A 105,831-nucleotide genomic window follows, 5' to 3' on the forward strand; every position below is an offset into this window, starting at 1 on the left:
AACAAGCCAAAAGCCAGCCTTTCACACCATCCATCTTGCAAACCAGCGGAGGCCATTACTTGTCTGGAGTTAATTGTGACACAGGGCAGAGCCACATGCACAGGTGCTTTCATGACTGATTGATATTGTTGGGTTTAAGGCTATAATATTAAACAAATGGTCCATTCTTAAGGGCCCAAAGGGAATTTTCAGATTCCTTGCTGTGAGACAAAAAGGAACTGCTGATGTAAGTAGAAGCCACAGAAGCGAAGGAGCACACTGCAGGAAAAGTACGGTAGCTATTTTAAAAATAAGTGTTTGTAATCTGCAATCATCCGTGCTAGATTTTAACCAGGAACTGATCCATTTTGAAAAGAATAATAGTGACCAATTGCTACAAAATGTGCAGCATAATTTTACAAAGTTATAGAAGATTTAACCCTTTCTCTTCACCTTCCTTGTTTCGATACTTTTTGTTCTCCTTGGCTCTAATGACTTTTTGACAGCTAAATTGATACAGCACATTTTGATTGGAACAAATACTTTTTCTCTTCATGAACATGTAAAGCCACAAGTTCGAAAGAAGTGACCTCGTCCATGAATACAGATTGATGCAAGGTTATGTGTATTTCATGTGTTACTGATTTGTTTGGACAGCGTTCTTACTCAGTGTATCCACTCCACTGAAAGTCATCCCGGGCTTGTCCATTTGCCTGTAGCCTGGATTCATGGCCAGCAATGAATTGTGTGTTGAAGGGTCTGAAGGAGAGAGTTAATGAAGTAAAAATTAATGAAGCACGTGAGCACCACCATCCCAAGGCTGTAAGCTCCTCCATGCCCCATTTATAATGTATGATCTCAATAAAATCAATCCAATGTACCAGTTCTCACTTAGAGTAAGAATAGATTTACAGATTACAGCCCTGTGTTCCCCTGGTCATAATTACCCCCCTTCCTCCACCCACCCGCCACCCTCCCAGAGTCAGATTGTGCTGCTGGACTCCTGTTGAGAATTTAAGTGTATCAAAGTATGCTGATTTCCTGTTAGACATTATAAGACTTAAAAGGTATTTTTCAGGTTTGTGTTCTCTGTCTTTTCATTTGATTTAATATATGTGAAAGCTCTGATTGTCTTTCACTTTCTCTTCCACTCATGAAGACTTGTTGAAAAGCAACAAGCAAGAGAAAAGTGCAGTGAGTTGCCTGTATTAGAGCTCCCCCTTCAGGTGTCATGGATCACCATGTATCAATAGACTAAAACTCCTCCACCTGATGAGAAGCAGCAGTGTTAAATTACTCTTAGTTCTTCTTGCTGACAAGTACAAAGAAAATACATTGTCTGCAATGTCATTAAAATCCCCTAAATTATTCTTAATGTGTTGTTTATCATGCAAAATGTGAGGAAGCACTCCTGAACATTTTTTAATGATTTACAGACTGCTGTATACTTATTACACACTGTACACTCACAACATAAAAAGTGTGCAGGGCATTATTTCCATAATTTAAATTTTCGCTGTATCATCAGTAATTTTTTATTTGTCTTCTCTGGTTTGTCAGGTGTCCTGGAACTGGAGTAGTGAGCTGTGTGGAGCTGCTGTCTCAGGTAGTTTAAAGCATAAACATCCACAATTACAGTTAAACACATTTATGATATGTATGAAATACAAGTGGATAAGCAGCAGATTTTGTTTTAGATAAACCCATACAGACTTGAGATGTGCACATGAAAAACAGAATTGTCAAGTTCAGCTGCCTGATGTGCCTACCCCTCCACCTCCATGAACAATTCTGTATTTATAATGTCATCTTATCACGCTCCCCTTGAAGGCAGCAGCAAGTGCACTTATTCCTTCCTTTGTTAGGGTGAGTTGGCAATTTCCTGTGAGATGGAGCAACTGCAGGCAGCCCTTTTCTTTGATAATGTCCCTGACACCTGGACCAGACTGCTGTTTCCATCACTTTGCAGGCTGGAACAGGAGGAAAGGAACATGTCATAAGCCTCCTGCCACCCAGAGTCACTCACTGTGCATTTAACAGCACTCTCCTCACTACACTTTCCAGGATGTAGAGGTCAGAGCCAGAGGGAGATTCTTGTGTGGAAAGTTGTCTTGCTGAGCTGCATCAAGACACAGGAACAATCAATATTTCCAGTCTTAATGTTTCTTCTCACTTTATTATGCGCACACTTCTTGTGCATATTCGGTGTAATAATTTAACTTTACATGGTGTACCATGTTACATTTGTACCATCAAAAAGCTGGTTAATAAGCAGCAAGCCTGAAAGGGTGTTTATTACAGAGGCCTGACAGATTGATTCTAAATTATAATTAATCAGTTGATTTTGACCCACAGAGTGTGATTGTGCCCTGTGAGTTTCATTTATTCAGCTTTTCTTCTGGCTCTGCTACAATCACCATAGACCTGCAGGACTCTCAAGCAAATTAACAGTCTTCATGCTACCCTGCAGCCATAATGAAAATATCAGTCAATCACGACCCATATTATGCTGTGAAATCCTACCACATATCTCCAGACCTGCATACAAATAGAAACGCTCTACCTGTTTCAGCTTTACGGCTGACAGTATATCAGTGAAACAGTATTTAAAAAGCCTCTGCTGCGCTGAACACGTCCACCTGAAGTAACCACTGTACTGAGATTTTCTACTGTGTTGAATGTTGACGTGCAATAAAACAGATAATCTGGACATTAAAATGCTTTGGGGAAATCCAGCCTTAATTTCAGGAGGTGGGAGAGCAGGGCATGCAGGGATGTGAGGTGGGGGTCGAGGGGGGCCCATCTGCGACCTGTCTGCAGGTCTAGTGATGTATTGCAGTGGGCTGGACAGCCACAGTCAGGGCTGTGTGTTGCTGCTCAGTGTGCCATAGCACTCAGGGCACTTCAACCCCCAGTCCCTCCTTACAGGTACCCCGCAGCCCGCCATCGTGCGCTACTCATTTACTGCTACACTGGTTTTCATAATTAGCGCCGCAAGGCCTCATTAAATCTGCTCTAATGAATAAATATTGTATTTCATAGCCTGATTACCAGATCAGCTCAATGCTTGAGCGTTGTAAACAATTACTTCCCTAAATATTCATCACCCCAAAGTGGATGATCATTGGTATTTAATACAGGACTAGTATTTTCAAGTGCATCTTTATTATACTAATAATAGTTTTTGAAATGTTCCTTTTGAAGGAAAAAAAAGACGGAAATGTATGCTGATGTTATGTTGGAGGTTATGTTTATACTGATGTGACCTTAAAAAGTATGAGAGGATTTTATTTATGTAGCATTTTATTGTGCACAGATCCTATCTTTTAGTCTATCTTTCAATATGAGGTATTTGTAAAATTCTGTCTTTCTCATATAGATGGGACTGGACAAAATATAACACATTTTACAGATTTTACAAATGTACCTAATTAAATGGTTATTCAGTTTATGTTTTGTATGGCTGGTGAAATATGACCAGGCATTTTCTTTTATTTTTGTTTATTGCTGTGTCAATAATATTCAGTTTTATTATTTTGTTTTATTGTTGTGACAATAGTTGTGTTATTAACAAACACTAGATTTACAGACTTAATTAGCAATGTACAGTAATGACCGAAGACTACCTATTGATTTATAAATTAACACAATTATTTGATTACAAAATCATATGAGCAGTGACTGTTACTTTAGTCACTCACACACACAAACTCACTTGAAAGTGTGACTGAATAAACACTACGTCAGTCTCTCAACTCGAGTCATTTGACTCTATAGTGAATTAGGCCTTAGTTAATGACTGATTCAAACCTTAAAGACACAGTAGAATAAAAAAATAAATGTGTCCCTGTGGTAATTGTGCTGCTGTCTCTGTCTCAGTGTGACTGGGGTACATATACGTATGCAAAATTCTACCCAATCACAGTTGGCCTCAGGTAACCAGCTGACCTGCTATCCATGCCTATCATGTACAAATACACCTGACCTTTAGTTTGTGTATCTTGAGCTGTAGAAGCTAAATCATGAGCCAGAGAGATGTGTCTCTGGATGTCAAAGGTTCAAGGTTCACTTCACTCAGCCATTAAAACAGTTTTTCATTTCTAAACCTGTTGTTATTGCTGTGTAAATGACTAATTCGATAATTTTTTTCCTCAGTTTCACAAACTTTAGGTAATTTGAGACAGGCTTACATGATCTATCTTTATTGGTTAGTGTTAACATGGGGTGCTTGTAATAATATGCCTAAATAAGAAAAATACCATTATCAGGATTACTTTGTTGTAATGTAACACAGTGAAAAAAGGTGTCTAGAGAAGCCCATTGCCACCAATGAGATGGGAAAAAACAAAAACAAATATATAATGAGCAACTTCCTCAATATAATGACTTCAAAATAACAACAGTTTCTCAAAACAATGATTTAGTTTCTCAAAATAATGTCTCAGGTTCTCAACATAACAACTTAGCATCTAAAAACAAGTACATAGTATATGAAAATAATGACTTGGCGTCTCAAAATAATGAGAAATTATCTCAAAATTGACACAGACCTATGAGGATGCATAAGTCTATTCAAATATCATAGCCACCCAGACTGGAACTTCAGTCCTTTAGTAAACCTCCTTACAGCCAAGACCACATGAGCACCTCCTCTATCACCCTTTTGTTAAATGCAAGGTTTTATGCTTTTTTCTAGTTTAAAGCATATTTAATTGAATTCCTTTGGATTTGGGATTGTCTGCCAGATGTCACCTTGATCTTTTTGTAAATTGTTATGGTTAACTAATGAAAACAATTGTTAGTTACGGCCCTGATTTTGAATTTACTCAATTAACATCTAACTTGTGCATGGGCTGTGTGTACACTTGAAATTATAAATTCATAAAATTTTATTTGTACAATACCTTTGCTGTAACTTGCAGTTGTCTAGCTCACCCATTTATTCTCATGCAGGCAGTTCAGTGATGACCCAGACCCCATCAGAGAGCAGTGGTTGTATCAGCCTTAAAGAAGGATTGTGTCAACTTTTAAAGCAGATACTCAAAGTTTTAGTTTCTGAAGGAATGTAAACTCACTATAAATAGACTAACTGCCTAACAATGACAGAAATGTTAATATACTTCCAGCCTCCACAGTCCTTAAGATCTTCAATCACCACCAGCATTCACAATTTCTCCTCCATGTTTCAATAACAGTAATTACAGCTGCCACTGTTCTGGATAGAGTGATGGTCAAGTCAAAGAAAACTGATAGTGTGATTGTACAGTGATTAACGCTTTAATGAAAATGTACAGTTAGCCCAATAAGCACAAAGCAAGCATCACCATAACAGATATTCCCATCACTAGTTCAACATCACTCTTCCTGCTACAGGGTACATTGCGTCATAAACACAAGCAGCAGTAAGTTATTACAGTAAAAAAAGAAATCTCAACCGTTGATTGTTTTTGAAACAGTATCATATAATCAGTATCTCCTGCTGCAGGTCAAATGAAGCACATTTCAAAGACGAACAAAGGTTAATTCCATGTCATTTTGTGAAGAGTATCACACCTCTGAACAGAAAATGCAGGCCATAACTCTATTGCCACTTCAGTGGCACCTTCAACCATTCCTACTTAACAGTGTAAGGCAGAAAATGAGCCAAAGAGACTGGAGCAGAGCGAGAATGTGCTTTAACAGGATAAAATGATTTACAGGTATGAGATTCCCATTAGAGTGTGCTAATTGTTTCCACACCATTAGTGACAGTTATCTAATGAAGGATATTTAACCAGGCACTGTAGTATATCATACAGTTCCTTGTGGTTTAGAAGTAAGAGGCAGTGGACCCCAGACTATGCCCTTTCCACCTGCACCACCTCTGTAGCTTGCAGATCACCGGGGCATTTCTACCAGACATCCCAAGCAAACCAAACATTTTTTGTTTTGTTTTTGTTTGTTTCTGTACATTTACACTTTACAAAAGGCTTGACAACTTGCAAAAACACAAGCATAAATTTGCAAAAAGGCACAAAGATGGAACCCTTGGAGGCTAATTCATGTCCAAATCTATACATTTAAAACAATGTAAAATACAGTAGATCATTCAAACAAGCCTGAAATATTTTTGCAGCAGGTAGGATGGTTCAACTATTTTTTTAAAAATTATTTTTTTTAACATGCTCAGGAGGGAACATGTACATCACAGAACAACGCAAATGTCGTGAAATATTTACAACGGTTTGGACAAGTCAAGGATTTAACAACATTTTCCTTAAATTTGCTTTACCTTAGTTCAAAATCAACCAGTCTTAAGGAGGGGTTCAGCTCGAGAACAGGAAGGAAAACGTGAGAGAACCAAAGTGGGGGAAAAAAAAAAACACACACAACGAAAGCTTTAAGCTGGAGAGAACTGGCTGTGTGCGCCTCCTCAGGATGTCAGTCAATACTCAAAAAGTACATGAAATTTCACAGGAACAATAAGTGTGTGTTATACTGCTTGAAACACTACGAACAATATTTGAACTGTGCGTACGTCAAAATAGTTACATAGCACGTCAGTCAGGTCCAGGAGCAGCAGCTGCTTCTTCTTCCACACTTCACTTGCCGCTCTCCTCCAGCTCCTTTTTCAAGCTGCAGGGGAGAGAAGAAAACCTCAGTGTTAAACTTACATGTAATACAAAAATAACATGCAATAAATTTTTTACAACTGCTCCAGTTACCTATTCAGATAGGCGTGCACATTGTCATAGCCGTGGTATTTAGCCAGGTAAACCAACACTCCCGTAGCACAACGACCTTCTCGGGCACGACAGAAGCTGCAGTTACAGATCCCTCTGCATGGCGGGCACTGCCACTCCTACCGCAGCAGTGAGAATGTGATCAGTCAGACTTGTCTGTCAAATTCATGAGTAAACATAAATACAATCGTGTATATTTAAGAACTCACCGGATTCAGCAGAGCTTCTCGGACCTCCTCTCCATAGCGGTTACGGAGACAGGGGCCGCAGAACTGACCTCTCACTCCCGCACACTCTGGATTACGGCAGTTAGTTTTGGTGTCGGTTGTTTTCTGGCGGCACTGGTGACAAGTGGATCCCTGAGGGAAAAAAAGGTTTTACCATCTTCAGACAGTGTTAAAACAAAAAATGCAGCTGCTCAAAGTGGATGTTGGACCTACAGTGACGCGGTCGTAGACTTTTTCCCGTGCATTCTGGCAGATGCCCTGCAGTTCTGCCTCAGTGATGTCCTCCACAGGTCGCACCACGTGAGGTATGGCCTTGATGAAGGAACGGCGACGAAGCTGTGCAGGAAATAAATGTAGTTCATTACAATACAATTAAGACCTGTAGTGTTAGTAGAATTCAGGGCAACGCACAAGGAGACAGACAGTTCTGTGAAAGGACTCACTGGTTCATCATATTCCTCAAAGTAGCGGCTTTTGCGAACCAGGCTGAACTTATCCTCAGGCTCCTCCTCTTCTGGTGTCGGGCTGGGGGGTCCGTCCACCAGTGTGCGGGATCGTGTGTGGGGTCGAGACAAACGCTCTGGGTTTCTCCGGGTAGATCTAGGAGTTCCCTCGGACCGCCGAGGTGCCCGTCTGGGCTGAAGAGGTTCAGATAATATTAATATCACTTAACACAGAGCCCTGATAAGACACACTCTAAAACACACAAACTATTATTCTTATTATTATTATCTTTGAGTGAAATTACCGTGGAGGGTCCTGATGTTGCCATACGTGTCGGGAAAAGTCCAGGCACTTTGTTCAGCTCTGCCATGAGCTTTCTAAGCTATAAATACATATGAATATATGAATGAATAAACAGATGCAGAAGGAAGGAAATTTCAGCAATTCTGACCAACGTTCATAAATAATTAAATTGGAAAAAAAGAAATACTGCAAATTGTACCATTTCTTTGTTCTCCTTAATGTTCAGGGCTCTCTTGTCCATGAAGTTCTCCTCCTCCTCCTCCTCCTCAGAGTCTTGCACTTTAGGTTGAGGGAGTGGTTCGGACGCAGGTCTCTTCACACCCTGCTTCTTGGTGGGGAATGTCATGGCGACCTTCAGGATGCTGGACCTGCGGCCACGTCTCGGAGGTTCAGAGCCCACTTTCTGAAAGAAAATAAAACTGGCAGTTAGAAAAAACTTTTGTGCTGTCTAATCAAGTCATGAAAGATGTTGCAATTGTATTTTTTCCTAAAAACCTACCATGGATTTCATCTGCCTGTTGATCATATTCTCAAACCCGCTGCATGTGTCCTCCTCTGATGTCGCCTCAAACACCTTTGGTTTCTCTGCCATCCTCCTCGTCTGTCTTAAATTGCTCCTCTGAACACAGAGACAGGCATTAGTTGCAGATGGTGCTGCAAAGAGCCAACCCATATACCACCGTTTGATGGGATTATATTTATGGTAAGACTTGGTATTTTATTGTTACCGTATTTGCAAAGCCTCCATCTGAGCCAAAGCTATCGCAGCTGTCATCAGAGGAAGAAGAGGAAGTCTCCATGGGAACCAGAGGGACGCTGCGAAAGCTCCTCAAACTCATCCTGGTGGATGGAGGTGGATGGACCGCCAGTTTCTATAAATGATAACAGGTGGTTGAGTCTTTTTATGACCAGCAACAAAACTGTACGCCACAAATCCAGGAAGTTTTCTGCAATGGTTTTGCAAACTAGATGGTTACATGGCCACCTGAGGATACTGGTCCAAGACACTGAGAACCTTTTGACCTGCTTTCTAAGCTTTAAGTTGTTTGAATTAGGGCTGAAAATACTCATTGCTTTCATGATCAATAATCTGATAATTTCTCAATTAATCATTTGGTCAAATATCAGAATACAAATCTTAAAATTAGTTCTCTCTCGGCGGACTAACTTAATCATTAATCGACTAATGTTTCAGCTTTATCTCTGACAAAACAAGACAAATGTAGGTAACTGGGTCGTTCATATTTCAATATAATTACAGTAATGTTTCACTATAATCACCACTTCTCTCATAACTTTTATAAGTTACCAAAAGAGGGCTGTTTTAACATTAAAACAGGTCACTCTGAAGCGTGAATTAACTTCAGCTCACTCTTTGAGGAAAAGTAGGATTTAAGTTGTAACCTAACTGCTGCTGCTCTTGACATAACTCTGTGTTTTACTATCAAGAAGATAAACACAAAATAATTCATAATGATTAAACCCTTTTAAGAAAAAAGGGCTGTTTTTCTTACCTTGGAGCGGGTGAGAGGCATTTTTCTTTTTAAAGTCTTGGTGCACAAACAGGGACTCAGAAACACGCCTTGCAGCAGCTCTGCAGTGAACAATGCAGGTCCTGCAGCTGCACCCAGCCCACATCGCTGTTCGTTTCCCGCGCCACCGAAAAGTCCTGAAAGATACGTAAACTAAATCAAAAATTAATCTTACTTTCTGCAAAAAACTGGATGTCAAATCAATAACATCAACATTTTAAAATATGGTTTTTCAACTTCAATGTTTTTTTCAAGTTATCAAACTTTATAAATCAATTCATTTCGGGGGAATTTAAGAAACGAAAGCTGTGTTTCTTCCATGCACTTTGCCGTGGCGCGAACTTTTTACTTGACGATTTGCATACAAGGCGGGTAAAGTGTTGACTTCTTGCCAATTTCAGTGCTATCAAATGGGTAAAAAAAAAAAAAAAAAAAAAATCAGGAAACTGAAGAATTTTTTGTTTAGATTTAAAGTAAGCAGTCACTTGTAAGTTGAAGTAGGCTTGTTGTAATACAAAACTTTGCTCAGACTTTAATATTTATATTTTAGTTAAACTTTGTAAGTTTCAGTTTATAATGAAGTTTAATGAAGGAGATTTATTGGCAAAGGAGGCACTGAAACAGGAATATATGGAAACTTCATTTAATACAGATGAATAGTAGGAACAATATCACTTAAGGCAACAAAATTCAAAGGAGAAAAAAACAGGGCAACGTATTTTTGTTAACAGCAGGAAGTTGACCTGGTTGAAGCACCAATGAGAACATAATAAAAAGGCTGTGGTGGGGCACACCAGACCAAATAAAACTTTAAATTATGTTAGCATTGGCAAGCAGCTGAATCAGTAGATCACATAATATATCTCAGAAAGAAGACTGGAGGAAATTAGTCTGAAAATTTTATTTTAACCATGGCATGACCCATTTTAACCATGGGTCATGGCATTATAACACTTTATTTAGTTACTTATGAGACAGTGGACTGATAAATAGACTCATATTTGTATGCAACATTATCTCTTGATTCCTTCTGCCATTTAATGGAAGAAGAAGAAAATAAAGAAAAGGGACTGAATTGTCCATTTTTATAATAACAGCATGGGTTCATTTATAATTAAATTTAATTTATAATATATAAAAATTCTATATTTATAATATATATAATAATAAAATAGACAGTTTTTAAAAATAAAAGCTTATTTGGTCATGCATATACATCACAACCATCAGTGTGATTCTCTTACAATAAGCAGTTCATTTTTTAGCATGTAAATAGACATAATTCATATGTAAAACCTTTTCAGTGCATGAAATGTTCAGCATACAAGTGTTAGTTCATGTGTGGGCCACATTAAGTTCTTCCACCAGCACCACGCCCTCCCCTGCTGCCTCTCCTCTGTCGACCTCTGACTTGTTTATTGTCCTGGCGTGGTAATCTTTTCTGTCGCTCCACTTTGATCCACCCTCCGTCATTGGCTTTGGCCCTTTCTTTTTCCTCACTAGGGTTTCCTGTCACAGACAATATACCTGGTATCATGGGTGGGCAGTTCTGTGAAGTGACACTGTAACTGTTGGGCCGTGGCCTCCCTGGCTGTCGTGAGATTTTGTTGGTCTTATTATGAATATAGCTACCTCTAGTATTGGTCCATGCATGCCCCCCACTCTGCGCTCTTTCCACAGTTAATGTGTTGCCAAAGTAGCTGTTTCTGCGTTGATCGTGCACTGCTCCAGCACTGACTGGGCGCTCTCTTTCCCTCTCTGAGGTGCTCTCTGACGTGGTGCTGGAAGGACTGCTGCCCTTTGACCCTAGATGGAGTGGTGAGAGTTTGGCCGACAGGCTAGCAGTTGGCGAGGAGCTGCGTGAGTCAATCCAGGGAGATACAGGGACGCGGTTTGGAGAGCGACGCACAGCTGCAGCATAAGAGAACTCCTGGTTTTCATGTGCAGACAGGAACTGAGGCAGAGTGCGAGCATCAGAGCTAGTGAAGGCAGTGTGAGTGGCACTCCGCTGCAGGGATTTCTGGGTCATCTGCCTCAGCCTTACGTTGTACATCCATGTGGGATCAATATCTAAGACAGAAGATAAGCATTGATAAAAATAGGAGCACACTGTGTGTTTTATACTGATAAATACACTCCTCGGATATTAAATTTACAGAGAATTCAAGAGCAACAATCTTTATTTGCTCAGTGAATACTATTGCTTTTACACTCAATAAAGACACAAAAAAACTAAAAAACTATAAATAAAACAATTACCAGAGCTACACTTGTCCCTGGGGTTCCAGTCAATGTTAACTGGTGCTCTTTCAATGATCAGCTCCACAGTCTTGATCTCATCTTGTCCACCACTGACACCCCATGTCACTGGGCAACTGTGTTTAGTAGACTTCGGTGTCTTGACATCAGTCTGAAGTGTCAAGTCAAAATAGAAATAGTGTCTAGTGTTTAGTGTCAGAAATGGTTATATTTGTTGCACTGATGTCTGTGATTTGAGTGCATTTTCAAATTTAGATTTAAACTGGATCATATGTGCAGTAGATTTTAACTGACTCACCTCATAATTGACTATGTAGTCCACTTTCTGGTTCTGTTGAACTCCAATGATCCATTTGTCCATCACAAAAGGTGGCTAAATTGTAATAACATTAGTTCATTAAAAAAAAATTAAAAAAAATCTGACTGCTGAAACCACACTACAACAATCCTGTGGGTAAAATGCAACCAGTTAGATCAGACAACATTTAACACTGATTAAAATGTGACTGGTAATGTCTTTTGTTAATGTTTTAGGAAATGTGTTTCTGATAACACCTTAGTCATCCGCAGGACCTCCACATCTGGTCGGTTGGCATTGAAGATTACATCTTTGATGTAGGTTATGGCAACATCATCTCCATCAAGTTCCATGTACATTTTCCATTTGCAGTCCTTGGAAAGAAAAGAGGCACAATGTAGATTGTCTGGTACATTCAGAAACAGCACCTGGTTATATGGAGTCATAATATAAGTTACTAACTGCATTTCTCTGTGTGGAGAACTTGGTTACTTTTGTACATAAACCAACAGCACAGCCTAGAGGTAGTTCAAAGGCAGTGGCAAGTTACTGGCCTCAAAGCCTCATATTGTGAGGGAGGAAAGAAATTATAACAGACAAAAAAGGAGCAATTATATCAAATGCAATTTGTTTGCAATATCTGTGCAGGGTTACACATTATTAAGAAAAAAATGTTCAATGGAAAACATTTGTCCACTATCCCTGTGTCCTCTACATTAACTATGGAATTTTATAACATTACTGTGGCAGACACAAAAGAAAGAAATGACAACAATAGCAACTAATTTTATGGTGACATTATAATATTCCTGATCAAACATATGGCGTTCATTTCTTTATTAAGCTCAGTGGGGCTATTGATTCATTTTTTTGGTACAAGATATAAGGGTGAAAACCTTTTGCTGAGAGCTGCTGCATGCGGCTCACATCAAATCCTCACTAGGAGGCACAAATCTGAACAATTCCCCATTCCTCTTCTCCTGCATAACCAACGCTGACGAAGCAGTAATGATTCTGCCAATCCCCGAGAGCCGGCCACGAAGCCACAGGTCACTGCTTAACCACACAGGGTTCACGGCACAGGCCAATCCATTGTGTAGTGATCACAGAAAAAGACATCAGAGGAGTGGCACTAACACACTCGTCTGAGGAGCCTTCGCCCTCTCCTGCATCGCTCCCCAGGGACTGGAAACGGCTCAAAGGGGAAGCTTCGGCAAGCCTCTGGCTCAGAAACACACCAGTGGCCCCGCGCTGGCCTGGTGTCGGCCCTGGACAGTCGCACCGGGGCTCCCAGGTCCATGCTAGTCTAATCACTCCAGCAGAAACAATGTCTGGTAATGATGCCTAGGACCCGAGTGCGTCTAATGACAACTCATACATAATTCAGCACCTTTCACTTGGCTGCACGGTGATATCCTCATTAGTAGGGGACCCTCAGTGGCTGTCAGATGGTGGCCGCACAATCGCAGGCCCTCATTTTGTCTTTGAGAAGTGCAGCTGCTTCCATGACATCGCCAGCAAAGAGGGGCGAAGAAAAAAAATGCAGTGCGGGTTTGTTTTATTTAGTGCAAAAAACCTTCCAGTTTGTAAAAACAAGGCTGACACGGAACCTGACACCAGGCAGGGGAAAATAATTAGCTCTCATTTTCTCAGCCTCCTGTTTCCTTCTCCCTGCTGTGTTTTCTACCCACTAAACCACCACATGTCAGAAGAAATGGGAGGCAATTAGCAGGCTCGTTTCAGCCCTGCCGAACACACTGAAAGAGGACTATTTATGATGGGACAATGAACAGCTGAAAGATTAAATAACGTTTGCCTTTTAAAAAGAAAATGACTTCTGGCTAAATGGGCTATTTTTGATTAAATTCAAACAGCAAGTGAAGAGCCACCCTTTCTCCACAGTTTGAGACCCTAACAAAGGGCTGTGAGCAAGTTGAGGTGGATGTGGTACATGGCTGAGAATGAAATGTTTATTTGTCTGGTTTTATACTTGTCTAGTGATGCCTTCACTGGTCAGTACAACATCCATCATTGTGAATCCTCTGAACAAACAGCTTCAGCACATGTAGGCTGATTCAGTCACTGTAAAAAAAATGATTCTGTGCATCTATTTACAAAGTCACAATTATTACAAAACATATTCAAAATGATTACACTTAATAACCACCCTGATCGAAGTGGAGAGAATGTGTATGTGTGACTGTCCCTATTCTTTTAGTTGCCCATCACGGAGTTAGTGATGAGATTCATCGGATGCTCACAGCTGCAGACTATCTTGGTGCAGTCAGTATGTGTGTGTGTGTGATACTGCAAAACTTACAGATTTCCCAGTTCCTGGTTTCCAATGGTACCCAAACACCAGCTCTAGATTTACAGTTTTACTTTTTTCCACCTCCTTTTCCAGCTCATCCTGAGGGGAGAAGTTGGACAGTGCGGTGCTGAAACATGCACTGAAAACCAGAAACAACTTCATGACGATAAAGACAAAATTCCATACCTTAAATAGAGGTGGGAAGTGGACGAACGCGAGGTAATCATTTGCTAGCTTTTCAATTTCACCCTGCAGAAGAGAAGCATCAATGAGCACAGATCTCACTCTGTAAATGATGTGTGGCTTTAAAAAAAGTTGACAGTTGTAGTTAATGGTTAACTGTGCCTTGCCTTAAGGTGCATGACGTGACCTTTGGACTTGACCCCCATGTCCCGCATGTCGTTCTCTGTGAGTAATAGCAGTCTCTTTCCAGTGATGTGATTTTCTTTAAACAGGTCAGCGTACCACTGCATGTCACACGTACTCTCCCCTGAGATAAGAAATGAAACAGACAGTTTTTAAACAAAGTCATATTTAAGATTATCTCATGGTGTAAAATTTGCAAAAGCAAAAGAACAAACCTGCACCGAATATTTGCTGCATCCAGAAATACTGAGGAAATAAAACAGCCACAGATTTTGTTAGTTTTCAGTTTCAGTTTTTAAAAGCAATGTTATTAATGCATAAGGTAGAAGGTGCGGTAAATACACTAATACTGACCACATTCTCCTCGGTCCAGGCATAGATGTCAAAGGTGGGCAGCAACTGCACAGATACACAAGACAAATAGATGTAAAAGCAAGAATATGGACAGATGCAGACATTGTGTGTGTATTAATGATGCAGAGATCTTCAAGTAAAAATCCCAGGACTTAAGTAAATGTTATTAAAATGGTAAATAGATATGTTTTCCATGTCTTCAGAGCCATTACTTTTCTGGTTATTGTGCTGTGTGATTAAGACGATTTGCCTCTAATGGTCTATACCAAACTGAAATGTCTATCTGACTGATCTAATGTGATCAATTTCACTGATAAATCATTTATTGCTCATTAAATGTAATCAGGCAGAAACTTGCCAGCCAAAATAAAGATTTCATCATTGTGATCATGAGACTGGTGTGTAATGACAGATATAACGCAATGGAAAATTGGAGGAAAGATGACTAAATGAATGAGTAATCCCCATTCACTGTCTTCTTCCCACGGCATCTGAAAACAGCTCAGATTATGAACTGAATGCCAGTCTCAACAGCCAGTCGCTGCCATACATTTTGTCGCAGCCTGCTGCCTCATAAAGCCACTCAGCCCTGCAGCACTTTCCGCCTCCACCACTGCTGCAGTTCGGAAGTAAACAGATTCAGAAAAACTCTCCCACTGCCAAAGTCTGATTGGAGTGACTTCATATCACTTTTCAAGCTGCATATTGTGTTTCACAAATGTGCTGCCATGCTTCTTTTATTGAGATCCATGGCCTACAGCTGACAAAAGATGCCTAATTTTCAAATGTATAATGGCAGACACACTTTTTGTGTTTGTGATGTGTGTGAGGAGTCTACAGAATTGGGTTTAGTTCACACAATTCTGCCCCCATGTGGACTAATGGATGATGGCTAACCAGGCCATGAACACACATGGTTTGAGGTTAGTATCACAAGAAAAAGTTCAACAAAAATACCTTATGAAGAAATACATTTTACAATCTTATTAAAATGGTTTCAGTCACACTCTGTTCTATGTTCTGTTATAAACAGTTTGATAGTAATGGTGGCAGCACAACATAATTCTTATGAAACAACAACTTACATCACTATTTCTTCCTGTAATAAAATGAATCTAAGACAGACAGGTAAGCAGAGAGAGCTGAAAGAAACTGATTTATTGACAAAATGAAAAGGTGCAGAAAAATAAATCACATCAAGAGGCTGCTGGTGGAAGCCCAGGCGTGGAGAATTAATGTTTCAAGATGCTCGAAGTGGCTCGATTTCACACAGAGAAATATAAATATCGGTGAAAGTCTGTGTTAATTGTTATGTCTAGTCTAATATGTCTAGGGAGTAGAGTACAGACAATGTTTGAATAGGAATATTAGCTCATGGCAGGGAGCTAACAAGCAACAACACAGGAATACAGAGGATTACATCCTCATGAGACTGAGTGATGATAACAAGCAAAGGGGACAATTTAATGGGCTATGCTCAAGGAAGCATGTCCTTCCCCCAGATGAAGCATAATACCTAAATGAACACTAATGCTAATATGGTGTTCTCTACTGTAAAGTCCACATCTTGAGGCTAATATTCAGTCAGACTGTGTGTAAAAGGTGTCTATAGAGGGAAATTATTCAATCATTCTATCGCTCTGTCATAAAGACTGTGACTTCTGATTGAGCCACTAGTGCAGAAACATTGTTATTATTATAAATAATTTCTTTTTAAATCTTTCTGACCACAGGACGAAGTCTGTCTCAAAAAGTAAAATGTAAAGAGAATGAAACTGACAGTCGCACAGCACAGTCCCTCTCCTGCTGTTTTGAACCTGGGTCAGTCAGAGGAAAAAACATGTACTTTCTCATCTTGGTAAGAGACTACGTCTCAACAACTGCACTCCACCACATCCAGAACAAATTGGCCAATCTTAATGTCAGCAAAATGTCACTTCATCATAAAAGCCTGGCCTTCTCTGAGCAACTGGCTCATGTAGCTCTTTCTTCACAGCATGGCACTATACATCCAGTACATTAGGAATACAGTAAATGACATCCATAATATCCATAGGTGGAGGGTTTTTAAATATGTTCTATAAAATGCTTCTGTGCTACATTGGGCTATTACTGAACTTACATTATGAATAAAACATGAACAAAGCAGAAGAAATAGTATAGCAACACAAGTTTTAAGTAATGAAATGAAACAAGAAATCCTTTAAGAAACACTGCTTCCACTACACCAATGTGTTAAATAACAGATGCAGCTGTGGCAACACCAAAGAGATTTATTCGCTGTCATCAGACCAAGTGAAGTGTCCTGCCCCAAGAGTCATGTTGATTTTGTGTCCTTCTCTGACACAGCTCGACTTGGAGGAGTTCTGCTTGGCCTGCATGTTGACCTGCATGCCAGAGTGCAAGACGGGTCGGCCGAAGTCCACGGAAAACACGTCCTCAAAGCCTTTCACCACGGACCGCAGATTCACCTCCTCATTACCGGAGGTTGAGATCTGACACGACATCTGTGAACTGTTTGACTCCTCCGTCTTTGTCTGATAGAACGACTTAGCGCTTATCGTTTTTGCCACAGGTAAGAAGAGCTGAGAGGCAGGTGAAGAGCAGGAACCGCAGGGGTAAAAGGAAAACAAAAGAGACGATAGAAAAAGAAAAGGAAGTAAGTAATCACATTCAATCCACAAAGAAGAATAAATAAGTGGACAATTTTAACTCCAACACAAGATGTGATTTAGAAAACGAAACGGTAAAAGGAGGTTAAGAGAGCAGCGGAGTATTGTAAGTGTAGGACAGAAAAGAAGAGGAGACAGGGGAACAATTCCAGTGAACTTAATTCAGTTTTGTTGACAAACTCTAACTGTATAAACTGTGTGTGTACGTATCTGCACTGTACACCACTGTGCCATGTGGTTTGAGATAAACTACTGTGTATCATTCACAGAAGCACAAGTGAAGGATAAACAGAATTGGACCAAATAGTCAACTGATTAATTAATCTGTAAATATTCTGATAACTGATTGATAGTGTTTGCCAATTTTCAATATGTGATATGTGCTGGTTGATAGCCTCTTTCATTCATCATTCACAGTGGTAAAAAGAATATCTTTATGTGTAATATCTATTTATATTATAATCTACAGTGTGTGTGATGTTAGAGGTGCTGCACATCAACCTTTTTACATGCAAAAGAAAAAAAAACAGAAAATGCTGAGAAATAAAAGAAAGCAGCAAAACCGTGAAGAGACTGGATGCTCACGATCTGATACAAATACAGCGTTCACTCTGTGCATCATGGTGCAAATGTTCTTGTTTGGCTACCATGCAATACACCGCATATAAATGCAATACTGCCTACGATGTCTTCTGCCCATAATGTTCTCATAATGTGTGCCACCCTACTTCCCATTCCACGCTTTTTATTTTCATTTCACTGCTTTCCCATTCCCACTTCACCCCAGAGAAGACATCAGGAAAATTCTGTCCTTCCCTTAATGTGAGTGAGGAAACCAGGAAACACACGTGTGAACAGCAAACATGAAAGCAAGGTGCTATTGCTGTGACCACTCGACAGTGTGTGGCTGTTGTCCCGAGGGGACAAGGTGAACCAAAGTGAAGAAGGGATAATGAGGAACTCACTGGGCTGTTGGACTGTTCGATGAGTTTGCGCTCCCACATCTTTAAACGCCGCTCTCGCTCCTTCAGCTCCTGCTCTTTAGTGCTCAGGTCCCTCTCCAGCTTCTTGAGTCTCTCAAGTGTAGCTTCAATCTCACACCTACAGTGTAGAGCCAAAAAAACGACAATGTAATGTCAGTCTGTCTCTCAATACTTTCCAGCTTCCCTACCCTGTCTCTGGCAGTCAGCCCCAGGCACATAGTAAAGAAGCAAATATATATTTTATAAAAGACTAACCTTATGTCCTAAAACAACTGGGTGATTACATTCTTACCAAAGTTACTTTAACAGGGGTAAATAGAGCTGGGGACTATTTCCTCTCACAGATTAAAACACATTGGTGATTTACAGCAGTAGGACAGTGTATGTGGAACTGACTCAGAACAGTACATCTTTATGAAGGAATATGTTACCAGCTGCACTGGTGCTGATCATTTATGTGTTTTTAACACATCCAGTCAAATCCAGTTTGACCTATCATACATGCGGCATATATTCTCTGTCAACTTGCATGAAGCTTGTGTGACTTCAGTGAAATGTTTAAAGATGTACGTTCTTTCTTTTTTTTTAATGACTGCATCATTCCATTGAATGGAAATGTTTGTCAACTTCAGAAACTTTGGGATTTCCACTAGAATTTCAGATGACGTTATGTGGGTTTGAAAAATGTTTGGCTGCACAATTGTGCAACATCAGTCCAATGAATCATGCACAATTGTTTATAATGACTAACCCTTTGGCAGGTAAATAGGGTTTAGGAGGTTAATACTTTTTGGATGACAATGGAGGTTTATGGCATCGAGAAATTAGCTACATCAGGCTTTGGCTGCGCAGACAGTGCTATCTATGGGATCAATGCATTTTTAGTTTGTTGACAGTAAGAAAAAATACTGAATATCACCAGATTATTGACACAGTTAGAGTATTAGAGCAGTAAGAAGTGACACTAAATCAAAACAAAACAAAATAAAATTCTTCTGTTAACAGCTCAGTGATGCCCTGCAGGCAGAAGATGATGAGGTTTAGACTGCGCCTGATGCTTTGAATGCCAAGGACAGGACAGTGTCTCATGCTCACTTCATGCTGAGGGAGTTTGTTTTGCCCAGCAGGTGGGGCTGCACAGTGTGCTGTGGAAATCCATGCTGAGCTTCAACCCAACCAAAATGTAGTTCTCACAGTCTCTTTTCATAAACACATGTAGCCCAGGCAGGAAGGCCCATCCTTTCTCCTCCCGGTCCACCGTTGACTCCACCCTAGCGCTTCCCACCTCAAACAATTTCCACTCTCATTTGACTTCCCAAATAATTAGCTCTCTTGGTTCCCACTTTCCTGATAAATTTCTCAGCATTTCAATGAATGAACAAATTCTCTTTTCTTTAGTTTGTCCAGACAGTTGCAAGTTGAGGAAGGAAATGACAACTCCCCTCTTGACCTTCAAGGCTGTGTCCTTAAAGGATAAGAGTTTGACACATTTGATTAGTAACTAAATGATCCTGTATTTAAGTTATCCTCTTATCCAACTTCACATAAAACAGGATATTAATACGATGAGATTAAAACCTAACAACCACTGACATACGACCTGTCTGGTGTAAGTTTTAGGACACTGATGTTGGTTAAAGGTTAAAGTGGTGACTCTCAGCTTTAATTTGTTGCTTTTTCATCTGCATCAGATACATTTTTTAAAAAGTTTTTGCAGCTCTATTAATTCTGTACATATTGCCCAAAGTCAGCACTTTGACCTCACAGCCATTCTTTCATCATACATAGCCACAAAGAGAAACAGGCACCGTTCTAACACCTTCAACTATATACTGTTTATTTCTGCCTTATTTCTGAGTAAAATAAGCACAATTAATCTCTCTTCTCTTTCATCATAACATCTCTCTACCATTTCTGAGCTAACTCCTGCTCTTATCAACCACAGGCCTCCATTTTCCACTTTGAGCAGTTAATATTTTAGTATCAAACCTCTTGGGCTTATTTTCTATCTGTGTCACATATTCTCAGTTTCTGTTTTCCAGCACTTAGATTCAGTCCAACCTGCTCCACCTGCAGATGGCTTCTTGGACATGATGCCACCAGCACAACTTCTGAGGAAAAACCTCAGAGCACAGTCAAACCCCGCAGAGAGGCAGACAGAGAATAAAGTAACAGCTGAGACTCAGGCTGTGCTGAACATCACCAAACCTCCAGCTGCTCATACAGGCCAATTAAACACTTCTACTTGAAAAAGATGGTGATTATTTTTAGGGCCTTATGGGTAAAGAGAGGAAGTATATCCAGATGGATGATTCTTTGGAGGTTTTCATGCCTTTATGTAGTTATCAGTGTAATTATTAAAGATCTATATGCACAATCTCAAGTCCTTTTTTGTATTTCACAGCCCCCATCAGCTACATTTCCACATCATTCTTTGAAAACAGCCGCACATTTCCTTAGGCTGAGGCAGTATATTGGTGAAAAAAGAGTTATAAATACATTTACTGGGGCTGGAGAATGGATGATCACATTACCTCCATTCAGCTTTGTTGTGAAGGAAAGAGTTGCACTGTTGAGGAAGTTGGCTGTCTTTAGATATGGACTCCAAAGTAGAGAGGATCTGCTTGAACATTGGTCTTTCCTAAATTAAGATAAAAACATTTGCTCCGTGTGTTATTCAAATGAAAACATGCATATATGCTGTTCATACACATGTTGATGTGACGTTGTGGATAACTCACTTTTGGCTCTGTTGCCCAGCAGCTCCTCATGAGCTCAGCAAAGCAGACAGGACAACCACTGGGGATGGTTAACCTCTGAAACAGATATGATGAGTTGGCAAAATGAGCTGCTGGTTGGTGAACTATACTTAACTAAAGAGGTGCTTGACATTTTGGAAAATGTGCTTATTCATTTTCTTGAGAGTTTGGTGAGATCTGTTAAACATGAAGCTACAGCTAGCAGCTTATTAACTTATCTTAGAATGAAGACTGGAAACAGAGGGAAACTGCTAGCTTAGCTCTGTCCTGAAGTCTCCATTGAATTCCTCTTGGTGACAAGACATTCAGTCATTGCTCCCAGTTAAGAAATAGCACAGAAATAGCATTTCTCAGTTTCTCTCATTTTTCCTTTTTTTAACTCCCCACAACAAAGTGAAGAAGCATATTTTCCAAAAATGTCAAACTGTTTCTTTGATTTTGAACAAGATATTCCACACCTACAACCCCAACCAGGGGCATACATTTTAAATAAAGCACACTGACATAAAAAATGTAGTTAGGAACTATTCATGACAATATATAAATTCCACCATACACTGATGAGACCAAAACTGTATATATATGCACTTTAATCACACACTTTAGTACCTCATTTTTCTCCACCACAAGCCAGGCCACCTGTAAGCCCTCCAGGCCTTTGAAGGGTATCTCGCGAGTGAGCATCTCCCAGAGCACCTATCACAGAAGTCAAGAAGCCAAGGTCAGTAAACAAAGACATATCAACAATATCATCAAATAGTATACATGTATGTATGTATGTATATACACTGCCTTATCAGCCAATGATTTGTTGTTTTGCACCACCACATGGTAGCATTTCACAGAAAAAAAACAGAGATGCATCCTGCTGAGCAGCTAAATACCATTTATCTGTTAGTGTAGCATGTGTATTCATATACTCTACAAATAAACATTAAAAACACTTATCTGTCGCTCTTGGAGACTAAATGCAACACACAAAATAGACAAAAACACTCATTTTAGATATCCAACACTGATTAAAGGCTGCTATGATTTCTGAAGTACAATAACAGTGCTCCCTTGAAAATTTAGGTTCCTTTCAGTTTGTATTCAGCTGCGTCAGGAATAAGAACCTCAGATTATGAAAAGGTGGAGAAGAGCCATTTTTCAAATACCCAAGGCTTGTACTGTATATGTGTACCTTATTTTTGCATTTCTGCTCTTGCCCCTGCTGCATCTCATTACATGTATGTATTCTACTATAGAAATCAGTTCCTCATGAACATGTTTGAGGGGGAAAACGGTACACTTAAATCTGCAATCATTTTGCTCTAACTCTGGCATACAAGCACTCAGTGCAATCATAAACATTGTCTGTTTAGCTTGTAAGGTCTGGCATAGATCTGAGGAAACCGATTTTTTACATAATTTTCCATTAACACATCTCTACTCTTCAGTTTACTCTTGTATAAAAGGGACTGCAATTTTTAAGCCGGCTATGGGAGCTGGAATGGTTTCCAGCACACATGTCTTTAGGCAGACAATTCTGAACATTTTCAAGAATAAGAAAGTCACAGCAAATGTCTAAGAGGCTGTACCTCTGCAAAGGTCAAAATCATGGCTATTGTCCACTTAAGGAGAGAGAAATGCAGAAATGAAAATGCCAGTGGAACTGCTTTACTCTCCACTCCACAAGTGACTTGAGTGCAGTTTCTTCAAATTATCAAATTGATTCTGACTTGTTCAACTCACACTGTGAGTGTCAATGTTCTTGTCACTGTGATCTTTAATGTGCCATAATGAATACCTTTTCACTGGATGTGATGACAGTATTGGTCGTCATCATTTTAAAAGAAATGACAGAAATCAGGCTGCATCACGTCAGTAACAACTTTACACACACTTTGTCATGATTTATCCCTCAGAAAGACTTAACATACGTTATTGTATTTAACATTTCATATGTTTCAATATACTAAAACAAGCAAAAAGGAAGCTAATATATTCCCCCAGGATAATAGTTAAGTGCACATGGAATATTATTCATACATTATGTAAAATGCTTGCATGAGTTAAAGAAGAATCATAGAATTATAAGCCAGATTTGTTACATCAGGATAAATGTCTTGAGATGTATCTTCTAATTTCAAGGGGTTCCCAAAATAAGATCTATGTTCACCCATATGATTAATATGTACATTAGGACGAATCATTCTAACAGGTGAGCATTTCATTGTTTTCATTTTGAATCTATTGCATCATGATTTGGAGATAGAGCGGGGATATTCAAACATAGTTTTTCTTAGTTGTTGTAGAGTGTGTGTCCTCTGAGCTGACCGACTTATTAGACATTTGGGTTTTTTTTAATAATCTGGGGCGGAGAACAACTTTTAACACTTAAGAAAGTTTGTGTAGAGCACCTGTTCCTAAGAAGGAGTCCTACACACTCATACCATACTGCAGCAGTTTCCCTCTTGACACTCACCACACCATAGGAGAAAGTGTCACAGGTCTCGGACACCGGAAGGCTCTGGATCACTTCAGGAGCCATCCAGGGAAACGTGCCAACCAAGGACATGTGTGTTGTGTGGGTCAAGAACTTTGATGCCCCAAAATCACAAATCTGAGGAAGATGAGAACAGAACTGTTTGTGCAATAAGAACTGTATCCATAGCCTGCTGTGATCAATGTACTTTCTTTCTCTACACTGCAATGTGGCACAAGGTGGTCTTAGTTTCATGTTAGAAAATATGTCTCTATGATAAATCAGAAACATATAGACTGAGCCGTAAGAGGCTTCAAAATGCTGAAATAATTGAACATTTTTCCAACTTTTAACTCTCCTGCAAATGAAAGGTAAAATATTGTTCAGAGTTGATAAATCTCCTTTCTCTTAGCAGTAAAGCACAGCTGTAATGCTGTCAGTGGTTTCCTCTACATGCTAAGTTAGTCACTGCCCTCTTGTGTCCATAGACTGTAGGTAAATAACCATCATTTTCCACCAGCCCATTTTCCATTCACATAGATATAGATTCTGATTACATTTTCAGCTGTGAACCTACCTTGAGAACTTTGTCCGCAGCTAAAACAACTGAAAGGGAAAATAGGGTTCAGTAAAAGCAGGTAGTCACGCAGAATATCTGGCAATAATGTGAAAACAAATGAATATTCATTTTGGACGTGGTGAAATAATGCTGTTAAATCAAATCTGTTACCATTCCTGGACTTCAGGTCTCTGTGGATCACCTTCACTGGGGCCTCTGAGTGTAAATAGTGTATCCCTACAGAAAAAACGCAGAAATGTTTTTCTGAGCAGTATCCCTTGAAACTCACACAGATGTAACAGTGACGCTACAATGATGGACAAATATAGACACAATTGATCTTGTGTTTAATAATTTTCAGTACAGTTTGTTTCCAAAAGTCACATATTGCTCTCCGAAAAATGCTATATGTTGTTTTATAACTGTTGTCTACAATTAAATATATTTTATCATCATCTACCAAGAGTGACATGTTGTCATTGTCTTTCAGGGGCTTACTCCTAAGAAAACAAATAACTGTTTAGTCAGTTATTAACAATCAAGCTGATGAATAACTGTCACATTTACCTCTGGCAATGTCTGCAGCCCATGTCATGATCTGTCCCATGTCCATGTCCTCACTTTCATCACTGGACAGGTAATCATACAGTGATCCACCGCTTGCATACTCTGTGGAGAAATGTGAGTGACGTTGAGTTTGTATTATGTGGAGAGACTGATACCTAAAAGTGAATAAAGACAGCTGGGAAAACTGTCTTACAGTAACAAAACATACATTACATTACATTATACATGAGTGGAGTATGTAAGAGCATTGTGTAAATACATCTCCTGGAAACCAGCCAACGGGCTCTTGTTCACAGATTGCTCATCTTACTGAAGGTGAACACTCTGCACCCTCCTGTTATCAAATTTAGATATTTCTAAAGCACAGAGGAATAAAACTTTCACCCTGTTTCCAAAGGTTTCATGCACCTCAGGTGGGCCACATCCTTGACACCATGTGCCTTTGGAAAAAAAAACTGGTATCTGGTTTAATGATTGGTGTATGTAGAAGAGGCAAATCAACATTTTTGCTGTCTTATGGAGTAAAATGCTTGAATGAAAATTAACAAGCAGGACTATACCAACCGAAACAGCAGGAAACCTCTGTTTGTGCATAATAACCCAATCATGTCCAAACACAGTAATGCAAACATGCACAGGCACCAAGAGTCTAATTAACAATCATAAAATACCCCAACCAATTTTTATTCTTGAGTCTAAATTTTGTATGTTTTTTTTGTTTTTGTTTACTTGTGTTGTAGCATAAAGAGTGATGCAGAAAGAGTGTTTTAAAAACAATAACATGCAGCTACAACTGAGTTCACCTCACTTCACCCTGTTTCTGTTTCTGCATCTGCACTTTGTACTTTAATATGTTTTTCCACATTCCATAGATAATGTGACTTGTGGCTCTGTTGTAAACCCTCATTTCATCCACCCTCTCAGAGTGAATTGACTTAATGTCACAGAATAACAAACCTTGATTCATTAAAGTTTATGACGGCGCTGAGTGACAGCAGATATAGTTTAACTCCTGCAGGCCAACAAACAGGTTGTAGATACCGGCTGAAAGAGTGAACTGCCCGACCTGATGCTGTGTGTCAACAGACGCAGCATGGTCAGGATGGCCATAAACATTTTTCATGTATCTGGTGCTAATTAGATTCTGCTTTGATAAATAAAGATACCAACCGACTCCTTGACAACAAACCCTTCTAATTTTTTACAGCTACAAAATACTACAGCTGCTGCTAGAGAGTTTTTCTCCACTGTTCAGATGCAGTTCTGCATGTTAACTTTTCACACTGAAAGAATCTGTTTCAGTTGTACTGACTCATTCGCAGCATGAGAACATGCAGACGCAAAACCCTTGATTTCTTCATCTGTATGTCACGTGTAAAGGGTTTGCAAAACAATTTAAAGCAGAGAAAAGAGGACATGCAGCAGTGAGACAAACATTGTGTATATTCAAAGTGAAACCTGTTGTTTAACTGTTGTTTAGCTGCAAAATAGTAATTAAGCAACATGATGTTCCATCATACTATAATGCAGCTGTTTAGGAGAGGTTTCCAGCACATACAATAATATGAAATATGAAAAAGAAAGCACACATTCTTTGAATTCTATTATGTATCAGGACATAATAAAAAATCATCAAAAATAATTTAAATCTAACCTCACCTGTAAAATAACACGATTCCACTGTGTCATTATTTAATAAAAATGTAGCCAAAATGGAGATGTGTGAAAAAGAAAAACTCATGATTCATCCCATGAAACCAACTTTAGTAGCAATATCTCGAAGTAATCATTTTCTGTGTAACTTTATCAATCTTTCACATCGCTGTGGAGGAATTTTGGCTCTCTTGTCTTTATGTTGCTTCAGTTTATTGATGTTTGCAGGCATTCGTTTATGCACAGCTCTCTTAAGGTCCAGCCACAGCATTTCAATCTGACTGAGGTCTGGACTTGACTTGATTCTTTTCTTTTTCAGCCATTCTGTTGTAGATTTACTGGTGTGCTTGACTTGACTTGAACTGGCCTGAAATGTTTTCTTAATTCATCTACGACTGCTGTTTTTATTTCAGGTTTCAATTTGTGCATTTCCACTTACAGTAAAATACAGTCCAGAAAAACACCCATAAAGCAGCCCTCTTGCCACCATAATGAGAAAGCTACAGTGGCTCTCTATTGCTCTCTATCTATACACTTTATATGAATGCGTGGAGGAAAATAATGATTGCATGGAGAGAGAGCAGCTGCATAAAATCTGCATAAATGCTTCCCCAAACTGCTGTAATGTAAATTCAGTTTACACTATATTCTCTCAGTACAATTCTGAGGTTTAACAGTGTCTATCTTTACTTGCACATCTAGAAAATTTACAGTATGTAAATTACAGAAGGAGGCTGTTGTAAATGCAAATACATAGAAAAAGTGCAGACCAGCTGCAGAACATCAACATAAAGGTAAATAAGAAAAGTCAGAGCCACAGTCTGGCTGTGTGATTCGCTTTTCAGCCTCCCAGTGTTGTTTACAGCAACAGGAGAAGAGACAAAAAGCTCACGTCAATAAATACAATGAAATCAAACAACATCCACAGTCACAGGAAAGAAACAAATCACAGTTTCCTGTATTCAATAACACACCAACGACAGCACAACTACAACGTTCTCCTGGTAGGGGAGTGATCTTTGTAGCAGTATGGACACGATGTTAAAAATATATGACCTGTAAGCAGTCACTAGGTTTCATGCAGTGATCCCTGAATTTCACAGACCAGTTTCACAATTGCAATTAAAGTCTTAGTTAGAGTGTTGTAATTGAGACTAATTAAATTGCCAAAACAATTTGTTGTTGATCAATAGAAAATTTGTTGCTAACAATTTGAATTTTGCACTACTGGTAAACAACAAAGGATCTGAAGACATCATTCTAAAGAACTGAAATGGGTATTGTTTTCTAACTATCTGACAGACTAAGTCCACTCAGCTAATAAAAATAATTATTTCATCATTAATTGAATTAATCATTAGTTTCTGCTCTAATTACATATACTATATGCTATATGTGTAGCTAATTATAATTAATATATGATCTGGGGCAGACAGAACGTCAGTACAAAGAGTTATAACAATACTCCAATCAAAATTGGGTCTGATGGTCTGAAATCCAAATACAGAAGCTTATTATTACATTGTGGAGCAGAGCTCAATTTAATTGTATTACAATAAGAAATTATGAAACAGCAGCAGCAGAGAAGAGAGTTTCAAATACAATAAAACTTAACGATTGCTTTCAGATATTTTACAAGATTCTTTATATGTTTATAATATATTTATAAAATTTTGAATTATAATTTGTGTTTGATAAATTTTTTTCACATATCCAGAATCTATGAATATGCAATTATTGTTCATTTAACAGCTGGAATCAGAACGTCCCCTACTTGAGAAAAGTTCATTCACAGCGTGTGTGCGCTGAAGGCTTCAAGTTTCCACACTGCACCTGTGTAAATTGTATGATGGATCATGAATGCCTTCCAGACAACTCTGCTTGAATGTTACACCAGTTAAACTCTGATTTACGGTGAGTGCAGAGAAACTGTCACCCCTCCCCACCTCAAGTAAATGAGATGAAATACTCCTATACTGTCAGACTCTGCACATACATCATTCTCCACTGTGACTTTAAATGTCATCTCCACAGCATAACTTCCATATTCCTGCTAGATGAAAGTTTGTGTGCAGAGGCATCGAGGGCCCCTTGTTTTCTATAGTCCACGGCTTTAGAGGGTGCATTATTCTTCACAGCCTCTAAATCAGACAAAAAAGGATAGACATACAACTACTGTATCAATGTGTGCACTTCCTGAACCCTCTGGCATTCACTAATGCTTCCATAGAAACCTCTGCAGCATTCACTGTTGAGCAAACTGTGTGACCGGTGCAAACAGATTCAACACTGTTGTGTACTGCTTATTACTGAGGCAAACTGCACTGTATACATTGGTGTGTCAGTATGACTGTTTCACCATTTAAAAAAAAAATCAAAAAAACGACTTACCAGTGACAATTCCGTAGTTGGGAGCTTCAACAATTGCGCCATAAAACTGAATGATGTTTCGGTGGCTGAGGACACTGAGGATTTCAGCCTGAGCAATGAGAGGAGAAAACATACCCAGATCTTTATCATTGTAATGAAGGTTCATTAATGTCTGCAAATCATTACATGAGTGTCTGAAGAAACAAGACTATGTGAGATGTAAAGGAAGAATAATGTTTACCATGTTCTCTGTCTTAGCTTAGAGTGTTAGCATCTGCTAACTAGCACAAAACACAAAGTAAAATTTTTAACCAGATGATGGCAACAGAAGAAAAAGGTAGGGGACTACCATCATGAGCGAGATGTGAATGTTTGTACAAAATTTCATGGCAATCCATCCAACGGTTGTTGAGACATTTAAGTAAAAAAAAAAAAAAACACACACACAAATGTGAACCACAAGATGATGCTAGAGAAAAGGTCACCAAACCCAGTAAAACCCATCCTCTGGGGACCTTGAATGAAATAGCTGTTGAGATATTTCTGAACCAAACAACAACCATGCAGCATGTAGCATGGTTAAAAATAAAAGAGAGAATATATAAAGACATATTAATATAGTAATACACACTGGCCCTGAAAGCCTTATGTGTCCCATGATTCCAAGAATGAACAGAAACCTGACAAAACCAATTCATCTAATTGTAGTCAAACACTATAATTAAATGAACAATTGGCTCATTGTGAAAGGATTACATTATTATTTTCACTGAACAACCATCTCTCCAATACTTGAGTGAAGTTGAATGGATATCTGTGATCTTTTACAATTTTATAAAACAATGAATAATTTTCTGAATGTCCCATCACGAGCCCATAAATGTAATACAATTTTCCTGAAAAGATTTCAAAGATAATTCTTTTTTGTCTTTAGGACAATGAGCCTGAGCTTTCAAAGGGATTTCAAGAACAGTCTCTTCTGTAATTGGTCCAAATATGTTCTTTCGTGTTTCTTTTGCAGCACGTGCCTGAGTGGGGGAGTATAATGACCATGAGTGATAGGTATAGAAGTCACCACATCCCGCTAAATGGTGGTAGCAATTAAAATGATTACTATACTGACAATTAAAAAGTATATGAAAAGCCCAGGCAATTATGACTCCTACCTCATTTTCAATCTTGAGCAGTTTTTTCACTGCCACCTCTTTGTCCTGGGAGATCCACCTGGCTCGGTACACACTTCCGAAGCTGCCGCCGCCACAGTTCTCGTAGAAGAGAATGTCATCGAACTTGATTTGCACGAAGGAGGCACTTGGAGACGACATCTCATAATGACACTCAGCACCAACTCAGCTCCTGTTGGCGTTGGGGAGGGGGGGGGGGGTCACAAGAAGGGAAGAAAGCCTGGTTCAATCAAACATAACAAAGTTGTTCCTGCAGTGCAAGACACTTCAAAGCGCAACAATTGTGAGTGTGACTGCAGGTTACACGGGACTCTAAGCCACTGGCTAATGTGTGAGTGTCATATCCCTAGTTTTAGATCTGTGATTTACTGAACACTCTGTCTCTTTCTCTTTTTCCAAACAGGCCTCACCATCAGCACCAGTAAGCAATGAGCTCAGGGTCCAGACTCTGTTTGTATAAGGACGATGGCATGCCTGGTATGCTGTGATCACGCAGCCAAGCCTCTCCGGCACAGTCTACTACGTTCGGTACAAGTAAGGCCACAAGCCGGGAGAGGAAAAAAAAAAGGTGATGATAACCTGTTTCAAGACAAAAAAACTGGAGAGCCCCTCATATCCTCTTTATCTTTTCAAGTAAAAATAGCTCTCCCTGCCTGTGTAAGGGCCATGCAGGCAGTAGTTGTGTGAGCCAGGGTTAGAAGGAGCATAATGCTCTAAAACTGGAGTCCGCACAGATTGATTATCACATCCTTTTGTTTGTCCGTAATAGCATAAAAGCATCTTGTAAAGAAATAATTCCATCATTACAGGAAATTGTAGCTCTGTTATTGTTCATAGGTTTCCCATTTACAGCTGAGCTATTACAGCTTTTAGAGGCTGTTACCTGGGTCTTCATTGGGATTGCTATCCATCCCTGCGGGAAATGCCTCCATTGTCACAGAGGGGAGCCACTGCTTTATCCTGATTTACTTGTATTCATGCTATACTTAGACCCGCAGCAATCTGCTCAGTGGACCAGCCCCCCTGTATTGTCTGTCCACTCAAGAAGCCAGGGTTACTGGGATATGGTAGCACTCCTGCACTCATTCCTGCCAGTTTCTCACTTAATGGCAAACAGTGCTTTAAGCACTGCAACAATAACGGCCTGATAGCCATATGTCAAACTGTAGGTAGTTACTGTAATCAAAGCTAAATGAAAAAAATGATCACACAAAGATAGCAGATAGTAAAGTGACCTGTCTATTTCACATCCTGACAGTCAGCAGCAGCGAGGTTATATTTAATCACGGAAATCCAGATGTTGATATCACAATGTTAAATACCTATCACTGATTTCACTGTGCTTTATGGATATAGATCATGCTTCTGTGTGCAAAACATACAATCGCACCTGAACAGGCAATAATAATAAGTGCATACTACGAATTATTATAATTAATGCTGTTACTATGACATACCTACTACTATAACTACACATTGACATGAGCTTCTCACACACAGTGCTTTACATGTATCACACCCAGCAGCCTCAAAACCACAGTAAACCTGTACAAATACCTCGTGTGCTGCACGGTATAAACAACAAGTTTCAGTGTTTAATCTACAGCAGAGGCAGCCTGGATGTCTGTCAGCGACCAGCATGAAAACACTGTATCTAACTTTTTACAGCCACTCTCTGACATTGTAAACATACATACCGACATTAAGTGTGAAGTTGCTCGTCGTCGGTGTGGAGCTCACACCAGGCTAAGAGGGTGAACTTTCACTTTCAAGTGAACCGAACAAGTCACAGTTTCCGGTAAAGCTCGTGGGTACAGCTCATGTGACGTTTTTCTGATGTCTCCACTCGCTCAGCGGTGGTTTTACTGGTTGCGAAACTTCTTCCAGCGGCGTCCAACACTTGCTGGGCTGGCTCCTATTCCAGTCCACATGCTGGTGGCAACAGCTCCACTCGCTGGATGAAAGTGGGACAACCTCCGTGTTCCTCCAACACGGTGTTTCCTCTACGCCCTGGGACAGTGGTGTTCAACGTGTGTTCGGCAGACCAGTTGAGGTCCCCGACATCATCTGGTATATATCTCTTAATTTTGGCACCTTGAACAATTTCTCCTTTGTAGCCTAAAAATGAAATTGCAAGATATATTCAAGAATGTATATTCTTCTATTAACTATAATTTTGTCTATTATTATGTTTACTTCTAAAATTTCGTTTCCATGTCACTGTCTTTTAAATATAGGTATCCAGTTTATTTTGTAGGAGTTGAGAGCTGAATCCAGTATCACTGAGTTATAACTGAGTTCTGACTGAAGGTTTTTCCTCAAATATTGAAAGACCTCGTCAGGACTTTCTCATGAAGGTACCTGGGACAAAATCAAATCAAACCGGGCTTTGAACTAAAGCGTATCAGTCTAGTCTCAAGGTACTTTTCATGTAGAGCAGGTCTACACAGTACTCTTTATATTATAATATTTACAGAGAGCCAACAGTTCCCACTATGAGCAATCACTGGGTGACAGTGGCAAGGAAAAACTTCCTTTAAAGAGGCAGAACCTCAAGCAGAACTGGACTCAGGGTGGGCAACCATCTGCCTCGACTAAAGGGAGGGTGTAAAGAAGTATTAATAATAATAACAATAGCAATAACACTAGAAGTAGGACTAATAATTCTGAATATGACAGCAACTGTTGAGCAGAGTTGTAGGAGCAGCAGGAGGTTTGACATTACAGATCAGACTCTACAGCTCCAGAGGAAGAAACACCTGCAGAAAACGACAGGAGAAGAGGAGGGAGACGAAAGAGCACAAAACTACAGGAAAGGGAAGAAGCTGAGTCAGGGATATGCATTTATGGGATATGTATACATACAAGGGGGCTTCAAAAAAGTTCGTGGAAAAAGGACAGTTGGAAAAAACAGTTGTAATAGTTATAATGTTTATTTTTGCGTTAAGGGTTCATGTGTTATGACACATTAGTACGAGAACATACAGGTGCATTGAGATCAAAATCCCCGCATATGATTTTTACCTATATACTTTTTCCACGAACTTTTTGAAGCCCCTTCGTACAGATAGCAAAAGAGAGAGGAGCTCAGTGCATCATGGGAAATCCTATAGCACCATAACTAGGGGGCGGTTCAGGCCTGAGCCAGCCCTAACTATAAGCTTTATCAAAGAGGAAGGTTTTAAGTCTACTAAAGTGCAGAGGGTGTTTCTGCCTCTGGTGGAAGGATCCGCAGCAGAAGAGCCTCGTAGCTGAAACCTCTGCATCCTGTTTGACTCCTGGAGACCTTAGAAACCAAAGTGCTGCACTCTTGCAGGACAATACAAGACTATTAGCATCTTTAAGATATAATAGTGCTGCCTGCTCGCAGGTGTGGTCTTCAAGACTGAACTACTTTTATTGACTGATATGTTAGCTTTTTTTAACAAGCTGTGGTTGAAATCAACTTAACCATAGAATGACAGAGCAAAACGATAATGACAAATACATCTAAAATATTTATTATATACAGCAGACAAAAGGTTTTCAGACATTCAGACAAGAGAAATGTGCTCACATGAATAGTCAAAAGTCAAACAATCATAATCCTTTGCATGCTGATGTCAAAATAAATATTTATACACAATTTACAACACATAAGAATCTCACAGACTTAAATATGTATAAATATTGTTTGATACAAAAGTTATGAAACAGCTGAATATCAGGAATATGATCAAGACTAAGCATCAGCGTCACATAGTGTTTACGTCTGAAATGTTACACAATACTCTGATGAATGAGATCCCCCAAAGATTATTCACATCTTCAGTTGTTCCTCTTGTTTGAGTTGATGATGATGGTATCTGCAGCACAGTGATATGAGAGGTACTTCACCCGCCAACAATTAACTGTTGTTAAAATAACACAAATTACTGTAATAAAAGGATTAACAAGTCAGGCAATGGCATCTGAAACAATATCTCATTATGTGATACGTCCTCCATGTGATTGCCTGTATTAGAGTGAAATTCAATCCCAATGTAAGATCATGTCATGTAGTGAAGCAGCATCAGAGTGTAACATTTCTGTCCCTGAGTGGTTTCAAGGCCTGCGAGGCTCGAGGCCGTGAGAGAGTTGAGTTAGAGTCCTTTGGTTGTCGATCACGTTGAGCTGGCGAACATAAGTCCGAACTTCTGGGTGGTTCTTGCTGGCCAGAGGTGAATCTGGGCCTGATTAAATTGAAAAGGTGGGTGGTGTTGGAGGAGAAATGCAATGAATTAGGAAAAAATGTTCAACTTTAATTCTTTAAAAGAGATCTCTTAAGTCTGAATAGAATTGATTGGTTCCTATCAAATGATTGATATTTCATCTCAGTTTCATCATTTGGGACTTACTGAATGGCTGGCTCCTACAGAATCTCACTATCTTCACTGTGTTAGCTATCATTCGCTGAAAGACAAAAAGGCACAATCAGCAACAGATACCAGGAATTAACTGACAAATAAAAGATTTACACCCACTGTTAGACAAATATCTGCATCTCTGGAGCCTCACCATTTTTTCAAAATTGACCAAATTGTCGATAAATGTCTTGTTGCCCTCGTGAGTGAACGTCATGTCTGGAAAAAAACAACAACAATGAAACACACAAAGTGATAAAGTAAAATTATAGCAAAGGGGACATCAGGTATTCAGTTGATTAAAACTACTGAAGAAACAATTCAACAACAGAACAACTGTGACGTACCGGTCAAAATGATGCTACATTAAAAATAAACAGTTGTCAAATAAGTGGCTCTGACCTTTGATCAGCAGCGGCATGAAGGGAATGATGGGAGGCTCCAGCTTGGAAACTGTCAGTCGGTACGCTCTGTGGTTCCTGGACGGGTCCTGTGGAAACAGTCACAGTGTTCTGAGATTTACCGTCACTGTGTTAAATGGATCCATCACAGTCCTGGCCAAGGGTGACGCTGCTAAACCCACACTCATCTCTGGTGACCAGCTGACAGCGCAATAACCCTCCATACTCAGTATTTGCTCGGACTTAAAGCAAAACCACTCAAAGATGGAGACACTTTGAAGTGAAAAAGCATGATTGAGAGTACAAAATTAGCTGTTTCTGCTTACCATTAAGTTTTCAAATTCACTGTAAAACTTCTTAAATTTGCTGGGAAGCTTCTGTGAACAGACATGACCATATAATCAGGGGATGTTAACTTGCAGGTAAGATGTTAGTGACTTTGAACAGACACAAACACGGTGAACGTACACTCACCTCCCAGGTCTGACTCAACCTGCTCACCGCTGGGTTACTCAGGCCCATAACGACAGCAAAGAAGGCATTTAGATTCCTGTACTCCTTACAGCTTTGACAGAAACCATAAAAAGATGAGAAGTTATGGCGAATAAACAAGACTGCAAATGTAATACGGTGCAGAATGGGCAGTGAATCAAAGTCCACTCACTGGGCAGCGATCTTAATGAACTTCTTGAGGAGCTGCACCCGCTTGCTGAGCTGAGAGCACAGACACATCTCAGTGATCACCCAAAACTGAATTTCATTAAACCTCCTCAGGAACAGATCCAGGTTCACAGTGGTCTTCTTGACATTTTGCCTCCCAAACGTGTGGTAGATGAGTTCAAGCTGTAAGATACCAAAGAAAAACACAACTTATATTTTTTTTATTTTTGCTATATCAATACACCAGCTCTACAATTACACATAGATTTTGCCAACATTATGGGACACATCATACAATGACGCTACAGAGACCTGGTCTCACAGTTACATACCTCATGCACACAGTGGAAAAGCTCCCAGTCATAGGCAGTCATATGGTAAGCCACATCCTTAGAGCTCATCAACTCAAAGCTGGCCAGTGACCCTGTGGAGGGACCCTCCTGCTCAAGTAAAGGGGTCTAGAAAACAGAAAAAAACTGTGTTTTTTATAGTTGACAATCATGATAATCAATCCACAGTTTCAGGAATTCTTGAAACATCTGTGCTCACGGACTGAAATATAGCAAATGTTAAACATAAGTTAAGGAAAAGACATTAAAGTAGTTGGGCTGCTTATACAGTTTAATTTCATGGAAATACATTTAAATGTCTTAGATGTCTTGTGCAGTGTGTGAGACACACCAAAGAATCCAACTGGTCCCTTCTGCAGACAAACAGCCGTCCATTTGTGCTGAGAGTGGAGAACACTGAGACATCGTTGGGCTTGAAGATCACTTTCTCTGTAAAGTGAAAACATAGCACAAAAAGGTTGAGATTTAAATGTGTATTTTAGGGAAAATGTTGCTCACTGTTCCTCTAATATAATGATAAGTCCTTTTATAAAACACAGAGGAGAATCAAACTTGTGTAAAAGACTGAGGATTGTAGCTCATGGCTATTCCAGTCTGTTCGCCACCTTGGTCCGTACTGAAATAAATATAGGTCATGGATCACCACAAAACTTTGTACAGACATTTGTGATCCCCAGTGGATGAAGCCCACTGACTCTGGCGATCCCTGGACCTTTCTTTGTTTTGTGGTTTTCAGCTAAATGTCTTGACAACTGTTGGATGGATTGCCATGAAATCTGGTCATGATATGTTGTAGCGCCATCATCAGGTTTGTATTAGGTTGTTAAAATAAATGTATGTCTTTCTCTCCTTTTATCTCAAAAAATATTGTGCAAAGTGGTTGAAAGTCTGTTCCATTATATTATAATATTATACTATCTGGGTTACAAGAGCTCTTTCATGCTAAATTATACAAGTGAAAGGTTTATAAAGCCTTGCTTTTTCCTTGCAAAGCTGAAGTTCTGTTTTTGTTTCCTTGCCACTAATAGGGAGGGTGTGGACAAGAAAAAGAGGCTGCATTAGTATCAGTACAGTAAGAAGCAGCCTCATGCTGAATGATATAAGAAAAACCAAGTTTTTCTAAAGCTGCTTTAAAGGCCCTTCTTTAGCACCTACAGTCACATCCATTCACAGTCAGCAAACTCTTACACTGGCAGCTCATTTCTCACTAAATCAGCTGAGGATTAATTAGTGTAACACCCCGCTCCGCCTCATGCAACTTGTTGGTTAACATGCAGCTGCCACTGCTCTCACCTCCTGCCGAACTGAGGCTGACCAGGAGCAGGTCCTCCGCCGACCCCAGCTTGTCGGCCACAGCACCGATGACCTCCCTGACTGAGGTGGCCACGGGGACCCGGATTGTGGTATAGGTGTGGTCACAGCAGTAGACTTTGAACAGAACTGGAGACATTAAAAGCAGAGCAAATATGGGATTGTCAGCAAGAAAGGAATGAAGGAGCGGTAAAACAGAACAGAGTGGATTAATACACTGGCTGACAACCACAAGATAAATCTGAGGGGTCATGGGATGATTCATAAGAAAAAAATAAACCACATTTATATAAGATGGTTATTTTTCAGAATCTTTTCTTGTTAAATCCTGGATAGTTTTGCCTGAATCAATGTTTGGATTCATGTTTCCTGTGTCCTGTAATGTTCAATAAGAACCAGCCATGTGTGTGATGGTTCAGGCACCAAAGACGATAATGACTCACTTCCTCTTAACTCACAAAGAAAATCCACATCAAACAAGGAAATCCTTTCTGCCAACAGAGCTGTCTTTGTACCTTACCACAGTAATCAGCGTGAGGCCTGAGTGACCAACTTTCAAATATATAAATCACTGATGTGTCAAGCACCATGCATTAACTCAGTGTGTCATCTGGAGATGATTAGAGAGACAAATGGAAAAACAAAAAAATATTCAATCAATATGCTTCATCGCCATATCAAATCTGTCACAGAGTCTCTGAGTCCTAGTCTCTGCTGCTGCTTAAAGTCAAATGGTGGATGTAATGTAACAGTAACACACAAAAGTCCATGTGTAGCAACAGTAAATGGTCTGGGACAAACCTTGGCATCAAACACTGACCCACGTGGAGACATGTCGTTTACTCACTTTCATCACTGCTCTTTATGGGTTGACGTTTCTGAAGCTTCTCATCTCCCGTACTGAACTGCCGCAGCAGGACTTTGTGCTGCGACAAAGTTTAACAAGTTTAATGTTCACAAGGAAGCATGTTAAAACAAAATTTGCACACCACCTTTAATTTGAAAGTAAACGAATCGGTCTCGTACCTTTTTCTGTGAGACTCTGGCATCTTCAGTGCTACAGCGAGAAAAAACAAAATTAAGGAAAATAGTCACAAAAGTTGAGGATTTAAAGGGACATGGTGACAACAAAAACAAAACAAACAAAAAACAAACTTACTTGCGCTTTACAATTCTCTCCAGCTCTGTCAGCTGATCTCTAAGGGCTGGAATCGCTTTGGCATCATTAGACACCGCGACAAGAAACTCCTAGAAAATAAAACAATCAAAGAAATTTCAGAAGAAGAAGGAATAAATGAACAAAATGTAACAATAATTTCATAACTCAGTCATCTAGCTGTGGTGGATTGCTGGAAAGCTTCTCCTGCTCTCCAGATTTCCACATATAATTTATAAAGTTAATTTTCCCATTTCTCTTCCAGTTGTGCTTCTTGTAGTCTCAAGATACGTGTCATTTTTCCATTAAGAAGATTCATTCAGTGATGGTGGGTGTACCTATCTACCCCAGTTCCTTGTAATAGTTTTTTTTACATTTGCTATTAGCAGTATTTTAACCAATTATCTGTCAGCTCTCATTACATTCAGATTTTGTGTATTGTTACTGTACACGTTATTGCTTTGCAAATAAAATATTCCAATAGAAAAAGTGATTTACTTTACATTGATGATCAAACTGTATTGCTATTGCTGCTGTCACTCATGCTCTATATGCTGACCTCTAGGAAGGCCACAGAGACGTCCTCCTCCTGCAGGTGGTCTCCATGTACAGCTGCCCACTGCATCACCAGGCGGATCACCCTGCGCTTGTTATTAAGTGTGTAATCCAGCTTCTCCTGTTCAGAGCCCTGCAAGGCCTGGGCATGGTAGGTGCACGGCAGTTAAAGATCACAGCAAAGTGGCACTTTTTTGTTTGTGTTTTCAAGGTCAGTTTCACAGGACCGGAAAAGAACATTTGGTGACACGACGCTGAAAGGATATTGGGCCATCAACACTGGACACAGTTGACTGTTTGGAATGAAGACACAGTGCATGAGCACAAAGTCATCTAAGGCTGAGTCTGTGACAAAAAAACAGAGAGACACTCATGTCAAACACCTGCGATGCCAGGGTAAGAGCAGATCAAAGAGTGGCCAGAGCCATCAGGGCCTTGATCCACATGGCCCCGTCTCTGTCACCTCTGCAGGCAAATGAAAACCATATGTATCCACAAGAGCGAGAGTAATTAGATCAGCTCTGTGATGTGTGGCTAATTATAGATGAGAACAAACAGGTCAGTGCAGAGCAGCAGGCAGAGGATGGAGGAGAGAGACGCTGAGCCAGAGAGAGGAGAGGGGAGAATAAATATACTGCATGGAAGAAAACCCTTCACAGTAAATCATCATCATACTGATAGATTATATTAGATGGCACTAATTTGTCATTACTGAATGTTTTACCCTGAGCAGTACCTGACTCTGTGAATTGAGAATCCATTCGCATCATTTCAAGGAGGTGCTCCAAAATCTTCTCCGGCGTCCCCGACATTACCTTGTATCTGGAGCAACACAGAATAAAACACACCCTTCACTAATCAAGAAACACTGGCTCTTAATGCTTAATGACACAGCTATGGCCCTCGACCGATTTGTGTTACTTGAACGTGTGTCTGTGATTGCTTCATTTGATAACAATCCTACTTACAATCACAGAGTTCTTGGCCGGCTGAAGATTGAGGGGAGTCTGGGCTAAGAGCCGTCAGAGGAGGCAAAAAAAAATGTGGGGGCATCTTCTCTGTGAATCAACACAATCCAGCCTCGGTTGTTTTCATTACTTGATAGCAGCATCACAAGAGGGAGCTACACAAGCAACGTTATGTCTTCCCCACTCATGGGGGAGAACACAGCCTTGACACTCTCATGTGTGAGGAGTGTAGCTGATTAGAGGACAACCCTGAACAAGTAGTTGGGACTTGGCAGGCCTTCTTTTTCCCCTCATTAATGTGTCTCTGTACATTACAGTGATTGTGGTGCAGTGACAAATGCCTCTATTAAGACTTAACACTTGTTGGCTGCAGTGGGCCTACACAGGATTTCTCTGTGCTTGTGCTGCCTGTACAGTCAGGAAGCATTTTCATTTGCTGGTCACAGCGACTGAAAGAGTCCAGTATTCCCCAGGAACGTCCAGTGTTTTTAACAAGGCTGATGATGTCCTCTTTTTTTTCTTATTGTCCACAAATCCAACGATAAGGCAAAACCAACAATCAGAAAATCATCTGAAACAAATGCACATTCTACCCATGTTTGAGTAATTTCTGCAAAAAACTACTCAAACAACATCTTTTTTTTTTTTAAGATGACACTATTTTGTATATTTGTGATCCATCTTTAATGATTTAAGTCTTTAGTAGAAGCTAAAAGGATTTTGGCCCGAGTTTAATAAACACCTGTCAGACAGAAATACCATATGATGTCTACCTTTTTGTGTCTAAAAATGCAGCTTTGTTCAGCACTCATGTATGCAGTGCAGCGGTGGGTACATTTACTTGTAATGGGAGGATGAGGCTCCCTGGACGGAGGTTCGACTGCTGCTGAGACTCTTCTCCAACACCAGAACATCCTGACCGTGCTCCTTCAGACGCACCGTGTTGGCCTCCACATCCTTCACACATACACACAGTTAATACTTAAAAATTGTGCATTTAAAATGAGGACTTGAGACCTGTATAGATGCTGTTTGAGTTGGTGAAGACTGTTAAACAATATGAAACTAGATCGAAATAGAAAAAATAGTTGTGTTTAAGTTCTATCTGGTTGTGTTTCTTCCACAGCTAGGTGAAAATGGCATGTCATGAACTGAACACAGTGTTTACACCATCACACAATCATCTCAAAATTGCAGAGAGGTTTGACTCTCAGCTCTCTGAACCAGAACTAGCTGTAATATGTCCTACCACAGAGACAGTGGCACAACACTGGGCCCTGGGCACAGAGCAGAGTGGACTGGATGGTTCGTCCAGTGTGAAGTCATCACAAGACCAAACTAACTTTAGCAAGCAGGAAGTTTAAACAAAGTTCCTGACCATGTTACAATGGGCTAGATTGCTCTAAGTCTTGATCTGTGGAGACTTGCTGGAGCATCATACAGGGCTCCCTATCCCTCACCAAGTAACTCATCTAAGAAATGCTGTATTACATCTCAAGCAGGGAATTTGTGACGGCGTCAGAGCTGCCAGATGGAAGTTCTCCACACAACAAGTTTGCATCCACAGCTAATTAACCCCAAATCTGCCTTGTATCTCTGGCTTGTCATTATCAAGCATATTTCATATTCATATAGTGGGATGACTGGTGCTCTCTCTCTGAGGGTACATGTGTGGCTGCATTGCTGAGGTTTTGCCAACAGATGGCAACAGTGCTTTTTTTTTTTTACCATTGCTGTAATAACATCAGTAGATATTGAACAGAAATTCACCCTCAAAATCCTGTTGAAGTCCTCCTTGTCTACTCTCAGGAAGTGACAGTTGTCCTCTCGCAGGACAATGGAAGCAGCACGGGGGGCGTCATTGACAAGAGCCAGCTTCCCAAAGTCGTCTCCCTCATGAAGTGTGCAAACAACGCCCTGACAAGCACAGCACACTGATCAGTTACTGACTACTGACTCAATGCTTGATGCTTTGTATGATAATATTTGAAGAAATACCTACTTTTCCATAGATGACAACGTTGACTGAACCCTTCAGAATAATGTACCATGATGTGCCCTCCTCCCCCTGATTGAACACTGGCAGAGAAAAAACAAAGAAACAAAGAAAAGCTGTGGTGGTCTAATAAAACCTAAACCACTAATATTGACTCTGTAAAGCATTTATGAATCTATGAATCACATCAGTTATTTTATCAAAATACTTACACACTGTTCCAGCCTTTGCATGGGACTCAAAGATCAGCACCCCTGCCAGTTCTCTCTTTACCTGTGCAAGCAAGGGAAACAGGTTTTTAATGCAGTAAAATCAATATTAAAATGGTGCAAGAGGGAGGGACTGAAAGGAGCACAAACATACAGTGTATGTATCAGTATAATGTCTTTCTTTCCCCCTTGTCAATACCCTAAAGTTGAATGTGAGTTATTTTCCATAGTGCAATTTGCAGCAGTTCTCACATAACTTGCTTTTCAGTTTGAGTGAATCCCAGCAGCAACACAAACTGATGATTTTACCAGCTTAGCATGTATCCAAACATTTATAAAGTGATGATTCAGGCTCAGATAAATACATCTATACAGGTGTATGTGTTGTCTCTGTTGTCTTAAATGTGCCAAAAATGTCTGAGGAGGTGGTGAACATAGTTTTTAATGCCACAGGGGGCGCAATTTCAGTGTCTGACAACAGGATTCATATGGCCACTCAAGAATTTCTACTCACAGTGGTGGATAGATGAGATAAGGCCTTTATATGGAGCAGCTCTTCATAAATGATCTCTAAATCGTCTGCTGTTCTTTCAGATGCACTAGAAAACAGGAAATATGTAAACAAACTCATGACAACATCACACAGATTCATAGTATTTGACATTGCTTTAGAGATTGCTGCTTTGAAGCCCTACTGTTTCCTCAGAATCATCCTCATGTGGGCATCAGGTCCAAGCTGCGAGAGGAGGAGCAGGGTGTCCTGCAGCTCCTCCTGGCTCTCCCGCCTCTCCTCCTCGCTGGGAAAAGGGGCATCATCCTGTTCATCGTCCAGGAAGCGGTAGAAGAGGTACTTGTCCTGGAAGCTCAGCTCCTGGTCCACTGCATCACAACACAAACAGAGCAGGGCTTAAATTAAAAATCTGCCTCACACGTACACAGTGCACAGACGCAGGCATCACAGTCTCACCATGGTTGAGAACACCTTCTTCCAGCAGCACCTGCCACATGCCTACAGCCTGAATACGAGAGTGGACACATGAGCTCTGCTGCATTTGCCAGTCAACCAGCTCTGTCCCCACGCAACACTGCCTAGGAAAGACACAAGTCAATGTAACATGTTATACAAGTCCAGCAGTTTGTTTATTATCTGATTTTATATTTTATTAATCAGTTGTTTGTCTTGTTTGCTTATGTTGTTCTCCAATGGTTGTTGCCTTGAAATTGCTTTTATATTCTCCCATTGTATAAATTCCCTATAATACAACAAAGGCAGAAACCAGGTATTAAAAGGTCAACCAACCTATATGTCTTCAGATGGTACTTCCTGTCTCTGATCATGTGAGGCACCCTGGAGAGGATGGCGTTCCGGAGAATCTTCCCAGCCCGCAAAATCTTCTCCGAGGGTACCTGCACCGTAGAGTTCAAGTCAAATCACAGCAGCAATAGAGTCCTGCTGACTACCTGCCACATTAACATGTGATGATTGACCCCATAGAGAAGGTCATTGAGTTTACTACCTGAGAAATGCATTTAAGGTGGGGTTTGGTGGGACTTTCAATGAATGAGTTCTGCAAAATGAAATGAAAAAAAAAAAAAATAATAAGTGGAACTGAAATAGAAGACATCATGGATGACAATGAAACTGAGGCTCCTCTGAAGACAGAAAACTCAGCATCACTGAAATTGGGTGAAATTAAAGGTTTGCAATGTTGTAGAACTCAACAGTCCAGTAATTGGCAATAAAAGACATCAAGGTAAACAACATGTCAGATGAGTCAAGTTAAATAACAGGTATTTTTCCTCTCACTGTAGGATGTCTTCCTCACTGCTCCTGTGTGACTCACAGTTGACATTATGTGTTTATGACCTGTCAATTTTAATTGAACTTATGCTTCCTATATTGCTCTTGAATTAAAATAATAGTCTGTTCCCAGAGTCTTGACTGATGCATTAAATTGCTTAAATGGGACACAGATATTGTGGTGTAAGTGATTTTTTTTTTTTTTCACTGAGACCACAGGGTGGGCTGCAGGGTTGTGACATTTAAAATGCATTCCACATGCTCCAGAGAGCAGCGTTAACTCATGCATTTATGTCAAGGCTTTAAAAGCCTCATCATTTATTTACAAGAAAATTAGTCCACACAATAGCCAAAGAGGCTGGGCTTTCATAGTTATTATTTATATATGTTAAAGTAAATTAAAGCTGTTTGTTACATAACAGGAAAGTATGTTATGGAATTTTACATAACAGAGCAATCTCGTAGCCGTGTTGTGACTAAACTTCATGAAGGAACACAGCACAGGGCACCATAAATCTACTGGAGTGCCACGTTAACAATCCAGTGGCCAGGAAACGACAACAGGAGAAAGGTGGGACAGGAACTGTTCTGGATTGAGACAAGAACTCCAGTCACCTTGTTTATATTTAGACCAACTTTAAACAAACTTCACATTCAAGCTTATTTCCAACCTCTTCTGGAGAGGCCAGTAACGACAGTGACAAACTGAGTTAGAGCTGAGGTTTTACTCATCAATGACACTTTTCTAGACAGGAACAAGGCTAACAATCAGCATTGTCTCAATCGCACAGGCCCACTGTGATAACACTACATGATATAAAGTTGTACTAAATTATTAATGTGTGTCGGCGAAATTACCTTATTCTGATGTTTGGAGTATGAAACAAATGAGTTGTTGCTTATGTTCTCTTTGTCCGACATTCCTGTGTGGAAAAAACAATGGTTCTATTACAATAAACTGTATTTAAAGTGACTTAGATTGAAACAAGTTGAAACCTCCTCTGTCCAACACCAGGGAAATGTACAACAGAGCCCTTGCAACATTGTGTGTTGAAAAAACACAGTTGTTCAGCACCAAGCATACCACCAAGTAAAGTTTCCTGTAGCCAACACAAAGACAACAAGCTGCATCTAATTTGCCATAAAAAGTCCAATCCTTGAAAATACATTTAAAGATGCAGTGAGCGAATACATAACAAAAAAAGCAGCATACATATTTGGCATGACTTTAGAACAACGAAACAGATGCAAAAAGGTTGCCGTGATCACCAATGTTTAAGTCCCCTTTAACATTTATATTTAGAACAATCAGAGTTTTCATCTTTAGATCAATTATCTCTGGTTTGAATGGCATATCATGTGAGCCTACATGTCCTAGTTTACTTTATTCTGCTTCATATTGCTTCTGTCTTTTGCTTTTCCAGACATGAGCAGTAAAACTGCACAACTTATTTCTACCTCTATTTCATTTTCAGTTATTGTCTTGACATTATAAATAATTCAGGCTTCCATGTGCTCACCTTTAGGAGAAAACTATTAGACCCTGGTGCTTAACATGGGGTTATGGGTGTTTCCGTGCAGAGACTGAAAAACAATGTAAAATGGAAGCCACTTAAGAAATACTTTTACCAGTGTTTATACTCTGTGTGACAGTCCCACAAGGGGTTTGTTAGAGGGGTGTGGTTATTTCACAGTGTTGGGAGCTTTAAGTTTATATTGTACTGTTCCCCTCCAGGACAAATAGCTTAATCAGTCAAGGCTGCTCAGTCACAACTGTATCTACAGGGGAAAAAAACCCAGCTATTCTTAGACATGCCTCTCAGACTGCTGACACCACAAAACAGACACAGTATCCACACAATACAAATAAAGTGGGACACAACAAGAGATGTAACATTACACATCCAGGAACAGAAGTCAAGCACCTGACACCTGGCTTTAACCTTGCTGACAAAGCTTTGTGTAATTCCTGGTCATTTTTGTAAGATTTTTCTGTTGTTACCATCATGTTGCATAATATGTGTTAGCATTTGGACCTCCTGACCACTGGGCAAACAATGTCCTTCAGGGGAAGAAAAAGACAATCCACAATCTAAATATAAACAAAATGGTCACTTGCTCTCACTCCCAAACTGAATGACAAGTTTTTTGTATTTTTTGTGACAGGGACTTTCTTCTCATGCTGGTAAAAGTCTGTTTAAATCATACATACTAAGTCTCCCAAACCAAATGCTCACACTTTGAAAAGTACTGACAAGCAACTTTGGGAATCAACTGTTGGAAACATATTTACATAAAAGCAGAGTCTCATTTTCATTTTGTTGTTTGAGCCATCTTCTTGCACACTCTTAGAATGTGTTTCTATTTATATGCTGTGGGTCTGTATAGACTGTGCTTGTCTGTTGTTGCATTGAGACATTAACACAGCTGTCCATCATTTTATTTGCAAAGCTGTCATGCTGGTCCATGTGACATCATGCCATTCATTCAAGTGTCACATCAATTCAACCACATCAGCAGAGATGTAGTGTACAGTATGCAAGTGAGAGGTGAATCCTAAATTAGATTAGTCAAAAAGCAAAAGTTTAATTTCTTGGCAAAGAAAAATTCTTTCAAGTGTTTCATTGCAGTTGACAACTGGTGACAAACGAGTGTGCTCGTGGCATAAAAGGTGCTTAGGTAGAGTATTACTGAACGCATGACTGCAGTGAATGAAACAATGCTGACTTTAAAAGCATCCACCTGTTAACACCAAAGTGCTGTAAAAGCCTGCTGTGTTTTTGTGACTAGGAAAACTATTTAAAACATGTTTAATTCATTTGACTCAGTCGCTACAGCTACAAAACCACTGCGCTGCTGTACAGGAAAATGCATCAGCCTCCAGCTGTTTGATGCTTGTGTGATTTCTGTCTTGGTGTATTCAGGCATAGAGTGCATACTGTAAATCCCCAAAGTACTGTACTGCACTATATGCACAATATACACAGTACTGCTCCGAAGCACATAACAGTGATGAATGCTAAAGCAGACACTTTTAAAAGCAGCCTAAAACTCTGCAGTAGTTAATCAAATCCTTAGTTTATGATGAGTGGGGACTCACTTTGTGATTTCAAAAAGCCATCTTTGTTTAGGGCATAACACAGAGAAACATTTTCTTCGAAATATGTCCATTATTTATGAACTATCCTATAACTATACAGTTAACCCAGTGCCAGTAAGACAACAAGCTCTGGATTCTCTCTCACTGCTGTTCATCATTTTTATGGTACATGACTTTAAAGCAAGTTAAGTGCTCTGTTTGAGCAAAGCTAAGTCAATATTGAGTTAACTTGCAACAGGAAAGCATAAATAAAAGTATCAGCCTTTATCACAATGCAGGATGATAAAGAAGGGTCAGACAGTAATGGAGTTAGGCAGACAAAAATATTATTACATACAGCACAAAATAAGAATCTGTTATATCACACAGCGTAAGAAATACTAAATCTCATTATACACGAGTGGGCTCATTCTGGCAAAGTGAGAGGGGAGCCATGTTTACTATATGTCACTACCTTCATAATTCCATATTTTCAGTTTAGCTTTTTTCACATGTGCCTTTATTTCTCATTTAAATGATCTGAAAGCTCTCTGTAAAAACATCAACTCATATTGTTTGGCATAAATAACAATTACAAGTTATCAGCATTTAAAGTAAAAATTGAAAACGTGCCAACAAATTAAGCTCAGCTCTCATCAAAAGTTAGTCCTCGTAAGTAAGTTACATTGATTAAACATTTATTTTATTATTAACTCAGTGTAATTAGATAAACTAATAATCTAAATCTAAATGTCCATTAGATGATTTATTTGACTCATTGAATTAATTTCTTTGAAACATTGTTAGCTTACTGGTATATAATCCCCTGCACGCGCTGCATTAAACGCACTGGGTAAAAATTTAAATTCCTTGTTTCTTGAAGTGATAGGATATGTGTCTTTTTGTACATGTGTCTCTGAGGAGTCAGATGATCTTCCCTGTGATAAAAATTAAAACCATGCAAACTGTAGTATGCACTTCAAACATTTCCATTTCCAACATTAACAATCTTATGTCTGTTAACAGAACAGCAGAGGATGTCATGAGGGAAAAAACTTCATTTTAAAAAAACGATCCAAGCTTATTTGTAAACTGGTCATCCCTAGTCACCAGCATACAGATTTGAGTCACTTGAGTTAATTCACAGAAGTAAAGCCTTTGAATTATAATGATATAAAATAATATGTAAATGGAGGGAGTTAACAGAGGTTACAAAATTGCCTTAAAATTTCTGTCCAATCACGTGCACAAACTGCTGCTGCTGAACATTTGGAGGCGTCTACACTGTGGTACTTTACAGTCAAATATCGTCTTGAATCAATGATTTTTTTTTTTTTAAATAACGGTGAAAGTTAGGATTAAAAGGTCATGTAAATCTAAAATGCAGGGCTACTTACTGTCAGCACTACAACCACTTTCCATCACACCATAGGGTGGAGCGAGGAGTCCAGCCATGCAGTGATGATATTTCTACAGAAATAAAGAAAACAGAAGAACAAATAAGTCCTAGCAATTAATAGCTGCCTGGAAAATATAAATTTTACAAATTCTGTGCCATGCCCAAAATATAAACAATTGGTCAACGCCCGTGGCTCTTTTAGACTCTACTTAGTGCTGCTTTGAACTAAATGTTTTAGTTTAGCATGTTTAGCATGCTAATTAGGCTCAATTAGACACAGCCTCAGCTGTACAGTAAACACCAAGTACAACTGAGGCTGATGGGAAGGCAGTTGTGGTCATAAAGCCAAGTGAAATTTTGGCCTAATGATGGTGCCAGACAAAAAGTTAACACATCACATCAACAGAAGTTACTGCAGTTCACCCTGTGGGAAGTGTGTGTGTGTGCATGTGTGTGTGTGTGTAACAAATGTTATGACAATCTTTGAGACATTTCAATGAAACATAAATGTCAACTCAAGTGCACAAGAAAATCGAGGATCATCAAGTCAGGGATGCATCCTGGAGCAAAGTGAGGAACTGACACAAACCTGCAACTTTACACCTTACTATACTGGATTAATTCAGGCAGTTCACTATAATTGGAAAAACAGATCAGTCTGTTGCTTTAAAATGTGCAAATACACATAATATCAAGCTGAAATGTCCCTGGTTCATTTTAGCAGAGATACTTGGTTGCATGTTATTTCCCTCTGTCTCTTCCAACAAGAAAAAAATAAAAAAAAATCAACCCTTATGTCATCACTTGCCTCCAGGACATGAGGACAAGAGGAAAGTCGATGAGAGTTTGGGGTGTTTGTTGATATTTCATCCTCATTAGTCCTAACACGCCAATGAAAGTAAGGTTCAGTGAGGAACAATCGCAAAGACGGGAGAAAACCAGACGAGTGGTTGTGAAAACTGTGAGAACATGAAGGTAACAGAGCTCAGTTTTCAAGAGCAAAAACATGTTTGATGTACATTACATACATCTTTTAATCCTTGTTTGAAAAATGTTACTTCACTTGTCTTTACTTTTCCCTGTCATGCAGATTACACATTTCAATTTGTTGGGGAGTAGTTACTCTTTCATGTTGTGCCAGCCGCAGAGCAAACAGAGCATAAAAGTACAACTGTATGTGTCTTATACCATCACTGTGCCCTGCAGAATCACAGATGTTACATAATGAACTATACTACAGTCATGCGCTCATATAGATGTCATGTTTTTGTTCATGACACTGGTGCACAAGGAGGTCAATCCATCCGTAGCCAATGAGAAGTAAAGATATGTTGCCTTATGATGCACTGTATGCTGCACTGTGAAAGGGTTGGGAAGTCGAACTAGAAAACCTGATGAACCATCTCTGAATTAGAAAGGAGAAAAAAACATTTGTCTAATGCTGGAAATGAAAAATACTGATCATCACCTAAATCTGTTCAATTCAGTCCTTTACTCAAAGTGAAGCTATCGGCTAAGTCTACTAATGATTTCTGTTGTTACATAACAGCAATACTGTATTCTCAGCAGCACTTTCCTGAAGAGGACTTGTGTAGTAAGCCACTGTCGATTTGCAAGGTATCATGGGAAATGTTTCACGGTTGGAAAATATTACAGTGTTTGCAGCAGCCCATTCTTATAGAAACATATTTCTACATGAAAAAGTTATTTTTTTGCTGTTTTGGGTTTTTATGTGTATATGAGCTTTAATACAATGTTAACATTAATCTGATATACTAATGATTAGAATAGTTTTGAACCTCTTAAAGTTAGTTCGGAAAGTTTTTCCGACGTGCATACTTTATTCAGTTCTTTTTTGAAGAAAGAAAACAAAACACAGTTTTTTACATTTCCAATAGCAAAAACGAAAGGGTGTACGCTGAAGCTGAAGCTTTTTCACCTATCCCTCTTATTTTACTAGGACATATATATCACTAAATCAGGTTGATGACAACCACAGGCACAAATTATTAATATTATCATTCCTGCTGTTTCTAGTACTGTCACATTAGTTTTAATTTTCCATAATATATTTCACAATTAAACTGTTCTTATAAAGTTTTTTTAATCTATTCAGGGTACTACAGGTTTTAACATTTTCAGTCTATTATAATCCGTGTGAACAATGCCTGAATATGAGTTAATATCTTCAATGCACTTTTTCTAAAAAATGACGTTTGACAGTCAAACTGTCAAATTTTTCACAGATTATTTGGTGTAGAAAGCTAAAGTTGGAAAGCTATGATTTTCTTCTTCACAGACTCAAAATGTGCCTCTGGGTCAAAGTGACTCAAAATGAAGGAGCAGGTCATATATTTGTTTTCCTTTCTTGTTTTTCCACTTCTGTTTTTTGTCATTTTGAAAACCTCATCACACCACATTCTACTCTAATAGAAGCTGATTCTTAATACTCGTGGTTCAAGATTATTTTGCGGTAAAAAACAAACAAAAACTAATTATGTGCCTCAGAGGCTGTGGTCTATAGGTCAATAAAAAGCTGATTGAGGACCACTTAGCGACCGTCTCTCTGCTTTCCTATCTCCTGGTCAGTGGAGACTGAATGAAAGGTAGAACTCTCGAGTCATTTGCTCCCGGATGGTAATGTACTCTCAGAGGTCATGTTTTAAATTCAATTCTACCCTCTGAAGTCAGTTAATCACTTTAGCGACCCTTCCGAGGCACACAGCTTTTCCCCCTCAATTAAGAAGCAGTTTAGAAATGTCTCTGTGACCTCAGTTTTTAAAAACATTTCCAAGTGTCTACTTCAAAATAAGAGCTGACTGACGGTGCTCAGATTATGAACATGGGTCCACTGCGGAGGGGTTTTTGTATACACAAAAATCAGATTAATCAATTATTCAACGTTAATCGATGCAGCAGATGCGGAGCCTTCAGAGTCACTTTGACAAAGCCTGTCTGCATTTGTCAACAATTTAAGGATTTAGGATTAGGGAGGAGCACTTAAACTGAGCCGCACATGAACAAATGAACTCAGCCCCTCTGAGCCAATAAAGCCTCGCTCCCTGAGGGGTTGAATCCTGCTCACAGGGAGGGGGGGTGTTGTTTTAGAGGAGGATTAGAACATTGTCAGGTGTTTCTGTTTTGTTAGTAATGATGTCTCTGCCTCTTAATACACATAATACACCTGTTTCCATAAGCAACACGCTCACTGTGGGCCACTGTCATTTCAGGTGTGACTTTACCTCTTGCTCCTATATATTTATCGACATATTTATATTTTTCTTATATTTCATTTATCAGTGTCTTTGTCTTTGTTGAAAGCCATTAGCCAATTACTTGATTAGTCAATTTACAGAAAATCAATAGGTAATTGATAATTCAGTTTCAGCTTCATCAGCTGTAATGATTTGCTGCCTTTCTAGTTTCATATCATTCTTTATTGGATATTTTGGTTTTGTACTGTTGGTTGGACAAAACAAGACACACATGAGGATGTGCTGTGGGTTTTAGGAACTTGCAGTGGAAATTTAAAAGCTATAATTTTCTAAGGAGATTAGTGAGCGTTTACATTTGGAGGCTGAAGTCAATGGACATTTAGCATTTTTGTTTATACAAAGTGTATCATTGTGCTTCTTCCTTCTTTTCTGTTTTTATTCACTTTATTTGTTGCTCTAAGGGTGGATGGTTATGATACTGATGCTCTCGTGTCTTCCTATATTTCTGTTTATATGTCATGAAATTTAATTTAATATTAGGAGTAGATGTGTACCTGAAATTCAGAAATTAAAATAATGTGTTAAAGTGTTAAATTAATAGTTTAGTAGTAGTTTGGGATAAATGTTTGCTGGGTAGATTGGCATCAATCTTCTCATCTAACACAAGGAGGAGAGAAAATAAGTGTATTCGAATCAGTCCTATCATTCACATATTGGCCATTATCAGTTATTAGAGCATTAAATCAGTTCATACCTTAGCCAGAAAGAATAGTGCTGCAGATATACTGGGATTATGACAAAATGTGATAAAACATACTGACTCGAAGGTTTATAAGCTTTGTTTGTTAAGTCATCAAAAAGTAAATGTGCTTTCCCAGAAACACATATTCAAATATGTATGACAATACACACAGACAGTCATGTCACAATAAAAACAACCAGTGGTGCAGCTGCTTCCCTATAGTCTGTCACTTTATAACCATAAAACTGACAGAGATTTCCTTATCGTCACTTATCTCCAGTTGTAGAGGGAACACAGACCAGTCCATCATTTTTTTTTTTTTTTACAAGTGCTAAATCGTTACTACACATCAGCATTTACTGACAACAAATGGACAACCAAGAGTCAGAAACCAGCTCCACTGGGACTGGTGCAGTTGTTTCTGACCACCTATGATGTGTAAAGCATGGATGAGATAGACCTTTAGAGGTACTCTATTGAGTCAAATAATCCATCACGACTGGACATCCAGACAGCAAGCACAGACAGATTACAACATCTGAATCTACCCTGTCTACAACAAATTATTGACTATTACTTACTTTTTTTTACAAACTTATGCCATCACTTTAGAAGATTGTGATCTGTTGCCTCAGGTGGATTTACTCTGAGTAGCTGAGACATGTTACAAACACCTGTAAGAATTAGACAGATGTTGTTTAAAGTGAAATAATAAGGCAAATCACTGATGTCATTGATTGAAAGAAAATCATTTCATCAATCATTTAGCAATAACATACCTTTAACAACATGTATTTACTTACTCATAGAGGGAGTATCGCCAAGGTTGGAGAACTAAGAAATCGTTTTAGGTATTCAGCAGCTCAAATAGCTCAAAGAACATGGTGGATAATGACACAAAAACATGTGGACATAAAAATGATCTTGCAACAATAAGATACACAACAACTTGTGTTTTTGAAATACATATAAATTATATTTAAAAAATATAAATTGAAAAAAGCAGAGATGAATTTTTAAATTTGAGAGCTATGTGTTTCAGTCTAACAGGTTTTTAACTTCTGTTTTTTCTAGTTGATTAGTTTCATTTGCACTGGAAAATGCAAGAAATGTAGCAAATTCAGCAAATTCAGAATCACTGCAATCAGGAACTAATCACCGCACTGTGATTTCTTAATTCATCCAAAAATGACCCAGAATCTGAAAGTGAATTGATTTTGAACCTTTGACCCTTTATCAAAGAGCGAGATTCTTCTGAAGTGCAGTTTGAATCTTAGACTCAACTAGTAAAATGTCACATTCACCCAAAAACTGCTCAAACTGCCAACTGAAAATCATGTGAACGTGACCCAAAGGGAGAGCATTTTCTGGCTGACAAAATACTAATATTTTATATTTATGGCTCTACAACTGCAGGTAACATGATCTACAGTTGGCTAATTATATTTTCATAATATCATTTTGATTTACTTACTTTACTAGAGTTTAGAGATATGTTGTGTTTCTAGTGTTTCAAGAGTTTGATTCTGCATTCATTGCCACACAGCTCTTTACATAAAAACATAACATCAAAACAAAAAACAGGATTTAGAAATGTCTGCAATAACAGATGTGATCCTCTGTTTTCCTCCAGTGAATCTCGGTCAACTGTTGTGCTTATTTGCTCTCATACAGTGACTTCACTGTTCACAGCAGCAGGAGAGCTCTTACATATCCCTTAACCCTGCCCTGTACTAACAACATGTCTTTTTTTTTACCCATGCATTTTGTGTATAAAAGCAATGTAAAGATTGTAACTATGTGTTGATAAACTGCCGAACATAGAGTCCATATCTGTATGTGATTCACATGGTTGCTATGTTTATGTGTCTTATCTCTGTCATAACAGATCGGTGAAGATATCAACCAAGTCATTTCAGTGCATTTTCATGTTCAAGCTCCTCCTCAGTCTTTCATGCTTGAGCACATTATGGCATTGTGAGCATCAATGTGCATGAATGCACTCTTGCATTTTGAATAATTCACCCCGGATTACATAAGAAACAAAGTGCAAACTGTTCCCAAAGCACCAAATTATTATCTTGAACTCTTAGAGGCACACTTTAGGTCACTTGGGGAAACAACTGGGGGAAGACCCTCCCAAGAGAGTCACTGTACTTCTTAAATATTATAATTCCTCCCAAACAGAAACATTTACAATATAATTTCAACATTTTCACATTTTTAGTTGGGAGCTAAAAGCTAGATTTTACTGTTATGAATTTGCAGGTAGTTCTGCAACATCAGCAAGAACAATTCTGCAGGAATTTTTAATCCAGCAATTTTTTACTTGTCCCAAATCTAACACAGTATTTCTCATGAATCAAATGCATTGCACTGTTCAGAAGTTTGAGAAAGATTACCTAAAGATGCTACCAGCGTCCCATGCAGCCTATTATCGTTGTTAATGAGTAGACCGTCCTCCTCACCCTCTTAATCCAGGCATTGAGAAACACTCCAAGTGTGCAGGTCCAAATTTAGGATTCCCAGAGTGTCACACTAGTTATGGCTCATATGCAGCATGGTCCAACACAATCCGGTGGCTCCGTCACCACAGCCTGCACGCCACTCTGAGAGCAGAGCAAGCACACACTGTCAGACCAGCAGAGTGCCAGTCAGCTGCTGACTTCTACTGAGCAGCAGTTGCTAGGTGATTACTCAACTCCAGACAGTGAGCACACAGGAGAGCATGCTCGATCTCTCTCTCTCTCTTCCTCTCTCTCTCTCTCTCACAAGCTGTAGCTAACCTAAACACACACTAGAGTAGTCACCCTTACAAAGCAAGTGCTAAAGCTGAGCGCGGTCATGTACACAGGATGTGAAGTCCGACAAGCACAAATGTAAAAATGTATTGCAGTAAAATCCACTGCCGCTTTCATCACCTTACAACTCTTCAATGAGACGTCTTCCTCTGTGGACATGCCAACAGAGTTAAGTTAAACCTGTGAATCTTAGCCCTTCTGTGAACCTCTCTGCATCCAATCTCATATGTACAAGCAGTGCCATCCAGTATCCTGCTCCTATCACAGAGCCCCTTCCTCTCAAGGACAGAGACCAGATGGTGTCTTATCTTTGACCTTGTTACTTATCAAAGACACAAGGCAGCTGTATCAAACTTCCAAAGCTTTTTCCAACTGAGAAATTAACCACATTATCAAGTGTTTCTAAAATGTGTAATATTTATATTTGATTAATGAAGGATTTGTTAGAAAATTTTTGCACCAGAGTAAAATATCAATCAATTTGTTTTCTGGGTTATTACTTAATTTTGTGGCCCTGTATTATAGAGTGGACTTTATGTTAAAATGTAGTTTTAAAATTATGTATATTACATTTATATAACTATGTATATTTCTAATAACCGCCACAATCAACTAACACAATCTAAAACCCTACATTGAATTTTGTGATTATTTTCTGTCTTCACTTATAAAATTAAGAAATGTGAGGGCATGAAAAACCAGGAAAAAAAACAGAGTGGTGACTAAAAAAGAGACGAGGCAGAACAAAGACAGAGCAGGTGTAAATGTGTGTCACAGAATCACTGTGTCAAATCTGATTGTCTGTCATGTTACGCCCCAGACTGATGGAGCAAATCAAAACACATTAGCTTCTACAATTTAGGTACAATCATGATAGAAAATAGTGCCTTATTCTGGATTTGACATTGGTCATCCTGAATTTGATGGAATAAGGGCTTGTACTGAACAGGCACCAATTTAAGACCAGGCTAAATTATATTTTGAGAGATTTTATGAGGGACAGTAGCAACTCGAGGCACTGGAGAGAGAACATATCCCATCTTTCTTAGCTTCTCCTCATGTCACCCATACATTTGATTTGAAACTGATGATGTGGTTTAACTTGAAGATTCAGATTCTGCCAAGTTCTTTGCCGCTGGTCACATTATTCTGGCCCACAGAAATGTGCTGTTATTTTTTGTGAGTCATTTTAAAACCTTAAATAAATCTTGAAAGCAGTTTTAAAAGACTTAAGAGGTCTGATTTCTGAAGGCTTAAAGTCTATGACAGCTTTGTTAGAAAACCAAACTGTTAAATAGATAAAAAAATATTTGTCTAATTGAAATTTTGACCTGATGATGATGGGGCTAGATGAGAATCAGGCGATCGCCAAAGACCGTGAACATCAGCACCTAATTGTCAAGGTGACCATGGCATGGTAAACCATCCAACAGCTGTTGAAATATTTCACTCTGAACCACAAAATGTCAACCTCATGGTGGCTGGATGAAAAGTAGCTGGATCATAGTCATATCCTCTGGAGACCATGAAGGTCTGTAGAAAATTTCATGGTGATTTATTGAACAGTTTCTTTAATATGTTGAACAAAGGTGGGGACCATCATTGCCATCCATACAGCCACACCATGACATGACTAAAAATGGACTGATAATAATAATAATCAGAAACGCTGTTGTATTTTACAGGTTGCGTTTCAGATTCCAGGCTTTTGATGATGTAACGACTCTGTGAACAGAGATAAGGGAATAAAACACAAATGTTTTTGATACAATCTTCCTGTTCTTCCCGTGCACATATCCGCTGTGCACTTAGAGAGACTCTGGCTCTGAATGCTGCTTTGCTACTTGGATGTTGAACGGCCAGAGAATTCATGTGGCCTCATTTTTCCAACCCCCTCCGCCCAACCCTCAGACACCAGAGGGCACGCTGCGTCCCTGCCACTTCCTGTTCATCAGCTTTCTCCACTGGCTGCCCACCAGGCTGCTTCTATGGACTGATGATAGTGACACACCAATCCCCCTCCCACGATCTTGGCTCAGTATCCAACAGATACGCTCTGAGCATACACACACACACGCACACACTTGCAGAATACATACAACTGCAAGCATCTGTAATGCACTGTTACTCAAAGTATGTGCAGTACACACATGCCTAAGCAACTATCCCCTGTGAAGTGTAATTTGTCACAACTGATGCACAATACCAAAGCTTCCTGTGCAGGCCACATGCAGGCTGACAGTGACTGTAACAGAGCCTCACGACCTTAAAAACACAAACTACAATTGTGTTGTTTCAATCGCAGTGGCCATCGGAAGCAGGAAACAAAGTGAAGAGTGAATTGATGATCAGGCCATCTAAGCTTCAGTCAGCATGCCTCTGTGTGTGTGTGTGTGTGTGCTGAGCTTGGCTCATGTCTGCTGTGTTAAACAAACAAGCACACGGTCGCTCATTCCCAGTGACAGAATCCAGCTTCTGTCATGTGCAAAGCTGCATGAAAGCCCTTACCGTTGTGGTTGTAGCAGTCAGCAGCATAAGAAAATAAATATTAAAGTTGCATGCATGAGTGATGTTCATGGACCACTCATAGTCATGTGCAAAAAAGAACATGCATTAGTTCTACATACAGCGCAGAAACACTGATATATCCATATTCTAGGATTTACTTGAGAGAAAAGAGCAAAAATAAGAGAGCAATATATACTGAATAATTGACATAGATAGCCATGAATAAAAAATAGTATCCATTGGTTCATTAGGGCAATGCTGTGCTCACTCTGGCATAGTTTTGTAAAAGTGCTTGGCCAGAGGCAGGAGGACAAATCTGTGTGGGAGGAGGAGGAGGAGGAAGAAGATGTGTGTAAGTTTGTTTCCTCTGGCTTACTCTCCAGCAAAGCAGGGTAAGTGGTGCCTTTCCCTAACATCACTCATTTACTATCTCTCTCCATATCAGCTGACATCAAGGAAAATGTCTCTGTTCACCCTGGTTTTTCAGGGCTGTAAGCAATGACAATACTGTCCTCAAGCAGTTTAACATTTTCACACATCGCAAAATGTAATTCAGCTTTAATAAAGCCTGTGTGAAGTAGCTGAATTTCTTTTATTTACAACAGCCAGAGAGCCATGCACCCGGGGAGGTTGGAAGCAGTTTGTCACAAGAGCACATCACAACTGGCACAAACAGTCTGAAGTTTGAAGCCACCAATAACAAGATACAACATCAGCAATTTTTCTGCATTGCAGTAAAACTGGGAAGAATAAATAAGCACCGTTTCCAGGGTGGAATAATTTGGCATAACTGCTGTAAGAGAGACAAATTGTGAAATACTGGGAGCAAGTGTAATGATTATCTATCAACACACTGATTATGTGAGTTTTGACTCGATAGCTCACGGCTCACGGTTTCGCCGTCTTGTGAGACAAAGCCAGCTCAGCACATCTAACAACAGTGGATCCATGTATTGATGCTAATGCTGTAAACTGTCATGGTTTTTGGCTGAACTACATCTGGAAACACCTCTAATACCTCATTTGGACAACCTGAACTGCATGAGTGACTGAAGTGATGCAAACATTTTTTAAAGAGGACACATTCAAGATCCCCTCCAGACATGTTTAAGACATATTTAAGTACTCTGGAACAATAACCTATGTATCATATGTTTTTTCACAAAGAATTAGTCTAATAACCTTAAGATTGCATCTATTCTCAGTGTATGAGCATATTTTTAACCATCATACTTGGGAATGATGTAGCAAAATGGTGCTCATATGTACTTAAATTCAGTTTTAAGGGGAGTGTCATACATCATACTGCACTGAAGATCAAACATCCAAGTGAAGAAACAATAAGTAAAACATATTTTTGAGCCGAGAGGGACTTTAACACAAGACAGTGGTAATAACACAGTAGAGCTCAATTTAGTTCCTTAAGCGAGAGTTGGAAAAGATGTCACATGTCTAGAAATTATTTATCCAATGCTGCAGAATCTAACTATTTAAAAAAAAAAAAACAAGGTTGAACCAACATAAATGGACTGCACTAGTTAAAATTTGTCATTCAAAGATGACTTTGCTCAAATAAAATTGTAACCTATGTCATATATTCTTCCAAGTAAGTGGTCCCAAAATATCTGTTAAACATTATGCACCAAATTACATCTTAACACAGTCACTTCACGGTGTGTCATTATATTACATAATAACCAAATCCACAGAAAGCTGAGGACAGCATACAACAATCTGGGCACCAGAATCAGATGCCATAAAATCTAATCTGGTACAAACCTTGGTGAAGAGGTTGCCCCAGGGCAGAGGTGAAATGTGTAGCCTAGTAGTATTTCCACGTGATTCTCAACACACGTCCAGACACAGGGTTTAAGTGTACCGTCACAGTGTAGCTGGCCAGTGCGCTGACACGGACACACAGATCATAATTTAACCCACTTGTGCCCTTCAGTCCCAGAGGAAATGGGCTGTGTCTCTCAGGAAACCAGCCCAGTGCAGCGAGGGGGGAGCTGAGAGAGGAGAGGGGCTTCTACACAGCATGACACCTACCAGCCAACAGGAACAGGAGATGGAGATGAATTGTGACTGAGGAAGAGCAACCTACTTTACCTTGTCCATACACAAAACTGCTTCTCCTGTATCTTTTCACAGCCAATTTCATGTTTGTCCTGGCACCGCAAGATATACCTCTTTAGTATCATGTGATGTTATGAAAGTAGTGGATCCGTCCTACACTTGTGTCAAGAGACTACTGAAATGAAATAATGCATACAAGGACCAAGACTCTGGTTCTCTCCAGCTCTGTACTTCCATCTAGTGGTCAAAAGTTGTAAACTACCTGCACCCCAACAAAACCAATAGTTATGGACTGCTTACACACAAACTTGGGAGCAGAAGGTTACAGTATAATAAGTGGACAGCTCACATTACTCATGAAGGGGGGGGCAAACAGTAATAATAAATGCACAATCCACCCTCCACTTAATCCACAACACGTTGACTGCACACCACCTACGCTTTGGCTTGTGCTCAGCTCAATTTGTCACAGTTTTCACATTCAGCATTTCATTTCCAACAAGAACAGGCTAAGACAGGTGGCTGTTCCCTGGCTTAAAACAGCCTCCTCAGTCGATCAGAAAATTAAAGTGATCCGTGCTGCCTTTAAGCATCCCAAGATCTTTACTTTATCTGAAAACTGTAATATTTTACTTATTACTGTGATGATTCTACAGACAGGGTTTCTGATTTTGTTTTCTCTTTATGATTTGAATCGGTAAAAAGGGGGGATCCAGCAGAGACTCAGAGGTCTTGGCTGCTTTCATTCCAGAAAATGTAGAAAAATGCCTCTTTTGCATTTTCTGTTTTAGGAAATTGTACTCTTGATGTAACCTAATCTTTGTCCTCTGACTAAAAAAAAAATTAAATAAACTAAGGAAAACACATAAGTGATAGAAATTATGCACTTACCTTTAGTTAATCTCTCAGATGTGTCAATGTAGCCAGAGAATTTCTGTTGTCTGATACATCTACAGATGGAGCAGACAGAGGTACTCACCTCCCACAGAGACCTGAACTCCCTCTGTTCAATGCGCAGGAGCTCACTGAATTCCCGTGTAACGATGGTGGCATGTCGGGGGGTGTTATCCAGGATCGACTCTCCAAATGCCGTGCCAGTCCCCAGCGTGCATATGGTAACAGCATCCTGTAACAGAAACAGAGATGGAGCCCTGCATGGATCATTCCTTCATTAGAATAAAACATCCAGCTGGACAAGAACACTGTGCTATGTTAATGTAATATCATTCTTCTAAAAATAATGATGCACTTGAGAAGCAGCGCTCTGCACTGATCAGATCACTTTTGAAGGTTAGAGGCAATCACCTGGACAGCTGTGGCAGAGACACACACACTCCAATCTGCTAAAAGAATGACTCCAATCAGCACCCTGAAGCTGCAGATTAAAAAATATTCCACATTGTCCCCCAGTCTAACAAGTAAAATGCTCTTTACAGTCCACACGTGCTTTTGCATGTGTGATTAATTTCAAGTGGGGCCTTACTGATAAAATAATTAAAACCTTCACAGAAGTGAAGTAGATGGTGCAAATTTGGAGAGCACACCAAGCTATTATTAATCTTAAAAAAAAAGAAAAGAAAAATGACAGATATGAGCAGACCGATATGTGATATGCTAATAGGCTAGAGAGAAGAAGACAGTCATCTCCACCTTAAAATCCATCTTTCAGTTAAAACTGGGGTATCATATAATCCTTGTGAAGTCATATTAGTCGTACCTGATAACTTGATGTCTCAGATACTTTAACATCCAGTGAACCAGAGAGGACGGCGTACCAGCTGGTGCCAATGTCCCCTTGACGATACACTGAAAAAACAAAGTTTGAAAAAATCAACATGTTTTAAGAGAACAGCAGAGTAAAAAGAAACATCCTCCTTTAATCTTTTTAAATGCTCAGACACGTGACAGTTTCAGAGCTGTTTTGACCCACAGGTGATGCCCTTCTCCAAGCACTCGTAGAATCCACACAGGCAAATCCGCTGCAGCAAACCGGGGTGGAATCTCTCAAAGGCCTTCACATTTTTCAGACGGGCGAGGATTATGTCTACGTCCTCCCCAGAGCGCTCTGCCGGTCTGGAGAAATGGGAAGAAAAAGGACAGTGTGCAGGTAACTGTCAAAATAAATGTGCACACTGTGAGGTGCCTAACTAGGCTGCAGAGCCTGCATCAGTCCAAGCAGCATCTGAAGCTCTGCAGGAGGGAGGTGACACCAATTAATTCTTGCACAACACTGCCCTTTAGTCTCTGTGTGTTGTAACTGGACTGGACAGAAAGTCAGACTTCAAAGAGACCACCTGATGCACTGTTTGTGAGGTTACACGTCTGACAAGTGCGTACTGAGTATCATAGTAGTTATATGATTACAGAGTTGCTTGTGTAAGGATGCTGTGTGTTGACATTATAACACCATATCCATTATAGTTGGGTTTAATCACACTGAACTGCAGACTCTGGCTGATGTGAAGCATCCACTTTAAGTCAGTTGTTATAGCAGAGCTTTCAGAAACATCTCAGTTTCTCAGTCATGATTGCAATGTTGACACAGGTGCTTTTTACATGTCTGAAACTCATGATTACAACAATTCTGATATTACACAAATGTGACACAAAGACAGTAAAAAAACTATTCACTAACTGTTTGTTTCTGGTGGATAATCCAAAAAGAGATTGTTTCTAAATAAGCATAGAATTTGCTTCAAGTTAATACACAGAGTTGTTTCTATTAACTGTTGTTTATCAGCAATTGCTGACCACATTCACATCACTACAGGTGTGTCAGTGTGTGCTTTATCCCTCTAACTCCTGTATTACACTGCCCCACATTTGTTCCACTAAATCCCAAGCCTCTGATGTAACATGTGGGTGGTTGTACTGTAGCTTACATCACCTTTAAATCCACATCCATCCTTGCAAAAGTGAAACCAAACAGCATCAATAATTCAAAAAGGGAAACAACAAACTTTAGCTTCAATGCTGCCAACAGTCCTCTGGCTTAATGTAGCTGTGAAAACGATTTATTGTACTATATTATCTGCCCTGTCATAGAAAAATAAGCACATTTTTACTGAGCAACAGCTTGCAAGCAAATGAGTCTTCATCATGTATTCCCTGGAAACCTTTTAATTCACAGTAGTCACACTATCTATAGTGTGCGCTTCCGATAAGACCGTGTAATCACACCTGCAGCTACATGTAATGTGTGAGAGCCCCTGGTCTACTCCTAAATCACTTTTGAGTCTGCTCTCCATTACTTCAGCACTTTGTACTTTATCACACACACTGCAGGCAGGAGAGAGAGAGATGTGTGGGAGCCTGAGTTTTAAATATGAAGCCAAGGTGTCTGTTTGGAAACCAAGCAAGTCAACAACAACAAGAGAAAAAAAAGCCTTTCAAAAAGTGCTGATATAGAGTCCAAGTGAGGACAGAATGTTTTCATCCTGAGGCAGCTTGTTACAGTGCGTATAAATCAAACAGTGATGAACCTAATGAGACAACAACTTCTAATTTACAGTCCGGTGACACTGTGAGATGTAGAAAATTTGTACATTTCTGCATCTGTCAAGCTCTTTATCAAGCTGTAATAATATGAACAGTGAAGCAGATGATACACACAGTGCCTCTGTTCACTCATCTTTTCTATTACATACTGATGAAGAAGTGCAGTGGAGTACAGTTCACCAACTTTTCAGATTGAGTGTTTCCACACACACATACAATTCCTTGGGAAACCAGAAACCTACAACTAACCAGAGGATATTACTGTGTAAACATGTCTGGCACACTGTGTCACTTTGCCGTTTATAGATGATGTACTTTGGACCTCCCTGTTCATCCTGTTTTTGCTAAGTGGGCCATTTACATCTGAAGTGCATCCAGGATCTCCTCACTGTCTGACACATACTGTTAACCCTCCACAATCTTGAGTCTCAATATGTGAATTCAAAGTGTAAAATTATGTGATGCCTTCAAAACTTTAAAAGCATTAAAATCCAGGTCTTTGCTATAGATGACAGACATGCACATTACAGTTGTGCAACACTGCATCTGTCAGTGGTGACGTGAAGAGACGATGATTCAAAAGTACCTGAAATTAAATGTACTACCAATCATAGACTACCCTATTAACTGTTCATAGCTCTTTGAGTCAATATCAGCTCACGTCAGCAGCTTGTTGCAGCTGCTTGTTGGTTTAACACCTCCTCAGACAGGTGTGCATACAGTAGTTTCAGCCATTTATCAGGCCAAAGTGTTCCACTGTGATTTGTGGCAGAATTTAGTCTGAGGCTAAATTCTCAAAGAATGGGACAAGGTTGTAAGACAACTCAAAATATCTGATGATGAGCCATCCGCATGGCATTTAAATATTTTAAAAGCTTATTAACAATACCATACATTAATACCAAGACATCACACAGTTTGTCTGAAGACAGCAGTGCACTCTATTTACTTTACCACCTTCACAGTGATGAATGTCAGTGGTGCAAATAAACATTTAACAGTAAATCAAACGCCTGTCTAAAGTTAGCAGCCTTCATATAGTGATAATGATAATGCTGACAAGGCATTTCTCCAGTCATCTAGTTTTCCCTGAGCTACAGTTGTGCAAAGTAATATTGTTTTAATCCCTCAGCCAGCAATCAGGTAAGGCTGGTTGTGAGCCCGTGTCCTGATACCAACGCTATCATCTTACACATGAATTCAAGCTCTGGAACAATTAGTCTGAATACCTCTGGGAAATTAAAACTACAGAGTCACATCAATGTTTTCACTCGGCTGCTGAGACACAACGCCCAGGCTCTGGTGAAAAATCGTTAACATCCTGGTATTCGTCGCTCATGCATTGGCATTAAAACAATGGCACTGACATGATATATGATGGATTACCTCTTATCCAGACAAATAATCCACTCGGCAGATTCCGACGAATGTGAAGAAGTGTGCGCTGCTACCATCTTGCGATCCTGCTGCTGCTGCTGCCGCTGCTGTGGCGGCGGCGGAGGAGGAGGAAGAGGAGGAAGAGGAGGAGAGGGCTGGACCAGCAGCAGCACCTCATCTACCTACACTCAGTCACTGCTGACAGGAAAACTACTACTGCTGCTGCTGCTGCTGCCCACCTGCCCAGCATCATCAGGAAATACATCAGAGGATTCGCTCATATTAAAATAAATAATAATAATAATAGATAATCAGTCGTAATTAATGTGAAGCCAGTAAAAGTAATGATACTTTTGAAGGAAAAAGACGTGACCCGGTTTGCAAAGCTGAAAAAAGGCGACAGTTTCCAGCAGAGTTCATCTGTAGTTGAGTTCAGACATCACATTGTTTTTAGGTTAGGAAGAGTGTTTTAAGGGGGACAATTAATCTACGAGCTGCCGAGGGAGTTTCACCTATGGAACTCATTTTCTGCCATTTTTCTGCCACAGCTAATGCATTTTAATACACAGACACTCAGTTACCAGTTTTTAGGTACATCTAAAACAGTCTAATACAGCAGTCCTGCAATACCTCCCACACTCGTGAAGATTATAATGTTCATTTCATGTTTTAACTGCTTTAGAGAGGTATTTATTGAACTTTATGGTCATTTAAGTGTCTGTATTGTGCTATTCTGGGAGGTGTCCCACACCATTTATTTTAAGAAGAAGAAACACCTTGCAGTGTAATTTCATAAGGGTAGTATTTATTTTAGGGTTGTTCCATTACATTGGATTATGTCCTGCCAAATAAACTGATAAATGAGTGTGAATGTTGTTACAAAAATATGATCAATTTAGATGTATTAAAGTGGTGTGAATTAATTGTTAGTTGTGATATAGAATGTCCCACCCTGATGTAAAATTGTCTCGCTTGTTAAAAAAAAAAAAAAAAAAAACACTTTGTGAAATATTAACAGTGATTTTTTAACAACCAGCTAATGTCTTGACTCTGCTTTGGTCACTACCTAAAACCTTCTCACTCCCATACATCACTGATCTTGAGGTTGAATTATTTGTCAAAATCTAATTAAATGAAATTATTCTCTTATTGCTGTATGAATGTCATGCAGCCTGCAGCCCCTATAGATTCCCTCTCAATCAGACCAGACCATACCTGAGGGAAGAAGATGGGGCATCATGAGTCAAGGTGACCATGACAGTCACCATGACACAACAGAACACGATGGCTCTATGCAGAGACCAAAGCAAAAGCAAACAACACAAACTTGGGTAACTGACTGCAACTGCCTCCTGCAGCATGTTGTATAAGAACTGACAGCTTGTCTCCTGTCAAAGTGGCTTTTCCATAATGGCCCTGAGAAAATTATGCTTTGTAATAAGAGGCCACACGACGAAAGGGCCATTGGTCTCTCTCAGTTACCATGGCAACAATCTGCGACAAAGACTCAGTGGTGCAGCTCAACAAAACCTCCTGTGCTGACTGTATGCTTTTCTTGATATTTTTACATTTTTGTTTGCTATTAAGAATTGTCTTTTTCATAGTTATATACATCACAGAGTCATTGCAGAGTCAACTGCTCTTGTTGTTTAATGCATTTTGGAGACAGAATTTAAAATCCTATATTTTTATTTGCCACGAGATGGCAGCATTCTCCATGTAAAAGGTAAGAAGAGCTTCTGATCAGGCCAGAATGTGATTCAGCTTTAGTATAAAAAATGTTTGGGACTGTAACCCAAGCCTGAAACAACCAGGGTTGTTAAGCATTAAGAAAAATGTCAATGCCTGTATCACCTTTAAGAAATATTTTATGTCTTACAGTTCTCTTTCTTTCTTTCTGACCAAACATCTTCACTGAAGGTCCACTTACTTGCTTTCAATGTGAACCTTTAAGTAGGCTTATTTTGTCAAACTATTAAACTGAAGGTGCAGGTCTTTTTTTTTTTTTTTTTTTTAGAAAGACCAATAGATACTCTTCCCATCATATATTCCCTAACACCCCCCCACACACACATACACACCTCTCTGGCTGAAGGTAAATAGTGGGGATGCAAGGCAGATCTCAGGCCAGGGCATGTACAACACAAAACACACATTCCTGTAATGCTGCATACCACCGACTCACAGCAGCAACAGATCAACACACAACAATGTGTGAAGGTGTCAACATGCACTGCAGTACTTTACCACCACACCTCTGTTATTACTTCACCTAAGCTGCCAAACCACTTGATGTTTTCTCAGAGATATTATTAAATCACACAAATCTTAATGGACTCTTTGTTCAGAAAATGTTTAGATGACAACACAGGTGCATATTTAATATTTTATCTGTGGCAAATGAATGTGCAAATAATCCTATATCCTTGAATGTATTTAAACATCACACATATTTCAGCAAGAAAGAAAAACTCCAAGTGTAGAGGCAGTTTTGTTCTGCCTGGCTGGATTGAGTTTGAGACATTGTCTCAAAGGTTCCACTGGCCACTCAGACCAGATATCTTCACCTGCTCCTGTTTCCATTTGGTTTGTCCTGTTCATTCAGTGTTGTTTAAAGGGTTGCTATAGGGACCACTGGCTTGGTTGTGGTGTGCCATGTTACTCCTGGGAGAAAGCCCACTGACTGTGTATATATGGCTTTTCAGACCCTCAGTTGCTAGGAGATGATCCAGCAGGCTGGAAGTGGTAAACACATGCAACCCTTATGTGCACACGTAGCATGATTTCAGATGCTGATGAGCATTTGGAGAGATATTTGTTAATGCTGGTATGTAGAGTACTAACTGTTCAGGGTCAGACTTCTATTAAAATGCATTTGTTTGTTCTTGTCAGATGATCATTTTGATAAGTTACATTAGTTGTGTTAGATGTGAGTCTTACTTAAAAGAGCAAAGTTTAAATTCCACAGTCAAAGAAAATGCAGTTAAAACAGTGCGCCATAATCAACACTGTTCAGATTTTTACTCCCAGTCTGAGAGCTCACAACCTCATAGTGGTCAAATTTTGGCTAACATTAAACAAATTAATACAGAGCAACAAATAGACAGCCATAATGTACAGTGTAAACAAAGATGAACTTTCATAAACTATGTGAGTGGTTATAAGAAGCCATATAAAGCTTCACATATCAGATAACCACGTCTCAGATGGAATGTGAGGGCAGATAACTCCAGAGGAAATGCCTGACGACTGGACCTTTTCCAGCAAGGCCTTTCTGAATGTTTTAAAACACTAATTTACAACTTTGATCTGAGATGATGAGCTACAGTAGCTCAGAATAAGTCACCATTTTCATAAAGTGCTGTGATAATTGAGGGCAAAAAGTAATGCTCTCAGGAAGAAATAACTCAAGAGTTGTGGGTTCAATATTTCATGTTTTATACTATTAAATATGTAGATGGGATTACACTTTAGGCAACTGAAAAATACAAAAAAGCCTGATAAATAGATCACCATCTGCCGCAGTCTGGTTCATATTTATCAATAATTACTACCCTCTTTGCATTTTGTTACATAATACTCCTCATATTTAGTTGCATACATAGTTATGTGTTATGTATCTAAATGTCTGAAGATTTGATCAAACATAACCGTTTAAATATGTAGTAAAATATATAATATGCATATAACTGAAATGTAGTCTTTGATAAACATGACCTGATAAATGTGTAATTAATTAATGAATTAATTAAATAAAACTTGGATTTAAGAGTGATGCAAATTAGTATTAAAACATTCAGTTGATATTCATACAAGTGGAGTTCAAAGAATATCTTCTCCCACCAGATCTGGCTTCTGTTTCCTAGGTCAGTGTGATTGGGTGATATTTTTGCAATGTAGGTTCTCCGCCACCAAGGAAATCTGACTACACTCTCAGTCATTATCTTTGTGGCTGATCTCAGTGAAAACTGCATTGCTTTATTTTCTAAATCAAACAAACAGGCACAAAATGTTATGTAGTACGTGTCAACTTTGCAGCAGAGGAGTTAAACTGCACAGTATTGCTCTCTCGGGAAGGGACCTGATTTTAAATATGAATGGCAAATAAGAACTGAATGCGTTATATTTTCAGAGTTTTTATCCTGCTGTAATGAATCTTATACTGTTCTGTGAAATCACTTTAACAGATTATATCCATATAATGTATTAGAAGCTAAATATTAAAAATAAGAAAATGTCCCAAACCACTATGCACCATGTAGAGCAGATGTATGAAGGATATAGGATCTCTGCTGGTGACCCAGTTTTATTTAGGCCATATATAGTTTTAGTAGAAAATCCTGATGCACTGTGTGTTATGTGAAGGAATACTGAGCCACAATCACTGCTAACACACGTGCAACACATCTGCTGTTGCTTCAGAAATGATACTACTGTCATATTTTGGAATAACATTAAGCGAAGTGTTTCCTAATATGAAAAGAATTTGTTTTGTTTAGTTACTTTGCACCACAGAGCTGGAACAAACTTGCAGAAGATATAAGACTGGATTTAAAGGTAAACAAAGTTTATTAAAGTCTGAGGTATATGTTCTCCTCCGCTCACCTTTGACCAAGCACATGTATATTTATTTTAAATTCTTCCAATGGGAGATTGTAACAGAAAATGCTGACATGCCTTTGTGTATGTGCTCTACACACTAACTTAGCTTGCCTTATCTTATTGTTGGTTACACCTTTCCAGCAACTAGGTGTGTCTCTATGAGCTCTAGGGCCTGTTAGACTCAGAGGGATTTAGACCTGTTACCATGGGACCTTCCTGTAGAATCAACTTTGCTCCAGTGAGTTTAGAGTTGAATGGAGCCCTGAAGCAAAGGTTCTCAACCTGTGGTCATTATTCATAGTTTTACTTTTTGATTTGTGAAATATACTGTACTCTTCTGACTAACAGGCCTTTTTCACAGCAGGCATTTCTGACTTGTCATATTAGAATAAGAAAAGCAGGGAGCCAACATGCGCAGTACTGAGACCAAGAAAATGAAGCCGCTAAATGGAATTCAGTGATGGTTAATTTCATTATTCAACCTTTGCTTTTCTTACTGAGGTGTGTCAGAATATCTTTTGTGAGGAGAAGCATATTGATCAAATATTCAACTCCCATTGGCATGCAGTGAATTTAGGGCTTTGGGACTCCTGGGTATTTAGAACCTGGGTGCAGGAAATTGTTTCAGTAAAATATCCTATGGGGGGACTGAAAAGAAACAGAATTTAAACAAGACAGATTAAAATCCAAGCAGCAGAGATATAAAGCTACAAGCTACAAAAACACTGAATCTTAAAATCTCAACAATGCAACTCAAATGCCACACTTCCAATTTATAACTTAGATGCTCTGTTTTAAGTCTGAACCCAAGCCAGTGTGACATAACCAGGGCTACCTCCAGAGCCAAAGAAGACATTGTAGCCTACAACTTTTTAAAGAAGTACTCCCCATGACAAGTAAACTGGACTTCATGAGTGTCCTTTAATGCTAAGACATTTTAATAGCAATCACTCCGTGAAAACGCTGCAAAGGCCTGTGGAAAAGCTGCAAGGAGAGGCCCCTTCCCTTGTCAACTGGAAACCCTTTACAGCCGTGGATGCAAAACATGTGCGTTGTAGAAAATCTGGTGGTTTGTTTTTGCAGTCTACGTGCGGACTTCTGCCCGAGCAGAAGTCTAGGTGAACTCTGATATATAGTAAGCTCTTTCCCACGCCTTTCTCCTACAGCTCCTGGTGTCTCAAGACTGTGCCGTGGAGAAAAGAAAGAGGTGGGAGCGGGGAGGAGTGGGGTGGTGGGTTGCAGTCCTGGAATGTGTGCGCGCTCTCGACTCTCTCTCTCTCTGTGTGTGTGTTCTCGTCAGTCGCTGGCGCGCCGCGCACGGCCAGACTTTTGTGCGCGCGCAGCCCGCGACAGGTCTGGAAGTAGAAGGAGGAAAACGCTGCTGGAGCGGGGAATGATGGCGGTGAGCAAGAAGAGGGGACAAGTTTGAGACTGCGAAAGTGGGACGTTGTGGGCGATCTTTCGGCGCCTAACACGATGAAGCAAGTAGGAGGTGAGAGCCATTACAAAGTTCTTTACCTTTGTGCGGTGTTGTGTGTTGTACTTGTGTTAACATTCTCAACGGCTCGTACTTGAAATGCCACAATGAATTGTTCAGACCGAGACTCAAACGATCGGGCTGCATTGAACTGTTGGCCCACACAGAGTTTAACTTTGTCTCGGCTTTTTATATGTGGTGCGACGTAACCAGCAACACTAATATTGTTTAACCAGTTTAACTAAGTGCAGTAAAGGTTTATAGCCAGTTAAAGTTACTTTCAGTGTTAAGTTTTGGTTTAGCTAAGGCCAGAAGTCAGATAACCATCGAAATGCATACAAACGGTTGTACACGCGAACTAACGTTAACGTTGCAAGTTACAGTTAACGTTAACCTAACGTTACATTATGTTTTCATTTGAATTTTGAAAGAGATAATAATTTATTACCCAGTTATAAACGACTACCTTGTAGGAGTAGTGAGGTAATGGTGTCCGGTCTCTGTATTCACAGATTTTACTGTTTGTTTCTCTGTACAGATCACTTTGCTGTGACTGTTAAGTTGTGACTAGAGTGCTCCAGAGAAGATCCGCCGGACCATGCCACCGCTTGCTTAAACTGGAGGGATAGAAGTTCAGCATCAAACAGCGACAGTCTCTCCAAATCGTGTTTTTTAAAAATTGGGCTGCAGTCATTAACAAGCAAAAATGATCAAAGCCGAAAGCAAAGGAGGCGAGAGGACCCTGAGGAGCGCGTCCCCTCACAGAAATGCATACAAGTCTGATTTTCATGCCATTAAATGCTCCTTTGATGGGCCAAAATCTGAGGGTGCTGCCAAATCATATGCAAACGGCTCCAGCGACACCCGGGAGGACTCAAGGGGGAGGCCTTTTGGGACAAGAGTGAACAAGATAAAGAACATATTCCTACAGATGGATGGTCAGCAACAGGAGTGCCAAGAAGCCAAGGTGACTTTGAAGTCTGATGTGTCCCAGGTTTCCCCGCCGAAGCTACAATTTCCAGTCAACTCACACAGAGCTAACTTCAACACTGCCACAAGCCCTGAATCACACAATTTAGATAAAACACCCAAAGGGGAGGATGTTGAGATTGACAAAGTGGCTTTAGCAGAGAAATTTTCTGTGACCAGAAAACTCTTTGAGAGGGGCATCAAAGAGCAGCCTGCAGCTGAAAAGCAGTCTCCAAACAGAGTAGTGAATCGCCTGTCCCTTGGAAGTGCCTCTGATGAGGGGAAAAGCACAAGGAGAGTATCGGGATCCTCCGACACCACTGTCAAATCAGAGCAAACTCCTTCATCAGCAGTTAAATGTCGACCAGATGAGAAGGCTGATGGTGAGAAAAAGCATGTGCCTAAACCGTCACTGAATGCAGGACCCATGTCCAAGAGGTTGGAGAATTACATGGCTGAGAATGACTCAGAAGACAACAACACAGCTGCTGCAAAAGGGGTAACGGTATCTGCTAAACAACACACCACTGAACACTTACAGCCTACCTCTCCAACAAGGGACAGCTCGCACAAACCTACTTCTCCCCTCAAAGAAGCGACTAACTCTTCGCCTGTAGTTAATACCACTAACAAAAATACATCCCAGACGGCGTGTGTTATCAACAAACCACCAACCTCTGGGTCTAATATTGGGCTCAAACCAACAATCCCAGTTACTAATGCAGCTTACAAGTCTGTTTCTCCAACAACTGATACCACTCACAAACCCCTTTCACCAGAGCAAACAGCCCCAATTAGCCACGGCTACAAGCGTTCCTCGTCATCCGGTGATGGATTTAGCAGGACATCTGCCGGTGGGGATGATGGGAAGCCACATAGTCCGCCCCCAAGGGATGTGAAGCAGCCTCTGTCATCAGCTGGTGGCTTTCAGAACACCAACAGGGCCAAATACTCTGAAAAAGCCAAGAGTAATGACAATGTGGTACATAGTCCCACCAGGGACAAGCCACCCAGCCAGACCCCATCACTGGACTCCAGGGGGGTGGGCATGGTACGGGCAGAACTGGTAGTTGTTCAGAATGAATCTTCAGAGAGTGAGGAGAATGAAGATGAGAATGTTGAAGATAATGTATTTAAGGAAGAGAAGGTGCAGAGACTCAAACATCTACCAGCAGAAACACAGAACTGTAACCTGTCTTACCAGGCCTTAGTAAGAGATGTCGCAAAAGAGACACAAAAGTTTGCAGAGACTGTGGGTGAAGGTAGACTCCTTGAGGACGTAGAGCAGTTTGAGTTGAAAGAGGAAAGACGAGAGGACAGAATTGTGAGTCAAGACGCTGATGATAATTGCGAGGAAGATGATGAGGTAGCAGAGGAGGAGACGGAGCCGGAGGAGCAGGTGGGCCAAAGCATCCTGGATCGGGTCTCTCCGGTGGTTTATGGTATTGAGAATGCAGCCTTTGTGGATGACAGGGACGTAGACCAGGTCCTTAGGGAAGAGGAGGAAGAAGAGGAGGAAGACGAGGAGGAGGATCAAATGTACAGGGAGTACGATGACTGTTACGAAGCTCCTGGTCTGTCGGATGAGGAGGAGCCTCCCCTGAAGAGGAAGATCAAGTTCTCCACAGACCCAATTCTGGTAAGTATTTTGTTGTTTGTATCTGAACCACTGTTTCTCACCTGAAGCACCTAAAAACATACTGCACAGCACCGTCATTACAAACCACTGACTCATTGACTCAGCAGTGATGTGTGAGCTGGGTGTTTCCCTGCAGACACAAGACAAATTAGTGGAGGCTGAGAACGAATGTTTTTGTTGGGCATGCTGACATCACAGTGCTGCACCGTATCATCAGAGGAGCTTTGAAACTGTTCAGAACATGTAAACAATAGTTCATCTAATTATAGTTTGATAAACCTCATCTCCTTAATCTTGCAATAAATCAGCAGAGATGGGAGAAGTTTGGGGATGTGAGGCAACAACATTGTTTGTGGTATTTTTAGAAATAGTGTTGACTTTGCATAAAAACATGTGAGAGTGGGGCCACAGCTGAACGCGGGCAGGAGTGAGACAGAAACATGTGAAACTTTAGGCTGTCCAGTAGGAGTAAGAAATGGTGGTCACCCTTGAGTCACTGGACCGGATTGGTATTTTTACTCATTCTGAGTGATTCCTCTGTGTTCCCGAATCATGTGTGTTGCACTCATGAGGGACTTTTCACTTGTGTCCAACATGGATATGAGGAATTCAGGGATTTTATTCATCCAAATGATCTGTTTTACAGACCATGGCGAAATTATCTTATTACTGCTTGGGGAATTCCTGATTTTTATCATCCATTAATTTATATGGATATAAAAGCAGGGGCACAGTCTGTCTTTTTTCCTTTTGAGTGCTGTAAATGTCTCTTCACTGAGAATAGATGTCCTACAGTTGGGGATGTAGAGCAGAGTGATATTGACAAAGTAACTATATTTTGAATGTGACCGATGGTGCTTTTATACGCTATCTAATGCAGCAAAGGGTGTCTCAAATGGCCCGTGGGCAAAAGGTCATCTCACTAATGAATATGATGATTCATTTCACCTTCCTGTAACAGTCCGCTAAGTTCATAGAAATGTATAAAATAATGCAACCATAAAGAGAGGGAAAGATTATATTGCTGTAGATTATCTAGTTTATTATATCCATATTATGTATTTGATTTATCCTCCAGCTTTACAGTTTTGCCGTCCAAACTGATTTTCCAGCTGGTGGAATCTCTTTTGGTTTTGCCACACATCATGCGCTGTAAACATTGCCAGTGGGTATTTTAGGGGTGTTGTTGAGTTGGAGGTAATATCTTCCACTGTGGATATTCCACTATCACCATATCTAATCAACATTTAGCTAAAGCAGGGGAAAACAAATCACTTGAGTGCATTCTACACAGCTGCGAACAGCTCAGTGTTTATCCAGGCCTTAAAATGTGCTGTTATCTCAGGGTGTGGACCCCCCCCCCCCTGTCCCAGTCATCCTGGCAGGGGGTCCTGGGAGAGGGGACCAGAAGCTGACCTGGAATGGAGGGGCCACACACAACAGTGGGCTTCCTCCACCCAAAGTGGAGCTATGACAGAGATAAACACAGCTTTATAGTTCACAACAATATATTAGACTGTGTCTGCTTTCTGCAGAAGCTCACACAGTCTTCTTAACACCCATGAGTGAGAGAGACTTTATGCAAAAGAGAAATAACTGACACAAAGTTCCTACCACACAAATAGTATGTTGTGTGTGTGTGTAGTTTAGTGTGTGCAAAATTGAAATGTGTGAAAAGTTTGAATATACATGCAACATGAATCAAGTATTATGTGTGAGGCTGATGGTCCTGGAGTGAACAAACTCTGCGGTAACCTTTTTACCTCCTTATTCCTGTAACAACCACCCAATCATTGGATTGTTTTCAGCAGTGATGTATGTAACGTGGATGTAAAATTCAGTTCAATTATTGATCAAATTATCATTTTGTGTTACTGCATGAATGGAATATGCCATGCATAGGCTGGAGAAAACAGAGAGATTTTGTCAAAACAGGGATGTGTTGTGATTAAAACCATGGGGTCAAGGTTAGGTGGTATGTGTGTTAGTCAATTAAGTCACACAAATGTCCCTCAGCCAATGTTTCTACCTGTGGTCCGGCTAACAGAAGCCTCCCTGCTAGCGTTGGATCATTCTCCACAGTCTGCTAGTCTGAGCTGGCTTTGTGATTGAGCACACTGGAGTCGTATCTAACCAGGAGAAAGGAAGTGCTTTGTGTTTCTGACTCACAACGGGATTAGCTCCCTACGTAACCTGAGTCCCCTTGACAGAGGAGGTGTCCTGTGTGGAAGAAAGGTTCTCTTTATGAAGGACAGGAGATGTCCAGTTACAGCATGTTTCACCCTTAACAGGGCTGAAAGAGGGCTTCTTAGACAGTCAGGACTACTGCACACTGATTTGCCCTTTCCTTAAAGTAAAGTCTTGTCTCAAATGCTGCTGAAAGTATTTAATGCACCTGTCAGGTAGTTCTATAGTAATGAAAATACTGAAAATATATGAGTTATAAATGAAATAGTACTGCATAGTGTAGTTGAACAGTGCAATTATTTTTATACCCTGTATTTTGTGAGAAGATTCCTCTGCATGTATGTTAAGGCAGAGTCACACTTTAGTAGGACATTGAAATGCTGCATTCCCATTGCTGCTGTGTCAGTATATAAGTTTGCTATGCCCTATGGCTATATGAGCAGCATAAATATTGCACCACTGCTTTAGATTATATCTTTGGTCTTTATCGTGAGAAGGTTGTTTCCTCTGTAACTGCAAATAAAAACCATGCAACATTAGATTTGTGTGTCCAGGCATGTCCTTATCCAGAGAAACTTTTCAACCTCAGATAAGTTTTTTTTTTTTTTTTTAGCAGTTTACAGGTTTAAATCTGCTGGAGTTCATTGACACTCTGGAGTATGGCAAAAAGCCAAGACTTATTGAATGATTAAACCAGCTGTAGGTGTGTTTTATGCTTGGGGACAAAGGCTCATTTTCAGGGTGGTTATGTAGGATCTCTATAGAGGTTGTCATTTTGGTTTTGTGTGACATGTCACTCATGAGAACATTTGAGACAGGGACAAATAAAATAGTTTACTATAACTGAAAAGAAAATGTCTGAAACCAGGATCTGCACCTGCTGCTTTGCCCCTCCCCCACAGAGTCACAGGATGCACCACCAGCAGTTACTGGTCAAGTGATAACATTGTCCCTTCTTGAACACACAGGGTGTGGTGAGGAATTGTACAGTTCATTGGGAACTGTAAGAATCCAGCATTTCTTTCTTTGTTTGCACTGTAGATAATTACACTGTCCACACTTGGCACTATCCAAGCATACACGTCCTCCCATATGCCCCTAGGTGATGTGTTTGTTTAGTATCTGTAGACATTTTACCAGGTGTCAGGTAGGCAGTTTTTACATAGTAATGTGGAAGCAGATATATGTCAAAGCTACCCTGTTCTGTAGACGTCCTGAAAATTCATTCTGCCAAGCCAGTCATGATTTATGTAGGCTGGAAGAGCAGAACCCCCTGCTGTTCAACCTGTATTTCATGTCATCAGTGAAAAGTAAAAGGGGTATACTCCCTGTCTGGACTCAGGCCTGTGTGGCCAACCCATCCCATAGTGTTATGCTTTCCGTTTCCTATCTGAGATGTATCTTCTGCTGGCCAGAGGAATGTGTCTGGCAAGACTCCACCCTCATCCAACCAGCAGAGAGGTCCTCCCCTTGTAGGATTCAAGTTCTCTCCAGCCACCTGGGCTAGTGGGTGACTGACTGACAAGATGGGACGGAATACTAATGCAGACAGCTCAATGCTGTTCGTTAAACAGCTTGGCATGGGATGAGACTTGGGCTGATTGTGATTGCCTTAAAGGGTTTCATTATGTGATTACAGACACATTAGCGGATGCAGTGTGTTTTCACTGAAAGTTAACAGTAATTGTGTGTTAAACTTTTCAGCAGCCCTTGCAGGACAAAAGTAGCTTTTGTGGGCCATTTTTAAACAAACCTGTTCAACCTGTTTATGTTTGCACTCCTTTGGAAATTTGATTCCATTATGGCACTCTGCTCTTCTCAGACTCCACCTCTTCCTGCTGTGGGTCATACATTAACACTTTGAAGTTCAAGGCAGGAAAACATAAACACTGTTGTTTCAGTTAAGGTCAATCACTGTGAACTCTACAAAGTGTTAATAATTCCAAGGGCATGCTTACAGGAAGTTCTAGATATATATTTTGTTCTTTTTCCTGGTGTGTTTACACAGGATCTAAAAACTGGGCCCCATGCCTTCTTTCCTAATTACTCTATGATCTGTGCCAGGCCACCACCCCTGCCCCAGCTCACTCTCACAGCATGTTTTGATTTGTTGTCTTTTTTGTAGGCCCGCTTACAGTACGAGCTCCCCCAATCCAGTGGTCAGCCCTCGTTTTGCACTGGCAAGAGATTTCTCTGGTTTGCTTTTCCTCGCAGCTGCTGACTCATTTCCCACATTGGTATTTTGTTGTGGGGAGGGGAATGAGGGAAAGATGGAAAGGGTTTCAGTTTGGGTGTGGGCATGTGTACATCTGTGCATGTGAGCACACGTAGAGAGAATAGACCACTGCAGCTGTTGAGGATGGATGAAAAGCCCACACATACTGCTGAAGGCTTGAGTTTTGGAAGAAAATTCAAACATGGCATAAGAGTTGTCTGACCCACAGCACAATCCCACTGACCAAAGCAATAATTTAAGAGAAGAAATTGGCATAAAAAAACACATTTAATACCATCCCCTGTACAAACTTGTAGAGAAATTGTTGGTTCTTCTTTGGTCTCTCATACTTGTTGGAGTCAGTCTGCCTGATCAACAGTTGTGTGTTTTGGTTTTAGCCAATTGCTGGACACTGCATTTGCTGAACAATAAAGGAAAATTGGTTTTTAGTCTGATAGCTGGAGACAGTAAGAAGTGTTTAAGGTTCTTTTTGTGAGGAAGAGGCTAATGAATAGATTGATTTCTGTCTTTCTTGTAAAGAAGACAGTGGTTGAGCGATTAGGTTTCAGCAAAGAGCAGAACATTGTTTGAAAAAGGCCTGGGAGTCTATGGCAACAGAAAAGTCAGACATTGGAGTTGAGGGGGAGGTACGGTGGAGAAGCCAAGCTGCACTGCTGCTGCTCAGCTAAAGCTGGGGCTCAGGATGCAGTGGTGCTCCCTATTTCTATTAGCCTACATTTTCAACCCTTAATTACTTAAGTCTCCAAAGTCTAAACTAAAAAGCATCTTTCATCCTTAATGAATTTTCTGTCTGCTCTAGTTCTGTGAATCCAATTTTAACTGCCTAAATTAGAAGTTGATAAGCTTTGTCAGTGCTATTTATAGAAGCACTTTCAAGCTTGTTGTTCAGAGACATTGCAGAATTGACTTAAAGATACAAGCAGGACAAAAATGTCTATAGTGGTTTGTTAGTTATTTGGGAGTTATAATCTTACCTTGCCTTTGTGTGAGAAAGTTAACACCTGTCTAACAATGGAAAAATACATGATATATGGGTCATAGAGAATAAACCTATGGCAAAAAAGCTTGTTCACATGTAAAAGGAAGGAGGAGGATCTGGAGGGTGGAGAACTCATTTAGGTTGATAGTGGTTCGAGGCCCCATGAACAGCGTTCCTGCCTGTACCACAGAACTGCAGCAGTGTACATAATCTGCCAGTTCCTAATCTTCTTTTTACTTGATTTGGGAGGCAGCGTGAGAGGAGTACCTGCAAGTGTACCAAAGATAACACCGTATGATTCCACTTGGATAAATGTGTGTGAAAATCACCAGGATGTTGTAAAACAGAAATAGGTATCGTAATTCACTTTGACAAATTGACCGTACAGTTTAGAGAGGTATTCTGGAAATTTACTATCTGCACTGTTTTGGGTGGCATCCAAAGGCTACATATTGTGGAGACAGGAAGACAGAGGGAGAAGGAGATTGTTTGTGGTTAATTCCTCATGTCTTGACACGCTGCAGGATCTAGACGTCAGACTTTGTGGCCCAGAGCAAAAATGTTTGCTTGATTACATCATACATCCTCGTGCCAAATGTCTCAATCATTTCAATAATCTAATAATTTTACTTCTTTTTGTTTTGTAAAGGTTAATCTCCTCTTGTTTTTATGTTAACCACACTCTTGATTCCCATTTTCTGTGAGTCTGTATACAGTTGTCCTCGTGGCCCTTTGCTACAGTTTATTGGGTTCTAATAACATGCTGGTGCTTAGTGAGTCATTTGTTTGCGCAGATTCGTCACTCACAATGTATAAAATGGATTCAGAGAGATTTGAGGTTGTAATCAGAGAAATATAGTGGAGCAAATATCATATTGCGTTTATACACATATGCATTTTGTGATTAAGTTAAATTCCGGCATATTCTCAAAAAACAATCTTAAAAACTTCTCCTATAATTCCCCCAGAAAGTCATTATATTTTTACCAAAATATGGCTAAAATAGACTCCTTCTGTCTCACATTTCACCTTGTTGAACTTGGTTTGTGCATGTTACAGCCTGGTTCCTGCTCTGTAGTAGCTCACTAACTTGACTTAAATTACTTCATCCCTAGGGAGCAATACATTTGAAACAAATAAAAGGGAAACCTGATCTATTGTTTCTAGAGAAACATTTAAGAAGAGATTTAAATAGGCTAAAGATGAGTGCACACAGTACTCGAGGCACCTAGGTAGGGTTTGGGAAGTTTTGTTATAAAAAAAAAAGATTCAGTGCAATAGAATGAAGCTCAGCAAAAGTTCAATAGGAAGACTTCTTTATTCATATTCTACCTGTAGCTCATACTGTACTTAATACTTACTTTCTGCTATTTAAATTCCAAGAGCAAGCTCTTTTGTATTACTCCATTCCATCGGTAAGTCTATTATTCAGTCAGCTACAACTTTTCACACTGATGCCAACATCCTGTCATGACTCCATCCAGATTAAGACCACTAATGACCAAGCAGGGGGTTTATGTTACTGATCCACAATCAGGCATTAGGCATTTAAATCAACAATGCTTTATATCTGTAGCAATTCTGTTAATAACCCAATAATTTCTTCCCAAGATTCCTTGTATTTTTGGGATTGGTCCCATGGTCTGTTTGTTTTACTCAGACCTCTACATCAGTGATTATGCAGACTTTAGAGGACCTTGTAAGACTCTGCTGGCTTGAAGCCCTGCCTGATAACTTGGTCTTAAAACACAATGAACTGTGTAATCCTGCTACATTGTAGCAACTGAGTCACAACAGTCGGTCATCTCCAGTCCATTTTCTGCTTAATATTGTAGTGCTCACTTAAGCTTGGCCTTGGGAGTGTTCAGAGTGGATTGCATTTCTACTTGATGGTGTCAGTGGTGCACAAGGTGAAAAGCACTGAATGTGGCTGTATGTAATAACCCTTATCACTGACTGAAGGTTAAGGGATTAAATTTTTCTTGGTATTGCTCTAGGTTACCAAAAACTGAAAAAGCCCTGTATCTATGAATTTTACTTATGATTTTTCAGAGATTAAGAAATTGGTTAACTTACATCTTTGCTGCAGCACTGGAGGTAAGTGAAGCCTTGAAAGTTAATGCAAACAATTCCTACATGTGCCCTAACTTTTACTGATTACTTACAAACCTGTCTACACAAAAGCAGTCTAGAGCTGCTATACTGCAGGGTGTTACTACACCCTGTGATCCATTATTTGGGCAATACTGTGCTACAGGAAGTAGTAGTATGTTGAGAAAAAAGCAAGTAACAAAGGAAGACCGACTGGTTGGTCAGAGGTTAAATCTACAGTAAGATAATGATCCAAAATATCAGAAGAACAGAACTAGACAGTGGCATCAAAAGGTGACAGACCAACTCAGTCCCCAGACTTAAACCCCATCAAGCTGATGTGGGATGAAATGGACAGAGTGTGAAAGCAAAGCAACCTACAAGCGCAACAAATTTGTTTGAACCGTGTTGGAACAAACTTTCCAAACAACATTTCATTTCCATTGTAGAGAGAATGTCAGGAGTTTGTTTGGCACCTGAATGAGTAAAAAATTTAGAGTTAAAGATTCCATGATTCCTTTTTTAAAGATGGAGGTGTTCTAAAACTTTTGACTGGTAGTGTACATCCACAGCTTAGCTCTCCCCAGCTGTGCCCTACTTTCCACGCTGCACATGTTCTGTCGTACTGCGTGTGTGTGCTTCATAATTCCAACCAGAAAACAGTCTCTGGGACACATCCAGTATGCTGTGAGGCCTGCCTGCAAAGTTCTCAGCTTTGTAAAAACTGATGCAAGTCCTGTAGAGTATGTCTCAGAAATGCATCTTCTGCTTCATTGTCACTGACATCTAATTTACACATGTTGAAAAATATGATTGAGTTAAATACAGTCTGTACAGTTAAATACAGCTTCATAATGTCTGTAAGACACTCCTCTGGAAATGAGAGCATTTGATAAGTAAAGGAGCCCACTTCAGTGTTAGTGGTTCAAATCATCAACTGAGGGCTATGCTGTCCTTAAACTGCCGTTAAAGTCTGCTTCAGCAGTGCACTGACGCCTTAATTTCCCTGGTAAAGGTCCAAAGTATGAGTGTAATTCTCCCTCGCCATGCAGTGTCTGCCAAATGAAGAATGTGTCCTTCAGTTCAGTTTGCCTAGATAAATAAGAATAACTCAAAAGAGAAAATAATATGCCTGTGTCTGATAAATAAATCTGTCTGATGCTTAACTGCTTTCTAAGGACATAGAAGGTGGTGTATTGAAGACATGCACTTGATATTTTGATGAATACAGGTCTTCAGTACCTTCTCCAATGAGGAATATGATCGGCGAAACGATGATGTGGACCCAGTCGCAGCGTCTGCAGAGTATGAACTGGAGAAAAGAGTGGAGAAGATGGATGTTTTCCCTGTGGAGATTGAGAAAGGTGAGTGTCATAAGCAACCAGTGAAGAACATTTCATAAGGGGGAGACATGTTTTCACCAAGGTGGACATAACACACTGCCCAACAAAGGCAACAGTAGTGTATTTTAACAATTTAGAGTTGTTACTTTGGTTTAAATTTGGTATCATTAATATTTCTGTCGATTGTTGCTATGATGTCGTCTAGGTGTGAAATTTAACCTAATTGTATGAAGTTTTTTTCTGCCCCTTTGAATCTTCATTCTTTGCATTCAGGAGATAACGGGCTGGGTATCAGTATCATAGGAATGGGAGTGGGAGCTGACCAGGGTCTGGAAAAGCTTGGCATTTTCGTCAAAACCATAACAGAGCAAGGAGCAGCTGAGAGAGATGGACGGTGAGTTAAAGTGCTAGATCCCCTTTTTGCACAACCCCACACTTAAGTCTCATTACAAGTGTCAAACCAGTAATTTTTTGTATAGAACCAGTCACATGGGACAAACTCACTGTACACTGAACCACAGCCATTTTTTATGTCACACTCTAGGAATTCCTCCTCCCCCTGACAAGACGCAAACAGTCAGGATTTATTTATAACCTCACGAGGAAGCAAAAGAAAATAGTCTCACTACTTCTGTTTCCCAGACACCCCAGCTGCATTGAGGCTGCTGTGTTTTTTGTTTTTTGTTTTTTTTTTATCTTTCCTACCACGCTGAAGATGGTGTATAACTCTTGGACTGAAATGCTTTGAAAACCTCTTTTTGTAATCACTATCTTTCTGTCTTTCTAGCATACAGGTGAATGACCAGATAGTGGAGGTGGATGGTATCAGCCTAGTGGGCGTCACACAACTGTTTGCTGCTACAGTCCTGAAGAACACCAAAGGCACAGTGAGGTCAGCTCAAAGCCCATCTCCTCCTTCACCTAGAAATAACCTGATTAAAAAGATCCCCCTGTTAACAAGAATGAGCCTCTGTTATCTCACAGTGATTAAAAATAACTGGTGAATGGCAGAGGCCATGAGTGGTTAGTGTTTTTTCCTTTCAAGTGAAAGAGAAGCGAAAACAGCACTAAGTATCGCAGCATGTTAATGATTTATCATAGGGAAATGAAAAAAAGCACACATAACAGGGTTGGGCCTAAACTGCATCCCAACATTTGCATTCCCCTGAAACCCATGAGTAAGGCATGACAGAAACTGAAATGTGGTATTTCCAGGTAACATAAAATATTCCATTAAATTGGGAACTAAGACGTTGTGTTGTGTTTTTTTTTTTTTTTTTTTTTTTAAGGTTCCTGATTGGACGAGAGAAGCCAGGGACACAAAGCGAGGTAGCACGCCTCATAAGTGAGACACTGGAGCAGGAGAAAAACCAGCAGCAGCAGCAACAACACCTGGATGATCCCTATGAACACTCAACAGAGGAGGTGAGTTAACTGAACAGTTGCTGCTCAGCCTTATGCCATGAACATGTTACATGTGAAGTGATGGTAAAGATTCCCATGTTAACAACTTGTGAGAGTTCACTTCATCAGGACAGATGTATGATTACAGAGCTGGTTATATGACTATTAAAACAGTGTGATGACAATATAACACCACATCTGTTAAATTTTGGTTAAATTAAATTGAACCAACAGCCACGTCCTTATGTTTAAATTGAACATGAGTTTCCCACTTCTAATTACTACTTTGATGCTGACCTGAACGTTATTTACAATGACTTTGGCAGTAGCCCTTTTTGCAGCGCCCAGTCCAATCCCACCTAACTCAATCAGGAAATGAGCAGCTGGCTGTGAGTAAGTTGTGTGTCACCACTCTGCCCTGTTGAAAGGTGTTCACTCCACCTCTGCCTGTCTGCTAGAGTTGTGAAATGTTTGCTTTCACAAGTTCAAGTAGCCACAAGCTCCCTTCTTTACGATGGAGGGATTGAGCAGAGAATATATCCCAGATTGACTGGAGCAAACAAAGACAAAAAGGGAATGTTCTGTAACTTAGAGTGAGGAAGTAGACACAGCTTCTACTGGCTCTGTGGTTATGCAAAATTTGTGTATACTGTATGTTTGTAGGTGTGTTTATAGTCTCAGTATCCACTGAGAACATTCATGTTAATGTGTCAATGCTGCTGACGTGGTGCAGATATGTGTTGCCTAATTCCTGCAGTGCCTCACTGTGAGCCGGCCCACTGTTTGGTTATGATGTATTGATTAAAATGTTCCCTTCAGACTGTGGTGAACTGTGCCACTGGGAGTGTTGTTGACACATGCTCAGCATGCTCCTGGGCATGAGGGGTGTGTTGATGTATGGCAGTATGTGATGCCATGTGTGATATCATATTTCAGGAGGAGCGCTACGAGGAGGAGGACGGAGTGGATGAGAGGATTCTGGGCTCCAATTTCTCTCCAGGGCGGAACGTAGAGGTGTTTGAGCTGCCTGATTCAGAGGCTTTGTTTATGCCTACCAACATGGACAGCTCTCAGATGGCCTTCAAGTTCAAAGAGGTATCACCCACATCATGACTTAACTGTCTTACATGATTAAAATGAAAATCAAAGTTTCAGTATTCTGTTTAGACAACCAAAGATTCAATAACCTACAGTAATGGGTGTAACTACATTTTTTGATTTTTCTTTGTTTTTTTCCCATAGCTGCAGCTCAAGCACAGCATTGCAGCAGCTGAAATAAATCAACTAAAGGAAAAGGTATGATGGAACTTAAATCAACATTTTCTTTTTTGTTATTGTTTTTAAGATATTAATATAATAGAACTAAATACACCAGTCAGTGGAGTTTTTTGGATAACAATGGTTTTTTAGCAGCATCCTCCTGAACTTTTAACTCTTATGACTGACTGATGATAATGCCACTGGTGATACATACTACAAATTAATTATATTATGGTAGCCTCCTGGCAGGCTGCACACTTAAATTTAACAGGAAGATCACAGCATTATCTCTAAAACTGAAAATGGGGTAACACTCAACAAGCAGACAAAATGTGCTACCTAGTTCTTCTAAATGATCATTTAATACATTAAGTAGCACACAGACTGTCTTAGGCCAGTGTCCCACCTGCTAAACAATTTCACTTTAACATGCTCCCAAAGTTACCATGTCACCATCTCTGCACAGCTAAGGGCATCAGAGGAGGACAAATCGTTGTGGGAAGCCAGGGAGTCTGCACTGGAGCAAAAGATCGAGGATAGCAGTGACAAAATCCTGAAGCTGGAGAGTTACTGGCTGGAAGCCCAGGCTCTGTGTAAGACTGTGAATGAACAATTAGCTGAGACTCAGGCCCAGTATGAGACCCTGGACAAGAAGTACAACAAGGCCAAGAAACTGCTCAAGGACTACCAGCAGAAGTGAGTTTGTTGTTAGTTACTGGGGGAAAATACTTTTACTACCTGCATAGCTTGACACTGTTTGTTGAATGGGGGTTTTGTGAACCTTTAATTCAGAGGAATCATGCCAGGGATATTGAGATACAGGGTTGTATAGTATCTGTCTTGCTAATATGCAACTTAAAGAAATCCCATGGCAGCAGTTACTTTATAGAATAATTTGGGTCTATGAGAATCTTGGGGAATAAGTGAAAAAATATATTTAGTTCTGTCTGTCTTGACTCATAGCCAGTATGCAGTATTTTTCCAATTATACTCAGTTTTTGCACTGTCTCCTAACAGCACAAGTGATTTAACCATGGCTAAACTCTGATTTTATATCAGATGGTTTAGTAAGGAGAACATTTGCCGGTGGACTTGAGTGGTTTGGTGAAAATCACATAAAATAGAACATGTTTACATGCTGAAGGACTGATGGGAAACCACATTTCCTTCTTTCCTCCCCAGAGAGATAGACTTTGTGAAGAAAGAGGAGGAGCTGAGAAAAAATTTAGATGAAAAAGACAAGTGGTACAAGGAGCAGCTGGAGAGTCTACAGAACAGGGTAAGACCCAACTCAGAAAAAAATGCTCATACTCCACAGCAGATTTACTAGAGACGCTGTAATGAGTCATGGGTGTTGTTTGTTTGTCCACAGATAGCTGTCCTGGAGTCCAGAGAGGCCTCATGTGCAGAGCATCAGAACAGTCAGGACTCTGCTGCAGAGGAGAGACTAAGCAGCCAAGGCTCAGTCACCAACACACAGTCTGTTGACTCATTGCTAGGTACAAAGGCTTATTTGATTTAAATTAAATTTAAAAAGGAAGTATGCACATCACATTTTCATTATGCAATCTGTAAAACATCGACAAACACAAATTATAAACTCCAGTGATCCCTGGTAAATAATTAAAACTGTGATGCAGTGTCTTATGATTTACCTGGTATGAATTTGTTTTTGTTCTCTACTGTAGAACAAGACTGGAGTGAGTTGGTCCCTGAGACTGAGCGCTTGGACACCAGTGCACACAAAGCGAAAGGCTTGCTGGCTCAGAAAGCCAAACGTCAGCCTCCGTCTCGAAGCAAACTGAAGGAGAGCCTCACGGTGGCTTCAAGTCACTCTCAGGTCAGCAGGAACAGCTGTTAATCTGCTGTGAATCAAAGACCCATGTTGTAAGACACCTTCACACTCAAAACTAATGGGGACAAACACAGCCTGTGCTTTGTAGGTGAATGTAAATAAGCTGACCAATCATAATAAACATTTTTTTAAATTGTATGTAGTGATGGTAGCCGTAAATTTTACTGCCACTTTTTCTGTGGCTAATCTGCCTTCTTGCAAACAAAAGTAATAAATATCTCTAATCTGCCGGGAGACAAAGTTAGTAGGTGTGATCCACTGTTTTCCTGTTGAGGCAGCACTTTTTCCTAAAAAGCAGAATTGTGCATACATGACTCAGCCAATCAGAACTGAGCAGTGGGGCGTTCTCTTATATAAATAGGCTTATATCCTTTCTTCCTTGCCTTGTCCCTGTAAATAATTTGCTTTGGGTCCACAGGAAACTGAAGAAGAGGACGAGCAGGAGGAGCAGGAATCTCCCAGGAGGAGGAGGTCCATTCAGGAGAGCCTGTCCCTCCCAGTGCCTGTCTGCTATCCTGGGAGTGGACAGAAAGATAATCCAGGCGAGGCCAGAGATGGATCCAGGACTAAGGTGGATCTCTCCAGCAGCCCGTCTTTGTCACTGTCACAGGGTGACAGTGTTGAAAGCAGCGGAAGTCCTTCTTTGTCTCCTCCAAAAGACACCTCCTCACCACATTCCCCCACTGGATTCATGCGCAATGTCAAGAAGAGAGAGTCCAAAGGCAAAGGCAAGGAGCTCAAAGGTATGCAAGACCTAAATGTGATGACTGCAAAAACAAGGCTTTTTCTATTGCTACTGAGCCTGATAATTGTGTTTTCATTCCAGAGGAGTTAAATGAGCCTTCACCAGCAGGAAAACCTAAAAGACGATTTCCAGACTTTGGGTAGGTTTCCACAGAAATCACTATTATTTGTTTCCAAGTTCCCACCATTTTGTACTAACTGAATAAATGTTACTGATGATCAAAACAGTGGCCTCCGGAAGTCAGGTGGCAAAGGAAAAAAACACGACAAGGAGGCAATGAGAGCATCTTTGGACAGCAGGTACTGTATTAGTAGTCTGTGTAAAAAAAAAAAAAAAAAAAAAAAAATTATTCAACTTTTTAAAATCACATTTGTTGGGGTTGTACATTGCTGCATTCACTATAGTGCTATAAATAGGATCATAAGGCTCATGTAAAGATCTTAACTCCACAAAGACCAAAACAACAGTATTTGCAGTATTCCTGTTATTCTGTGGATGAATATTGAGGTACACAGGACCAGTTTCCTACATTCTTATTGCCAAAGCTTAATGAATAGTTTTAGTTTTTTCCTCTTGTATCTGATATTTATACAACATGTGTTAAATTAAGCCCTCACATAACCACTGTTTGCTTTAATTCCCAGGGGGTCAGCAGAGTTACTGGAGGAGTCTGGAGGGAACCTGTCTCCTGCAGATTCGATGACCTCCATCCCTACCTGTATGCCCTTCACCTGGTTTGGAGACAAGGAGAGGGACAGGGACAGAGACAGGGAGCCCTCCTCTTCTAGCAGCAGCCTGCCATACGCTGCAACTGAGACCAGCAGTGAGCAAAGCCACGAGCGTAAGAATAAGGTATGAAACTTTCTCAAACTTAACTGGGAAAATAAATACAGGATATAGAGTATAAGATAATAGCTACACAGTATTTTATACTACAAAGTGTGATGGAGATTTAACATCAGTATGGTCACAAACCTCTCAGTCATCCAGCTCTCGCTAATGATGACTTGGCCAGCTGTTAGACAGCTATTGTCTATCCTCAGTCATCACAGTATATTTTTGGCGTCACTGAAAGGGTAAAACTAGTAGACACATAATGGGAGGCTGTGTACAGACATGTGCCGTCACTTTCCGGTTCTCCAAATAAGCTGCACCATGCAGAGGCTAGGATAACTGGATCCATATGTTAACCATCATAGAGAGCTAGCGGGGAAGGATTTGGTGGCTTTTCAACAAGTTTGCAAATAGTGACACATCAAACACATCCAGTGAAACGCCTGGCTAACTGTCATACAGGCTGTGGGTTGGCCCAATGTTCCCACGATTCTGTTTAATGAGTTCAAGACGAGCTGAACCATACAGAGATTATTACTGAGAAAAAGGTTCTGGTTCTTTCGCTGTGCACATTACAGCAGTTTTTGTCAGTGCTTTGCTGCCTGGACATTTATCTCACTGAACCATGTTTCCTTCAAACAGACAAATCTCTCCTGGTCCTCTTTATTCAGTCGCTCATTAGATTTGGTACAGTATACACACTTTTGTTTCACCTCTGATTTTAGATGACACATTAGAGCATTACTAACAAATGCAGCTCTGCGATTTGTAATTTCTCACCGCAACGCATCTTAAGAATAATTCACTGTTTCTTTTGTAGTGGGTATGTGGTAGTGTTATAGGAAACTAATGTTATTTAATTTTCCTTTTGTTCACTTTCAGAAAGTCTCGTGGCTTGTACTAGAGGAAACAGATGGAGCCAAAAATAGTTTCTAGTGCTTGTTGCACCAGCTAATCGAAGTTTGATCAGACATTTGTGTGTCCACATTAATGCTACATTGTAACTAACTTGAATTGTGCAGCCTGTTTTTAAGGTGTAGTTCTCACACTGTGTTGAAATTGCACATAACTGGTGCAACAGCCTGCAGGTTTGGAAATTTAATCCTTATTTGTGTCCGAAAAACAAGCCACAGTTGAACTTTTAGACTGCCTTTCATGTAAAACATCTCAGCCGATCAACCAATTACTAGACAAAATTGAAAACATTACCCCATACCTGATATTTGTATGTTTGTGTTCTTTTACTAGAAGTAGTGTTAGTTGTTGTAGTTTAGTTGTTAATGTAGTTGGTGGTGGATTGGTTCAAGCTTTAATCACCCTGAATGTTGTGCTAGATACTTGAACTTCTCCCTTCCTTCCACATATTGAAGATCACAGTCACACATTGCTCTAAATCAATGACCTGGATTACTGCCACTGTAATCAGTTTTAATCATTTATCATCATAATGAAACAGCACTGCTCTCACCCCCTCCGCTCCTCACACCTGTAGCATTATATTTGTCTGCCTCGTAGTGAAGAATTGTTGTTTGGTCATGTGTTAATTTAGTAAATGCGTTCCTTGTTTCCACTTGTTCCAGAGTTTTTCAGTCATAGATGATTCTAACGCTGCCAGTCCCAGTTCAGACATCTCTGGGTTAGTTGCTGAACCCAATCTGTCTGGGCGCTCACACACTTTAATCTTCTCTTCCAGTGAGGTGAGTGCTCTCCTTGTTGCACAGTCACAAAAGCTGTGTGGGACGCCTTGATGCAGCTGAAAGGGGACATTCTCAAGCATGCTCTTTGAGCCCCCCACCCCACCCCTTTTATAGCTGAGATTAAATGATGAATGGAGAGGGAGTAGAAGAGAACTGCATGTGTGTGCGTGTGTGTGTGTGTTTTAAAGCTATTTTGTTTTGCGTTACAACAAGTCTTGTGGCTTAGCTTTTCTTAAGTCAGCTGTGATGTTAATAGTTGGTACATTTGCCTCTGTTAAAACTGTCAACCAGTGCTTCATGTTCTTTACAAGCTTTGGCAGACCACAGAACAATGTTGACTGCCCTGCTGCCTGCTGCGTGGTGTTTCACCATCTGTTTTGTTTTTTTCAATATGTATATTTTAGTCATTTCAAGTTTCTCAGTGTCTCACACATGAAGACACAGAGCGACATGCATCTGAGAATGTTGACATTTTGCCGTCATTGCACGCTTGTTTTCTCAGCGCTGGCTTGGGGAAGTATTTGTACTCTGCACAGTTTTGCTCATCAGCAGAACTTGGACTACTTGTTCTCTTTGTTGTATACTCTGTGTAGTTGGCTTAACTTTCTTTTATCCCCTTCATCCCCTTTTCAGCAGGTTCCACACCTGTAGAAAGAGTACATTTATTCAAATGAAATAAAAAGTGATTATTTTATTAATTTATTATTAAGGGACTTTATTTTGTCCCATCACTGTGCATTAACACTGACCCAAACATGTCAAAAGATCCATGGCATCAAATGGCTGCATTTTATTTACAAGCATCGACTATATCTTTGGATCAGCTCCTTATAATGTATTTTTCCATGCACTAGACATGAATAATAATGTTTTTCGTTTAGAGTAAAACAACATATGATACAAGAAGTTGGATACTAAATGCCACAAGGTGGTTGAACCCACCCAGACTTAACTCAGACTCCTGCACAGAAAAAAGCATCTGGGAAAAAAAGCCAAGTGTGATTATTTTTCTAATATCTGTTTGTATTATCTGTGTCCTCTGTAGACTCTGGATGATGAACCAGTAGCTACAGGAAAAGAGTATCAGTGGCAGAACCGGCCTGTCTCTGAATGGACCAATCAGCAGGTGTGTCACTGGTTGATGGGCATGAACATGGACCAGTACACACCTGAATTCACAACAAAGGGAGTGGATGGCCAGCAGCTGTTGCACTTGGACAGTGACAAACTGAAGGTAAAAACAATATATACAAATATCACTGTAATGATGATTGACTAATTGTATAATGATGAGGCTTTACCACACACAAGGTCTCTCACTGCCTCTTCAGCCTTTGACTGCCACCTTGTGGCCAGACGCTTTTAGGATGGAGATAACTGTAAAAGAACTCCACACTATTGCTGATCTTTATTCATAGATTTACATTAAAGCAGTTTTTGTAATCATGATAAAATGATAATGTTAAATATTTCATTCTTATATCAAAAATTTTCCAGAAGTAAACATAATTATAGTAATGGTTTATGAAGTTTTCTAGTTACACCCCAATCCAAAGGATTTATCTGTCAACTATATTTATATTTATCACTGAATCGTTCACACCTATTTTTCAAGCAAAATTATATCAGTACCAGCCTCTAAATTGTAAAAATTCCCCACTTTAGTTTTCTTCATTGGTTTTGGTTAAATTGGTTTTGTTGTTTGGACAAAGTGAGGATGTCATCAGGCTCTGGGAGCTTGTGATTTGTGGGTATTTTTCACTATTTTCCAACAGTGAGGACCAAATGAACACATAGTGATGATTCATACTGCAGATTAATCCGTGATTACGAACATTAGTTGCAGCCCTACTTTGAAGAAATATGATTGCATAATTCTGTCTGAAACCTGTGCACTTTTCACCTCAGGCACTTGGTGTGTCGAGTCAGAGCGACCGTTCGACTATCAAGAAGAAGCTGAAGGACATGCGCAAGGCCCAGGAGAAGCTGGAGAAACAAAGAGAGAAAAGAGAGAAGGAGGTGCGACGCAGTGGGAAGCTGCCAGTCACTACCGACTCTGTCTGCTGAGGTAGCAGCTCTGTGCTTTCAATTCATGTAGCATAAAGTTCATCACCATGCAGAACTCTGAGAAACCCCTTTTTTATGCTGATAGTGCCATGCTCTTCATGTTACATGGTGTTAATGCCAACATTGAGAGAACGTGTCTGTGCCAGGAGCGTACCTTCACTGACTGAGGTACCAGGTTCTTTTCAGTTTACCCACAAACATTTTAACAAATTCAGTTTGGACCATTTTAACTGAACTATGGGGAATGTCAAAAAAAAGAAAACCACAAGGGTCAGGAATGTGACCAAAAAGGTATCCTAACATTTTTACCACTAAAAAGCTAGAGGCTGTAATTATAAAAAGTCTGTTTTCAGATATAATGTAGTTGTTGCAAATCATGCACACATTTACCTAAGTCAAATGTATACTGCTTTTTCAGCATTTTATATTTTTGCTAGTATAACTTGCCTGTTTCCATGTACAACCTTTTTGCAGAAACAATTATTGTACAGTTCAGATAAACGCACTATATTTGTCTTTTAAGCTTCAATGGGCGACAAGGTTTTAAATGTATAAATAAGTTTTATACATGTGCCTATTAACTGCATATCTTTTTTTTCTTTTTTTTTTTTTTTACTTAAATACCATTGTTCATTTTATACTATCTAAATTTTTCTACTAAGTAGAATAGCTAGGCCATCATTTTTGCTGAATGGAAAGCAACAAACAAATCAAGTAGGGGATGAGGTGAATGATGCTTCTGCTGTCTCTGACACTGACTGTGTGTGGCTGAGATGGTACCATGATGCTCCCTGTAAATACACACAGCATGCAGGTCTGCTACACGTACACCTCACTGGTCCTTTAGACGGTAAGACGACAAGGACTTGTGTGAGTCAGGAGCATAGCGTCATGTATGAATGTGAGGCTGAACGATGAGTGTTGACAGCCAAACCGAAGTGCTTCCTTTCTTCCTCTTAAACATCACTCCATGTTCTGTACAGAATACGACATGTTGGACTGCAAGAAGATTTATGTTCTGAATTTATCTTCTGAATCGGAGAAATATTTCTTGGTACAAACAGCATCAATAAACTTATTTTCACTTTACGTGATGTGTTTGTTTTGTCATTCTCAGCTCTGTATCATTCAGGATACAAAAAAACAACACAGTTTCCATAGTGACAATGATTTTTGTTTTAATGCCCTCAAGCTCTTTGAGAATGTTTGAACACATTTGACATCAATGTAGTGTTTAAAATAAGCTGAGAGGCCAAATGTTGACTATACCAATTAATATTTAAAAAAAAAATCAAACTAGTAGCATGTGTGTTACATTAGCTCCTTACCTCTACTCCTCTTGCATAGAGCTTTTCTGTCTGTCAGAAGTATTTATTTTTATACTGAACATGATCCATATAGTTTTGGAGTGTTGGAGTGCAACATAGAAAATGGATGAATCCTAATAGCCACAGAAAACACAAATACTGTATTTTGCTATTATATCATACTGTCATGAGAAAAAAAAGATAGTTTCAAATTTGCAGAACCTTATTTGCAAATTAACTGAGAATTTAAGAATACTAAATGTGCTACAAATCCAATTAAACATCAGAGTGCACATTTTTTCTAATTACTCAGTTTCCTTATACAATAAAACAGTGCCAGAGTCAATCAACACTTTTGATCGTGTTTCTTGTGTACACCACCCAACTGAAGAAGAAATGCCCTAAACATTTTAAGAAAAATAACCCACCAGCAGAGACTCCCAACAGATTTAAAAACAAGCAGCAGTTCACTGAGTAACATCAAAAGTATCAAACTTCACACAGAGGAGAATGAAGAAGCAGAGCTGAACAAAACATTTAACTTTAAGTATGTGCAACTAAGCATTCTGGGTAAAGCTGTACTAGTAGAGCAAACTGTAAAAACTAACTAGTCGCACAGTTCATACCTTAAATAATGAGTTGACTGAAATTATGGAAAATCATATTTTCCTCTTTAACACAAATGGCATCTAATGCAGATGGTTTCAGGTGGTGAGATTTTATGCTCAATACAAGACAGGTTTTTGTTGTTCTAAAAGCATAAAGAAATTACATTTCAGCCAGAACATGGCCGGCACATGGGCCAACTTGTAGCTTATCACAGACACATTAATATTGTTGTTAATGTTCATAAGTAACTTTAGAGACAGTGTTGCTGTTACATAAATTGTCCACCAGAGGGCGTTAAGCACTGACAAGTACTGCTCAGCACAGGTCTTGGAAATAAGTGTTAAGTAACCAAATTTAAGGGTCCTAATAAATAAAAAAGTTATCTTATTTTATATCTTTCTTTGTGTTTTTCTCCAAAAGAGTATTGGTCACTACTTTTCAGTCTATCAAGATTTTTTTAAATCCAAATACAAATGCCAGTATTTGCCTAAAAAAAATCCAGTTTGGCTAAATTTTCCTTTGACCTGCAGTGTGTCTTTTTAGAAAACTGGTCCTAGTTACTCTCAGTTTTAACCATTAGTGTTGTGTAACAGTAGGAGTAAATCATTCTTCTTAAGTGGGGGTTGCTGAGCTCCATAATGTTCATCATACCAAACACCGTTGTTCTATATGAAACATATGGCACTAAAACTTTGTTCTATCGTTCTTTAATTTCTGTACAAAGTAATCTGAAATGATCAAATACCATTACAGACACACACACACACACACACACACACACACACACACAACCCCCCTGTACACTTTGCTAAAGGACCATTTGTTATTTGACTCTAGAAGCTACGAAACGTCGTCATGTCCTTCGGCTCTTTGCTCGGTACGCACCAGTCGTCGGCCTCATGGATCGTCTTGTAGTGTTTCCACGCTGACTTGTTGTACACAGGGAGCCTCTCGATGGACTCCGTGGAGAGCGCCTGACAGAAAATTGAGAGAACGTTCAAACACATGCATCCATTCTACCGTCCTTTCTGTTAATGTTAAAAAAAAACAACACTCAGTTACCCGAATGTAGATCACAGCATCAGTTCCATATCCCTCTAGAGAGTACAGCTTCAGGTCCCCTTGAAAGTACCGTGCATACAGTCGAGAGATGGGCAGGCCGTGACCATAACCAGCCTGGTCAAAAATAAAGCAGAGTTTGTTTCTCCAACCTCAAAACAACCCAGACACAATGAAGACTGTGATGTGGCTGAAAACTCTGGAAAAAGTTATTAACGGACATGGAGTTTTTAAGCAAGACCCTGAGCTGGTTTAAACTCTTAACCTACCAGGACTGGATGTGGTGGCTGTTATTGATCTAGATAATGATATAAAGGATCCTTTTTTTGCTTAGTTACATTTCCAGCAAAAGGGAGCAGGGACTTCGCACAACACAACCATTGAGCCAGAGTTAGCTATAGATCTAATCTGCATCTGTGGTCATTATCACCCTAACCCCATAATACTCATTACGTCAGGGCCAAGATGTGTTCTCAAAGATGTGTTCTCAAACCCCCATAATGTTACAGGGAGAGATCGTCCATATTTCTCTGCCCAGTTTAATTGTTCATTTATCTGTGTTCACTGTTATATACACAGTTGTTAATATGTTAACTGAGCTCATGAATTAAAAACAAAACACTAAAATAACCACAGGACTCTCTGCGATAAAGAATCTGGAGCATTATCATGTCACTGACTCAGGTTTTGTTACCAGAGAGCAACAAATTCAATCTCACCAACAGTAAATATCCAACAGAGATAAACGACAGAAGTGATTACAAACAAGCAATTACTGCACACAGGGTTTATATAAAATCAACACCTCGTCACTTATAATGATGGTACAGTCTGGATGCATCTAGAGTGAAGTGGGAAAAGTGTTTTCACTGTTCACATCTATCCATCACTGATACTGACCAGAGGAGCGGCACGTGAGCCGTCGATGCTGGGCCGAGGAGCCGTGGAGTACGTGTAGGTGAACAGCCTGTCGATCTTCCGCAGGGGCACGCCTCCTCCCCGATCGCTCACCTGAAGAAGGGACATGTGGTATGAACACAAACAGGAGGGGGTTTTCATCTCCAAACCTGGTGCTTGAACAGGCAGGGATTCTGTTCAGGGAAGTTTAAGTAAGTAAAAAAGTAAATCAGAGATGAATCCAGCAGTGCACGTTTACCTTGACAGTCAGATCTTCAGTTCCCAGAGCGACCTGTGTGTGGATGGGAGGATACTCCAAGGCATCGCCGTACAACTCCATGGTGGCTCGCATGGCGTTCTGCAACAAGGCAAGTACACCACAGATTTTCAAAGTGTAAAACTGCCTTTATCTCATGTGATCAAATGACAGGGTGAATACAGGATAAATGTAAATAAATAAAGAATATATCAGAGTTCAAATTGTGTGAGATTAAGTGTAATGATAAATTCAGAAGAGTATATATGAGGGGAAGAGTCCAAAACACAAATCTTACCTTAAAAAGTTCAAACACCATGTGATACAAATGAGATGGGACATAGACGACAGTGATGGGTTTTCCCTGCTCTTTGACTGTCAGGACAAACAGATCATCAAAGAATAAATACATTTGGTTTAATCTAGTCATAGAAACAGATGTGTATGCTTGTAACATACATATTTTCTTTTCTAATATCCAAACAAATTACCGTTGAATTCCTCCAGTGTCAGCTCAGGAGAGTTCATGTAATACCGGTCACAGAGATTTCGTGCATTTTCGTAGGCGTCTACGAGGAAGACGTTTGTTTTCAGGAAAGAACAACAACAACACATGAATACTCGAATAGCAGCATATTTGAACACAGTCACAGCTTGTCTCTGCTCAAATGTCTGCACTCGTAAAAAAAGAAAAAAAAAGATGTTCTCACCTTTAATAACCTCACTGACCCGACAGTGTGGATCAATACTGCCGATCTGTTTGGGATGTGCTGGGTTCACCTTCACCTTCCCACCAAAGAGGAGCGCTGCAAGGAAACACAGGTGACGTCAACATGCAAAACAGTACAGCATGGAAATTATTTCAAAGGAAAACAGTTTATATTTCCACAAAACATGTGAGAGCACAACTGTTACTTTAAAGATTTAATATTATCCTGTACGTTCTGATATGCACTAACAGAGATCTTGCAGGTTTGTTGTCTGTCAGGCTGTACAACATAAATTTTGCCAGAACTGAAACACAACAATGTAACATGACCTCACAATGTAACCACAACCTTGTCAGTATTGTTTCTGTATAAAAAACTTTGCAGTCATGCAACTTTCTGTTAATTTTCCACTAAATCTTGTTTTTTTAACCTGCTTGTTATTTAGCTGATGTTTTCTGGAGTTTAATTGTTAACTTCTTTTGTTTCATCATTATGCTGCTTTATCTGTCCTTTGTCCTGCAAAAAGGACGTAACATTTAGATGGACATATCTAAAACAAAATAATATTTGTGATACTGCCTCTTGTTGTGTAAATCTGTGAAGGGTGACTATCTTTTATCCCTCTGACGAATCAACAATTCACTCAGCATGGATGAGGGGCAAGTCGCTTCCAGTTCCCAGAAAATGGCTTTGGGTGTGGTCTGTTGATTCCTAGTTCACTGTGGCATCAGCTCTAAATGATCCAAAAACCAAGATGTCTGCCAGGACTGCGTTCAGATAAATAAAGCTTTGATCTCCTGCTAATGGAGCAGCCTGACTCTGTGACAAATCTTCACTGAGATGTTACATTATCATCACAATGTTCTGCTGTTGAGGGCTTTTCTCTCTGACACAAGTACGACTATAAGCACACTGGTGACACATTATATTATTCATTCCTGACATTAAATGATGAAGTAGAAGAGAATGTGCTCACTGTGCTGGTTGAGCAGCATCCTGATGGATATCCTGCTCATGTAGAAACGATCCAGAAAATACTGAACGTTCTGGCTGACGACTGGGTCCGTGCCGTAAGTCTCTTTGTATTCCACAACTCCCTGAGCCATGGTGGGGATGACATCATTGTGTCGATTTCTGATTTTTATCACAGCATCTGTGAAACTAAAGGAAAATATAATGTTTCAAGTTTTTGGCACTGAATAAAACATTATAAACATAACAAAACTGTGAGTGTATGTTTTGATTTACTTACTCATATGTGACTTTTTCATCGTCTGCGTTTTTGTCTTTGAACTCAAGAATCTCCTGAAGACTTTGCATGTACCTGTGAAAGAAGAAAAATCATCACTATGTATTTGCAGGCAGTGGCATCAGCGTAATTTGAGAGCTGACAAGTAAAGGCAAAAACCTACATACCAGCTCTGGACCAGCCGGACTGATGGAGTCCTTAGCAAGTTGTCTGGCAATAAGTTGATCTCTTTCATGATGTTCGCCAACCTCACAGGCAGCTCCTGTCTGAGGAAGGCGAATGATGTTTTCTCACATGCATTTTCTGAGCCTGGAGGGTGAAAATAAAACAGAAATATCAGAAATCTTTAATATTACTATTTTAAATAATAATGCAGGGGGAAAAGTTGTCACAAAAATTGTGGGCTGCTTGTCAGTGCTGGATATTCATGATTTTTGCATTAATGTGAGTCAGTTTTTTGATTTGACTGGGTTTTCCTTAGCTGAATTGGCCCAAACAACAATTTCTATAACTATACCACATCATGATCCATCAGTTTTATGACATAAAATACACATACAGGTGATTATCAAAGTAGGATAACGAAGTAACATTTTACTGTTCTCTTATTTTTACATGTTTGTTGTGAACTACTGTATAATCTCCTCGAAAATACCAAATTAAACAATGTGAGAGGTGAAATTCATTATTTGACCGATCAACCACTGCTTTAAAAAAGACAATCAATGTGTGCACAGCTGATCGATGACTGTAAATATGTGTGTGTGTGTGTGTGTGTGTGTGTGTGTGTGTGTGTACCTCTTACCAAAATCCAGAAACTGCTTCATTGAAAGAGGAGAGGGTGAAAATTTGGAGTAATAGTCTATGTCCTTCCCTATGGACACGCTGCTCCTCAGAAACCTTAATATCCTCATGTTGACAGGTCCTGTGTTTGTTCAGACGGTGGTGTCACAAATTGAAATGGCTGTGACAAGGTTTGATGACAGCTGACAGTTACAGTTAATCTATGTTGACATTAGCTTGTCGGCTAACTCCAGTAGCTCGCAAACACACTCGTTAAAACAAACGTCCGGTTGTCAGGCGGTTTGGTGAAATGTGTCCATCCATAGTGACTGTAAAAATATTTCTAAATGGTCCCTTATTTCAGTTTGCGTGTTGCCCAATCCTCGAAGGCAGAAATGTCAACATGTCAGGACGGTTGTGCTGCAGTCAGTGTGCGGCTAGCTAATACAGAGAGTAACAACCACGTCAAGAGAAGTCACTGCCCATAAACTTTAAGGAAAAAAACGATATTTGGCCAAAATATTTTTCCATTTTATCAGTTGTAATTGTACATTTAGGGAGTAATGAGGGCGCTTGAGCGAAATAGTTCGTTATTTCTTCTTTTGAGTCTTAACTTAAGTCGGCAATAAGCTGGTACTCTGTTCATATGGTGATTTTTTTTTTCAGACCCTGTTTACTCTTTGGAGAGTTAACGTAACCAAGTTGCGTGACCCGGAAGTTATTCTTTCCTTAACTTGATTCAGTCTTGCGGACGTTAACGATCAAGCAAGGATAATGAAATAGTACAAATAATGTTAATGTTAATGTTTGGGGCCGATCGGTGTACATCTGCAGTTGGAGCCTCTAAATTTGAGGCTTTTGTTAAGGGATTTTGTATTGTTTTATGATGGCTTCAGGGTTATGTCACACATTAATTTCACCCTGCACTGTATGCGAATTTACTGCAAGAAAACACTCGGAGTCAGTGACTTCCGGGTCACACAAATCGAACAAATTAGATATCAAAATAAAGTTCGTTTCGTTTTCTCATTTCCTATTTTTGATCTGAGCGCAAAAACGAAAGTTAACAAGTCATTGCTTGTTTTGTTGTCAGACTAAAAGACTAAGGGAACAGTGAAATAACGAACATTTTCGCTTTTGGATTCTCACTTAAATGTGGCAAGGCTCAAATGTCACAGAGGTACAACCAGAAGTGACTATTTTGTACATTATCTGCTTTAAATAACGATGTAAATAGTCCTCTTTCATATTCATGGGAATGAGTGGCGGGTTTAACTTCGGGCAGCCCTCTACGGGTTTCACTTTTGGAGCTCAGAAGACTACACCTGCAGGCTCTGGATGGGGCTTCACCTTTGGCTCTCCCACCCAGGCCAACTCCAATTCTACTGCCGCTTTTAGCTTTGATACAGCAAAGAGCACAGCAGCCGGCAAAGGATTCTCTTTTGGGACCCCCACCACCTCATTTGGTCTGGGTTCAACTTCTCAAACCACAACAGCAACAGGGTTGACCTTTGGCTCCATGGCAGCTCCACCTGCAGGGTCAGGATTTACCCTGGGTGGTGGTTTGTGCACAAAGACCACCACTGCTGGTCCTGGAGGAGGGGGCTTCAACTTTGGCATCTCCACCCAGGCCAGCTCCAACTCTACCAGCTCTTTTAGCTTTGGCACCCCAATGAATAGCATAGCTGCCGGCAAAGGATTCTCTTTTGGGCCCCCTACCACCTCATTTGGTCTGGGTTCAACTCCTCAAACCACAACAGCAGCAGGGTTGACCTTTGGCTCCATGGCAGCTCCACCTGCAGGGTCAGGATTTACCCTGGGTGGTGGTTTGTACACAAAGACCACTGCTGCCACACCTGCAGGAGGGGGCTTCACCTTTGGCAACTCCACCCAGACCAGCACCAACTCTACTGGCACTTTCAGCCTCAGCACCCCCATAAAGAACAGAGCAGCCAGCAAAGGATTCTCTTTTGGGACCCCCACCACCTCATTTGGTCTGGGTACAGCTCCTCAAACCACAACAGCAGCAGGGTTGACTTTTGGCTCCACAGTAGCTCCAGCTACAGGGTCAGGATTCACCCTGGGCAAAGGTTTATCCACACAGACCACTGCTGCCAGCCCTGGAGGAGGTGGTTTCAACTTTGGCTCTCCCACCCAGGCCAACTCTAACTCTACCAGCACACTTAGCTTTGGCACCCCCGTAAAGAACAGAGCAGCCAGCAAAGGATTCTCTTTTGGGACCCCCACCACCTCATTTGGTCTGGGTACAGCTCCTCAAACCACAACAGCAGCAGGGTTGACTTTTGGCTCCACAGTAGCTCCAGCTGCAGGGTCAGGATTCACCCTGGGCAAAGGTTTATCCACACAGACCACTGCTGCCAGTCCTGGAGGAGGTGGTTTCAACTTTGGCTCTCCCACCCAGGCCAACTCTAACTCTACCAGCACACTTAGCTTCGGCACCCCCGTAAAGAACAGAGCAGCCAGCAAAGGATTCTCTTTTGGGACCCCCACCACCTCATTTGGTCTGGGTACAGCTCCTCAAACCACAACAGCAGCAGGGTTGACTTTTGGCTCCACAGTAGCTCCAGCTGCAGGGTCAGGATTCACCCTGGGCAAAGGTTTATCCACACAGACCACTGCTGCCAGTCCTGGAGGAGGTGGTTTCAACTTTGGCTCTCCCACCCAGGCCAACTCTAACTCTACCAGCACACTTAGCTTTGGCACCCCCGTAAAGAACAGAGCAGCCAGCAAAGGATTCTCTTTTGGGACCCCTACCACCTCATTTGGTCTGGGTTCAACTCCTCAAACCACAACAGCAGCAGGGTTGACCTTTGGCTCCATGTCAGCTCCACCTGCAGGGTCAGGATTTACCCTGGGTGGTGGTTTGTACACAAAGACCACTGCTGCCACACCTGCAGTAGGGGGCTTCACCTTTGGCAACTCCACCCAGACCAGCACCAACTCTACTGGCACTTTCAGCCTCAGCACCCCCATAAAGAACAGAGCAGCCAGCAAAGGATTCTCTTTTGGGACCCCCGCCACCACATTTGGTCTGGGTACAGCTCCTCAAACCACAACAGCAGCAGGGTTGACTTTTGGCTCCACAGTAGCTCCAGCTGCAGGGTCAGGATTCACCCTGGGCAAAGGTTTATCCACACAGACCACTGCTGCCAGTCCTGGAGGAGGTGGTTTCAACTTTGGCTCTCCCACCCAGGCCAACTCTAACTCTACCAGCACACTTAGCTTCGGCACCCCCATAAAGAACAGAGCAGCCAGCAAAGGATTCTCTTTTGGGACCCCCACCACCTCATTTGGTCTGGGTACAGCTCCTCAAACCACAACAGCAGCAGGGTTGACTTTTGGCTCCACAGTAGCTCCAGCTGCAGGGTCAGGATTCACCCTGGGCAAAGGTTTATCCACACAGACCACTGCTGCCAGTCTTGGAGGAGGGGGTTTCAACTTTGGCTCTCCCACCCAGGCCAACTCTAACTCTACCAGCACACTTAGCTTTGGCACCCCCGTAAAGAACAGAGCAGCCAGCAAAGGATTCTCTTTTGGGACCCCCACCACCTCATTTGGTCTGGGTTCAACTTCTCAAACCACAACAGCAACAGGGTTGACCTTTGGCTCCATGGCAGCTCCACCTGCAGGGTCAGGATTTACCCTGGGTGGTGGTTTGTGCACAAAGACCACCACTGCTGGTCCTGGAGGAGGAGGCCTCAACTTTGGCATCTCCACCCAGGCCAGCTCCAACTCTACCAGCTCTTTTAGCTTTGGTACCCCAATGAATAGCATAGCTGCCGGCAAAGGATTCTCTTTTGGGACCCCCACCACCTCATTTGGTCTGGGTTCAACTCCTCAAACCACAACAGCAGCAGGGTTGACTTTTGGCTCCACAGCAGCTCCACCTGCAGGGTCAGGATTTACCCTGGGTGGTGGTTTGTACACAAAGACCACTGCTGCCAGTCCTGGAGGAGGTGGTTTCAACTTTGGCTCTCCACCTTGACCAGCACCAACTTTACCAACACATTTAGCTTTGGCACCCCAGCGAAAAGCACAGTGGCTGGCAGAGGATTCTCTTTTGGGACCCCCACCACCACATTTGGTGTGGGTCGTAAAACCACAGCAGCAGCAACAGCCACAGAGGTTGACTTTAGGTTTCACAGCCGCTCCAGCTGCGAGGTCAGGGTTCACACGGGGTGGCAACTTGTAATTCCCATATATTTCTGTGTAGCAATTAGTTTGTGGCAACAAATATGTTTAAGTTTCACCACTACAGTAGAGCTACAATTGAAGATTACTTTTATCAACTAATCTGCCTATTATTCTCTCAGTGATTGTTCAAATGTCAGAAAATGTGAAAATGCCTGTTATATTTTCCAACAGTCTGAGCTTTCATCTTCAGGCTTGTCTTGGCTAACCAACAGTCCAAAAACCAAAAATGATCAGTTTATTATGCTTTGCAAAGAAAAGCAGGAGTTCCTTACATCTTAAAACCAAAAACAACAAATATTTGGCACTTTTCCCCAAAGAATATTAAAAGCGTAGTTGCTGATGATGCCGATTGACTAATTAATTAATGCATTAATTGTTGCAGCTCTACTCTTAAACATGATAGCAACTGAAATAGCTCATTTTTACCTGGCCCTGAAGTCCTGTTTTGCTGGTTTGATTCTTTGGTACAATTTGTGTTCAATCACACTACGAAAACTAACCCACCGAAAAGCAATGGTTTCCATTTTTCCAGTTCAGTCTTATTTTTTGGTGTCACTAGTGGGTTCAGTGCTGTGTGCCACACACAGCATGCCCCCTATAGTTTTTATTTTGTGTGCAAAAGTGCTCTTCTCAAATGAAAAGTCAAAACCACCTGGATAGAGCTTATTGTCTTATCTGGCTGAAGAAATGTCTTAAATCAGTGGTTCCCAACCTAGGATTCTGGGCTCCACAAGGGGTCAAGCGTTGAATATAAAGGGTCACCAAATGACTATCAAAGGAGGATAAAACAATAACATTTAGCTGTTCTGTTCTCCTGTCTTTACATTTTTGTTGTGAAATACTGTACAGTTTCCTCTGAAATGCCAAATTAAACAATGTGTGAGGGGAAAGCAAGAGTTGCAATGACTGTGTGTGCCACCCTTTACCAAAATTCATAAACAGCTTCACTGAAAGAGGAGAGGGTAATAAATAGTCTATGTTCTTCCAACATCCAAGCAGAGATGCACTACTTCAGTACTGTCCCATCCTGTAAAGTGTAATCCTTTAGATGTTCTCTGGAGTTTTTGCAATTTTTCTGCAATACCTTAATTTTTGGCCACTGGCAGTGAAAACAAGCTGTAAGCACAATAGTGATATTATACCTGGATTTCAGTAGCTGAAATAACACAAAATAGAACTGTATTTATATTGCAATATAACTCAGCTGCATTAATCTAACAAACTGAGTATATAAGGAATTTATAATTCATGTATACTTTTAATGCCAATCTGCGTCTCTGGTCTGGTTGATCCTCTGTTGGACTCTACAGGTGAAGCTCTTGTTGTGTCTTTTCTCCACTGCTATACTACTGCTGAGAGTATAGCGGTCATCAGGAGGCCGACTGTCTCTGTAGGTCCAGCAGAGAGGAGGTTTCCCTCACTCTCTAGCCACAACACCTCAGGCTCAGCTGCTCACGTTGCACCAGCAGGGGATACCATTTAACAAAGAATTGCTGAACAAAATATACATTAAGTGGCCACATTACAGATAATCACCCACATATAATTTCCTCATGATGACTGGAAACCTCAGCAACCTGTCTATGTTTGTGGAACTGCTATGCATTTCAAAATGGCTATATCTAGGCAAACAAGGGCTGAGTTCTGTTATCAGCATGATGAGGGAAAAAATGAACCAGGCAAACCAACCAACTTTGGAAATAAGCAATTATTTTACTTGATATCTAACACAGGAGCATACATGTAATACAGATATCAATACAGATTTTAAATGCAGTCATAATACATCTATCAGGGATGTAGATAACATCAAAAGAAAGAAATTTCCATATATACCTATGTAAACAAATCTATCCCTAAAACATGTCAACATATAATTGTTGTGTCTTGAAGATCATACTAGTATACTATGGTCAGCTGATTCACAAAACCAGAGGGATCCTTGTCTGGTTTTGGAAACTGCACAACCACAGCAACTAATTAGGGGTCTAGGGTCTATATACCCCCCAATTTCTTAAATACCTCTGTCACTTGTTACTAGTAAAACTCTAAGACAGAATCAGCAACAGGGTCTAAATGATCAATAACTCTACTTACAGCTCAGACTTCCTCACACACAGAGAAGAAGGGGAAGGAGAAAAGCCTTGCCTTCTTATGTGATACGAGTCGACTCTGTTGACCTTGTTCTCTGTAGTGCTAGGACATCCAGGCTCATTGCCAAATTTGGAAAAAAATTTTTACAAAAGTTTGCTCCAAATGTTGTTGATTTTGTCAGGACATGTGCACACAGAGAAAACTTACAATCTCACTCTAGCAAATAGCTTTGAAGACCTGTTGTTCAACCATGTCAGAAATCAAATGTGTAGATAGGGACTTATGGACACAGTGTGAAGATGGAGTCTGTTGAACCATTTTTTAATTGCCATGTTGTTGAGTATGGTGTATTGTGTTAAGGTCAGTACCTGTATTGATCACAGTGGGGGAACTTTGATTGGACAGCAAAGGGGAATGTAATTAACTTTTTTTAAAACCATAAATACCTATACAGCAGATAGATTTCAAAAAATAAAATAGGGATAAGAAATACAACGATCTGTGTGCATCATGTGCAATGTTTGTGTGTAGCATAATATCTGTGATGGTGACAGTTACACTGAGTGGTATATGGATGTCTTCATCAGTAGAGGAGGGTAGTACTGGGTGCCGTGGTATGGTGGAGTCTTGATGGCAAGAGAGCCTCCCAAGCACTTTGAGGCACATGGATAGAGGAGTCTGGCTGTTTAAGCCGATACATTGTTCATGCAAAAGCTTGTAGAACTTGAGTTCCTGGGAAAGTCTTCTGAGGTTTACATTGTTCATTAATGGCCA

At 40.2% G+C, this 105,831-nt stretch overlaps 6 protein-coding genes across 14 annotated transcripts; 2 read left to right on the forward strand and 4 right to left on the reverse strand.

Moving 5' to 3' along the window:
- Positions 1-5,234: 5,234 nt before the first annotated feature.
- Positions 5,235-9,325, reverse strand: cdca7a (cell division cycle associated 7a). The gene is made up of 10 exons (XM_018684816.2): positions 9,190-9,325; positions 8,404-8,547; positions 8,175-8,294; positions 7,875-8,078; positions 7,677-7,754; positions 7,372-7,566; positions 7,142-7,264; positions 6,911-7,060; positions 6,684-6,820; positions 5,235-6,594 (listed from the first exon to the last, which is right to left on the reverse strand). The coding sequence occupies exons 1-10, from the start codon at positions 9,208-9,210 to the stop codon at positions 6,561-6,563; spliced, it is 1,206 nt and encodes a 401-aa protein (XP_018540332.1). The 5' UTR covers positions 9,211-9,325; the 3' UTR covers positions 5,235-6,560.
- Positions 9,326-9,834: 509 nt separating this feature from the next.
- On the reverse strand, positions 9,835-31,871 carry map3k20a (mitogen-activated protein kinase kinase kinase 20a). 3 transcript variants are annotated; one of them, XM_018684805.2, is made up of 21 exons: positions 31,707-31,871; positions 29,992-30,181; positions 28,847-28,934; positions 24,803-24,904; positions 24,407-24,472; positions 24,254-24,282; positions 23,677-23,814; positions 21,819-21,905; positions 21,192-21,266; positions 20,985-21,091; positions 18,433-18,568; positions 14,796-14,840; positions 14,657-14,687; positions 14,426-14,565; positions 14,262-14,324; positions 14,085-14,174; positions 12,022-12,138; positions 11,765-11,839; positions 11,467-11,617; positions 10,840-11,277; positions 9,835-10,716 (listed from the first exon to the last, which is right to left on the reverse strand). In XM_018684805.2, the coding sequence occupies exons 2-21, from the start codon at positions 30,148-30,150 to the stop codon at positions 10,559-10,561; spliced, it is 2,295 nt and encodes a 764-aa protein (XP_018540321.1). In that variant the 5' UTR covers positions 30,151-30,181; positions 31,707-31,871; the 3' UTR covers positions 9,835-10,558. The 3 variants fall into 3 exon arrangements, with proteins under 3 accessions (XP_018540321.1, XP_018540320.1, XP_018540322.1); XM_018684804.2 differs by having other exon boundaries at positions 9,835-11,277; XM_018684806.2 differs by lacking the exons at positions 9,835-10,716; positions 10,840-11,277; positions 11,467-11,617; ... (5 more) ...; positions 14,657-14,687; positions 14,796-14,840 and adding an exon at positions 15,939-17,380.
- Positions 31,872-33,486: 1,615 nt separating this feature from the next.
- rapgef4a (Rap guanine nucleotide exchange factor 4a) lies at positions 33,487-64,625 on the reverse strand. Of its 4 annotated transcripts, XM_018684807.2 has the most exons (31): positions 64,503-64,625; positions 61,549-61,691; positions 61,336-61,424; positions 60,598-60,744; positions 48,275-48,347; positions 44,657-44,721; positions 43,515-43,565; positions 43,298-43,404; positions 42,965-43,086; positions 42,693-42,876; positions 42,512-42,596; positions 42,001-42,061; positions 41,795-41,871; positions 41,563-41,709; positions 40,634-40,749; positions 39,561-39,646; positions 39,091-39,169; positions 38,829-38,979; positions 38,273-38,361; positions 38,140-38,170; positions 37,961-38,039; positions 37,096-37,242; positions 36,134-36,231; positions 35,785-35,910; positions 35,457-35,635; positions 35,267-35,357; positions 35,119-35,169; positions 34,794-34,881; positions 34,546-34,610; positions 34,386-34,440; positions 33,487-34,220 (listed from the first exon to the last, which is right to left on the reverse strand). In XM_018684807.2, the coding sequence occupies exons 1-31, from the start codon at positions 64,568-64,570 to the stop codon at positions 34,093-34,095; spliced, it is 3,078 nt and encodes a 1,025-aa protein (XP_018540323.1). In that variant the 5' UTR covers positions 64,571-64,625; the 3' UTR covers positions 33,487-34,092. The 4 variants fall into 4 exon arrangements, with proteins under 4 accessions (XP_018540323.1, XP_018540324.1, XP_050927299.1 ...); XM_018684808.2 differs by lacking the exon at positions 43,515-43,565; XM_051071342.1 differs by lacking the exons at positions 60,598-60,744; positions 61,336-61,424; positions 61,549-61,691; positions 64,503-64,625 and adding an exon at positions 59,322-59,457.
- Positions 64,626-70,417: 5,792 nt separating this feature from the next.
- Positions 70,418-92,967, forward strand: ppp1r9ala (protein phosphatase 1 regulatory subunit 9A-like A). Of its 3 annotated transcripts, XM_018684798.2 has the most exons (20): positions 70,418-70,587; positions 71,111-73,180; positions 81,905-82,037; positions 82,290-82,410; positions 82,804-82,908; positions 83,306-83,441; positions 84,357-84,515; positions 84,663-84,716; positions 85,147-85,376; positions 85,863-85,959; positions 86,053-86,179; positions 86,369-86,520; positions 86,954-87,278; positions 87,362-87,419; positions 87,508-87,579; positions 87,925-88,132; positions 88,757-88,801; positions 89,695-89,811; positions 90,857-91,045; positions 91,720-92,967. In XM_018684798.2, the coding sequence occupies exons 2-20, from the start codon at positions 71,279-71,281 to the stop codon at positions 91,876-91,878; spliced, it is 4,389 nt and encodes a 1,462-aa protein (XP_018540314.1). In that variant the 5' UTR covers positions 70,418-70,587; positions 71,111-71,278; the 3' UTR covers positions 91,879-92,967. The 3 variants fall into 3 exon arrangements, with proteins under 3 accessions (XP_018540314.1, XP_018540316.1, XP_018540317.1); XM_018684800.2 differs by lacking the exon at positions 88,757-88,801; XM_018684801.2 differs by lacking the exons at positions 88,757-88,801; positions 89,695-89,811.
- A 72-nt stretch (positions 92,968-93,039) lies between these two features.
- On the reverse strand, positions 93,040-99,188 carry pdk1 (pyruvate dehydrogenase kinase, isozyme 1). The gene is made up of 11 exons (XM_018684803.2): positions 98,771-99,188; positions 98,133-98,274; positions 97,969-98,040; positions 97,693-97,877; positions 96,717-96,812; positions 96,498-96,575; positions 96,305-96,381; positions 96,010-96,108; positions 95,754-95,864; positions 94,857-94,970; positions 93,040-94,768 (listed from the first exon to the last, which is right to left on the reverse strand). The coding sequence occupies exons 1-11, from the start codon at positions 98,877-98,879 to the stop codon at positions 94,628-94,630; spliced, it is 1,224 nt and encodes a 407-aa protein (XP_018540319.1). The 5' UTR covers positions 98,880-99,188; the 3' UTR covers positions 93,040-94,627.
- Positions 99,189-99,453: 265 nt separating this feature from the next.
- LOC108888699 (uncharacterized) lies at positions 99,454-103,857 on the forward strand. 2 transcript variants are annotated; one of them, XM_051071354.1, is made up of 2 exons: positions 99,454-100,838; positions 101,103-103,857. In XM_051071354.1, exons 1-2 carry the CDS (start codon positions 100,001-100,003, stop codon positions 102,752-102,754), a joined length of 2,490 nt encoding a protein of 829 aa, XP_050927311.1. In that variant the 5' UTR covers positions 99,454-100,000; the 3' UTR covers positions 102,755-103,857. The 2 variants fall into 2 exon arrangements, with proteins under 2 accessions (XP_050927311.1, XP_050927314.1); XM_051071357.1 differs by having other exon boundaries at positions 101,367-103,857.
- Positions 103,858-105,831: the final 1,974 nt, after the last annotated feature.

This window comes from Lates calcarifer, linkage group LG1 (assembly GCF_001640805.2).
Source record: "Lates calcarifer isolate ASB-BC8 linkage group LG1, TLL_Latcal_v3, whole genome shotgun sequence".
NCBI lineage: Eukaryota > Metazoa > Chordata > Actinopteri > Centropomidae > Lates > Lates calcarifer.

Excerpts from the sequence above, each read along its gene's own strand:
- cdca7a (XM_018684816.2), bottom strand. The coding sequence starts at position 9,210 with ATGCCTCTCACCCGCTCCAAG. Across the intron at positions 7,061-7,141 it reads AAGTCTACGACCGCGTCACT|GGATCCACTTGTCACCAGTG; the intron begins GTAGGTCCAACA and ends TTTTTCCCTCAG. Across the intron at positions 6,821-6,910 it reads GAGAAGCTCTGCTGAATCCG|GAGTGGCAGTGCCCGCCATG; the intron begins GTGAGTTCTTAA and ends CTGCTGCGGTAG.
- map3k20a (XM_018684804.2), bottom strand. The coding sequence starts at position 30,150 with ATGTCGTCTCCAAGTGCCTCCTTCGTGCAAATCAAGTTCGATGACATT. Across the intron at positions 14,688-14,795 it reads CCTGGACCGAGGAGAATGTG|TATTTCTGGATGCAGCAAAT; the intron begins GTCAGTATTAGT and ends TTATTTCCTCAG. Across the intron at positions 14,175-14,261 it reads ACTTCCCACCTCTATTTAAG|GATGAGCTGGAAAAGGAGGT; the intron begins GTATGGAATTTT and ends TTCTCCCCTCAG.
- rapgef4a (XM_018684807.2), bottom strand. The coding sequence starts at position 64,570 with ATGGTAGCAGCGCACACTTCTTCACATTCGTCGGAATCTGCCGAGTGG. Across the intron at positions 48,348-60,597 it reads AGTTCAGGTCTCTGTGGGAG|AAATATCATCACTGCATGGC; the intron begins GTGAGTACCTCT and ends TTATTTCTGTAG. Across the intron at positions 35,636-35,784 it reads TTTTCCACTGTGTGCATGAG|CTTGAACTCATCTACCACAC; the intron begins GTATGTAACTGT and ends GGTATCTTACAG.
- ppp1r9ala (XM_018684798.2), top strand. The coding sequence starts at position 71,279 with ATGATCAAAGCCGAAAGCAAAGGAGGCGAGAGGACCCTGAGGAGCGCG. Across the intron at positions 86,521-86,953 it reads TGGCTTCAAGTCACTCTCAG|GAAACTGAAGAAGAGGACGA; the intron begins GTCAGCAGGAAC and ends TTGGGTCCACAG. Across the intron at positions 88,802-89,694 it reads TCAGTCGCTCATTAGATTTG|AGTTTTTCAGTCATAGATGA; the intron begins GTACAGTATACA and ends CACTTGTTCCAG.
- pdk1 (XM_018684803.2), bottom strand. The coding sequence starts at position 98,879 with ATGAGGATATTAAGGTTTCTGAGGAGCAGCGTGTCCATAGGGAAGGAC. Across the intron at positions 98,041-98,132 it reads GTCCGGCTGGTCCAGAGCTG|GTACATGCAAAGTCTTCAGG; the intron begins GTATGTAGGTTT and ends CTTCTTTCACAG. Across the intron at positions 97,878-97,968 it reads GATGAAAAAGTCACATATGA|TTTCACAGATGCTGTGATAA; the intron begins GTAAGTAAATCA and ends ATTTTCCTTTAG.
- LOC108888699 (XM_051071354.1), top strand. The coding sequence starts at position 100,001 with ATGGGAATGAGTGGCGGGTTTAACTTCGGGCAGCCCTCTACGGGTTTC. Across the intron at positions 100,839-101,102 it reads AGGATTCACCCTGGGCAAAG|GTTTATCCACACAGACCACT; the intron begins GTTTATCCACAC and ends CCCTGGGCAAAG.